This window comes from Gopherus flavomarginatus, chromosome 3 (genome assembly GCF_025201925.1).
Source record: "Gopherus flavomarginatus isolate rGopFla2 chromosome 3, rGopFla2.mat.asm, whole genome shotgun sequence".
In the NCBI taxonomy this organism is placed as follows: domain Eukaryota; kingdom Metazoa; phylum Chordata; order Testudines; family Testudinidae; genus Gopherus; species Gopherus flavomarginatus.
Genome location: NC_066619.1, coordinates 134,228,647 through 134,372,825, shown reverse-complemented (window position 1 = coordinate 134,372,825; position 144,179 = coordinate 134,228,647). Strand labels below are relative to the sequence as shown.

General features: G+C 45.3%; 2 protein-coding genes across 3 annotated transcripts; one reads left to right on the top strand and one right to left on the bottom strand.

The window, feature by feature from the left end:
* Positions 1-7,390: 7,390 nt before the first annotated feature.
* On the top strand, positions 7,391-12,497 carry KLF4 (KLF transcription factor 4). 2 transcript variants are annotated; one of them, XM_050948278.1, is made up of 5 exons: positions 7,391-7,742; positions 7,864-7,981; positions 8,587-9,487; positions 9,584-9,748; positions 11,455-12,497. In XM_050948278.1, exons 1-5 carry the CDS (start codon positions 7,738-7,740, stop codon positions 11,628-11,630), a joined length of 1,365 nt encoding a protein of 454 aa, XP_050804235.1. In that variant the 5' UTR covers positions 7,391-7,737; the 3' UTR covers positions 11,631-12,497. The 2 variants fall into 2 exon arrangements, with proteins under 2 accessions (XP_050804235.1, XP_050804234.1); XM_050948277.1 differs by having other exon boundaries at positions 8,587-9,748.
* A 62,673-nt stretch (positions 12,498-75,170) lies between these two features.
* On the bottom strand, positions 75,171-140,881 carry RAD23B (RAD23 homolog B, nucleotide excision repair protein). The gene is made up of 10 exons (XM_050948290.1): positions 140,730-140,881; positions 114,431-114,512; positions 111,306-111,385; positions 101,092-101,384; positions 99,133-99,188; positions 94,570-94,697; positions 88,697-88,826; positions 85,874-86,001; positions 84,371-84,541; positions 75,171-76,506 (listed from the first exon to the last, which is right to left on the bottom strand). The coding sequence occupies exons 1-10, from the start codon at positions 140,793-140,795 to the stop codon at positions 76,393-76,395; spliced, it is 1,248 nt and encodes a 415-aa protein (XP_050804247.1). The 5' UTR covers positions 140,796-140,881; the 3' UTR covers positions 75,171-76,392.
* Between the last annotated feature and the right edge of the window lie 3,298 nt (positions 140,882-144,179).

Below are 144,179 nucleotides of genomic sequence, written 5' to 3'. Positions count from 1 at the left end.
TAGTCTGCAGCAGTGCATGGGATCCTTCCATCCTAAGTGCAGGACTCTGCACTTCTCCTTGTTGAATTTCATCAGATTTCTTTTGGCCCAATCCTCTAATTTGTCTAGGTTCCTCTGTATCCTGTCCCTACCCTCCAGCCCAGCGTATCTACCACTACTCCCAGTTTAGTATCATCTGCAAACTTGCTGAGAGTGCAGTCCACGCCATCCTCCAGCTCATTAATAAAGATATTGAACAAAACCAGTCCCAGGACCAACCCTTGGGGCACTCTGCTTGATACCGGCTGCCAACTAGAAATAGAGCCATTGATCACTACGATCTAGCCAGCTTTCTATGCACCTTGTAGTCCATTCATCCAGCCCATACTTCTGTAACTTGCTGGTAAGAATACTGTGGGAGACCATATCAAAAGCTTTACTAAAGTCAAGAAATAACACATCCACTGCTTTCCCCTCATCCACAGACCCAGTTATCTCGTCATAGAAGGCAATTAGGTTAATCAGGCATGACTTGCCCTTGGTGAATCCATGCTATTATTACATCTGCTGAGGCAACAGAGACACAAATTCTGTGCAATTTTCTGTCTTATTTAAGCAATCCCAAAGTCAGTGGTGCTCTGATTTGCTGAGTAGTGGAAGGAATGTTTTAGGAAAATGTTAAAATAGCCTGAGACACATAAAATTGAATTAAGAAAAGAATCAGTGGCAGCTTAAACATCAAGTTGCAAACAAATTTCTTTCCCTGTGTAATGACTTAACAGCTTAGATTATTAGAAACAAAAGAACTGTAAACATTCTGCATACCTGTCACTAATTACACTATTTGTTTAATTTACGCATTTCTCTTTTGCAACAGACAATTCAATCATTTTCACTTGTGTTAATAGCCAATTTCGTTCCAAATTCTCATTAGGTGGCAAACACTGCAGGCTGACATTCTTTAAAAAAAACAACACTTTTTTATTGGATTTGTTTAATTTGTGGAAAAGATGTCCTTGGTCTTTATGGGTGGCATTTTCAAAAGTATTCAGCATTGGCCTATTCATTGATGCCAATGGTAGATTTAGGCCAGCGATGAGCACTTTTGGAACTCCCACTCTTAGTGTTTACAAAAATTAAATTTAGGGACAAATTTAAAATTGGTAAAAGAATCGACATTATTTCAAACTGTGCTATTCATGGGCCCAGTCCTGCTGCTCCTGAAATCCATGGAGTTCTCCCATGAACTTCAGAGGGAGCAGAAGGTGGTCAGTTCTATATTTGACACATGGGCCATCCTGATTATTGCTACAAACGTTTTGTTTTTTTTCTCCTGCTGCTAATAGCCCACCTTAATTGATTAGTCTCATTGGGTGTTGCCATACCAACTCTATTTTTTCATGTTCTCTGCGTATATATGTCTTCCTACTGTATTTTCCACTGCATGCGTCCGATGAAGTGGGCTGTAGCCCATGAAAGCTTATGCCCAAATAAATTTGTTAGTCTCTAAGGTGCCACAAGTACTCCTCATTCTTTATGCTTAATGATGTACTTCTAATAAAGAATTTAATTCTAATTTTTGCCTGGAGTCACTCTGACTTTCAAACTATATTTAAATATAGGAACTTATGGAATGGTTTAGGAATAAAAATAAATTAACATGTACAGAAATATGAAATAGAAAAACAAACAGGACCATTTCACTGCTCTGCATGGGAAAAACCCACACAGAGCTTATTTCATCTTGTGAATTTTTCTACAGACTAAGCTAAGAGGGGGAAAAGAAAGAGTTTCTCTAATTGTTTTAAACCATGGATGAAAAGAACCTAACATGATCACCCTTGATTAACATGCTTATTATATAATATATAAACAGGGAAACCAGGGAGACAACTCTGGGCAACAAAAATAAATAAGGAAGCTTTCACAAGAATCAAAACAAAGCATCATTCAGAGTCTGTAAACAACTGAGCCCGCTGATCCTAAAACTCGTATTATAGGTAGACATGTACCTCTTTCTCTCTATGTGAAATATTTAGATAACATCCTTAATGTTTTATTATTCTTCATGTCTCCACATTAATCCTTTTTATATTGATAGTTCCCAATGTACCCTCTGCCAAGAAATGGACTTTGTGCAGAGAAAAATCCATTTTCTAGTGCCAAAGATATTAATAATTAACATTTATATCATGAAACTTGTAATACCAGTTTGCTAAAATAAAGCTAAGCTTTTTATTATTATTTTAGAGTTTAATTTAGTCATCAAAGGTTACTCAGCTTCATGTTTACAAATTATACAGGGCAGGGACTTAACGCCTCTTGATCGACCTGTTTTGGAATTATGACTGTACAGGTAAGGAGGTTCATAACCTTGTTTGAATATCTGATCCAGTCTTGAAAGAAGGTGATTTATGAGATCGACAAACCCTCATCATTTCAAGAATTGGCATCTGAGAACTAGATTTTCCTCTATAACACAAAGAGCAGAGCAACTCAGTAAGTCTCTACTAGAAGCTACAACTTTGTTTATGTAAGATTCATACAAGGTTACAAGATCTGAGAATAGTTTGCCAGTAAGAGTATGGATTTTAGAACAAATAAATAGCTACATCCTGCACAAAAAATTGGAAGTTTTGAAACTACTTCTCTGATAATTCAGCACTAGCCATGCTACAGCATGTTCTAATTTACCATTTGGTATATGCTTTTTGAAAATACTGAAAGTACATATCAGTGGTCACCTAAATCATAGAAAATTCAAGCCCTATTTTACATGTTGGGTGAGACATTGAAAACTGCATGACTTAGAAATGCCAGTCCCATTAAAAGTTAATGAGACTTATGTTCCTAAATCACTTACTCTCTTTGGAAAATATCACCCATTTTCGTTTCCAGGGCTACTGCTGCCAATCACCAATATTTTTAAGATAGTATATTTTTTGTAATTATCTGGCATAATAAAAGCACCAAAATTGTTTCCCGGAGAAAAACAAATCCAGAAACCCTAAAATACTGCAGCACTTCTAAACAGAAGTTTCTGTACCAATGATGAGAGGATTCTGCGAAGACAGACTTTTTTTTTTTACAGGATCTGCAAAATTTCTATAGTAATCAAACATATTTGCCCATATTAAGCACCATAGACTGGCAAATTCCAGAGAAACAGAAAACACTCTATACTTGTGCATGGAATCACTTTTATGTGTTATTTCAAACACCCTTCCTGAAGTTCTTATGGTGATCTGCAAAGGGAGGGGAGAAGAATTCTCAAGATAAAAGTAAATTCCAGTGCCATTTTTATAATTGTGGAACCATGGAAAGCAAGGGGCACTGAATTTATCACAGTATTTACATTACTGTTACAAATCCAGATGTTTGTGGGCACTCATCACCTATTTTCTAGGTATACTTCACCTTGGTTAAAAAGAACCAAGCTAAATCACGGTGCAATGGTAATACAATGAAGGCATTACCCATGCACGCAAACTTGTAGATTGTGCAAGGAATATGAGGTTGCGACCTATATAAGTGCAGGTAACCATGCAAAATGGGGCTAAAACTGTTTTTCTTTCTTTAATAATTGTATTCTCTGCCATACATTGTCACGGATTGAAAAAAGCACATGCCCCGCTTTCATTATCTGAAGATAACCTTCCAATGTAAACCAGTGCAGACCTGTCTTCCTCAGTCTGCAAACTGGCAGCTCCAGAGCTTCTATTCCTCCTCACAATACTGCCAAGCACTGGCAGCTTTGGGCAGTTTCACTGCTGTTATTCAGAACCCCAGGGGTGACGGTAAAACTGAGAAAAATGGTGCCACTTTCAGGAAAACTAAGTTCAAGCAGAATCAGGCACTGGAGCTATTCACAGAGAAGTTCAATCCCCCCTTCTCTCCTCCCATGGAGTAGGGGGGGATTTCTCCCTTTGGGTCTTGAAAAAACAAGTGTGAAAAACAGGAGACAATATTTTCAAAAGGGGTGAAAAAGAATCAGATTTGTCTCCCCCCCACATCCTTCAGTCCCTTCCCTACAGCCTTCCCCCTTCCTATTCCTCCATCCCTGCCCCTCCTTCCCCTCTCTCCATCCTTCCTTCACCCCTCCCTAGGGTGACCAGACCTCCAGATTTTAGGGGACCTGTCCTGCGTCCCGACCTTACATTGGTCGGGACGCTCTTTGTCCAGATATCGGGGACCGTCCAGACCGCAGCTGCATCACTGCTGCTCACCAGTTCCGGGGCAGCTGCCAGCACCCGCCGGGAGGAGCGCTGTGTGCTGCAGGGGCAGGGCTTGCAGGCGCTGGGAGTGGGCAGAGAGCCCTCCATCTCCCCCCCAACCCGACCCACCCCGACCTGCGACCCTAGGAGCCAGAGGGACCAGCCTGCCGTATGCTTCCCAGGACGGGATCCGCCCCAGGTGAGCACCGCCGGGACTCCCCACCTAGCCCCCTGGAAGGTCCCTCTGGCTCTTAGGGTGGGGGGGTTCTGCGTGCTGCCAGCACCTGCAAGCACTGCTCCGCGGCTCCGGCAGATCCCACTGGTGTTTGTCCCAGCCAATGGGAGCCATGGAGCTTGCATTTGTGGCGGGTGCTGCACTTGGAGAGCCTGGAGACTCCCCTCGCCGCGCTCACCCTAGGAGCCAGAGACCTCCCAGCAGGGCTGGTGAGTGTGGCCAAGGAAGAGGGCAGGGTGTGGTGGAGTATCTGGGAGGTGTGTGTGGGGTGCTGGGATGTGAGGGAGGTTTGTGTGCTTTGGAGTGCTAGACAGTGGGGGCCTGTTGGGGGGTGCTGGGCAGTGGAGATGTGTGTGTCAGGGCACTGCGGGTCTGTGTGGGGCATTGTGTAGTTGTGGTGGGGGGCTGTGGGGAAGGGCACTGGGAGGAAAGAAGGGAGGGGAAATCGCTGTGTATTGGGAAACTAGTGAGTGGGGGTTCTGTGTGAGGTGCTGGGCAGCTGTGGTGGGGCTATGGGCATGCGGGTGCTGGGCGGGGTGTGTGTGCACAGCACTGTGCATTTCTGGTGGAAGAGTTGTAGGGGAGCTCTGGGCATAGTGGATCCAGGGGGCACAGGACAGGGGAGCTGTGTGGCACAGCATCGGCCAACTCCCAACAGGAAGGGGCACACTGGTAGCACAAGGCCAGGCAGACCAGTGTGCCTCTGGCTCTGAACGGGGCTGTGCACCTGTGTCTGTATGTCTGTCTGTCTTCCCCCCCATCGACCAATGTGTCCTTCTTCCCCTCTGCCTCTTCTCTGCGTCCCTCCAGCCTTCACTCTCTTCCCTGCATCCCTCCATTCCTGCCCTCTTCATGCCCTCTGTCCTGTCCCTGCATCCCTCCCTTCTTCCCCTCTGTCCTGTCCCTGCATCCCTCCCCCTTCTTCCTCCTCCTCCATCTCTGCCACCTTCTTCCCCTATCCCGTCCCTGCGTCCCTGCCCCCTTCTTCCCCTGTCCCGTCCCTGCATCCCTCCCCCTTCCTCCTCCTCCTCCATCCCTGCCCCCTTCTTCCCCTCTGTCCCATCCCTGCATCCTTCCCCCTTCCTCCTCCTCCATCCCTGCTCCCTTTGTCCCCTCTGTCCCGTCCCTGCATCCCTCCCCCTTCCTCCTCCTCCATCCTAGCCCCCTTCATCCCCTCGGTCCAGTCCCTGCATCCTTCCCCCTTCCTCCTCCTCCATCCCAGCCCCCTTCGTCCCCTCTGTCCCGTCCCTGCATCCTTCCCCCTTCCTCCTCCATCCCTGCCCCCTTTGTCCTCTCTGTCTTATCCCTGCATCCCTCCCCCTTCCTTCTCTTCCTCCTCCATCCCAGCCCCCTTCGTCCCCTCTGTCCCGTCCCTGCATCCTTCCCCCTTCCTCCTCCATCCCTGCCCCCTTCGTCCCCTCTGTCTTATCCCTGCATCCCTCCCCCTTCCTTCTCTTCCTCCTCCATCCCAGCCCCCTTCGTCCCCTCTGTCCCGTCCCTGCATCCTTCCCCCTTCCTCCTCCATCCCTGCCCCCTTCGTCCTCTCTGTCTTATCCCTGCATCCCTCCCCCTTCCTTCTCTTCCTCCTCCATCCCAGCCCCCTTCGTCCCCTCTGTCCCGTCCCTGCATCCTTCCCCCTTCCTCCTCCATCCCTGCCCCCTTTGTCCTCTCTGTCTTATCCCTGCATCCCTCCCCCTTCCTTCTCTTCCTCCTCCATCCCAGCCCCCTTCGTCCCCTCTGTCCCGTCCCTGCATCCTTCCCCCTTCCTCCTCCATCCCTGCCCCCTTCGTCCTCTCTGTCTTATCCCTGCATCCCTCCCCCTTCCTTCTCTTCCTCCTCCATCCCTGCCCCCTTCGTCCCCTCTGTCCGGTCCCTGCATCCCTCCCCCTTCCTCCTCCTCCTCCATCCCAGCCCCCTTCGTCTCCTGTCCCGTCCCTGCATCCTTCCCCCTTCCTCCTTCATCCCTGCCCTCTTCTTCCCCTGTCCCATCCCTGCATCCTTCCCCCTTCCTCCTCCTCCATCCCTGCCCCCTTCGTCCCCTGTCCCATCCCTGCATCCTTCCCCCTTCCTCCTCCTCCATCCCTGCCCCCTTCGTCCCCTGTCTCATCCCTGCATCCCTCCCCCTTTCTCCTCCTCCATCCCTGCCCCCTTCATCCTCTCTGTCCCATCCCTGCATCCCTCCCCCTTCCTCCTCCTCCTCCATCCCTGCCCCCCTCGTCCCCCCTGTCCCGTCCCTGCATCCCTCCCCCTTCCTCCTCCATCCCTGCCCCCCTCGTCCCCCCTGTCCCATCCCTGCATCCCTCCCCCTTCTTCCTCCATCCCTGCCCCCTTCGTCCCCTGTCCCATCCCTGCATCCCTCCCCCTTCCTCCTCCTCCATCCCTGCCCCCTTCATCCTCTCTGTCCCATCCCTGCATCCCTCCCCCTTCTTCCTCCATCCCTGCCCCCTTCGTCCCCTGTCCCATCCCTGCATCCCTCCCCCTTCCTCCTCCTCCATCCCTGCCCCCTTCGTCCCCTGTCCCATCCCTGCATCCCTCCCCCTTCCTCCTCCTCCTCCTCCATCCCTGCCCCCCTCGTCCCCCCTGTCCCGTCCCTGCATCCCTCCATCCCTGCCCCCCCCCGTCTCCTCTCGTCCGGCCCCTCCTCCCCCCGCACAGGTGCGCGAGGCGCTGGGGCGCTGCCTGCGGGCGGCAGACGCGGGGAGCCGCCGCTGCGTCGCAAACTCCTCCTCGGTGACGTCAATGCCGCGCGCTGCCAGCCAGCTGCTTTGCCTGCGTCACGGCCCATCCCTTCCCCCCTTCCTCCCCACGTGTTCCGAGAAAGTTTGTTTTGGTGGTTGCCGCGGCGACGGTGGGCGGAGCCCGGGTGACCAGGCTGGTGGGGCGGGGGGCAGAGGGCGATGAAGTTATAAGTGGGGCGGCCCGGCCGCGCGGCGTGACAGTTCCGAACGGACCGTGTCCGCGCGCCGGGGAGAGCCCCGCCCGCCAGGACACCGCCCCCCCGCGCTCACCAACTCGCTGCAGCGGCGGCTCCCCCATGGCAGCGGCGCGAGCAGGGAATCCCCGGGAACCGTCTCGCGCCGCCCCCCTCCTGCTGCCCGGCTGCTGCTGCTGCGCCGCGGCGGGACCGCTGCTAGCACCGAGCCACCGCCTGCTGCGGAGGGGGTCCCGTCTGATCTGTAATTAAAGGATATTTGTCTTGCAATTTTTTCATATTTTTGGTGCAACATTTGTATCCTCCCCCCCCTTTGAGCCTCTCCCCAAGCTGGACTCTCCGTCGGGCTCCCAGACCGAGCAGCCCCTGACACTTTAATGAGGTGAGTGGTGTGTCCCCCCTTTGCATTTGATGGATCTCGGTGGCACAGCAGGGTGGATCCGAGTCTCCGAGCAGCGGCTGAGTTACAGCGCTGTCTGTTCTCTCCCTCGTGTTGTCTGCAGGCAGCCACCCGGCGAATTTGACATGGCTCTCAGCGGCACGCTGCTCCCCTCCATCGCGACCTTCGCAGCGGACACGGCGGGCAGGGAGAAAGCCCTGAGGCAGGCAGGTGCCAGCAATGTGAGTATCCCTCCCCACCCTGCACAGCCTAGCCCTGTGCTCCGCGGCTGAGGGCAAGTCAGGGCCCGGTGCGTGGATCGTAGCGCAGGGGAGCTGCCCGTCCCCACCTGGCGAAAGTGACCGGGGCCGAGCTGGGCTGTGCTCAGCCAGTGCCAGCCGCAGGCTGAGGCGGGCTCCAGTTCCCCTTTCTGGCTGGTCAGTTTCACCCCGCTGCCTTTGGGCTGTGGCCGCGCTGGACGGGGCGTGTGCCTGGTGCGGCTGCAAACCCTTGAGGGAGATGCGACTCGGCTGCTCTTGGGGGGGCACCGCTCCGGGGCGCTCCCACCCCGCGCTGGCCGGGCTGCAGCAGGCGGCGATCCGGCAGCCTCTCCTGGGCGTGGGCGCCGGAGCTGCCTAATCCCCTGACGCGGAGTTCAGTGGCTGGGACTAGGGCGGGGGGCCGCGGTTACACACAGCACGTAGCGGCAGCCTGTGTCGGAGCCCGGCTGCGGGTCTCCTGCGGGCGCCCGGCCCCGTGCGATGCTGGGGGGAGCCCTAGAGGCGGCGGCGGTGCCCGCCTGGCCAGCCCGGTGCTGACCGGTGCCCGTGTCTCTTCCTGCCCGCAGCGCTGGAGGGAGGAGCTGTCCCATCTCAAGCGGCTCCCGCCCGGGCTGACGGGGCGGCCCTACGAGCTGCCGGCCGAGCTGGAGACCCAGGCGAGCAGCGGCAGCCGCGGGGCCAGCCCGGCGCTCATGGCCCGGAGGGAGGCGGAGGAGCTCAACGAGCTGCTGGATTTCGACTTCATCCTCTCCAACTCGCTCATCCACCAGGAGCCGGCGGCCGCCGCGGCCGTGGTGGTGTCCGCCGCCTCGCCCCCGGCCAGCGCCTGCCCCTCGGCGCCCGCCGCCAGCGCCTGCCACTTCACCTACCCGCTGCAGAGGGGGGAGCCCGGCCTCCTGTACGGCGCCGCCCGGGAGCCTGCCCCCGCCGCCCCCTTCAACCTGGCCGACATCAACGACGTGTCCCCGTCCGGTGGATTTGTAGCCGAGCTGATGAGGCCGGATTTGGACCCGGTTTACATGCAGCAGCAGCAGCAGCCGCCTCTGGGCAGCCTGCATGGGAAATTTGTTGTGAAAGCCACGGTGAACATGGGGGAATATAACCACATCAGTGTTAGCGGCAAGAGCAACCCGGCTGCTGCCTGCACGGACAGCCCCGGGGCCCCTTACGGCTCCCTCCCCAGGATGTGCCAAAAAATCAAGCAGGAGGCAGCCCCTTCTTGCACCATTGCCCAGCCTCCTCCAGGCGCTAGCCAGCGAGCCCAGCAGCACGAGTTCCCCCTGGGGAGGCCGCTGCCCAGCAGGACTAACCCCTCCTTGGCTCCAGAGGAGATGATGAACAGCAGAGACTGCCATCCTTCCTCCCAGGGGCTAAGTCACCTCTCACTGCCCCCAGGCTACCACCCTGCCCCAGGCTACCCTCCTTTCCTGCCAGAGCAGCTCCCGCCAAGTGCACTGCAGTATCAAGGTCAGTCTAAGTGTCTAACTAGTTCAGGAGAGTCTTTAAATGTGCCTGGCTTGGTACAAGGGGTGATGATGCTGACTGCGCCCTCTTCACCTTTAGAACTGATGCCACCTGGGAGCTGTCTGCCAGAAGAAAGCAAGCCAAAGCGGGGACGTAGGTCGTGGCCCAGGAAAAGGACCGCCACGCATACCTGTGACTATGCGGGCTGCGGCAAAACCTACACCAAGAGTTCTCATCTCAAGGCACATCTTAGGACTCACACAGGTAAGGGCCATTCAATAAGGCTTTGTTGGCATGCCATGCTGTTTAAGTGTTACCAAAGTGTATGAAGGAGATGGACCCCTTTCTGGGCTCTCCTTAGGGAGGTATAGTCTGCTCAGGTAATTAAATCCAGCTGATCCAAAAATGCTGAATCTCCAAATGTTTTGATCAGATAAAAGGATGCATTTTTTGTGGGGGAAAAATAATCCCACTTTTTACTCAGTTTAAAAAAAAAACATGCAATTTATGGTTTTACCTACTGGGTTGGAGATTACTTCGTGGCTCAAAATGACTCAGACATTGCAGGGTGTTTTTGCAGACACAAGGTTTGTTTGCATGTCTATTGCTATGTGGCTAGTTAATTGGCAGGTAGTTGGAAGTCAAGCTGAATTTGTTGATCTAGAGAGCACTGGCTCAGCTGTATGACAGGAACCTATGTTGCAGGTATCTCTTTAGATTTTACTTTCTTTGCTACTGGTTTAAAACTTTTTTCTTTTGTCCTGGTTTGCTCTTCTAACTGGAGAGAGTCTATTACTGGCATGGCCCTAGTTACCGCAGTTCTGAAATCAAGGGAAGATAATGCTGTTGTTTGCAGGTGAACATTTCCGAGAACATTTTGATAATTCTGTGTTAATGACACTATAAAATTTGTAGTCTACTTGTCTACTTTTAAAAGTTATTCTTCTACTTTATTATCACTGCAAGAAATCTAGTTTAAGGTTCCTCAACTACAGTTGGAATACAAGTAAAATAATAAATATTTGAGTTTGATCTCACAGGTATCATTTAACTTTGCCATTGAAGAATGCTTACTGCAGTAATGAAGTTGGTGAAAGTATTTCTGATAAATAATAGTCACTACTTCTGACCTTCTCTAAACACACGGTATAACTTAGATTTGAATTATTCAGGATCCCTGAATGAAGTTGTAGGAATTTGAATAAAAATTTATTCTGTGAGCAGAAGCGGTAGGAAAGAGCTAAGGGACATCTCAGAGTTGAGTGGAAACTGATCCTTATCCTGTCCCAGCTAATGTCCGCGTGAGCAGGACTGGGTTTTGAATTTCTCCAGAGAAATGGCTAACAGTTTTTCTGGTATTTTCAGATTGGATAGATGCTTTCCAGAATGCTAATGTGATGAGTCTATAATCTTTTAAGTAAAGTTCCCACTGAAATCAATAGGAGCTTTGCTTAAAAGGCCATGAGATTGAGCCCTCTAATTTTTTTTAATAAAGTTGATCTAATGAAGTTTACAGCAGATTCTTTATTTCTGAAATCTACTCTAATCTAAATCCATTACTTCTGAGCCGTTTCTGGTTGATACTTGTTTAACAATCCTCAATCAGCAAACTGCATATATGCATTGATACCATTATCTGAGCTTTGTATTCTAAATTCCTGCATATAAGATAAAGTCTGGAAAAAATAAGTGTTGTACTTAAGGTTTCAATAAAAAGGTTCTTATAAGACATTTAATCAAACGGTCATGCAAAGAATAGGTTTTTGCCCTTTGTCTGATTTTAGCATCTTTGTAGCTAAATATTTATATATAAATTACCACAAAAAGCCTTATTGATCTTATTTTCTTTAATGAAAATGTTGCTTTTCCTGTATGTTTATATTAATAGAAGGCTGGAACATACTAAAGTATGTGCACGACTACAGACAAATATGGACTTCATTGACGTGATTTTATTATTATTTTTGAAGGCGAAAAACCATACCACTGTGACTGGGAGGGCTGTGGATGGAAATTTGCCCGCTCCGATGAACTTACCCGTCACTACAGGAAACACACCGGCCACCGCCCTTTTCAATGTCAGAGATGTGACAGAGCATTTTCCAGGTCAGATCACCTAGCCTTACATATGAAGAGGCACTTTTAATCAGAAACAGTGGATCTTTCCCATACTGCCATAAGAGATTCAGTATTTACAGCACAGACTGTCTTCCGCAAGAGGGTGGAGCCCAGCTAAAGCACTACATGGAATCATAGTGAAGTCTTCCAAAGACTGGAAATAAATAGATAATCAAATGCAAATGTTGGAATTCTTCTTTTTTTAATTATAAATTAAAGAAAAACATTGGGGTCAATGACTGGATCTTCTATCATTCCATTTCTAAATCCAACTTGAATATTTCTGGACTACAAAATGCCAAGGAGTGACTGGAAGTCAAGGATATCAGGGTTAAATAGACTGCTTGTTGGGTGGGAGGGGAGATTACACAGGGAGATTACATTCCCTTAAATCTTGTTTCAATGCAATATGAGATGTAAATGTCATCTTGTCTTTTTTTCCTTCTAAAAGCCATTACTATGTTAAAAGAGGAGGAAGAAATTCAGGTACAGAATTGTTTAAAAGCCTATTTCATGGTGCTTAGTGACTGTTGGTTCTAAAGGTACCAAAAACAGGAGGCCAAAGTTCTCAAACTGCTGCATATCTGACAAGGAAATATTTTTGTCTTCCGATCTACAATTGACCTAAGTCAGGTAAATAAACCTGATTTATTTCTTTTCTTTTTTTTCTTAAGAAAAAAACTTTATGCAGACAGTCTGTAATGCACTGTGGTTTCAATGTGCAATAATTTGTACAATGGTTTTGTTTCCAGATATGCCTTAAACAGAACAAATGTTTTCTATATAGTTCTTTACATAATAAATATGTAATATAAATTTAAACAAACTTCTATTTTGTATATTTGTAAACTACAAAGTAAAAATGAACATTTTGTTGGAGTTCATATTTTGCATATTCAAGTTGAAAATAAGTTTTAAATAAACCTATAATATTTTATATGAATGGCTTTTCCACTTTTTTTCTATGCATTTGTGTCTGAAGAAATCTTGCTTTTAAATACTCATGAATGGTTCAATACCATAGTCCTTTACTCAGACAAAGCTCATAGGCAAAGACCACAAGATTAGGCTCGTACATTTCCAGTACTGCTATAAAGCTTTGTCTTTGGGGAAAAATGCACTGAAAACTGGTTGTTCTGAATAGTGAGTCCTTGCTCACCTCTCTCCTCTGCACCAGAGAAGCACACTTTCCAGTTTTAAACTAAGGTCTTCTGAATTACTCATGGTTAGAGTGTAACCAACTGAAATGTCTGTCTGAGACTTAGAAGCATTAAAATAAAAAACCCTTAATCCTCAAACTGGAAGTCTTTCCATGCTTTTGTACTGAGCAAATTTAGTGTTTGTGTGTCTCGAGTGCAACACCCATATGACTACCTGATCTGCAACTTTTACAGTTTGAGTTTTCAGCTTCTGTTCCTGTAAAGTCACATACATAAGCTGTAAAAGCAGCAAAGAATCCTGTGGCACCTTATAGACTAACAGACGTTTTGGAGCATGAGCTTTCGTGGGTGAATACCCACTTCTTCTGAAGAAGTGGGTATTCACCCACGAAAGCTCATGCTCCAAAACGTCTATTAGTCTATAAGGTGCCACAGGATTCTTTGCTGCTTTTACAGATCCAGACTAACCCGGCTACCCCTCTGATACATAAGCTGTTACGTTTACACTGTTAATCTTTTCATACTGCTGAGAAATTAGAGTAATATCTTGAAAAAATCAGCTATATGCTAGTAATAAACTTGGCATCGTGTATGTAACTTCTTGGCATTACATGGAGGAGTAGAATTTCATGTGCACTGAAAATTCCCAGTGATGTGACAATTGTGAGTGTTCAGGGAATACAGGTGTGCATGGCCCAAGTTGCTAACAAGAAGCTCAGTTAAGCCATATTGATTCTTCTGCACTGAATTCAACAAGCTGTGAATGCTATACATTAATATTCAACAAATCTTCAGAATCTAAGTCAGTGGTTACAACTGAAGTGCTTGATCCGGAAAACACTTCAACATACTCTTGTAACTTTCTCACTTTATTGAAGTAAATGGAACCAGTTGCATGAATAAGGTAATTGTTTTTATTGCAGTAGCATGTAAGGGCCCTGATGGCTCAAGGCCCCTTTGTGGTTGATGTGGTATAAATACATAGACTGACTTGTGATCAGTGTTAGCAAGATCAGGCCCAAAATTGGGACTTACTGTAAAAAGAAGAAACAAATTGTCTTGCACTGGTTTAAAAATGTCATCTAGGTATTTTGCCTATACATATATCAGAATAAATAAAGTAGAATATGGAAAATAAGTATTACTGATAAAGTCAGTTTATATTTTGAAGTTTGTCAAAACAAGTGGTAACATCTACTTGATTTTTTTTTTTTCAAATCCGTCTCAAGAATGCTATTGGATTTCACATTTTGATGTGTTTTTTCTCTGTGATGAAGTCCATGCCTTTCTGATTATATACATTCTTGTTCAGTTGAAAGGTGCCTTGACTTGTTTGGCATACAGGTAACGGGGAATGAAGTGGGGTGGGGGGGGAGAGAATCCTTTTTTATTTGCAAATAAATTTAGCTTTGTCTATTTGATAAAGTTAGGAGTCACGTTTTGATCAGCAGGATTTTTAAAGTTTAAAATATTTAAAGTAGTAATTGTTTTTGACCTTTTATGTTGCATTGCTTCAAATATTGATGCTGCCATGGAGGGATTATGAAATGTCAAAAGTGGAAAACTGTTTGACCTGTTGTGTGAACCTGCCAAGCTTTCCTGTGTTTGTGCTATGCACCTCCCAATGTAGCAGAAGCATATTTGCAACTCTGTCGGTAACATGTATGTACAGATACCTTGACTGTGAATCAGAGACCCTGTTCATCTTCCGAATCAAGTATATCCTCATTCAGTCCATTAAAATCTAGCTCTAGAAAAACTTGGTCATTGGATAAATCTTATACCTGTTTTGAGTTTCAAGAGCACTGTCATAACAATGTGTAAGCACTTTATAAAAAATAATAGATGCCTGAACATTTGGAGACACAGGGTTATTAAAGTGAACTTTATTTTTTTTTCTTTGCTTTCACAGGCCTGAACTTCGTAGTTGCTCAAACAATGTTCTGAAAACAGGATTTCATTCTCTCCCTTCCCCATCCAAAATTGTTTCCTACCACAGGCTGCCTCTCACTTTTATATTCTGACTTTCATTCAAAAGCTAATACAGATGGAAGCAGCTTAGTGAAGTATTTTAAAAAATACTTTTAAAATGATCCCAACTGATATTGCATATACGTATGGAGGCTGGGCCAGCCCACAATTCTTCACCGGCCAGGGCAAAGCCCATGTCTCTCAGCCTTGCTCTTTAGGAGGGCTCCTGAGAGAGACTGAAACAAGCAATTCTGCCAGTTGTACTTTGATAGTCAGGTATAGCTAAAAATAGCAAGCTCAGTTCACCACCTGTTCCATTGTCTTGCCTCCTGGAGGTGTGTTTAACTGCGACAATACAAAGGCATCCTGAGGCACAATATAGACAATAATAAATGCCTCTTATGAAAGACATGCAAAAAACACCAAACAATTGTTATACAGTACCTTGAAAAATCATATTCAGTTTACCTCAGCTGCAAGAGATAGTAAAGTGATGTACATATGCTAATGTTTACAGCTTAGGATACTTGGGTGTTTAGGCACCTTAAAAGAAGACATCTTAAAAATGGCCTCATTTCCAAAGGGAGCTGAGTACCCAGTAGCTACCATTCACTCAGAGCCACTCTTGCAGATGCCTAGAGAAAGCCCCCATGTTCAAAAAGGCTGTGCAGAGTGAAATACAAACTACAGCCCCTATCAATCCTTATCCACCATAGCCCTAAACATCCCCTGTAACGTGCTTGGTGTGGGAAGATGAGCTATTTCTAAGATGACACATGTCTGGCTTCAAGGTGCCAAGTTTTCAGAAGTGTTATTTGCATACAAATATACTCAAGGCAATAGATGGGATTATTGCTCGTTAATCCTTTGTTTCTGTCTGTTGTGGAGTTTAGAGTGGAAACTTGTCTACTTCCAATTATTTCATTACTTGTCATCTCATGCAAATGCTTCCAACTCTTCCCTATCAGACATTTTTACTTTAATAAGAGTTTCTCTTTTAGTGGACTTACTACTCCCTTGGGGACCAAATCCTGCTTCCACTGCAGTCAACTCTGAGACACACATTGATTTCAATTAAGCTGCCGTAGATCAGGGAATCTCTTCCCTTTCGCTTTAAGAAGGTGAGGTCAGAAGAACTGTAGATAATCACCCCTGGTGATGTAATGCTCTGTTGAATACGTTTACCATGTATTTCTATAAATGTATCCTAGACCTTGGGCCCCTCCTGCTTCCGTTGGGGTCAGGGACAAAACTTCCATTGGCAGCAATGGATCAAGAACATGGACTTGGTTTTTATGCATTTATCAGCATTTCAAATAGAGGCTAAAATAGTCAAATAACTCAACTGTATTTCTTAGGTGCCTTGCTGCTGCTGCTTGTTATGCATAAATTCAGTTGTTTTTGCATAACTGGGGACCTTGAGTGCATTATAAAATCATAACTTGTCATGCTGGAATGTTCTGCTACAGAAGACTGGAAAGTCAAAGCACTATGAGCATCGTTCTGAGACAATGAGCACAGCCTCGGGTATGTGAAACTCCCATAAGACTGAATGACAGAAGCCTGACCCTTAACTCAGGGAACATGCGTGGATTGGCTGCATCTGGGAACATTTCCCCCTCTGCAGTGCCCTGGGGTGACTTCAGCTTCCATTCTCATTAGCTCTGGTGGCAAATGGTAGCTGTGAAGTTTATTATAGGCACGGCCCTAGAGACCAGCTGTGGAGGTACTCTCTGGGGCATGCATGCCCATGGTGGTGGTTCCACTGCTTTGGTTCTCACTGTACTTCAGATAAACGTCTTCTAGGCTGCATTTCACCCTTAGAGGCTTGCATATGAGCCCTCATAACAGAAACCCTATGTGTGAACCATGCTTGCTGTTGCAAAGGAAAAAGAAAGTCTTGTTTTACTAGCATCTCCTCTATGTTTGGAGTGTGAGTGGTGTAAGTGATCCAGAAGGCTAATGATGCTAGCAACTGACCACAGCAGGTGTCTCGCACATGAGTTAGATTTCCTAAGGTGATGCTGCCCTCATTTCTGAAGCTCTGACTCATAGGTACTGCAAGTAGGGGGGCTGCTGCTGCACCCCATGGCTTGGAGTAGTTTCCATCATCTACAGTGTTTACAGTTTGGTTCAAGGCTCTCAGCACCCTCACTGTACAAATTTTCCCAGCACTCCTCCTCTGACTTCATGGTGGAGACTGGAATTTTTAAGTGAACCTCTGCAGTGTAATTTGGCAATATGAATGGTTACTAATCAATTACAGTGAAAATGCCAAGCTCATTTCACCTAGGAACTTGTATCAGATTCAGAAAGGGATTATAAATGCCTTATCAACACAGCTATCTATCTGCAACTTGAAATATTTTTGCATAATTTTGTTTTGGGTACAGTAGGCTTGTTTATGTTATACAAGCTATGGCTTGCTCAGTCTGGTAATTCAAGTTCTGTGCTATTAAGGATTCAGCCTTATTCAACAAAAATGATGCAGCTTCTCCTTATTGGCTGATTAAATATCTTTAAACAATTATAGCAACAGGTATCAAGCAGTTCTTCAAAGCAAACCTCCCTTGCAACAATTTGCTTCTGATGGGGTAGATGGTCTGATATATAACTCTGTACCACCAAAACATGCTATCTACTTGAAATTAATTATGTAACACTTAATGGCAGTCAACAGGAGTTTTGCCATTGTCCGCAGTGTTACCCTGAGTAGGTCCTAATACAAGATCTGATCTATAGCTCATTGAAATTACTCCCATTGACTTCCCTGGCCTTCAGATCAGACCCACAGCTACCCAGGGTAAAATCCTAAGGTCAAAGTGAGTTTTGCTGTTGAGGTAAATGGGTCTAGGATTTTACCTCCAATGTTGGAGCTTATAGAAATACCAATAAGCCCCATATTGTAGACTTTGTTAGTCAAAGCCATTCTGACATGGGAATCTGATTTGCAATTTGGGTCTTTGTGAGGGGATTAGCAGATCTCTCTTGTTTGATGTCTGGTTCTCTATTTGCATCATATAAAAACCATGGCCTCATCAAGGCTTATATAGTTCATCACCTTTATATTCATAGTCTGGAATAATTGATATTGTATGTTAATAAATTGCTAAACTGCTGTGCTGAATGTTTGCATTGATTGAGGAAGTCTAACAGAGTTTTGTTTCTAAAATGTCGTTTTACGCCATACTTACTCTCCAAACATATTGAGTCAGTAATCTCGCTTTACCAAAAGTAAAAGAAAAAAATCCAATATTTTCCTGCACTGGAGTGAACTGAGCTTAAGCAGCCCATCTAAATTCCTGCATTTGTATGTTTTAATAGCAGGTTTCCACTGCTCAATAAAGAATAGCTGGAAGAATCTGCTAAGAAATTTATTTTTTAAAAGTGGAATGTGAACAAATTTGCTCACCTAGATAGCAAAAATGTTATCCTCAGTCATTGTTCATGCCTGGGTATTTACAGCTGCCTTTCCACACATGTATTTCCTTATTGATTGCTATAACAATGCTGTCATCTGCACAAGATATTTAACTACCTTCCTTTGGTAAACAGTTTTTACTAACATTTGCTTTGACGAAGCTCCCATGTAGGTAATAGGAAACCTACTAAAGAAGCTTTGTATTCAAAGAAACTGTCTAATTGGTTGTTATGGTTCAGACAATTAGACGTCCTTTTAACTCTTTTGTTTAGGAACCTAGGAACACAGATCAGCCCAGTAGTCCATATAGCGCAGTACTGTGCCTTTGATAGTGGCAAGTATGAGATGCTTCAGAGGAAGGTGCAAGACTCCAGTTGACTTTATTGGCTGTTGGATCAAGCTTATAGCTAACCAGGCAGTAATAGGGAGTTGTCAGGTAATCTCCCCCTAGGGAAAGTTTCCTCCCAACTCCCCAATAATAATAAGGTTCTCTTAGGCTCTCAAGTTTGAGGATGTATATCCCTTCCAAAACTCTTGTTTATTTTATGTTTACTATTATAACTCTGGATAGTCCTTTTGTCCAATAAATATTCGATCTCCTTTGAAACTTTGCTAAACTCCTGGCTCCAGAGAGATCTTGTGGCAATGAGTTCTACAAGCTAATTTTGTGCTATGTTTATAAAAAAAAATCAGATTTTGAATTTGTTACCTTTCAGTTTCATTGAAACTGTGTTTATTGTGTTACGAGGGAATAGACTGGGAACTTCTATCTTCTCTAGACCATGATTTTTATTTTTTTTTCCTGTTTTAAACCTAGGATTAGGAGGATTCAACTCTGATTTTTTTAAATTGCTTTGGATAGATAGAGTCCAAATCTCAAAAGTTTGTACATATGTATGTTGTTTTTACTGATGTGGCTGTCCCCTGATGTGCCTGACCTACTTTCATGAATAAGGCCAGCAGGATTTGGCATAATATGAATTTTTAGAAGACATTTTAAAATGCTTTATCTTGAATTTTTAGATTACCAGGCTATTTTGTAAGAAATTGATACTAATTGCTATTTATTTAAAATACTATGACTGTACATATTGTGATTAATAAAGAATTCATAGATAAAAGTGTTTGAAAATCATATTGCATAATCCTAATATCTCTTTACTTAGGTACATCAGGCACTGTAGAATACTGAATGACTAGAACCATTAATTTTCACACGTGCGCACACACGCACACACACGGATCCTTTTAATTGCTCAAGTAATAGATATTTTTACAAAAGAAAAAGTCCTTCTCTAAATTTTAATTAAGGATGGACTTTACCTTTAATTTATTTTTAGGTGGAAATGGAAATTGACAATAGTAGCATTTACCAGTTTAAAAGCAGTCTTTCCAAGATTAGTTACCACCTATTCCTTTTGATCACTCTCCCAAAACACTTTTCTTCCTGATGTCTTGCAGTTTTTGAATAGCAAGAGATAAACCAATGTGAATTTGCAGTGGACACTAAAATTAATTCGACTTGACCAAATAAACTTTTTAAGGCATGATTAAGGAGTATTTTACTGGCTATTTGATTACTTAATTAGAAAACTATATTATGGTAGTCCCAGGTAAATCCCCTTTCTGAAATGGGTTCTGAGGTTATGCTGGTTTGGGACTGAGCAAATGAACCATGTGGAGCAAATCCAAACCATCACTAAAATAGGTTGAGTTTTGAAAAAACTAAGTTCTGAATCTTCAGGATCCAAATTTGGAAGCTGTGTGTGCCTGGGGGTGGAGGCAGGAGCAGGGGCAGGTGAGATAGAGATCAGGGAGAATTATTCAGAACACTGGGAACAGCTGATATTTTCTGTGACTGACTTTCCCCAGCATTTTACCCTTTACTAAACACAAGATACTAGAGTTTACATTTAATTTTCTGCTATGGTTAGTTACTAAAAATAAATAGTGACTGTCCAAGGATGCAACTCCTTGAGGAGAATAGCAGCATAAACAGGTGAAAAAAAAATCTGTTTGTCGGAGGTGTGAATTATATAACTTGATAGAGAAATTTGCTCTAAAACAAGAAAGGGATTTTAATGATTTGCTGTTTTGTGCATTCTTTGGCTTTGTGAAGGAAACAAATAGCATTAAAAAGTCAAGTCTACAAGAGTGAACGCAGTGACGTTACATGAGGGCTGCCATCTTCCTTTTCCAGGACAGGAGTATTAATAACAATTATCCAACACAGTTACTTTTAAGAGTAATTTGAAAGAGCACATTCAGCTTTAGTGAGATATCAGTGACCGTGGGTGCATTCTGTTGACTTTAACATGAACTTTTTCAAAGACAGGGATTGAAAAAGCAGGGAAGACGTCTTTAGCAAAGGCTGTACACAGTCGAAGTTGATTAAAAATGGTAGAGAGAAATAACACAGTTACAGTTGTTCTGATTTTAATCCCTCTTAATAAATAAATACAAAAATAAGTAGGTCTGAGTGAAATGAGATTATAGAACAGAGGTAGGCAACCTGTGGCACGGGTGCCAAAAGCGGCACGCAAGCTGATTTTCAGCAGCACTCACACTGCCTGGGTCCTGGCCACCGATTGGGGGGGCTCTGCATTTTAATTTAATTTTAAATGAAATTTCTTAAACATTTTAGAAACCTTATTTACTTTACATACAACAATCATTTAGTTATATATTATAGACTTATAGAAAGAGACCTTCTAAAAACGTTAAAATGTATTACCGGCATGTGAAACCTTAAATTAGAGTGAATAAATGAAGACTCAGCGCAGCACTTCTGAAAGGTTGCCGACCCCTGTTATAGAATCTTTCAATGTATTTGCTTCTTTGTTTCCATTCCAGCCTTTTTCTCTGCAATATGCTGACTATACATGGCCATTGGCTGACTTGAAGTCATACACTAAACACGTATTTGTTTAGTGCTGTTCCTTGCAGTATGGAGAGGTAAGATTGATCCCAAAGTATTTACCATAACTAAGGACTTGCCTGTGTTAAGGAAATTTGCACAGGTGTAATTACATCAGTATGCCAGGATAAATTACACAGAAACACCCCCTCTTACATCCATTCAGTGTGTCTAGACTAATCAAGATGTTTATCCTGGGGTAAGCCACACTGGTTTGCACCAATAAGAATGCCCTGACTATACTGGGATTTCAGCCTTTGGTATAGCTGCACCATGCAAATCCCTAATTAGGTGTCTTTTACAGAGGTGCAGCACAATGTGAAACAGTGATAAGATGCAGTGATGTAAATCTCATCTGCACTACCACTTTGCAGGGTCAACCAACTCACAATTTTATGAGGAGTCTCATGACAGTTAGTGTTTTCTTAAACCCCCAGGTCCTAGAGTCACATCATTTGCTGCCAATTTGCAGCTTTCATGTACTATAACAATACTTTTTTAGCCTCCGTGATCATAACAAGAAGCTTGAAAACATTTAGCAAGTGCACTTAATGGCTCAGATACCAAAAGGCTGATAAAAAGGATGAAAATGCGTAGGTGTCGACTCCATGGGTGCTGCAGCCCTGGAGCACCCGTGGGAAAAAAACAATGAGTGCTGAGAACCCACTGGCGGCCTCCCTATCAGCACCTCCCCCTTCCCCCAGCGCTCCTGACGGCCGGTGGCCCCGCCAATCAGCGCATCCCCGGCCCTCCCAGCGTCTCCTGCCTGCCGTGGATCAGCTGTTCCACGGCATGCAGGAGGCACTGGGGGAGAAGAGGGAGGAACGAGGGCAGGGAATGCTCAAGGAGGAGTGGGCAGAGCGGAAGTGGGAAGAGGCAGGCTGGGGGGGGGGTTGGGGAAGGGGTGGAGTGGGGCAGGCCTGTGGCAGAGTGGGGGGCGCACCCCTGGCACATTAGAAAGTCAGCGCCTATGTGAAAATGTATTATTTTTAAGCCAATCTCTTTACGGGGGGGGGGGGGGGGACTGATGTATGATTTGTGAATGCGAGGTTAACAACACCGCACTCCACCAGTGGTTAAAATCCCAGTGCAGACAAGGCTGTGCTGAGCTTTTGTGTGCCTCTAAGATGACAGACACTGACGAAAACTCCAGGCTGCAATTATTACTGCTTTTCGTACGCCATTTAAAACGTCTGGTTTTGCTCTGTGTATTTATTTATATACAGGCATTTCTATGGCACTCATCACCATAGTGTCTGGGCAATTCTCCTCTCCTTTCTCATATCATGTAATTAAATCTATGTAAAATACATAAGTTCTTGGCAGGGAAAAAAATCGAGCACTCCTTTTGGAAGGAATTTGCACCCTGCAATTAACTCTTTACTGGTGTCTCTTCTTGCGCTGTATCACGACACCACACTTCCTTTCACATTAAGTTGAGAAAGAAAATATTTTTAGTCTAGTTAGTATTTCCAACCCACATGCTCTTTCCCCACCCCCCATGATTGGTGGCCCTATTCTGTTGCTACTGAGGTCAATGGGAGTTTTGCAATTGACTTCAGTGGTTGTAGGATTTGGCCCTGAGTTTTATGCCTCAGCCTGCATTGCTCGCCCTACTTCTGCATGCTGCTACTTGCACATACTGAAAAGTTCACAAACAGTGAAACAGGGAAGTGCAAGGACCCTAGGGTAGACCCATGGCTATTTTTAAATGGATAATTCTGTATTCTGGTGGGCTGTGTGACATCATATGTGCTGTAGCTATTTACGGCTCTAATCTCATAGACTTTAAAGCCACCAGGGACCATGTAATCTTGAACTGCTTAGTCAGGCAAAACTCCCCCTGAAGCCCAGAAACATGAGCAGAACCTTGGCATGGGCTCTGAGTTTGCACGTGGTTGGTTCTAACCACGTGTCCTCGCCCCCAGTGCAAAGAGTCGTACGCTGACTCATCACTTAAACCCAACGGAGGCACCTGCTCCTGCTCCTGCTCCCATTCAATTCAAAAGCAAAACTCTCCTGGTGAAATCCTGACTGTTGCCCCTCTGTTTTCAGGGGCAGTGGGATTGAGCCCTAAGCAGTTAACAAGGGCACATAAATGTGATTTAACTGATACTGGTGAAGTGCTGTTAGCTCAATGGCATTCTGTGGGCCAGCTGCATGACCCTGGGTGAGTCACCTCACCTCACGGTGCTGGTTTGCCATCTGTAAAATGCTCCCCACCTCCTTTGTGAAGCTCTTTGAAATGAAGTGGGCTATTTGTTACATCTTCTTATTGCTCAGCCCTCGCTGATTTTTACCTCCATTGACCTTGTGAAACTCTATGTACGGTGAAGTAGATGGTGAAGCCCCAGGTGTTTCAGTCCATGTTCAATATACAATTTTGCAAGCTTCCTGTGCTAGCTCCTGCTCTCACTGAAATCCATTGCAAAACTCCCATTGACAGCCGTCATGCAGGATCAGGCTTATAATGAATGGCTGCTTGGTGTGAAGCTGTTCTGTGAAAAAAAAAAAGATGATGGATGGGATTTTCAGAAGCACAATTCCACTCCAAAAGGCAATAGGACTTGTGCTCCTAAATCACTGTTGTATTTTTGAAAATTCCACCCAACTTCACTTTAAGATTGTTCCACGGTGCTTTTTTGCAGCATACTCCAGTTTGGTTTGCATCAGTTAAGGGGGCCAGTCCTGCAGCCGGTCACTCTCAGAGACAAGCCATTGGATTAGGTGGACCAGTGATGTATGGCAAGACCTTGTGGCCTGTGTTCATACAGATCTCAATTTTATGAATGAGAGAAAGACTCTTGGGTGAAATTCACCCTAGTGCAGATGGCTTTCCAAGGAACTATGCACCACTTCAGTGGGGTTTTAGTGTCTTGCTGTGTAGCACCCAGGGTGAATTTAAACCAATACTAAAGTGTTTTATGCTCCTATATGCTGAGGTGAATCAGATCTCTTATTTTTCAGTGGTGGTCCATTATTTGCACTGGAGAAAGAAAAACTACTGCCATATCAGTGCTTGCAGACAGCAATGCTACGGCTTTTTGGGATGTGTGGGCACCCAGCTGGACTTGCCTTATAAGGACCTGATTTTCAGAAAGTAATGAACACCTGCCTATCCTCTGAGAATCAGGCCCCTTTTAAAGTGTCTTAAGCTGGGCTCCCAAATACTGAAGCAGCCAAAATCATTAATCACATTGGAAAATCATGACCCTTTTTTCCTCTTTTTTTGCATGCATCTGTGTGACCAAAGACTTGCTCTTGCAAAGCTTCATGAAGCCAGTGGGACTGCTCATGTATTTAGATATCTTCCTGAATCGGGGCTGACACGCACACCACTCCCACTGTTTTCTGAAGGCTCTTAGAGGAGAATTTGGCTTCGTATAAGATTCAACATACCAGTGATGTTCAACCTGAGGCTTGCAAACCCCAAGTGTGTCTCCTGCGTCTCTTTGCAGCACGTGATATTAAAACACTGTGTGATTTAATTATTAACCAATCTAAGTTGGTAACCAATCAGGATGCTGTTACTATGTTATTAACCAGTTATAATTGATAATACTTGGTCAGTCATTTTGCTCTGAGAATTCTGGTTCCCTGTCATACTATTTAAATGTGACTATATAGCACTGTAGTAAATGAAAGTGAATTCCTATGATTGTGACTCCTTTGGGGAATGTTGATCAGTAATATGGCTCCTGAACCACTGAGGTTTGAGTATCACTGGGCTAAACTAAGAAACAAACATTCTGCTGTCCCGCTGCCTGTGAAAAGCACCCTGTTGATTTATAAGCATGTGCTATCGCAATAGTAACTGCCTGCTGGGAATGCTGGTTTTGTGGGGGTTTGCCCCTCCTCTTTACACCAGTATTTACATAAGGAAAATAATATCCAATATTGCAGGCTGAATATGCAGAAAGGTATTATTGTTAGGTACCATTTGCTGGTCCAGTTTAAATAGAACTGCATCAAATCTCTTTAATAAACATTGACAGATTAGCGAGCCCTGTGTGTTCACATCTGCCTGTGTTTAGAAGGAATATGAACCAATATTTGTTAGCAGGGTGTTTGAATGCTCTTTGGTAGCACAGATTATATTAACTTAAATTGCCTACCATCCATGCATGATCTAATACAGGGGTAGGCAACCTATGGCACGCATGCCAAAGGCAGCACACGAGCTGATTTTCAGTGGCACTCACACTGCCCGGGTCCTGGCCACTGGTCTGGGGGGCTCTGCATTTTAATTTAATTTTAAATGAAGCTTCTTAAACATTTTTAAAACTTTATTTACTTTATATACAACAATAGTTTAGTTATATATTATAGACTTATAGAAAGAGACCTTCTAAAAACATTAAAATGTATGACTGGCCCACGAAACCTTAAATCAGAGTGAATAAATGAAGACTCAGCGCAGCACTGCTGAAAGGTTGCCAACCCCTGCTCTAACATCTTCGCCTTCATGGAAATCTATTCACAATCACGTTGACAATTCCTCTAATGGCAGAATCCTGAAAAGGATGGATGGACCCAACAGATTAGCACAATCTGAAAGATACTGAACCTGACTCTTCTTTGCACTAAGCATGTGCCTACTCTACAGCGGCTGCAGCATGGCAGCTCTGGCACTGTAGCACTGTGCTGTAGATACTCGCTACAACAGAAGGGTTTTTCCCCCCATTGATGTCGTTTATCCACCTTGCTAAGCAGCGCAAAATTTTCCACAGCCCTGAACGAAGTAGCTAGGTCGACCTAAGTTTTAGTTGCAGACCAGGCCTGAGGCAGTGCAAGGGAACTTAAAAAGTGGATGTAACCTGCACTTTAATGTCTCAGGCCAAGAGAGCAATAAGAAGTGACCCTAGTGGAAAGGGACTTAAGGATGTGTTTATACTAAGGAGCTAAGCAGGCGAAGTGCTGCTTGCCGAGCCAGTGATGAATTGTTTTGTAGTGCCCCCATGAGGACTAACAGCTGAATGCAATGTACTCCCTGCATGCCCTGCACATCTCTCTGCACATGAAGGGCCAACAATTTGCTTTCTTAAGCACACAAAATAACTGGCCAGCAAGAGCTTTGGCCAGCGGGAGGCTTCCTTGCAGGAGACCTTTCTGCTTAACCAAGGACAGCTTGATTATTATTTTAAGTTTAGTTTAAATCAATGGTTATAAGGCACAGCAAACTCCAGAGAGACAAGGAGGAAGAAGCCTCAGAGCCGCCTGTGAACTTCTTGGTGATTTTTACTCCTCTTCAGCAAAGTACATGCGTAGTCACTGGTTGAAATCCTGGCCCATGCACGGGTGGCAGGTGAAAATATTGTTTGGGGTGTTGGAGAGCGAACCTGCCCTGGACCGACTAGTGTAAGTAGTGGGGTCCCCTACTGTTGCATCACTGCAGGAGAAAGGGGGCCCTTTCTGCTCTTGAGGGGAGTGGAGCCCCTACTACTGTTCCTGGGAGGACAAGGAGCTCCAGGCCACTGTCTCAGCCTCATGCAAGGTAGAGGGCAGAGGGCCTTTCCCACCAACACTCCAAAAGGATGGTGGGGTCAGAGTGCAGGGACAGGGTTACAGGGTGGCGCCATGAGTGCCTCATGACATAATGGCCTTATCAAGTGGCTGCCAAATCGTTCTATGGCATTGTTAGAGCCCCTGCCACTGTCCTATGGAGGCTTGTGTGATGAGTGTTGTGGTCTCAGTTCCCTTCCTACTGGGCAAACGTCCAGGCCTTATACAAATATTTGCAGGTTTATTCCAAAGCTCTGCAGCCCAACCCCAGCAATGAAGGAGCGTTTCAAAGGCACTAAATGGCATTCTGAGCAGAGCGGCCAAAGACTGCATAGGTCAGGAGACAGCCTGTCACCCGGAGCTCAAGGAGAAGGCAGGTGGGCAGCAGCAGCTCCTGTCCCACAGGGCTGGGCCTGGTTCTAGCCCAGCCTGGTGCAGAGGGGAGGCGAGCCCACCTGGCCTCACCCTGAGCAGCTGTGGCTCCTTTTTTTTCAGCCACAGGGCTGGGCCCAGAGCCTGCAGTATGACCCCAACCAGACCAGTACTCATTCTGGGTAGCCATGGCAACTGCCCTATGGGCTTGGTCTGGGCCCAACTCTCTGTCCAGCCCATATGCTCTAACTACTTGGGGAGCTTACCACAGCCACCCATGGCACCCATGGACAGGCGCAGGGGAGAGGGCACTTGGTAAGCAGGGCTGATAGATTTGTAGGGGCTGAGGCCTTTCTAGCCCTATTCACCTGCCACCTATGGGCCCATGGGAGTTTTGCCACTGACTTCAGTGGGGCCAGGATTTCATCCAATGAGTTCAGTGGGACTGGTAATGTTCTTCAACAATTAAATGTGTGTAAGCACCTTGCTGAATCCAAATCATCAGTTCCCTATCTGTAAACTGGGCACAATAATACTGCCTTTCTCCCACGCTGTGCCTGATTTGCCTATTCATACAGTTAGCATGTTCACATAGGGACTGTGTGGACGGGCCAGATGGCTTTTCCTAGAGAATGAGTTGACCAGCTTTCCTGTAAAACCAACCCATGTTTATAAAGAGAAGTCCAGATTCTCAGAGCTCTCAATGCAGCCGCTCATTTTGACATTGCATTCATTTGCACTTGCAAGGTGTCCCATTTTTGTGGCACACAAATACTGTTTGCCTTTGGGAAATGGAATATTGTCAGTGTTTCACAGATAAAAAATAATTTGTCCCTGCCGTTAATAGGGTGAATACAAAAATCAGAAGTAGGTTTAGAAAATTTGCCCCCTTAAATGTATTTAAAAACCAGGAATCCCTTTTGGTATTAAAATGTAGTATTGCTAGAAATAGCTTTTGATTATCTGTAGCCTCTCCTGATACGGCAACAGAGTGTTTCTATAGTTGGCACCTTGTAAAAGAAAGCTCCCCTAAACAGGATATTCCTGTTGGCAAAAAGACACCATATTTACTTAACACAACATTTGTATGTTTCTGCAACCCTTGACAAGTACAAACAAGGAAGCATACTGATAACTGAAGGGGGGGGATCTCTATCGAATAGGAAGTATGGAGGCCAGACCTTGGCATTTACACAGATATCTTGGAGTTATACACGTTGTACAAAAGCATGTTTCGATATTTCAAGGTCTTGATTGTTCTCATTCTGCTCTTGTTTTTCAACTCAACAAGAAGTCTGTAATACTCTGTCTCAGTTTTGTTCACTAACTTGATCAGTTACTTTCCAGCTGTCACAAGCAGCAGTTGTCACTCTGTTTTTCTTTTCTTTTTTTTTTCCAATTGTCTTTCAAGTTTTTGAGAATTGTTTGAAGTGATTGATAATAGGGCCTGATTCTCACGTATACTAAGGTCTGTATACACCACTCTGGCAATGTATGATCCTTAAAGACCCCATTACACTCCTCTGAGTACAAAGGAGCCTAAGTCTGAGTGAAAATCAGACCCTTAAATCTAAAGTGTGTCTGCACTAACACTTAGGGGGTGTGTACACTTAGAAGGCTACAGTTGTGGTGCTGCACTCGGACTGCTATCGTGATTCAGGCTATGTCTACACTACAGCTTATGGCAGCATAATTTATGTCGCTAGGACTGTGAATCAACCCACCCACCTGAGCGACGTAAGTTACACTGACAGAAGCGCCAGTGTGGACAGCACTATGTCGGCAGGAGAACTTTTCCAGTCGACATGGCTCCTGCCGCTCACGGAGGTGGTTTTATTATGAGGATGGGAGGCAGAGCTCTCTCCCAATGGCCTAGAGTGCCTTCACCAGATGTGTTGCAGCTGCAACACTATATATGTAGACATGCCCTCAGTATAGACACTACCTACCCTGCTAGAAGGAGGTCGCCCTGAGTGGCAGGAGTTCGGTCAACAGAATTCTTCCGTCAACCTAGCACTGTCTACGCTGGTTTAGTAACGTCTCTCAGGAGTGTAGATTTTTCGCACCCCTGAGACAAGTGTCTATACCAGTGTCAGTTCCTAGTGTCGACCAGCCCTTACAATCAGCATTAAAACTATAGGCATTTGTTTACTTCTCAGTACTAAGAAAACCATAACAAGGACATGTATTCTCTGTGGTAGGTTTTCTCCTTTCATCATTAAATTTCAGTTTAAGCAGCTTGTTTAGCTTTTCTGAGGAGGAAGTGAAAATGCCCACAGGGGAGGTAGAAAGCAAGTAGCCAATTCAGTTAAGCGAGCCTCCGTGATGTGACTTTTTACTAGAAAGGCAAGTGAGATGTCAGCAGTTCGTGGATTTTGGATGTTTGACTGGATGTTGGTTTTCTAGGCAATTTGAACAAATTGGTTTCACTTACATGATGATATCCAGCAAAGTGAATTATAAGTAGCAATGTGTACAGTATAAATAGCTGCAGTAAAATAACTTCAGGCCAAGACTGGAGCCGGGAGAATAATTTGAAACTAATCATTTAAAAAATTTACCTCTTTTTCTGTTGATGAAATGTCCCAAATGTCTGCCAAATTCTCAGATGTATTGATGAATTCAAATTATTTGTGAATTTCTTCACTGAAATAGTCTTAGTCTGGAGCTCATTTGAGAATTGCAAAGAATCCAAATTTGAAATATACGATGTATTGGTTAGTTGCGTTCACCACATAGTACTGCTTCTGTTTCCTGATTGGATAGCTTATGTAACTAACCAAGAACAGTGCAGCTGCTCAATTCCATATCTGAGTGTAAAATCTGAAAACTGATGCAAATTGACATTTACACAAGTTTTTGTTAGTTGCACAGTTTGAAATTTCACTGGCTAATACTTCACAGTTTGCTAGTGAAAAAACCCATTTTTACAAGTAGTTGTGCTAGTAGAACATGAAAACTCCAATATTCATATACAACATACACAAAAGGATCACAGCTACACGTGAACTGAAATTCACTTTCAAATAATGGTTTGCACTAATATCCCAAGTCCAGTCTAGACACAAACCAGCAAGGCATGAGATACTCTGCTGCATCTCTAAGAGGCAGAACACAGAACTAGCAGCCCAGGGGAAGGAGGGGCTATCCTCGCATAAACTATCCTTACACCTTCACAACCCTGAGCTGTCATAGGGGCTGGAGAGGCCCTCAGCATAAAACTTAGATAGCTCCAGGGGCCTATCTGTGGGTGCAGTGCTGAATGTCTCAATGCTGGGACCTGGAAGGGGGTCCTCAGGAGGCAGCCATATGGCTGTCTTCTGCCATGTCTGTGCCTAGGGAATCCTTGCCTGGCTGGATGCAGGGCTCTTAGGCTCCCTTTAACATAAAAGGCAATATAAATGGGATGGAGGGAGAGTTAGGAGCGCGCACTGGTTGCCTAAAGTTAGGCTCTTAGATCCATCTTGAACCACAGAAATCAGCAGCCTGGTTTCCAGAAATGCGGAGGACCATCAATTCCCATAAATATACAGGGGAATTCCTGGGAGCTCAGTACATTTGAAAAATTGAGCCCCTGACTACTCAGAGTGTGAGCTCTTCAGGGAAAAGACTGTTTGTACAGTGCACAATGGAGGCCCGGATCTCAGTTGGTGCCGCTCAGCACTATCCAAATATAAATAAAAAACAAACATTTCAGAGCCTTTGAAAACATGTAATTTGAGATCAGTTCTAGGAATGGGCAAAAAGTTTGGGTGCGGTAGTTTCACATGTTTTTGGAACCAGTTTCTCTGTCTCTGTTAAGCCTCTTGGCAGGCAGATGTCACTGGTGATAATTGAAATGGCTCTGACCGTGATGTAATTTCTAATTCTCTGCTTCTTGAATATGATGAGCTCTAACTGTTGTCTTCCGCTGAACCTATTTCTTTGATGGACACTTTATGGTCCAGCAATAGCAAGAGGCAGAAGTGGCGCCATTCCAGTGGTCTTTTGGTCTAAACATGATGCATTTGTAAGCCTATTTTTCAGTGAAAAATGGCTGCCGGTGACTCATCACCATCCCTGTGCTCTCCTTACTTACAAAACCTGGCTACGCTACCGTGGGCCACATCCTCAAACGTATTTAGGTATCTATCCCCCATGGATTTCAGTGGGAGCTTGGCATTTAAATTTCTGTGAGGATCTGAATATGCCAACATTGTACTTATTTTCATAATGGATCAATGTATTAGCTTGCCAACATGCTGTTGGTAGTACAGTCTGTGTCATTTCCAGTGTATCTGGAAAGCTTAGCTTAACAAACATTTCTCCTTGTGTGCGTGTGTGTATGTGAGATTTTTTTTTTCTTTTATCAAACTGACAAACTGTTACTAAGTTATCCATTTACTGAAGCATTTCTACTGCTGGGAAAATAGTAACAAAATATTAATGAACATCTTTGCATATTAGAAATCAAATTTCAACTTATCACAGACCAAGATTTTCAAAAGTGACTAATGATTTGAGGAGCCTCAGTACTTGATGTTCAACTTGAGATACTTTAAAAGGACCTGATTTTCAAAGGAATACAACAGTCCTTTCTGAAAATTGGACCCCCTTTCAGATGTATCAACACTAGCACCCAAAAACTCAGCCACCCAAAACCACTAGTCATTGTTGAAAAGGGTGGCCCACAATGTTTTTGTGTGTGGCATCTGTGTGAGCAGTGATTTGTTTACACAAACTTTAACAGAAAAACAATTTTCATCCAATAGCAAAAAAATCATTTCATACTTAAATGAAAGTTGGTTGAGGTGGAAGCAGAATTAGATTTTCAATCGGTGTATCTCAGAAAAGACAGTGGAGTGTTTACAGCCAGTCGCCCCATCAGGCATCTGCCAAATTGTATTGATAAAGCTATGCTGGGGGTGCCCAGATCAGCACCCACCCCCTGCATCTGCAATGAACCTTTTTTCATGTCCCCCACCTCCCAACTATTACCTCTCTCAACCTTCTGGGATTTAATGTCTGTAGGACAAAAAAGCACATATATTGGTGCAATATTGCCAGATGTCATTGTTTTTCCAGCCTAATTGTATGTTAATATAGAAAAAGGCTGGAACTGATATGATAGTAAATAGAATGACTCATTTATTTCTATTACTTTAAAATCTGTACTGCAGTGCCCCCTAGAGGAATAAGGATTCTCTTGATAAAGCTAAGCTAATTAAAAGCAGCAAAGAATCCTGTGGCACCTTATAGACTAACAGACGTTTTGGAGCATGAGCTTTCGTGGGTGAATACCCACTTCATTGGATGTATGGCTAAGCTAACTGTGATTTTTGCTATTATTTCATGTGGATCAATGACTAATGTGACAGAGGGAATTATATTCAGGTACATAGTAAGCATCAAGTGTCAGAGTGGTAGCTGTGTTTGTCTGGATCTGTAAAAGCAGCAAAGAGACCTGTGGCACCTACAGTCTGTTAGCCCACGTCCAGACTAACCCGCGGCATCGGCGGGTTAAAATCGATTGCTCGGGGATCGATATATCGCGTCTAGTCTGGACGCGGTGTATCGATCCCCGAGCGCGCTTACATCGATTCCGGAACTCCATCAATCCGAACGGAGTTCCGGAATCGACACGGAGAGCCGCGGACATCGATGCCGCGCCGTCCAGACTGGTGAGTACCTCGATTTTAGAAATTCGACTTCAGCTACGTTATTCCCGTAGCTGAAGTTGCGTATCTAAAATCTATTTTAATACCTAGTCTGGACGTGGCCTAAGTCTATAAGGTGCCACAGGACTCTTTGCTGCTTTTATAGTAAGCATCGTTTAATCAATAAAACTGAGGAGGGGGAAATACCAAATTCTCATAGTCATTGAAATCACAGAAATTAAAGCTGGAAAAGATTTCCAGGATTATGCTATTGTTCTGGTCAGTCAAAGAACATAATCGTCGGGCTATCTAGACATTCACTTAGACCCAGGTCTTCAAATATATTTAGGCTCCTAACTTCCACTGATTTCAGTAGAATATAGGAGCCTAAATACCTTTGAGGATCAAGGCCTCACTGTTGATGCAGTAAAGTTTCCTTCCTCTCCTGGCAGCTAAATAAGAACATTATTTATTTATCCAAGTTTTTATACTGTACCCAGGACCTTAGTATTATGCAGAAGGTCAGATTAGATGATCATTATGGTCCGTGGCGGTTTTAAAAAGCTGTTAAATTATATCTGAGCACCTATTAAGGTACAAACTAAGGACAGTTCTTAAAAAGGTATTAAATAAACAACAGAAGACTCACTAATAGACCTGGGATATCTGTCCCCTAGGTACCATCAGAGCCAAATAATGCTCTGAGAGGGAGTCCTGGAGGACAATACTCTTGGATCTTAGGAGAAAGGAATTCAGCTGGAACAGGCATGTGCAGCAATCATCAGCCATTGATAACACTGATGCCAAAGTCATCGAATGTGATATGTTAAGACTGAAAGGAGAATCAGCTGATACACCTATTAAGAGTCACTTAACCTGAAGTACACTGCAATACAGGGGTTGGGGAGGAAAGTAGTGCTACTTTTCCCATAGTTTGACCCACATGAGTTGCCAAAATGAGCTGCTGCTCACAGTAGATTTTGCAGATATTCAAAATATGCACATGTTGCACTGGGCTCCCCCTCACTGGGCTTTGAACATGCTCCGGGGCTTTTGCGCTCCTGGGGTTTGGCTCCTTCTTGACTGGAGGAAAAATATAAATAGAATCATAGAATATCAGGGTTGGAAGGGACCTCAGGATGTCATCTAGTCCAACCCCCTGCTCAAAGCAGGACCAATTCCCAGCTAAATCATCCCAACCAGGGCTTTGTCAAGCCTGACCTTAAAAACCTCTAAGGAAGGAGACTCCATCACCTTGCTAGGTAACCCACTCCAGTGCTTCACCACGCTCTGAGTGAAAAAGTTTTTCCCAATATCCAACTTAAATCTCCCCCACTGCAACTTTAGACCATTGTTCTTTGTTCTGTCATCTGGTACCACTGAGAACAGTCTAGATCCATCCTCTTTGGAACCTCTATTCAGCTAGCTGCAAGCAGCTATCAAACCCCCCTCATTCTTCTCATCTGCAGACTAAACAATCTCAGTTTCCTCAGCCTCTCCTCATAAGTCATGTGCTCCAGCCCCCTAATCATTTTGGTTGCCCTCCGCTGGACTCTTTCCAATTTTTCCACATCCTTCTTGTAGTGTGGGGCCCAAAACTGGACACAGTACTCCAGATGAGGCCTCACCAATGTCAAACAGAGGGGAATGATCACATCCCTCAATCTGTTGGCAATGCCCCTACTTATACAGCCCAAAATACCGTTAGCCTTCTTGGCAACAAGGGCACACTGTTGACTCATATCCAGCTTCTCGTCCACTGTAACCCTTAGGTCCTTTTCTGCAGAACTGCTGCCTAGCCATTCAGTCCCTAGTCTGTAGCAGTGCATGGGATTCTTCCGTCCTAAGTGCAGGACTCTGCACTTGTCCTTGTTGAACCTCATCAGGTTTCTTTTGGCCCAATCCTCTAATTTGTCTAGGTCCCTCTGTATCCTGTCCCTACCCTCCAGTGAATCTACCACTCCTCCCAGTTTAGTGTCATCTGCGAACTTGCTGAGGGCGTAGTTCACGCCATCCTCCAGATCATTAATGAAGCTATTGAACAAAATTGGACCCAGAACCGACCCTTGGGGCACTCCACTTTAAACCGGCTGCCAACTAGACATGAAGCTGTTGATCAGTCCCATTGAGCCCGACCGTCTAGCCAGCTTTCTATCCACTTTATAGTCCATTCATCCAGCCCATATTTCTTTAACTTGCTGGTAGCTCCCACATGTTGCTATCCTGTGGCACCAAACTGAGGCATTGCTCACAGTGACTTGTGTGGATCTGAGCACCACCCTCTCTTTTCTTATAGGAAGGATGAAATAATTAATGTGTACATCATTGGGCATCTGCCTTAGCCCCTCACTCAGATGAATGGGGCAGTTTGCACTCTATGAGCTATTGTTCCATCTATTGTTCTGAACTACTGTTCTCATCTCTGCATTGGTTACACTCATTCAGATTGCGGAGGTTTTCTTCACACCAGTAACAACTAGTGATATCTTTTTTCTTTTTAAATGCAAACCAGTAATAAGATGGTAGCTTCAGAATGGTTCTGGGACAGTGTATGGGCACACACCAGCTGTTTCTGAGCCCTAGTGCAATAGTTATGAGATGAGGAGGAGCTGACATTCCCCATCATTAAATTACTCTGCTTTTCCTTCCACAATATGGATCATTCCACTACTTTACTCATCTAGATGCCTGCTGGTTTACAGGCCCTGCAGATTTTAAAAAGGATTCCGTTCAATTAAGCTGTTTGTCCCCTGGCCTAACTCCATGGTGCTTGCTCAGGCCAGAGTCATGCCAAATGGGGCCACGTCTATTTACAGGTGCTTGCACATGACCACAGGGTCTCCAGAACCAGAACTAGGACTAGAGTCCAAGCAGAACTTTGAACTAAGCAAGAGGGGGGCTTCCTTGGAAAATGGGATGGACTTATTACAAACTAATAATATAACAGTTCCTATTCACTGGGGGACTCTGAGACGGCAGTAATGTAAAGCACTAGACCTCTGCCTGCCAGAATTAGGCAGAGACATAAGCAAGGAGAAAATGATTCCCACCCACTCCCACTCCACACTCACAGCGGGATCACCTCTGAGGAATGAAGTGAAAATAGAGTTGCTGAGCTAACCTGCCTGGTCACATGGGCTAGATCCAACCAATCAGAGATCCTGGCTGGAGAGATTCCATGTGGCTTCCCACCATTGACTTTGTCCCATCATATGAGCTGTCACAGCAAACCCAACCTGATCTCAAAGACACACTTCAAAAAGTTCCTGCCTATCTCTGATGTGGGGGAGGGATAGCTCAGTGGTTTGAGATTGGCCTGCTAAGCCCAGGGTTGTGAGCTCAATCATTGAGGGGGCCATTTAGGGAACTGGGGCAAAAGTCTGTCTGGGAATTGGTCCTGCTTTGAGCAGGGAGTTTGACTAGATGACCTCCTGAGGTCCCTTCCAACCCTGATATTCTATGATCTCAGTAAACAGAAATGTTAGGTGTGGGGCACCCACTCTAAGGCACAGCTCACTTCCTTCTCATGGGCAGGCGTTTGCTGCTCACAACACCTGTGTGGATCAGCAAGTACGGGCTGGAGCCTAAGGTCTGCCCATTCCCTGCACACATGCTCTGGGTTGACAGCAAACACACAGCACTTAATTACTAGAGTGTACCTGGACTGAATATTCACCTAGCCCTCCTGCCCCCTGCCCAAAGAGAAATGGGAGCAAGTGTTCTTAGTCCTCCTTGCTCCCTTCTCGCTTTTCTCACCCACACATTCATACACAGACTAGCCCAGGAATCTGCCTTCCACTTGCTTTTTTAAATAAAATACATTTTCCTCTTGCAAATGTGCAGCACACACCACTTAAAGTTGAAAGAGAATTCAGTCTCTCTAGACTGCAGCCAAACTGAGAACAAAGCACAGCGTTACTGCCCTGACTAAAGGTATCATTAGCTTTTATTTCCCCTAAATTTATGATGAAATTTTTGTCTTGTGCTGTATGTAACACATTTTAATGCATGTCATAAACCTTTGGTCACACACAGAAACTGACATTAAACAACTGCTGAAGCTTGATACAGGCTGATGAAAGCCAGTAAATGTATGTTTAATGGGGCATTGTTCAGACCATATGGTCTCCAATACTGAAACAAATGCAGTCCATTAAAAAACAGTTATGATGGGGGGGTGTCAAGGGCTGGATGGGTCACAGCTGTGCTCTGCTTAAGAAGCAAAGAGGACATTCGCATGGCTCAGCTGAGTGGGTCTGAAATGGGCACTGCAGTTCATATTGTGCCCCTCCCCTGTAGCTCACTGCAAGGATGTCGCTCGCTTGAGTCCTAAAAGCCCAGACCCTGAGATGTGTATAAGCGTATAATCCCCATTGAAATCAATGGGCGCAAGGCATCGAAATACCTTTGGGCTTCTGGGCCAAAGTGCCCACAGCTCCACACAAGCTTGGTGTCCCTGTTTTTACTGAATAATAACTCTTTATTTTTGCTGTCAATAGAAGCTAGATTACGAAGGGTTGTTTACACGGGGGGGAGGGCGGGGAATGGAAATTCGACATCATTTTAACCTCCCTGTGAGACAAAAATGGGACTTTTCTGTACCAATGGGTTGTTCAGGATTAGCTCGAACCACCCATCTCAGTGGCGGATCCAGAAAGCCAATGGGGCCACAAACCAGACGTCAAGAATTGTAACATTCAAACCCAGTCGGAGACACTTGAGCCTCCCTGGACACTCAATTCCAGACCCAATTCTTCAAAAAAATCACTTCAAAAAAAGAATCCAGTGAGAAACTGCAGAACTGGAATTAATTTGCAAACTGGACACCATTAAACTGGGCTTGAATAAAGACTGGGAGTGGATGGGTCATTACTCAAACTAAAAACTATTTCCCCATGCTAATTTCCCCTACCGTTACTCACACCTTCTTCTCAACTGTTGGAAATGGGCCATCCTGATTATCACTACAAAAGTTTCTTTCTCCTGCTGATAATAACTGATTAGTCTCTTTAGAGTTGGTATGGCAACCCCCATTTTTCCATGTTCCCTGTGTATATATATCTTCCTACTGTATTTTCCACTGTATGCGTCCGATGAAGTGGGTTTTAGCCAACGAAAGCTTATGCCCAAATAAATTTGTTGGTCTCTAAGGTGCCACGAGTACCTACTCGTTCCTTTTGCTGATACAGACTAACACAGCTACCACTCTGAAACCTGACACTGAGACGCTCCAGCAGGCAGAGCATGTGAACTCAGCAAGGCTCTGCAGGACCAAAAGGTGGCTGGCAGGTGTCTATGTTAAGAGCTGAGCTCACAGAGAACAGAAAGCTCTCACCTGAGACTAACAAGGGGACAGAGCCAGAAAACCAAGCTGGTTCCCATAGTGCCTTGGCTTATGGGAGACCAGGCACTGGCCAATTGGGACTATGTCTTAACTTTGCTTCTCTCTGTTATCTTAAGGCCTTGCCGGAGCTGTATTCCAATTGACTCCGAAATCCTGCTCTGATCTGAGGAAACTGGCTGGTGTCACTGCAAATCCTTGCTGAGGTGCATGGATCTCTGGAGAGGGTGAAAACCTTTGAACAGGAGTCAGTCTCAGTGGGACCCAACAGGGGGAGCTCGTGGTGAGAAGCAGGAAGGCTGAAGCTTAAGAGGCATTGAGATTGTGTGGCCTATTCTTGGGGAAAAGTGCAATCCTTTGGCAGGTCTGGTGCATTGAAGGGGTTTAAAAGCTGGGGCATAGCACAGAGCCTGTGCATCTGTGACAGTCCCTGCATGAGAGACCTTCAGGTGTCCTTAACTTGGGGTCTGTGTGTGATGGGTTGGGTCACAGAGACCCCCTTGGGACTGCCACCTGATGTGCTGAGACTACCTCTGAGTCCATTTTCTCTGCCAGCCTGGGACTCCAGAACTCTGCCTTTTTGGGCCAGACACACTAGCCCAGAGGTCCCCAAAGCAGCTTCTGCGGGGGCATCTAAATGCACCCGCATCCTGGCCAGCAGTGGAGCATTCGCCGAAATGCTGCCAAATTTCTGCAGCGTTTTGGCAGTGACACCTCTCAATGACATCGCTTGTCAGCGGCAAGCGATGTCATCGAGAGGTGTTGCTACCGAAATGCCGCAGAAATTCGGAAGTGACACCTCTCGATGACACCACTTGCTGCCGACAAGCGACATCATCGAGAGACGTCGCGACTGAAATGCCGCAGAAATTCAGCAAGTGCTCCACTGCAGCCACGGTCCTTCGTCTGGCACCCGCCAGACGAAAAGGTTGGGGACCACTGCTCTAGCCTGCTGCAACACAGACTCAGAGTCTGAACCACATCCCCAAAGCTGCAGACTTAACTGAAAACAGCTTAGCAAATACTCCTGTCTCCAGCACCCAGTTCCCAGTGGGATCCAAACCCCAGATAAAACCGTTTTACTCTGTATAAAGCTTATACAAAGTAAACACATAAATTGTCCGCCCTCTATAACAATGGTAGAGAGATATGCACGGCTGTTTGCTCCCCCAGTAATAATCACTTATTCTGGGTTAATTAATAAGCAAAAGTGATTTTATTAAGTATAAAAAGTAGGATTTAAGGGGTTCCAAGTAATAACAGACAGAACAAAGCAAGTTACCAAGCAAAATAAAACAAAGCACGCAAGTCTAAGCTTAATACATTAAGAAACTGGTTACAGGTAAATCTCATCCTCAGAGATGTTCCAATAAGTTTCTTTCACAGACTAGACTTCTTTGTAGTCTGGGCCCAATCCTTGCCCTTGGTACAGTCCTTGTTAGTTCCAGCAGGCATCTTAGGTGAAAAGCAGCGGATTCCACATGACTGTGACCTCTTTGTTCTCTTGCACCCCCTTTTATAGCTTTGGCACAAGGTGGGAATCCTTTGTCTTCCTCTTCATTCCCACTCCTCCTTCAAAATGGAAAAGCATTAGGTTTAAGATGGATTCCAGTATCATGTGACATGGTCACACGTCCTGTGAGACCCCTAGTCTCCGTTCTTCCAAGGCTGGCCAGCACATATGCAGTGGAGGCTTGCAGGTAAACAGCCATCTATGTCAATTGTCCTAGTCAATGGGAGCCATCAAGATTCTAAACCACCATTAACAGCTCACACATTGCATAATTACAATAGAACCTCAGAGCAATACTTCATATTTCTAGTTTTAGATACAAGAATGATACATACATACAAATGGGATGAACACACTCAGTAGATCATAAGCTTTGTAATGATACCTTACAGGAGACTTTTAGCATAAAGCATACTCCAGTTACATCATGGTCACACTTATAAACATATTTTTATAAAGCATATGGAATGCAACATCACACTGTCACACACTGTGTTCCAAATCTGGGCCTTGGCAAGTCTCAAAATATTTTCAGCTGTGCTGTTGTAAAGTCATTCAGCTCCAAAAGGGCGCCCCTTCATTGCTTCAGTATTAAACATCTTGCTTGTTTGTGGTCTGAACTCAGGACTGACAGCCCAGTACTTTGGCATTTCCTCCCCTGTCCTGCTAACAGGCAAACAAAAGTATACACAAAATGGGCATACATATGGTCACAGAAAGTTCGGTGTTACCAGTGGGTAAATTCACTGTCTGGACACTATTTTAGTTACATACCATTTGGTGTACAGAATTGGTGCATTATTGTTATATCCAGGGAGACCTGTGTGGCACAATTATAATAATTACAGTAGCACCTGCAAGTCTCAACTTAGACTGGGGTTCCAATGTGCTAGGCACAGTTACAAAGCCCCTGCCTCAAACAGCTTACAAATTAAATGGACAAGACAGAGAACGGGTGGGAGGAGAAACAGAGGTGAAGTGATGTGCTTGAGGTCACGTGGCAGGTCTGTAGCAGAGCTGGGAAGAGAAGCCTGCTCACCTGATCCCAGTTCAGTACCTTATTCTCTAGACCATGCTGACTTCCTACAGCTAGAGAAATCAAGCAAAACATGCTCTATGAATATGCCTTTGCATTTATAAATGACTTTGCTTCAGCCATTATCCTTTTGTACATGTTTCCATGTACTTTTCAAGATTTTGATTCCGCATTTGGATCTAAAGTGGAGCCAAACTGCCTTCAGGGATCACCTATAAACAAGAATGCCTCATTTTAAATCAGACAGGACCCATATTTGATTTGGCTCCAAACCCCTCCCCTGGGTCCATTTAGAGTAGGCAGCTGAGTCATAACAGATCTCAATATGGTATTTAACATATGGCAAAAACACAGATCAGGCGTCTTGTAACACTTAGCTGAACTTGGTAATTAGCAGGTATTAATGTGAAAAACTGCTCCGTCATTAAATACTGCAAACATTCATAGAACCTTGGTCTCCTATTATTATCATCATAATGTAGGGGCTGACAGACTGTTATTTAACCAGCATGAGGTGGAGGATAATATGCATGCAGACACAAATGTGTGTGTGTGCATGGATATACATAAACACAGAGAATTAACAAATGGTAAACAATGAGTGGTGCAAACTTGCTAGCTTTCTCTCTATTCCATTATAATTCACATACTGATTAAGTAGTAGCATGCATAATCACTGTGCACAGAATTTTAAATATATGTAAATAAACAGTATTGAAATTATATTAATTGCTTTAATCTTTAATAATCAGACCCCACTTTGCTTCTGATTCATGTTTGAATAGGGCAGCTTGAGGAGAGGAACGATTAATTCATAGAATCAAAGAATATCTGGGTTGGAAGGGACCTCAGGAGGTCATCTAGTCCAACCCCCTGCTCAAAGCAGAACCAATCCCCAACTAAACCATCCCAGCCAGGGCTTTGTCAAGCCTGACCTTAAAAACCTCTAAGGAAGGAGATTCCACCACCTCCCTAGGTAACCCATTCCAGTGCTTCACCATCCTCCTAATGAAAAAGTTTTTTTCCTAATATCCAACCTAAACCTCCCCCACTGCAACTTGAGACCATTACTCCTTGTTCTGTCATATGCTACCACTGAGAACAATCTAGATACATCCTCTTTGGATTCCCATTTCAGGTGTTGAAAGCAGCTATCAAATCCCCCCTCTCTTCTCTTCTGCAGACTAAACAATCCCAGTTCCCTCAGCCTCACCTTGTAAGTCATGTGCTCCAGCCCCCTAATCATTTTTGTTGCCCTCTGCTGGACTCCTTCAAATTTTTCCACATCCTTGTTGTAGTGTGGGGCCCAAAACTGGACACAGTACTCCAGATGAGGCCTCACCAATGCAGATTAGAGGGAAATGATCACGTCCCTCAATCTGTTGGCAATGCCCCTACTTATACAGTCCAAAATGCCATTAGCCTTCTTGGCAACAAGGATACACTGTTGACTCAGATCCAGCTTCTCATCCACTGTAACCTCTAAGCCCTTTTCTGCAGAACTGCTTCCTAGCCATTCAGTCCCTAGCCTGTAGCAGTGCATGGGATTCCTCCATCCTAAGTGCAGGACTCTGTACTTGTCTTTGTTGAACCTCATCAGGTTTCTTTTGCCCAATCCTCTACTTTGTCTAGGTTCCTCTGTATCCTATCCTTACCCTCCAGCGTACCTACCACTCCTCCCAGTTTACTTGCTCAGAGTGCAGTCCACGCCATCCTCCAGATCATAAATGAAGATATTGGACAAAGCTGGCCGCAGGACTGACCCCTGGGGCACTCCGTTTGATACTGGCTGCCAACTAGACATGGAGCCATTGACCGCTACCCGTTGAGCCCGACGATCTAGCCAGCTTTCTAGCCACCTTATAGTCCATTCATCCAGCCCATATTTCTTTAACTTGCTGGCAAGATACTGTGGGAGACCATATCAAAAGCTTTGCTAAAGTCAAGGAATAACACATCCACTGCTTTCTCCTCATCCGCAGACCCAGTTATTTCATCATGGAAGGCAATTAGATTAGTCAGGCATGACTTGCCCTTGGTGAATTCATGCTGACTGTTCCTGATCACTTTCCTCTCCTCTTAGTGCTTCAGAATTGATTCCTTGAGGACCTGCTCCATGGTTTTTCCAAGGACTGAGGTGAGGCTGACTGGCCTGTAATTCCCCAGATCCTCCTTCTTCCCTTTTTCAGTGGTTCTCAAACTATTTACCATTGTTGGCCGCACCCAATACTACCTGTATGGCCCTGAGGATGTCACATGGCCTGGAGCTGTGTGCTGATTGGGCCACAGTTTGAAAGCTACTGCATTAATTTTATGCTTTACTACTGTTCTAATACATTGGGTCAAAATCCTGAGGTCCTCAGGGTGTGCTCCATTCCCTCCCCACTCCTAGATCCACACATGAAGGAAAACTCTCTCCAAGCTCCGTGGCGGATGTTCTGCAGATCCATGGGCCACATGGGTAGAAGGGACTTGAAGGGTCAATGGGAGGAAGGAGGATGCATCTTGTTCTCCTCTGTCCCCAGGGAGCTCAGGCCTGGGCCTTTATTATTTTTTTTCACTGAGATCACTTCTCCCAGCAGATTCCAGGAGCTGCTGCTGCTGCTGCTGCTGCCAGGAGGAGATAGGCTGTCCCGGACTGAGGGGAACACAAAAGGCAAAGGCACAGGCCCTCCATCTAGCCTTGGCTTCCCAGGAATCTCTGGAAACATACGGGACTTGTGAGGGCAGGGCCCACAGCCTGTTCACGAGGCCAGGGAACACACCCCACCTTCTGGAGGAACAAACTCTGTGTCCTCATGGACAATTCCTTCTTCAGAGCCCCAATCCATAGGATTTTTGTGGGAGGGGTTTGTCCAGCCTCACTTCTCATCCAGGCCTTGCATTAACTTTGTAGCTGAGCTGGCCTGAAAACAAAACTAAAGGGAGTGGCGGGGGGGGAGCGATATCTGACATTTTCTGACAGAAGAATTTTCATTTAACTTCATAGCTCTGGTTAAATATTTCAGCTTCTCTGCAGAAACCATGCCACAGTGTTGTATTTGCCACGGTGCTTTTCTGGAGCCATTGTTCCCAAAATGTAGGAGTGTTGTTATTTCCTGTTTGTATTATCATCGCCATTAGATGCTTCAATGAAGCTCAGGGTCCCATTGTGCTCGGTGCTGTACATACATACAGCAAGAGACAGTTCCTGCCCTGGACACTAAGGGTCAAATTCAGACGAGCTCTTACGTACATAGGTATATCATCCATCTTCAGGCCAGCACTCAAGTACACGCTTAGAGCTTGGAATTTACCGATAAAACACCCCCAATTAAAAAAAATGCGTGTTTATTCAACAAACACTGGAAAAACACCCAAAATGGTTACTTGTGTGTATGAGCTCGCCAGTGATGCGGGGGGTGAGTGCTAATGTGCTGGGTGTTAATTGGTCTGTGTAATCCCTGCTGGTGCACATGCACTTTAACTAATGTTGATTATACCAATACTACATTAAAGGGCATGGCCCAAGGAGATTACTCATTACTGTACACACTACTGGAACGAGTAATGTAAGTAATGGCCAAAGGTTTGGAGGACTCTCCATGCCCTAGTGAAAAGATATACATTATTTATGACAGTGTGTACAAAGCGAAAGCACCAAAAGAGCCCCAGATTTTGGACATCTACATAAAACTCAAAAACATGTCCCCTCAGATCAATACACCCCCAAGCCAGAAGCCCTACACAGGCTTTACTTACGTGTCTGCTTAAGGTCAATGGATTTCAAAGGGACTTACGGACACACCTAAAGCTCAGCACATGCTGAAGTGGTGTCTTGAGTAGGGAGCCTTTCTGAATCGGGGCCTCAATAGATCAGAGACAGAACGAGAAGGAGAAACAAAGTATGGTCAGCCCCGTTTTACAGCTGGGGACTTCAGGCCCATGGAGATTAAGGTAGCTGTGCAAAAGGCCTAACTCTGATCCAACAGAAGCCAATGGCTCCCATGATTTCAGTGGCAAGTGCTTTAGCAAATCCCCCCGTCTGTGACTTGCTCAAGGTCCAACAGAAAAACCTTTGGCCAGGCTGGCAATCACGCGCAGATCTCCTGTATCTCAAGCTAATGGCTTAATCCTAAAACCACCACCCTGCTTCTCCTGCTAAGGACAAACTGTAGCTGCAAGACATCTTTTCACTAGGGCATGGAGAGTCCTCCATATGCTTCCTACCCACACTGGAAAGATGCCTTGATTTATTTAAGCAGCAAAGAGTCCTGTGGCACCTTATAGACTAAGAGACATTTTGGAGCATGAGCTTTTGTGGGTGAATACCCACTTCGACGGATGCAACGACGAAGTGGGTATTCACTCACGAAAGCTCATGCTCCAAAATGTCTCTTAGTCTATAAGGTGCCACAGGACTCTTTGCTGCTTTTACAGATCCAGACTAACACGGCTACCCCTCTGAAACCTATTCATAGAGGCTGCTTCTTCCTAACCTCCAACAATCAGTCTGGCTTGTACTACAAAGCATGAAAGTTTACATCCCTGTCATATTTCCATGGGGCTTCGGGGTATTTTTTATAAACAAATCTAATGTAACTGTGGATGTCTTTATTATCTATATGAATGGCCAGTGCATATATGAATCTTATTAAATTCTTGGCCTTGATATCTTGTGGCAGTGAGTCCCACAGGTTAATTAGGTAGTGTAGGAGGGAGAGGGTGTATTTGTAGCAATTGTAAATTCAGTGCCTCCTAGCCCCCTACTGTAAAAACTCAATCACACTTACTCCCCTTAAAAGTTCTTTAAGGAGGATAAAATACAGGGTACTAAAGGGCTTTTCAGTATAGCAGCAAAGCATAACAAGCACACATGGCTGACAGCTAATGTCAGACAAGTTAAGATTAGAAATAAGATACACATTTTTAATGTGGAGGGTGATTAACCATTGAAGCAAGCTACTAAGGGAAGTTGTGGATTCTCCATCCCTTGAAGTCTTCAAATCAAGACTAAATACCTTTCAGGAAGAGATACTTTAGTCAAACACAAGTTACTGGGCTCAGTACCAGGGAAACTTTTGTGATAGACAGAAGGTCAGACTAGAGGATCTAATGGTTCCTCCAACCTTAAAATCTATGAAGCTATAACAAGAGCATCCATGTTAATTGCACATAAGCTCCCCCACCCCGAATGCTAAATCTATGGCCTTGAACAGACTGTATACAGACACTACAGCTTTTATACCTACCTGGCATCACTTACACTGCATTTCCTTGGAGGACACAAACAGGAGAAGCTGAATGTCCAGGCCCCAGGCCAGTCTGTGTGCTCATGCAGGTCTTGGGTGTTGGAAATCATTACACTCAGCTTAGACATAGCACATAAAACTACTGCTGTCCAGTCAAGGCACCCAACCTTAGATGGAAAGGTAGGACGTGTTTAAGTTACCCTTTGGCAGCTCTGTGCTATGAAGTAAGTGTTTAAAAACATTACCAGCCTCAGAAGAATTTATTTGGGGTGAACTCTCAGCAATAACATAATGGAAAGAAACAAATATTTAAGTAGAGCTGACGTCCCTTTGCCCCTCAAATTAAATCAAACCCAGGAAGATGGTTATTGAGTTTTCCAGATGTGGTCAATGGCATATGGTTTGACCTTTGGGGGACAAAATATCTGCAGGTGTAAATGTGCACAGCTCCACTAACATCAATGGAGTTTCATGTATTTGCACCAACAGGGCCTTTGGTCCCTTGACATCGTTTTTGCTTTTCACTGCACCAGCACTTCTCATTTGCTTGCGATCTCCACACTATGAAATAAGCAGCTTTCCCTTCTCTGTAGCTTCTCAGCAATCCCTAGTCTATCTTAACTTCAAATTGGGGCAAACACAGGGCCAGTTAATCTTTTGTGGGCCCAGCGCCAAACGTATTTGTGGGCCCCCATGGGGGCAAAGGAGCCTGGCGCGGGGAGGTCGGTCCCCAGAGTGAGGGGCCAGCCAGGGCATTGGGGAGTAGCATGACAGGGCTGGCCTTGCTCCATCCAGCCCAGTGCAGGGCACTGTATACAAACCAGCAGTTGCCAGACACACACTGGCCCATCCAGCCCTGTGCTGCCAGCATGTCCCTTCCCTTCAGGGATGGGCCCATGTCCTGCCACATAGCCCCTGACTCTCTATGCCCAGCAGCCGTCCCCCCAAAAACCCTCCACCACAAATGCACAGCAGCCTGCACTCCCCCAACCCCTGCCCAGCACCCCCCATGCAGCACCACCACTACTGCCCAATGCACTTCCCCACAGCCCACCACAACAACTACACAGCCAGGGGCGGCTCCAGGCCACGGTGCGCTTGCTTGGGGCGGCATGCCACGGGGGGCGCTCTGCCAGTTGCTGGGAGGGCGGCAGGCAGGCCGCCAAAGGCAGCCTGCCTGTGGAGGGTCCGCTGGTCCCGCGTAGGAGGCCCACCGGAGCCGCAGGACCGGCAACTGGCAGAGTGCCCCCCATGGCATGCTGCCATGCTTGAGGAGGCAAAATGTCTAGAGCCACCCCTGTACACGGCACCTCACTCAGACCCCCCCCCCACTGTGCAGCATCCCAACACATAGCCCTCCCCCACTGGCCAGCAGCCCCCACCACATACACCTCCAGAGACCCACTCCTTTGCACCCGGCCCCCTGGCCACACTCACCAGCCCTGCTGGCAGGTGACTGCATCTGCCAGGCTGAGCTGGAAGGGGTGCGATCAGCCAGGCCAGGGTCTGTGCCTGCCCTGGCCTGGCTCCCTCAGGGCCCACTTGCCTGGAGATAGGGGGACCATACGTCCCCGTTTGGCCAGGACAGGTCCCCTTTTAAGCTTTGTCCTGGCCGTCCCAGCTTTTTGGACAAAAACAGGCATTTAGCCCATTTGCTCTTGCCAGCTGATCAGTTGGCAAGAGGAAATGAACAACTGCCCAGTTTAGCAAAACATCCGATGCACCCCAGTAGCAGGGCATGGAAGAACGTGTGTAGGAGGGTGGCAACACAAGGTGTCAGGCAGCAGGGAGAATGGAGCTTGGGGGTGTTAGGGGCCAGCCCCAGCTCCTGGCAGTGGTGTGGGGAGCTGGGGCGGGAGAGGGGTCAGCCCCAGTCCTTGTAGCGGCATGCAGAGCTCGAGGGGAAGGGTCAGCCCCTGACTGTGACTTGGGGAGCTATGGGAGAGGGGTCAACCCCTGGCCGCAGCATCAGGAGCTTGGGGAGAGGAGGAGAGGTCAACCCCTGGCAGTGTTATTAACAGTTATTAACAGCCCACTGTGGAAAGCAGCTTATTTGCAGCAAACTAGCACTGCGTTTCTTCCTTACTCATTCGACTTGCTACCACTGATCAAGGAAAGATGGGCATCACAGCCAGAAGCAGCCCACTGCTGAATTAAAATACTTGCCTTCTCCCACGGCTGGTGGAGGGTTGTTGCAATCAAAAGAGAAGCTTGTTTGCTGGGGTTCCTTAACCAAAGGAACATTGCAAATCAATAGGTAAAGGTGTTGTACCAAAGCAATGGCACAATATTTTGAGTGTGAGAGAACAAACTGACAGAGAAGCAAATCTCAAGCTAATGTATCAGATAACAATACAGAGGCCATAATAGATCCTTTATATACTGCATCATTAAGGCCAAGAGCTTAGCAGGGTTTAAAAAAAGTCAGATAATGAGAACATCCAGAGTTATAATAGGAAGGATTCCAAAATATTCTGAGTTTTGGAAGGGCTATGCAGCGGGGTCGTTACTCGCTCCAGCCCTGACAGGGTTAAAACCAGCCCTGGGAGAGGGCTGGAGGGTTGGGAGAACTGCCCAAGCTGAGTGGGAAGCAGGATCAGCTGGGGCTACACCCCAGTCAGGGTCCAGCTGGCCCTATAAAGGCTTGAGCCAGGAGCTCAAGCAAACAGTCTCTCTGGCTGTAGAGGGAGATGGGCCTGGCTGCAGGGAGCTGGAGACAGGGTACCTGAGAGGAGCAGGGCTGGGGAAAGGCAGGGGAGCTCCTGCCTGGAAAGCCCCAGGCTGCAGCCTAGCATTGGGCTAATAGGTACTGGGGGTTGCAGGGGCAGCCCAGGGGCAGGCAAAGGCAGCAAGTCCAAACCCCTTTGCCTGTGCTGAGTGGCTTATACTGCAGTCTGCCCTAGTGAACGGGGGCTGGATGGAGACTGGGCAGTAGCCAAAACTGAGGCGAAGTGGGGAAAGTGGGTGGGGGTTCCCCTGGGAGGGGAAGACCCAGAACTGTGGGGTACTGCCAGGGAGCAGCACCCAGTTAAAGAGGCCCCGGGGTCCTGGGAGGGCGCTCCAAGGCTGGAAGCAGAGGGCACTCCAAGGCTGGAAACGAGCTAGTTCCCAGAAGAGACCAGCAGGAGGTGCTGCAGGGGTGGGACCACTCACTTACAGGCTATAAACCCTTGTGCATCAAGGAATCAGACATTTTCCCTGGGAGCAGGTTATCCAATCACTGCCTGCTGCAGGGGTTCTTGTATCTTCCTCTGAAGCAACTGGCATTGCCCTCTGTTGGAGGCAGGATGCGGGACAATACAGACCCCTGCTCTGCCCTAGTCGGACAATTCCTGTGTGTACCACATTCCTACTGCTATGGTCTGAGAGATGCCAGGGGCCAGAGACTTGATGGAGATAGTCATATTACCACCATATCATAACTGTCACTTCATAAACAGTTTCAAACAGCAAGTTAGTAACAGGCTTGAGAACAGAAAACACTCAGGTCTCCTAATGCCTTATCTCTTGCCTAACTATAGAAGATGTTACTGATCTGTGGTTTTATGCATGAGAGCAGATTCTTACTTTCAGTCACACGAGTGTATCCATACTTACAGTGGTGTAACTGAGAAGAAACTAGTCTCCCCCTAGAATAAGAATATTTCCATCATAAAAATCATCTTACATGGTAAGCATTCTAAGTAAGAGACCCCTTCTGATGTCTGCGCGTTAAGCCACAGTCTCAGGTAAGTGACTGGGCATTTGAACACCTAGCAGGAGCACTCCTGTCTCAGCCCTGGCATAATTCCAACAGTGCTGTCACAGCGTGAGTAAAGGTGGGGTGTTTACTGAATAACTAACTTTCAGAGTAATCCTTGAATTTAAATTACACCGACTGTTTCCCGGAGATGGAGAGTGACCATATGCCGTAATAGTAGTATTTATCCTGAGGTAACACACACAAGCCCCAGTCATGGACCCCCATCGGTGCTGTACAAACAGAACAACATATGGTCCCTGCTCCACAGAGCTCACTACATATATTTTTTCTGTACAGCAGAACTTGTTTCAATGAAAGTTGGAAACGTTGGTTCAGGTTATGGTTTCACCTATTTCAACTGAGCATATTGAGAAGAGGACCCACATACTTTAATCTATTTTGTGATATGTGAGAGGTTTAGTATGTTGTTTATCATAGGTATTTCTAAGGCACCAATTACCGTAGGCCAATGTTTTCAAAGATGAGTGAGTCCCTGATTAAGGCAGTTCCTATTTGCAGTAGCGACTAATAATCAATTGATAATTTCTTCAGAATTGTGATTATTCTCAGGATTTTGACATTGCCAGGGGCTTAGCTGGATTTTAAGGCTGGGATTTCGCAAAGCACTCAGTGTTGGCCTAACTCTGCTCCCACTCAAGACAATGGTAAAGCGCCCATTGAGACATCAATGGGGGTAGCGCTGGGCCAGTAATGAGCACATTTGAAAAAAAAACCCACCTAAAAGATTATCTACACCAGAGAGAAGCAGAACAAAGACAATAACAGAAGCAGCAGCATACACGAGGTTGGAGCTTAGATCAGGGACTCATCCACGAACAGACTAGTCTCTTCTGACCTTGAATCAAGCCATCTGTGAATGATTCAACAGTTGAATGCTATGTTGGGATCAGATCTGTGACACTGGTCCACGTTCTTCTTTCAGATACACTGATGTAACTCCACTGAAGTCAATGGGAGAGCACCAACATTGTGAGAGAAGAGCTTGGTGCAGTGTGGTATAAATCATCCTTCAACTAAAGGCTAGGTTCTGATCTCAGCTGAAAATTTAGAAGTCATAGACGTTTCTCCAGAATTATACCAGTATAACTGAATTGGGTCTAGGCCTTGAACTGTTCCCTTAAATAATATTATTTATTATTGTAGCACCTAGAAATCCTAGTCAGGGACCAGGACCCCCTTGTGCTACGCACTGTACAAACACAAAACAAAGAGACAGCTCCTGCCCCAAACAGCTTCCAGACTAAGTCTTTGAATTACTTGGGACTATGTGTCTGTTTCCCAATGTATCCTTGACTGCAGGAAATATTGCTAGTAAGGAATTCTGTAGACAGCCTTATCTTATATTATGCATAATCTTCCCTCTGTAGTTTGTCTTATTCTGTGCATGGTACTTCCATATAGGAGGGGATGAGTGACATTTAACTATTTTTATTCCATTCTAGAAGGAAAACGTGAATACTAGTCTCTGATAAGAAACAGAAAATAAATAGTAATCAACATTTTTACCATATGCATACAAAATCTGCATTTCCAAGGCTGCTTTAAAATCTGGTGGCATCCGTAGTGTCTAGGCAGCACAAACTGTAACACAATGGTGAGAACCCCTGCAGTTCTTCATAATTATGTGCTGATTCTTCAACTTGATCCTAAAATTACCCACACTACCCTGCCAGCCATCCCCAGGACCCAGAGTGGAGCACTTCCGAGCTACGGAATGTATAAGAGATGATCCTAAAAGAGAAGGAACTCCCTTTCACGGAAGTGGAACAACCAAGGAACACGCTTAAGGAACAGCTGATGGTGTATCTGAATGAATCCCCTTCACTGGAATCTCCCACTGTGCTGCTGGATTAACAGAGGGACTAGCTTTAGTAGTTGATTTGAGGACACTTGCAACAGGAGGGATATCCAGGCAGAAGGGTATATGTGTCTGCAAGGGATTTACAAACATTTTCTACTCATGGCAGGATTTTCAGACAGCCAGCATGTGAAGAAGTGCTGTGTCATTCGCTGTGCATTTGAGATTCAGACTCCAATACCCAAGTAACAGGTGTTTTCTCTCAGTGCCTGGTAGTTTACACCGCTTACAACTGTTCAGCATAATTAAGATCTTTGTAGCAGGGTCTGAGCTACTGGAAAATTCACAGCAGGCCTAGGGAAATAAAAAATAAATTAAAGCCCCCACCCCCGACCCCCAACAAAATAAAACCTCTAATGCCAAAATTTCAGTGATTTTCTCCATGTTTATTGAAATAAAAGTTACAAAACAAAACCCAGAAATTACAGTCACAATAAGAATGAATCCTGGGTACAAAAGAGAGCCATCCAAACCCTCCCACCCCAGACTCTATCCTGAAAACTAGAAGGCCAATACAGTATCTTAGGCTCCTGTGTTGCACCCTATTCTGCCAAATTCATTCATTTTTTCTCCACCATTGCCAGCAACCAATAACTGCACAAATAGCATCAACTAGAGTTTCAGGTTTCCTGTTGTGTGCTGGAACCAGGCCAAGCAGTGGCACTGCCAGAGGCAGTATAAAACCACTCCATTAACAACTGCCAAAGTCTCAAAACATAACAAAAATAAATGGCAAACGTTTGTCCTTCCTTAGGGAGGCAGATGATGAGTCCTCTGGTGTCTGCAAAAGTCAATTATCCATAGATCTCGTCATGTAACAGTAATAAGAGTAATAAAAAGTGTTTCATAGTCTCCTCTGATTCAGAGCAGGTTTCTTGGGGACAACCTTTATCTACTCTATGCTTTCTTTACAGGTAACCTCCAACATACAGTTTACCATGAAATACTCACCACCAACACTACCTCTGTACTTAAAGGAAATTCTGTGATGTCTATGGTACAGCAATGCCCCAATGAGACAATCTTCTGAGCAATTCAGTACTGCTAAATGGTGTTGAAAAATATTCCTTAAGCACCCTCTGGTGACGTGCTCTCCAACTGTGAGCCACCTTGCTGGACTGCTGCTGTTGGAATTGCCCATGGGAAATGCAATGTAAGGCAGGGGAGGTGCAGCGGGGGCACATTAGAATCCGCATCTCTTCTGAAGAGCAAAAGAGCGCCCCCAAAGGATCCACCCACAAAGACTTGATCTTCATGTTAATTACAGCCCTGGCTGCAGCTGAATAATTAAACAAATATGTCCCTATCATCTGTGCAGCCCAGAAATCACACGCATGTCAAATTCCCCTCTCCTTAAATCTGTGCATTTAAACCTTGCAAGCCCCTGTTACCCTACACTAACCACAGTAAAGGGTCCAAAGGAAAACAATACAGCAATGGACTCCAGGGAAAACCCTGTCTTACCCCAGAATGCATCTGTACAGCCTCTCTCCTCCACTCATTTATTAGAGGAATGCATACTGAATGAACATACAAAAGCTGCAGCCAGCTAATAAACTGTGGAGAAATACCATACTGAGACAAGACCAACCATAAGCAAAGCAGGTTCATTTTATCAAAAGTTTTGGCCTGGTCCGATGCTACAACATAACCCTCCCGATTTGCCCCATTGCAAATATTTCCTGCAAACTGCACAAAGTGTCTGTCCTTTAAGTGCATTAGATTGTCTGGGATGCAGTCATTTCCCTGTGATTTTCTCCAATCTCTGGGCTAAAATGGGAGCCAACGTTTGTAATCTGTGTTCCAAAGGGCAATTCATCTCCAACTCCTGATATCTTACAAATCCCCCACTAGTTAAAGCATCATTGGAAGAACATGAGAGCCCCACAGAAACAGGATCTACCAACCTCTAACAAAATGTTGTAGTCAAGCCACCTGCCCCCAGGGAAGTTCCCTTCTTCAGTGATAAGATAGTTCAGGGGTTGGCACCTTTCAGGAGTGCTGGGTCGAGTCTTCATTTATTCACTGTCAAATAAGGTTGCACGTGCCAGTAATACGTTTTAACGTATTTAGAAGGTCTCTTTCTATAGGTCTATAATATACAACTAAACTATGGTTGTATGTAAAGTAAATAGGGTTTGAAAAATGTTTAAGAAGTTTCATTTAAAATTAAATTAAAACGCAGAGCCCCCCAGATTGGTGGCCAGGACCTGGGCAGTGTGAATGCCACTGAAAATCACCTGGTGGGCCGCCCTTGGGGGTGGGCCCATGCCGTGCCACACCTGAGATAGTTGCACAAACCTCCATCTCTTCTATTGACCTCATCACAACCAACTCCTGTCTGTGCTGGAAAACATGCAGTACTACCCAAAAACTGCAGCTGCTGCTGGAAAGGAAGAATGATTTGTCCCTTAAAGCACTCACTATAATATTCCTCAACCATCCTCAACATACCAGCAAAGGCCTCTGTGGACCAGGCCTGTGCTAGGATCCCAGAATCCCACTGCAGTGTCCTTTCCTTACATCTTGCAAATATATCAGAGGCAGCTGTCCCACCTTTTGTCCTAAAGTCCATTGCAAATGTAGCTGTTTCCAGCTTTCCCTTTTGGTGCTGAACCATTTGCTTCTTAACATCTTCTAAGACCCGTATTTCTCTATGTCCTCCAGTTTGCAGTTGACTGTAAAGCTTTCTCAAACAGCTCTGCAACGCTATAGAACACTTTTAATCAGATGTATACAGACGTCCTGAAAAGGCACATAAAGCAGCCACCAAACTCCTCTTTTTCGGTTCCCTCCATTCCACCTGAGATGCATAAAACTCCGGAAGTGTTTCTCATGCCATAAACGTGCCTTTAAACTTTCTAATTGCTACTGCATTATTAAGTTAACAAGTATTTAATTCCCAATAGCTGCAGCCAAAGGTCACTGTTCCATACTCCGCACGCTAAACTGAGCAATAGTCAGAAAACTGCAGGCAGCACTCCATATATCGGCCAATCACTGATGAAGCTCTCATACACACCCTGTTCCAACAACTATCCAATTCCCCTCCAAAAACAAAACAGCAAACATCCCCTCCTTCCTTAAATCAGAACAGCCAAAAATATCTTAACCCAGGAGCATCACGCACTGCTTGTAAGTTTCATCAGCTCATAACCATTGAGGTTTCTTTGCTCTGTCATCCCTCAACTATACAATTAAAATCCCCCATAAAAAACCACTGCAATAAAAAAGGAGCAATCTCCATAAAAAAACTCTTTTCTTGGCTTCTTGAGGCTTTGAGCCATAGCTGATGGCAAAACAATGCCTCACCGCCAAATAAAACATCAACCAACAAACCCCTTCCTGACTGCAGTTCTGCCACCCTCCACACTGATACCACACAAGTATAAAACCGTAGCCCCATACCACCATAAACATCAGACCCGGTGGACCAAAAAGATTGGCCCCCTCTGTCAGTCCCTCAATGTCACACCTAGAACCTAGTCTTGTTTCCTGGATTCCTGCTAGATCCAAATCCCGCCTTAAACTGAGAGATCCTCTGCCTCCAGCACATGCTCAGAATGGAACGAATGTTCCACATTGCAATTTGTAGAACCTTCTAGACAAAGACTCAAGCCCACACAGGACTAACGAACACCATCTAGTTAACTGCTTTGTCGCTACTACTAAACTGCTTGACTTATCCTGCTCTCATTTTTTCCTTTTCTTTAGCCACTTTTTCTTTGTTGATTGGTTCATTACTCACAACTGGGGGCCACCTGAGTCCTCAGCTTCCAATCCCAACTCTCATAGGTCTTTCTGAAGTTGTTCCAGCCCGCTAACCCATGTGCCTCTTTCCCCGAAAGAACATGCTTGTAACCATCCAAAGGGTCCTCCCTCTGCTCTCCCTTGTCTGCAACAGCTCCTAACACGGAAAACCTATTATCCATTTGAACTGTGAAAATGCTGTGTGGTTTGGACAGTTACTCTACCCTCAGTTGTTATAACCCCAGCAGGCTTCTTGGCTCCTCTCTTCCTCTGTCTAATCTCAAGAAACATTTCTCTTCCTGGGGTTAAACAAACCAAAATGTGCTCCCCAATGATAGGGCCTGCCATAACCCAGCCTGCCAATTCCAAGCTGATGATTGGGATTCCTGCATAATTAAGTGTGCTTGCAGATGTCCCTCCCCAGTTTCTCTTTTCCCTCCTCCCCATCTCCGATAGTCTCCCCCACATTACCAGAGATCACGTCCCTATCTGCATCATCCTCACTCTCATTGGTTCCCACTCCCTCCCCCTGACACCTTCCCAATCCTGTATCAGTTAAGGCCAAGGTCTGTCCTTCCCTTGGAAGGAGAGAGGCCCTACCACTCAAAATGTGGCTTCCATCAATCCTTGCATGGCTGCTTGGAATTACCTGGCCCACTGGCTCTCAGCAGGAGAAAGGGTTCCGGCGAGGCTGGGAATGTCGTCCTTCCCTACTGTGCCGCTGCCTATAACAAACATGTCCACTTTCCCCACACGTTGTGCCGATGAAGTCCCTGCAGTCCTCAGGCTTGTGAGCATTTGCACTTCCTCACACCACAGCGCACAGTAAAATGTTCTAGAGTCACAGATAAAACAAGTGTGTGACTGGCCAGGCTACCTATAACAACCCCACACAGAACCAAAATACAATGTACTGGGGAGATGTTACACCGCATTATTTACCTGGAAGAGTTCACTGGTGCCTTTGAAGTCACCATTCCAAACCCTAAATCGATCACAAACTTTAACTGGAGGCTGCGACACTTTAGTGTAACGTGAAACCCAACGCAGAACATCCACTTTGGGTACGTTTTCATTGCGGAAGGAAATAGCCGGTTGGAGTAAAGAAAAGGCTACTCCCAATCCCTAGTCCCCTTCCCAAATCCCAACCACTGCCAGAAAAATTCCACTTCACCATGAAAGCTGATACCGAACTCCCTGCTGCCTGGCAGATGCATCACAGCTTCCAGCTGTCCAGGAGAGAATCCTAAAGATTTTAACAGAAGAATCCCAACAACATAACCCCTAGTGCAGAGGGACATTTGTTCATGTCCCCTGGGCTGTGCAGTCAAATCACATCTCTCTGCTGAGACATCCTAAGGCAATGCTTCCATTGTGGGGAGACTTGCCCAGCAGCCTGATCCTGACCAGCTGCGGCTGCTACTAGGATTTCTTCTTAGGCAGCCCCTCAGGAGACCCATGGCTGGAAACAGACACCTCAGGGCAGTGGTCCCCAACCTTTTTGTGGCCAGTAGCACATTCATGTTTTCAGAAGAGTGTGGTGGGCGCCAACAATTACTCACATACAGGGCCGGCTCCAGGCACCAGTGGGCAAGCATGTGCCTGGGGCAGCACATGCTATGGGGTGGCATTCTGGCCATTCTGCAGAGTTGGAGCGTTTTGTTTGTTTGTTTTTGGCACCAGTTCTGGGCAGTGCAGAGAGAAGCCAGGAGGACAGAGAACACAGGTGCCTGCAGCCCCAAAGTACTCTGTCTCCAGCAAGGGCGGGGCCCCGGCTTTTCTCCTCTGCTGGGCACTAGGTGGGCCCCACACCTGCCGGGGACAGAGAACACCAGCACTCGCAGCCCCGGAGTTCTCTGTCCCTGACAGGCGCGGGGCCATGGCTTCTCTCCGGCTTAAGCTGCGGCCCCATGCTGCCAGGGACCGAGAACACTGGCGCCTGCAGTCTGCAGCCTTGGAGAAGCTGGAGAGAAGCCACGGCCCTGTGCCTGCCAGGGACAGAGAACTCGGCGAACCGCAGCCTGCAGCCCCGGAGTTCTCTGTCCCTGGCAGGCGGAGGGCAGCAGCATCTCTCCAGCTTAAGCTGAGGCCCCATGCCTGCCAGGGACCGAGAACACCGGCGCCTGCAGTCTGCAGCCTTGGAGAAGCTGGAGAGAAGCCACGGCCCTGTGCCTGCCAGGGACAGAGAACACTGGCGAACCGCAGCCTGCAGCCCTGGAGTTCTCTGTCCCCGGCAGGCGCGGGGCCACGGCTTCTCTCCCCTGCTGGGCACTAGGCGGGTGCTCATAAATCCCACGGCAGGTACCATGGTGCCCACGGGCACCGTGTTGGGGACCACTGCCTCAGGGCCTTCCTTATTGCCACTGTTCCTCAGCTGCTCACTCATGACAGCCCTTTGTGCTCCCTCCACAGCACTGGGTCAGTCGTCCCTTTGTGCTGCTGGGATCCTCAGGGGCAAAAGAATCAAAAGACCCCACTTTGGATTCTAAAAAATGCCTCTTTGGGGCCACTTCTGGTCAAATCCTGCCCTGAGGGGAGTCCCTTAAAGTGACTGGAGCCCCTGCCACAGAGGACAGCCCAGTACTACCATAGGGCTGGCTGCTAACCTGCCCTTTCCCCCTACCTTACTGATACAGCCCAACTGTTGCAAAGCACCACAGTGGTCCTGCCCCTCCTCAAGGCCCCATGCTAAGCTTGAACCTGGGGACAGGCCCTGCAAAGCATTTCCCAGTGTGAGGGGGCCTAGCTCCATGCCCACCACACCAGGGCTCCCTCTGGTACAGGGGTGGGCGGACTTTTTGGCCAGAGGGCCACATCGGGGTTGTGCAACTGTATGGAGGGCCGGGTAGGGAAGGCTGTGCCTCCCCAAACTGCCTGGTCCCCGCCCCCTGACTGCCCCCCTCAGAATCCCCGACCCATCCAACCCCCCTGCTCCCTGTCCCCTGACCGACCCCTGACAGGACCCCCTGCCCCCTATCCAGTCTCCCTGCTCCTTGTCCCCTGACTGCGCTCCCAACCCCATTCACATCCCCACCCCCTGACAGGCCCCCCTGGGACTCCCACTCCCAACCCTCCCTGTTCCCCATCCCCTGACTGCCCCCCCAAAACCTCCGCCCCATCCTCCCTGATTACCCCCCAGAACTCCCCGCTCCCTTACCCAATCCTCTCCCCTGCTCCCCGCCCCCTTACCAGCAGCAGGAGCTTGCAGCCATGACACCTGGCCAGAGCCAGCTGCACTCCCCACAGGAAAGCAGGGGCCAGGGACTAGGTTCCTCGGCAGGGAGCTCAGGGGCCGGGCAGGATGGTTCTGTGGGCCAGATGTGGCTTGTGGGCCGTAGTTTGCCCACGTCTGCTCTGGCAGCTGCAGGGGGGAAAGGAAACTCTTTTTCCTTTCCTTTCCTTTCCCCTTTCCTCTTGGCCTATCCCTTCCCCCCCAAATCCACTCCCTATCTCCAGAAGAGTTCCAAGTCACTTCCCCACGGGTGCCTTTGTCTCCAACCCACCACAGGAATAAGGATCATCAACTCAGCGGACAGTGCCACAGGATCTACCAGCTTGTGCACCATTTACCAAACAAACAGACTCTTCTACCATCACATCCAAAGAACTTACTGGAGGGAAAAGCTTCCCTCAGCCCTACCATCTGAGGCTGCAGCCAGCGTGGCAGAAAGAGGAAGTGAGAACAAAATAATTCAGTTAAATTAGGGCTTTATGTGGAATAACTGTCTCTAACCCCTTCCTAAATCCCAAAACCAGCCCTGAGCACAGTTGTGTGACAATGTTGAAAAACAATTGTTTAGGAGGTGGGAAAAAAATTGATTTGCCAACTCATCCCAGAAAGCTCAGGCCAGCTCTAGTTGTATACATAAAGGTATCTCATCATGGAGCAGTCAAGCAGTGGTCCTCCTGGAATATTGCATTCAATTCTGGAAACTGCACAACCAGAAAAAACATCCAGTTTAGAGAAGAACAAGAATGGCACAGGGCTAGGGCACTGGCCTGGGATTTCAAAGATTTTTAAGGCCAGAAGGGACCAATGTGATCATCTAGTCTGACTTCCTGAACAACACAAGCCACAGAACTTCCCCAAAATAATTCCTGGATTTACTCACTCAGGGCCAGATTTGTACAGGGATTTAGGTACCTAAAGATGCAGATAGGTGCCTAGATTCTTTTGAAAAATCCAATAGCATTAATTTCTAAGGACTTGTCTACGCTGGTGGCATGTAGAAGGGTACTGCAATGAAAAGCAGGCTGCATCCACATTGTAGAGTGTAGCTACACATAGCAGTGAGAAGCTCTGGCTGGGGGCAGGTGGTGAGGAAAGGCTCTGGCAGTGGGGAGCTCCAACAGGAAGAAGGCAGGACACTACACTGCTGAGGAGTGTAGCTACACCCCTTAGGGTTCATTCATGTCTTTACTCACCTAGATAGGGCCTCAGCACCTACACTGCTATGTGTGCCTGTGCTGCAGGGCAGAGGTGCTACATGCACTGTAAGTGTAGGCACAGCCTAAGAAGTAAAATACCAAGAGGCTGATCCAACTTCCACTAAAGTCAATGGAAAGAATCCTGTCGACTTTACTGGGAGCTGGATCAAGCCAGGAGCTCAGATGTTTAGTCTGGCTAAGCAACAAATGAGGCAGATGTAAATCCATGAACATAATGGGAGGTGTCAGCATCACGAATAAAGAGGGATTATTTAGGGTGGTAAATGTGTGTGTGTGGGGGGGGAGGTGTATTAACTATAATAGGATGAATACTAACAATGGGAAATTATAGACTGAAGAAAAAAACATCCTTACAATGAAACGTATTAATTTGTGTCTAAGTCTCCCATAGGAAGTCACAGAACCCTCATCTATCTTATGGCTTTCTACAGAACCGATTGCTGTAGAATCTAAGAGCTGAAAAGGTAAAAACAGTTACTAACCTTTCATAACTGTTCTTCGAGATGTGTTGCATAGAAAGATGGCCAATCCAAGATAAGAGAAATGTGTCTGTGAGCGACCTTGGGCTATGACCCAGGAAGGAGCAGAACAGGAGACACTTCCTGTTGTGCTTCATCACGAACGGATTTACCTGGGGAGTCCCACACTTCTGGAATATGCCTTTCACAATATCTGGATGGATGGACCATTCGTGGTGGATGCACAAGGATCTGCTGAGATGATCCACTAGCTTGTTCTGTGACCCCAGGAGATAGGAGGCTTTGAGGTGGATTAAGTAGGTTTTGTAGAATTCCCACAAGAGAAGTACTTCCTGGCACTCCAGGTACCTCCAGCACGCTCCACCCTGCCTGTTACAGAACACCGCTGTTGTGTTGTCTATGGGAACTGACATGCACTTGCCCACCATGTGGGGTTGGAATAGCCAGGTGAACTGCTCTGACCTCCTTGATGTTGATGTGTAGCAAGAGACCTTCCGGAGACCAAAGGCCCTGAGTTCTGAGAGACCCAAGGTGAGCTCCCCAGCCCATTGCAGAGGCATCTGTGATAAGATACGCTGATGGTTGGGGTCTTGAAAAATGGGACTCCTGCACACACCAGCAGTGGGTCCAACCACCAAAGAAGGGAGATCACTGATGGGGGAAGTGTGATAACCATATCTAAGTGGTGTTGGCCTGGTGTGTAGAGATTCCAGCAACACCTGAAGAGATCTGAGCCATAGTCTTGCACACTGCAAAATGTAGGTGGTTGTAGGGGGCCCAGGAGCTTTTGGCAGTTTTTTGCCGTTGTGATGGGGTGATTTCTGAGGCTCTCTATAAGCATCCCTATTGCTTGGAACTGAGTTTCCCGGAGGAAGGCTCTGGCTTGGACCGAGTTGAGGACTGCCCCGATGAATTCTATCCTTTAAACCGAGGAGAGGGTAGACTTCTGCATATTTATTAGCAGACCCATGTCCTGGAAAGTTGACGGTATTAAATCTATATCAGACTCCACCTGGGCCTTGGTCCGACTGCTGATCAGCCAGTCATCGAGATACGGTAGACCTGAACCCCTTGTATCCTCAGGAAAGCTGTGATGACTGTCATGCATTTTGTGAACACCCGAAGCACCGCTGATGGGCCAAATGGGAGCACTGTGAATTGGTAGTGCGCATGGTTCATGATGAATCTGACGAACCTTCTGCGTCCCTGAAATATGAAAGTAAGCATCCTTCAAATCAAGGGCAGCATACCAGTCCCCTGGATCCAGGAAGGGGCTGATGAAGGCCAAGGAGACCATGCAGAATTTCAGCTTCTTCATGAATCTGTAGAGGTTTTGCAGGTCCCGAATCGGTCTGAGACCACCACTGGCTTTCGAGTTTAGGAAATAATGGGAGTAGAACTCCTGACCCCTTAAATCCTGTGGAATCTGCTCCCACCCTTAGGAGTGACTGCACCTCTTGGGCTAGCAGTTGCTTATGAGAAGAGTCTCTGAAGAGGGATGGGGAGGGGCGATGAGAAGGAGAGGAACAACTGAACTGAAGGGTGTATCCCAGTGCTATTGTGTGTAGCACCCAGTGATCTGAGGTAATTTGTCCCCGAGTGTCCCATCAAAAGGCCTGCTCAGACCCTGCCAAGTGTCTGGGGGGCAGGCCTGGACACAGATGTGGATTGGGGCAGAGGTCTTCTCCTGTAGCCCCTGCTCCTCCTTTTGCTATAGTCTTGCTGAGCAGGTGCTGGGAAGAAACGAGTAGCTGGTTGGGGCTTGAAGTGTTTCTTAGAAGAAGTCTATGTATGGAGGCCTAGGGACTTCAGGGAGGCTCTCGAGTCCTTCAGGCTGTGCAATTCTGAAAAGAGCACTGTACCCTCAAAAGGGAGGCCCTGCAATGTCTGCTGCACCTTGTGGGGTAGGCATGAGAATGGACGTAAGGAGCTTCTCCGCATTGCCACCACTGAGACCATGGAGTTGGCTGCAGAGTCCATGCTTCCAAGGCTGCCAGCAGAGATGTCCTGACCACAGATTTTCCCTTCTCTATGGGGGTTGCAAATCCACATCTGGACTCCTGTGACAATAATTCTTTACATTTTACCATAGTGTCCCAGGAATTAAAATCCCAGCAGCTCAGGAGTGCTTGCTGATTTGCGCTCTTGAGCTAGAGGCCACCAGGTGAATAGATGTTTCTGCCAAAAAAGTCTAGTTTTTTGGCATCCTTGGCTTTGGGGGCTGGACCATGTAGACCTGTCGCTCCCACTCTTTGGGTGCTGATATTACCAATGAGCCCAGTGGTGGATGGGTGTACAAGAATTCAAACCCTTTAACTGGAACAAAGTACTTTTTCTTCATCCTTTTTGCTGTTGGCTGAAGGGACTGCCACAAGGCCTTGATGGAGTCCATAATAGCCTCATTTAAGGGCAAAGCCACTCTTGAAGGGCCACGCAGCAGCATATCCATCAGGATGTGGGAGGACTCCTTTACCTCCTCTACCTGGATCCCCAGGATTTGAGATACTCTTTTGAGGTTCTCCTGATGTGCCCCGTAATCATCCTGGGAGGGTACCGTGCCCATTCCCACCACTGCCTCATCTGGAGAGGAGGAAGTGGATGCTGCACAGGCAGGGGGCACTACTCCTCGCCCTCAGCACTGGACTGATCTCACAGTGCCGAGTCCTGCTCTGAGAGGAGCGGTGGAGGTGCTCTAGACACCAATACAATGGACTAGGACCTTCTGGATATACCCCTGAGCTGGAGAAAAAGCCCAGAGATTCCATAATGGCCAAACCGCAGGCAGGATGCATAGCCTAGGTCTGCCATCAGGTGATGTCAGCTGGAGTGTCGGTGAGGGCTCTTGCAGGAGACGTATGGCTTACCTCTGAGTCCTTCCCCAAGGTTTCCCTTCCAGGTGACCAGAGTGGAGTGGTGCCAACAGGTGCCATCAAATGGTGCTGGGAGAGAGGAGACTGGGGCTGTGCTTTCATGGACAGTTTCCCTTTAGACAACTCCTGGGGCCTCGGTGCCATGGGAGCTCTTGCCACCACTGACATCTCCCATACAGTGGGGGATGGTGGTACTGGGAGAGATAGTACATCTCTTGTGGCCTCAAGCACCTTTGATAATAGAAGGTATTGCCGGGGTAGCAGAGCTCCAATGGCTGCAGTGTGGCACAGAGTCCATTGGTTCCAGACTTAACAGTGGCCAGGGCCAAACTCAATGGCACTGGACAAGTTGCAGGGGTCTGAGAGTGGCCCCACTCTGCTAGCATCTCTACCTCACAGACCTCGGAGTTGGGGATTGCCCCCATTCATTGTCTTCTGCTTCTTTCTCGGCACCGGTGATGGACAGCAGTGCCGAGAGTCCCTCGCCAGAGTGATTTTCTTTGGCAAGGGGGATGATGGACGATGACATGAGTCCCAAGATGCTGAAAAGCATCTTTTTTCAGCGCTGGAGATGTGGAATGGCATTGACTCTCCCTAAGAGAAGCCAGGTCGCTTCTTATCTAGGCTGAAGTACTCGGTGCCAAGTCAGAGGGACTAAGCTCTGAGGGAGGGCGAAGAGCTGCTTCACAAGGAGGAATCTAAGCCTGGTGTCCTTGTTTTTTTCGTGCAGGGCCTGAAGTCTCGCAGAGTTTGCAGCGCTCCTGCCTGTGAGCTTCCCCCAGGCACTACAAGGAGCTGGAATGGGGGTCGCTGACAGGCATAGGCTTGTGGCACGAAGCACAGGGCTTAAAGCCCACAGACTGAGGCATGTCCTGGTGCCAGGAGAGACTAACTCTGTTGAGGGGGGTCACTAATCTAAGTAATTTAACTAAAACTTCACTACTACAAATGAAGATAACGATGTACAATTAAAGAATCAAAGTCCATTGAGAGGAGCACTTGCAGAAAACACAAGGACTAGCTGATGTTCTAGCAACCATCACAGGCGATAAGAAGGGGGCAGCAGGTCATTGGAAACTTTTATGCCAGCACTATGAGCATGCTGCTCCAGGGGGCACCGAAGCTGAACCAACGGATCCCACTGAGGGGAAAACTTTCCAGCGGCAGTGTCAGGGGTGAGCACACACCTGCTTTGGAATGGACACGGGCAAGCCCTTGAAGAAGCAATTAAATTACTTGGGACTTTTAAACGGAGACTATACAAAGTGCTAGGCAACATACTGTAGAGAACAATCCTACACTAGCAGAAAGATAGCCTGGATGAACTAAATGTCTTTTCCAGCTCAAATATCTATGACTTATGACGGTCTGGAAGGACACATTGTCCTGAAGATGCAGCCAAAAACTATTAACTCCAACCATTCCTTAATCCCCAGGAAATGCCCCATACGAAAGTCTATTATAAACTGAAAAAAAAAGGCTGTTTATTAGCAGATGATGCAATTTTACGCTTGGAACATGCAGGTCATTTCTAGTGAATTAAGGCCTGTTTTGTTTTTTTTAAAGTAGGCACCTGCAATTACAGGCTACGACTCCAATCCAGCAAACAGGCTCCTGCTTAATGTTGCATAGGTGAGTAACTCCTTTGAAGTCAGTAGGCCTACTCACATGCACAAAGTTAAGCACATGTTGGTAACACGTTGGTAGGATCAAGGCCCTAATCTGAACATGCAGTTATCATAATTACACACACAAAGCAACTAACTGCAGAGATAAATGACCACATACATATTTAACTGGTCTATTTGCATGTATAATTACTCCTATTTGCATGGGCAATCACTGTAATTCCATGTGAAAATTAGTCACATAATGTGCATACCTAATTTTTAAAATCAGGCCTATAATGCCTTGTATTTACCCAAGTAGATGCTTTTATGTTTTAATTCTCCATGCTGATCTGATGCCACAAAATTCAAGTGAAGGTTTCAGAGCTAGAGCCTCAGCTGGTATGAAATCAGTGGAGTTATGTCCATTTACACCAGTGGAGGGTTGAGCCAGGCTCTTTCAATGACCTTCACTGGCCTGTCATGAAAGGAAAATCTGTGGCTCCATACATACATAAATGATCCACTCTGAGACTCATTTACACTAAGGCCCCTTTACATCACTCAGAAAACATAAAGGTGCCTTAAACATGGACAGTATCAGGACTCTTTACATGCTACAGTGGGGTAAAGGGATCATCATGTAAATGAGAAGCTGGCTCCACTGTCTGAAGTGTTTGCACTAAGCAGGAAGCTAAGTGCACCCTGAGCAGTGGACTCTCCAAAGTCTTTTTGCCTTTCTGTTTATTTTTCCCATGTTCTGAGGAGAATCTGGAAAAAATCAAAAGTGTCTGGAACGCTTGCAGCATCCAGCATTCCATTGTGAAGAATATTGGAACAGATGTAACAGAGATTTTATAGTCTGCTAAGAAAAGCTCTGGAAAAGTGAATGTGAGATCTAGAAAAATGAAAAATTTAATTACACTGCCCGTCTTTCCATGCTTTCTCTTGGAAGGCACTGGATCGCTTTAGTAAACACTTTACAAGAATACATTTAAAATGTAAAGCTTTTAAAATATTTGGATGGCAGGCTGGGAGCTCTCTCTCAGGTACACATTGCCGAATACAGCATGTCTCATTAGTGCCTACCTGGCAGAAAGAGAGGTCTGAGCAGGTCAGCTTGTGGGGATCAGTTAATTGTTGAAATACTAACAAACAGTAAGCGGTGGAAATAGATTCAGTTCTCAGTTAGAGGGTTGGTGAGTTATGTTTGTTTTTAAATCATAGCACCCAGCTATTTCTACACCTTGACACTTTATTTCAGCTAATACTTGAATCTTATCAATTCAGTGAGAAAGAGGCTACCAGGTCTACTCCAGTATCCTGTCTGCAGCATTTGTCACTACCAGATGCTTCAGAGGAAGGTGTGAGAACCACACAGTAGCCAGTTGTAGGAAATCTGCCTGAGCTCCAATAACTCTCTAACTACGCCCTTTCCATAACCATTGTTATCATTGCTGAGGTTGTGAGCTCTCAGGGCAGAGACTGGCTTCTTGTCCTGGGTTTGTGCAGTGCCTAGCACAATCGATTGCTGGTCCATGACTAGGAACTATGGTAATACAAAGAATAAAAAATAAATGAAGTAAGAACAACTCTGGATATCCTTGATATCCCTATGCAGGGATGTGTGACGGACCCCAGCTCCAGCGACTCAGGATTAGACATGCTTCAGGGTGAATTGCAAAGGCATAAATGGCAGGTAGGTGTCCAATTCCCATTGAAAGCAATGGGAGCTGTGCCCCTTAACTGTGTTAGTGCCTTTGAAAATCTCCCCTTTATTCTTTTAGAAAGAGACTGAGCCATAAAGCTCCAGCCTGAGTCTGAGCGGGGGCCAGCACAGCTGTCCCAGGAGCAGCACTGGGAAAGAATTAGAACTGTGACACACCAGGGCACAATCAAGCCCTTGTGAATGAATTATTACTATATCAAGTATTCCCGCAGGAGAGGAGGGGGTGTTTCTTGCTAGAACCTTAAGTAAACCCAATAGCATCCTAAACTAATGGTCAAGGACACTGTCCTAATATTAGAGTAAGCAGTAGTGTTTGGGTCCATTACTATAGCACAGAAAAGTATTTTGAAATGAGCTAATAAGGTAAACTGATAGAAATCAACAATTTATTTTTACACCTCTCAGACTTTTTCTTAGGGTACAACCTAACCAAGAGATTGTCTCATGAGCACCTCATTCATGGAACCTCTCCTCTCATTCATGAGCATATTACATCCATGGAGCAACTACAGCAATTGTTGGAAATGGGCCATCCTAATTATCACTACTAAAGTTTTTTTTCTCTTGCTGATAATAGCCCACCTTAATTAATTACTCTCATTATAGTTAGTATGTCAACACTCACTGTTTCATGTTCTCTGTGTGTGTATATATATATCTTCCTACTGTATTTTCCACTGCATGCAGCCGATGAAGTGGGTTTTAGCCCACAAAAGCTTATGCTCAAATAAATTTATTAGTCTCTAAGGTGCCACAAGTACTCCTGTTCTTTTTACAGCAATTACGTAAGTGGAAAAGCAGTATCAGGCCTTCAAAGACCTAGGTTCAAACCCTGCTTCTGCAACTGGCTCGCTGAGTGACCTTGAGCAAGTCACTTCTTGCCCCTGCCCATTTCCCCAGAATCTGTTAAACAGAGATAATACACCGATCTTCTTTATAAAGTGCTTGGGCCCAGATCCTCAAGAACTGCCACTGATTTCAATAGTACCTTTGAGCATCTGGGCCTTTGAGACCGGCTGATGAAAAGCGCTATAAGAGCTAGGAAAGGAGCCAATGCTTTGGTAGCTATCTGTTAATGCAATTTAGCATGGACCCCACATTTGTGTGGGTGGTAGGTAATTTTGGGACTAAAATGAGTGAGGTGCTTTGAACTGAGACATATTGGAGAGGCATGTTTCACTGTTTAATTGCTGTTTATAGTTTCTTTTGCCTTTGCGTTTGGGTCCAACATTTGGATTTTTTCCCCAGGCTGTTCTTAATTAATAGGAGATTGTCAGTTAATGTTTTGTTTCTTTAATAACTCTCTTAGAAGCTTCCAAATTAAATTCCTTTCCATACTGTCATTTTCCATTTAACAAAGATTAATTGCCAAATGCTTTAATAGTGTTGAAAAGAATGCAATTCAACATATGTTTAAAGGGACAGGACACACTAGTTAAATGTTATAGAACGTTACCAAACAACAATCACACTTCTCATCTGGTTGAGGACAGACTTTGGCTTTCTGCCTGCTAACAACCCTGAAGTATCCATACACTCTCTCCCGAGTTATGGGCTAGTGGCCTGCTTTCAAAGGTGTGAAGCACCTGCATTTCTGAGTGAAGGCAGCGAGAGCTGTAGGAGATCAGCATCTCAAAGTCAGGCCATAAGGAACTAGGGAAAGGAGGTGTATGGGGGCAGATTGTGTTGAAGGAGGGAAGCAGTCAAAGATTGCTTTAGTCTCTAGACTTAACAGCCTCAACAGCATCACTGTTACAAGTAGAGCTGGTCAGAATTCTTTATTTCTCCCGGAACATTTTGACTTTTCAGCAAAAAAAAAAAACATGGAAATATTTTGATTCAGAAATGTTGCTGCAGTGCTTCAGAGGACTTGTAGCATAGGTGCCTCTTGATCCCAGTCTGCTCAATAGCCGAGCTCCCTGGTTGTACTACATGTCCCATGATGCACCCTGGCCTCTTCTCTTCCTGAGGGGAGGGAGTGTATCACGGGAGAGACCCATGGCTACAGAGTATCCTGGAAATAAAATCCAGCTAGGGGGACCCTGGCCACTGGAGGAGAAGAGAGCATGAGACACCACAGCAGAGTATCTGAATTGAAATGCTTTCAGGCAATTTTTCTTGGAAAGCAGACACATTTCATGAACAATTTTAGTCAAAAACCCAAACTTCTGTCAAAAAGGTTATGGCCTACAGCAACTGGAGCATGCTTTGTCGGGGATGGTGCATGTGCAGTCTTGTCAGTTCTAGGAACCGTGAGAGGAGGGTGCATGGTCAGAGCAGACGGAATCCTCAGCGAATGGAGCTACCCAGCTCTCTTGTGGGCATGTGTAGAGATTTTCAGAGGCTTACAACTTGGCCAAACTCGGGCAGTTGTTCAAGGGAACGGCAAAAGTCATATTCCAGCCACCAGGGTGACCCCTACCCCCCACATTTGTCAAGCCGTTGTTCAAAACCGTGGATGTGCAAGAGCCTCTCAACAAAATGGTTATTAAAAAAATTAACTTGGAAAAATGGATTTTTCCCTAATCTCCTTCTGAAATGGCCAAACTCTTTTAGCAGAAAATGTCCTCAAATATTCAGCCAAAGGCCGATGTTTAAATCTGCAAAGTCATAAAGGGAAGTGTCAGGCAAACAACTATATGGGCAATGCTACCAGCTCTGCCTATAACAACATAGTGACAAATATATTCCAAAAATCAAGCCGTGCGAATGTCACTTATCACCACTTCTCATGTGAATGGAAGTTAATTAGAATTGCAGTAATATTTAGCCTGTTCAGATCTGTTGAATCACATTCATATTTCCTTTGCTCAACCTGGAAATGAAATAATCTCTTTCACTCAGATGTCAAATGCTGCATTCTCAGTTTCAGGCTGTCTCCCAGGAAATCCCATGTGGGGTTTTATTTGTACTTACATTTATTCATATTTGAAATAACATTACACCACAAAAGAACAGTCCACACAATTACACACTAAAATTGCATTCTGACTATTTGCTCAATACAGTCAACTGCAAACATATGTAACTTTTAATATACTATAAGGATGCAAGTCCAACTCAGATGGTTTCAAAATGTATGTACACCCACACCCCACATATGTTGAGGTAAATTGCCATGTGATAAATAAGTATGCTGTATGATTCTGCAATTTATCACCGCGCGGGCACTCTTCCTACCAATCTATTTACCCTAGGACACGTGAAACATTCCAAACCCTGAGCAACTTCAAGCTGCAACTTTAAAAAACAAATAAACCTGACACAAATTAATGTGCATCTTTAATTTCCTTCATTTTAAATTTAAATACACAGATGGCAGTAACCCCTCCCTTGCCCCCCCCACTTGACGATGATGCACCTAGTCTTACCGTATTTGATCCTGCCCACAAGATGTTACTCATCCTGCACTCCTTCTTTCCAAAGATCCTCTTTTCTCCCAGACAGCAGCAATGCTTATTCTGCACGCTGCAAGGCAGGCAAGCAGCCTCCTCTGAGGCTAGAGCTGTGCACCATGCAGCAGCACCCAAACTTGGCCTTGTTTTGTGTATCCCCCTTGGATCATGAAACTGCTTTTCCCAAACAAGGTTAGAAAATATGGGATCATGTCCACTCAACTAGCAGCCAATGGATCTCCCATCGCCCTCGTTTGCATCCTTAGCTCCCTCCCAACCAGCCCTCCCCTCCCCTAAGTGGCGTAGGGAGCTGGCTCTTGAGAGATTTTTGATGGCAGCAGAAGAGACTTTCCTATGGGGTTTTGCACTGATCTGACTTGAACCTCTAAGCAAGCTGTCTTGCTGAGCCCTGGAATGTTCACCCAACCCTGCCCGACACCAGGGCCAGCATGTCATACACCCAAGAGACTGCTGTCCCCTCCCACCCCCCCGGAGGGTAGTCACGTCATCCTCCTCAGTTCTAGCAGTTTGGAAATAGTAACTTGCACTCTCCAAGTCTATAGGATGCAATGCAGTAATGAAGTCATGACATTGGCCCGCTGCAAAGGAAGACTGTTTTGGGAATGCCAATCAGCTAATTTGATTTTGAACAGCAATCTTGGCCCACTATTCTATGGAATGAGGCATGTTTAAGTTAAACAGGTACACATAATAGCCAGTCTTCTCTCTATATATTGCAATCCCTTCATGCTTAAATTCCTATTTTGGGTCACAATTCTTCCAACGTGTGAGAACTCTCATGTTACTTGGGCCACTGGAAACATGTGGCATAGGAAAAAAAATTTGCATACTGCAGCTTTCTATGCCCTCACTGAGCACTGAGTCATGTCATATACAGGGATTGCAAAAATTAGCTTACTTAGCACTTCATTTCATGCATTTTGATAACTTCCTATCTTAACCCTGCTGCTCTTCTGAGATTAAGTACTTCCAGTAATTTCCTTAGCACTGTTCTGAAGATTACAATTATTTAGAATTTAAGACAAGTGCCAGCAGGTCATGAATTAAAGATTTGCCAGTATCCCATAATCCCGACAGAATGAACTGTCGAAATGAACTCCACCTGATCAGCCCCTTGATAGTACCCATGACCCTGTGAATTGTCAAGGGGGAAATTTACTTAAATTAGCCAGATACAAACAAAATAAGCAATAGCATGACCATGAAATGTGCTGTTTAGTCAGGTTCTACCTCTCCAATCAGCTCAAATAGGAAAGGGGGGAATTGTAAAGAAGTCAAAAAAGCAGCTAAAAAGACGTGTGTGGATGGAAGTGCAGCAAGTTAAAAAATGTCTGACCACTACATTCACACAAGTTTTACCTGTCAGCTTCCTTTTCTCCAAGCAGGGTCACGCTGGCAGACAAGCAGCCCAAGCGGAATTATATTGAGTAGTATCTGTATATAGTAACATATGGTTTTTATCCTTCTGTGACCTCTTTACTGTTCTCTCCTTGCCACCTTTCCTCACACAGATACCACATTTCACCCACACTCTCATTCATTAGTTGACTCCATTCGCCCCTGTATTCAAGCTTGCTAAACTGACCTGTCCCTTGGGTGACTTAGCAACTCCTCAGGCCCCCTAAGCCCCCCCAAACCTCTAACTCCTCAGAGACCCTTCCCTTCACATCATTAATATCCCAGGCCTCTCTTCCTACTTAATCTCTTTACCGCTCAGAACCAACCCCCTCAGCTCAGAAACCTCTGCCATCCAACAGATTCTGAATATCACTCCCATCCAACTTCCCGCTCCACTCCTCAACCCTCCAGACTGAGTACTCTTCTTACCAAACACCCAACGCCAGCCTAGGAACAGCCCCCCCCCGCCCCTTTAGTGTTCATTTTCAAATGATCACACAGTAGAAAAGACAATTAGAATAATTCAACCTTTGCAACATTGCTACTTCCGGCTGGGTCTAGAAAAGCAGGAGCAGGAGCAGTGAGCACGTGCTCTGAAATAGCTCCCCAGAACACTGTTCTCATGGCTTCATGAGCTGAAGCTCTCTAAATGACAGCCCAGGGGAGCAGTAACTCTAGCTGCCCTGGCAGCAGGTGGCACTGCACGCTGCAGTACATAGAAACACGGGGGAACAAAAAAAAAAGTTTTCAGGGGATTTCCATTCAAAATTTTTTATTGAAGAAAAAAACACAAAAACAACCACCTGAACTTGAAAAGTGATGACTAGCTCTAAAAATTCTCATATGTATGAACTATAGATTAACTCACCCGTTTTCTTATCCAAGGCTGCGGGCTTTAAAACTCAACTGAATGAACAAACAGCAATGAATCCATCACCCAGGAGGCCACAACAAATCACCTCACTGTTTGGCGGAAAGACTTACTTGATACATGACTATCCCTCACGTATCATGTCTGAGATCCTTGCTATCTCAGACAACAGGAATTCCAAAGATGCTCCCGCACGAGGGCACTGAGGATTTGCTCACACATTACCTTTAAGTTAGAGGCTTGAAGCTTTTTATGATCTACTTCTTCTAAGCATTGCTGCACAGGCGGCAGTGCAGGAAACACAAGGCCCTGAACATCACCACTGGCTGGATTTCCTAGTACCAATAACATGAGATTGTTATTCTGTACTGAAAGTGTGTCAGGGAGAATGCAGAGGGATAGGGATGAACAGCAATAACATGACTTTAGATGGTACTATTTATTAAACTGACAACTAAAACCACTCAAGATTGAGTGATCTGCATGGAGATTGAGCCTAACAAAATTTGTGAACAATAGATTTTCCAGATACCAGTTTTACTAAAGTGCATTTTGAGTTAAAAGCAGCATTAAATTGCTTATTACTCGTGTTTTAATCTCTTGCCCAACCAACGTTCATTTCTTATTTCAGAGGAGGGGGAAGCTATTCAGAGCGAGCCTAATATTTTATCTCTAGTACAAGCTCAAGGTTCCTGTCAGACTGAACATTCCTATTCCTGACCAACCTAGTACTAAGAAAAGACTTGTATGCATGTAGCACAATAACTGGACAATTCAGAAACTAGCTAACAGCACTAACCTCACAGCGATTATGAAGGTAGCACCTTACTACCCATTCAAACTTTTCTTCCACTGGCCACTTCCACGCATCTTGCAAAATGGGCATCAATAGGGTGATTGGAATAGGACCCCTCACCCTTTTATTTTTTTTTTTGCACTCAGTATACCAGCATCTCTGCAATTCACCTTCAGTAATCACTCTTCCCCTTTGCAAGTCCTCTTATTTGTCTATTTACAGTCAAGTATTAGCAACAGAGCCTGACCACGGTTGTAGCAGCTTAGTTCAGTAACCAGTTGTACAGATGTCCTCTCAGGGATTATGACATGGGCCAATAAAAAAAATAGTTGTTTGGATAGTTTAATAAATGCAAAGACATTTTCCATTATTTTGTTTCATAACAATCCAACTTTTCGTTTTCCAAAGGGATGATTTCATTTCAAAACTCTTAGTCACACCATCTGACTAAGCTTCAGGAGTGACATTGGCTCCACACTTGCTTACCTAAGCCTCCAAAAGGGGAAGGGGGAGACCAGGTCACTCTAAACCAGGGGTGGCCAAACTTACTGACTCGGAGTCAACAAACTTCCGAAGTTCGAGAAGCACAGTGCACCTGCCAGGCACCTCCTGTCCCGCAGAGCTGAAGCCCCAGTGCCCTCCTCCCTGCTGGGTAGAAACCAGAGGCAGTGTGAGAGGGACACATGGGGTCACATCCTCCCCAATTTTTGCCAGAGTTTGCTGGCCCAGCTTGGTCACTTCGTGCTGCAAGGCCCCCTCCCCGCACAGCAGCTGCTGCAACTGGTGAGCTGTGCCCTGGGTGGAGGCAGCAGCAAACAGCTGGGAGCTGGAGGAGGAGCTGCTGCTTTTGCTGCTGCCTCTCCCCAAGAAGCTAAAGCAGAGGCCCTGCCCTGCAGCTCTCAACTGTTTGCCACTGCCTCTCCTTGCAGAGCTAAGACCGGGGAGCTGCAGGGGACTGCTGAGGGTGACACTCAAGCTGTGGGGGCCCCCCCAAAACCTTTCCATTGTGCCCTCCCTCCCCCCAGCAGGCACCAGTCATGTCAGAAGCCCCTAGCCCCCCCACCCTCAGTGGGCAGAGAATGGGGGGAGGGGAGGCAGGCATCACACAAGCCACAGTTTGGCCACCCCTACTCTAACTCTTTGGCTACAGTTAGGTCCACAAGAGGATGTGCGATTGGGACAAGAATAACCACCCCTGCCATTTGAAAGGGGAAGCAGAGAGGACTAGGGACGTCTTTAACCATAACTAGCAGAGCTGAGACCGAGTGAACCTTTTTCATTGGAGATGTCCAGCACACCTATCAATCTGCAAAAGCAGAACAGCAGTTATCCACAAACAGTTCCTGGCCCTAGGACCTTTACTTCAAGGCAAACAGGAGATAATATGAGGGTGACTTGTTTACATCATATTGCTACCTACTTAAAAACTTGACTTATACGCGATGTGCCTTTCCAGCTGTGGCTAAGGAGTGGCTGGGATTTGTCTCAGCCTGCATCCACAGAAGAAATTTTATTCATTTTTCCAGCACTAGTTCAGATGCATAGTATGACCAGTCTATATTGACTAGATCTAGCAGTGACGCTTATTTTCAAGATGATAATGTTCTACAGGTAAAGGGGCCAACCTTGACTAATTTTTTATGAAACCCTGCTTGTGGTGCTTATACTTAAATTATCTGAAGTGTACTGAAGTTTTTTGTTTTTATTTGTTTTGAATTCTGAAGTCCTGAAGTTAAATTTTGTAAATTTGCAAAGGTTAAAGTTCATTCAGGAACTATTTACAGGTCTATCCAGCTGCCCATGATACCACTGCCACATTGCTGCAGTGTTAGCACTCATGGGTATTATGAAAGACACTAGGGAGTTGCAATGAAAGCTGAATGAATAAGAAACACATCAGAAAACTGAAGACCCTCAACATGATTGAAGGCTACAGCAGAGCGCTCTGTTGAGTTAAACCTCAGGCACCACGAAGCTTATTATTCTAGGCACTGAAAGGTTTAGTACAGTGTAGCTAGTCAATGCAAAGATAAAATCTCAGGCTGGGAACTATGTGTTTCTTTTACTCTCCCCCATCTCATTCCCTTTCCAAGGTCCATGACTCATTGTAGACGGTGAACAATGAGATCAGTCAGCATACTGACTACCCATTCCATACCCAGTCCCTCCTCCGGTCAGAATTGTACCATTAAAAATAGAGATGAACCAGGATGGAGAGCTCAAAGGTTAAACACAGAGTTTAGAGAGTTAAAATATAATTGCTTTATGCCCAAAAAGTGATGACTTATTTTCACCCCATGTTCAAGAAGTGTTGTACAAGAGATTTTTGGAGAAAGTAAAATTAATTTTCCTCCTCAGCACTGCAGCAGAGTTAAAAGTTGTCTCTGCCAAGCCAAAATGTACTTAAGGAAGCTCAATGAATTAGCCACTCAGCACTCAAAATAACTGACAATGAGGCACCAAGAAATAAGACTCAGAACTCTACAATTGGAGCTTACTTTTAATAGAAGGAAAAGTAGGTGTGCATAATGTTTTGGGATGCAATAACTTGATTGTTTGCCTAATTCTCAGGTTCTGAATTCCCCCACACAGCAATTTATAGACATAATGTCCTTCCTGAAGAGAAGTACCTGGAACATTACAATCCTTTCAAGAGCAATACAACGCCAATAGCTTTAGAGTGGTCCTACGTTGTCACAGAAGATGAAAAAAAGAAAACAAAAAGGTATTACAACATTAGATACCTAGTTTTGAAATACTTCCTGCTGTACTGGTGAAACAACTTTAATAAAACAGGAAGTACAGTGGAATCTGACTTGTTAATAAATAAATATTTCACTATGATGGAGAGAAGTGAAGTTTGCATTTTTTTTTTTTTTTTGCTGACCAAAAAGTGCTCAATTCACAAAAAGGGATACATCAAAACCAAACATGCAACGGTTGTTTTTAAAACCTTTACTGCAACGTAACATTGAAGTAAACAGTAATTAGATATCTATCATTTTTTCCCCAAAAAGAAAAGACGTAAACAGGAAAATAAGTTTGCCTGTATGTGTACAGCTTCTCAGATCATGTTAGAAGGGAGTCTAATTCAATGATCAATAAATTTTAACATAACAGTAATGAGTTTTCATTTGAAGGCATTTTTTCTTAAATCCAGCATTTAACATGAAATCATGGGCTTCTTGCACTAAATTTAATACATCTGAAGCAGCAAAATAACCCCCTTATATTTTGGCATGTATGTTTACAGTTGCTCAATTCTTTTAGATTTCACAAAGCCATTATCCAGTGTTGCCATGAAATACAGATTGTAGATTCTAGGTAGCAAAAGCTATTTTCCAATACCAATGTTAAGTAAAAACAAACATGAAGCAGGGCATTACACTACGTTTCTGGAACTAGTACAGTAAAAGTGAAAACCTAGAAAAAAAGTTAACCTACAATTTATAGAAGGAACTAAATACCTGCAGAAGCTGATTTTTGGTTGTGTAGTATTTTACACTGTGTGATTTGCTGCATCTGCCAATTTAAAGCAGACATGCTTTATTTATCCTTGCTTTGTTTCCTATGTTTTCTTCTCCCTCCCCCCATACCATACACCAAGTATTGTGGATATGAGCCCAAATACCCCCAAACAATCCAGTGAACAAAGTTAGTGTAATGCACTGGTGTGAAGCGTGAGATTAAAAAGTCTCTCTCTTTCAATCTTCATCAAAGTTCTGTTGTAGAAGAAAGTTGGCAGCCAAGTTTTCATTCTTCTCGCAAGCAAAATATGCTTGTATCACAAGTCCTTCAGGAAATCCTAATGCCTTTAACTAAAGAAGAGAGATGCATTTAGAAACCACTACATTTAAGTATATTAAAACTCCTTGAATGTTTACTATATTAGGATTTCACCATTTAAGTCATTTGTTCAAATAAACGTTGTGACCACAGTTAGACTTCTCTTACCATCCCTTATTTACTAGAGATTTTGAATTGAATTGATTTCTTGTAGTAACCTCAAATTAAGTTCTCATTTAAAAAGTGGTTATGTCAGTCTGACTGAGTACATTAAGTCACATCACTATGCTTTCGCTGCTGTAATAAGTTATAAAACAGGCACCAGGAAATAGCAGCTGAATGCTGCACTGCTGTAGCTAAAATTCATTCAACACAAAGCACATCTGAAATATGAATAGTATGATAGTTCAGTGCCTTTAGCAATAAGTATAGATTGTAGCAAATAGGGTCTAGAATGCAAGGACACTGGGGAACCTGACTATAGCAAAAAGAGTGATTTTAACTGAGCGAGCAGGCAAATGCAATGGCTGCTGTGAAGACCTTTAACCTCTGACTACTTGATTAGGTTTGGATCGACAAGACTGAGTGCTGAATTTATCCACTTTACACTTCTGTTTAGGTCTTCATTTTAGCTAGCTATAAGTCAGTCAGGTTAAGGAATATGTGTTTTCTGTCACAAGATTTTCTGCACATATTCTAAATTAATACCAGACCAGCGCTTAGTCTGAGACACTGGGTGCTCTTAACCAGGGGAGGATATCAATCCCTAATCAAATCGGGAGACTTATCATAGTGTACCTCTATGGAGCCCATGTCAGCGGTAACACCACATAAGGCATTTGAGCTCTGGAGTGTGCTGAGCATCTGACAGGAGAAAAATGTTACACTCTTTATGAGGTTTTGAAGCTATTCTAGAGTTAATCCTTTGCTGCATAAAAATGAATTAAAAATGTTTCAACCACCACTCCAGAGGACATGCTTCCATGCTGATGATGCCCATTTAAAAAATGTGTTAATTACATTTGTAACTTAACTCCTTGGGGGAGAACTGTATGTCTCCTGCTCCATTTTACCCACATTCTGCTATATATTTCATGTTATAGCAGTCTCGAATGATGACCCAGCAAGTTGTTCATTTTAAGAACACTTTCACTGCAAATCTGACCGAATGCAAAGAAGATACCAATACGAAATTTCTAAAGAGAGCTACAGAACTTGACCCAAAATTTAAGAATCTGAAGTGTCTTCCAAAATCTGAAAGGGATGAGGCGTGGAGCAGATTTCAATAGTCTTAAAAGAGCAACACACTGATGTAGAATCTACAGAATCCAAACCACCAAAAAAGAAAATTAACCTTCTGCTAGTGGCATCTGACTCAGATGATAAAAATGAACATGCGCCGGTCCACACTGCTTTGGATCGTTATCGAGCAGAACACGTTAGCAGCATGGACGCATGTCCTCTGGAATAGTGGTTGACGCATCAACTGACATATGAATCTTTGCGCACTTGCCATGTAAATATCTTGTGACATTGGCTACAACAGTGCCATGCAAACACTTGTTCTCACTTTCAAGTGACATTGTAAACAAGAAGCAGGTAGCATTATCTTCTGCAAACACAAACAAATTTGTCTGAGCAAGGACTTGTAGGCTCTAAAGCTATACATTGTTTTATTTTTGAATGCAGGTTTTATTGTACAAAATTCTAGTATTGTACAATAATTATGTATTATTGGACTATAAAGTAGATAGAAAGCTGGCTAGATCGTTTGGCTCAATGGGTAGTGATCAATGGCTCCATGTCCAGTTGGCAGCCGGTATCAAGCAGAGTGCTCCAAGGGTCATTCCTTGGACCAATTTTGTTCAATATCTTCATTAATGATCTGGAGGATGGCATGGACTGCACCCTCAGCAAGTTTGTAGATGACACTAAACTGGGAGGAGTGGTAGATACACTAGAGAGTAGTGATAGGATACAAAGGAACCTAGACAAATTGGAGGACTGGGCCAAAAGAAATCTGATGAGGTTCGACAAGAACAAGTGCAGAGTCCTGCATTTAGGACGGAAGAATCCCATGCACTGCTACAGACTAGGGACTGAGTGGCTAGGCAGCAGTTCTACAGAAAAGGACCGAAGGGTTACAGTGGATGAGAAGCTGGGTATAAGTCAACAGTGTGCTCTTGTTGCCAAGAAGGCTAATGGCATTTTGGGCTGTATAAGTAGGGGCATCACCAGCAGATCAAGGGACATGATCATTCCCCTCTGTTCAGTATTGGTGAGCCTCATCTGGAGTACTCTGTCCAGTTTTGGGCCTCACACTACAAGAAGGATGTGGAAAAGTTGGAGAGAGTCCAGCAGAGAGCAACAAAAATGATTAGGGGGCTGGAGCACATGACTTATGAGGAGAGGCTGAGGGAACTGGGATTGTTAAGTCTGCAGAAGAGAAGAGTGAGGGGTAGATTTCAACTACCTGAAATAGGGATCCAAAGAGGACGGATCTAGACTGTTCTCAGTGGTAAGAGATGACAGAACAGGGAATAATGGCCTTAAGTTGCAGTGGGGGTGGGGGGGGGGGTTAGGTTTGACATTAGGAAAAAAACTTTTTCACTAGGAGGAAGGTGCAGCACTGGAATGGGTTACCTAGGGAGGTGGTGGAATCTCCTTCCTTAGAGGTTTTTAAGGTCAGGATTGACGAAGCCCTGGTTGGGATGACTTAGTTGGGAATTGGTCCTGCTTTGAGCAGGGGGTTGGACTAGATGACCTCCTGAGGTCCCTTCCAACTCTGATATGCTATGATGATTTGTAAGTTCAACTTTCATGATAAAGGGATTGCACTACAATACTTGTAGTAGGTGAATTGAAAAATACTCTCTCTTTTGTTTACAATGCCAATATTTGTAGTAAAAAATATAAAGCGAGCACTGTACACTTTGTATTCTGTGTTGTAATTGAAATCAATATATTTGAAAATGTAGAAAACATCAAAAAATAATATTTAAATAAATGGTATTCTATTAATTTTTTTAATCGCTTGACAGCTCTAGGAATTATTGCTTTGCAACTATTTATAGAAAAAAAACTGTTTTAAAAGAACTGCATGGAAGCACCTCCTTGATATACAAATCCAGATTTAGATATTTAACTATTTCCTTAGTGCTGATAGGTAGAGGTAAAAATTATTGTGCATTTTACACTTTAATGCTCCAATCTAGTGACTACTGCAAAATTCCACAGCTCTGCTTCTAGTTAGCAAAATAATGCAACCGCAGGCTACTCTACAAATTTTAGTCACAACTGTTCAAGTTTCATTTTGTTCCAAATTACTACATCTGTCACCTTTACTGAGCAGCAAGTGGAATTTAATACATTCACTGCATTACATTTCCAGGCCTTGCAGATCTGCAAGTTTATTTAGATGTTTACTAGTATTTTTAGCAACCTACAGAGCAAAAATTCAAACAGTCAAATCACTGGGTTAAGCAGTGACTTTCGTCTACTTCCTACCAAAATTCAGAGCCAGTTTGAATACTTTAGGAATCAATTTTAAGGTACAAAAAAAGCACTCCCCCTGCACATTACCAAAGCACTATTATACTTCCAGCATTGGTAACTGAAGCTTTTGCAAAAAAGAATGGCTAGTCACCTTCTTGTAACTGTTCTTTGAGACGTGTTGCTCCTATCCGTTCCAATTAGGTGTGCGCATGCTGCATACACAGTCGATGGAAAGTTTTTTCCCCTAACAGCACCCATCAGGTAATCTGTTGAGCCCCCTGGAGTGGTGCTGCTGTAATGCTCTACATATGACCCCCTCAGTTCCTTCTTGATGGCTACTCTGATGGGCGAAGGTGGGTGGGTTTGGAATGGGCATGAGCAACATCTCGGAGAACAACAGTTATGAGAAGGTGAGTAACCGTTCTTTTCTTCAAGTGATTACTCATATTGATTCCAATTAGGTGACTCCCAAGCCTTACCTAGGCGGTGGGGTCCAAGTTATGGAATTGCTGATTGAAACGCTGCTCTGCCTAATGCTGCATCATCTGTAGCATGCTGGACGATGGCATAATCAGAGGTGAACATATGCACCGAGGACCAAGTCGCTGTCCTGCAGATTTCTTGGATTGGGACTTGGGCCAGGAATGCCGACGATGAGGCCTGTGCCCTTGTAGAGTGTGCCCTAAGTGCGGGAGCTGGGATTTTGGCTAACTGATAGTATGTGCAGATGCCACGACTATGAATAGCTGGTTTGACTTTCTGAACGGCTTAGTGGAAGTCCGTGTAAGGTAGGTCAGAGGTGAGGGCATTCAACTCAGACACCCTTTGGGCTGAAGTAATGACGATCAGAAAAGCTACCTTGTAGGACAGAGGAGGAAGCAAGTTGCCATCAGTTCAAACGAGGGCCCATTAGATAGGAGAAGACCAAATTCAGGTCCCACACAGGAACTGGCCATCTAATCTCCGGATGGAGGCATTCCAGGCCCTTTAGAAAACATCTCACCGTGGGGTTCGCAAATATAGAGTGTCCAGATACTCCTGGGTGGAAGGCTGAAACAGCAGCGAGGTGTACCTTAATGGACGACGCTGCCAGGCCTTGTTGTTTCAGGTGTAGGTGGTACTCTAGGATGAGTGGTATAGGCACCTGGATTGGAGGGATGTGATGCTGGGCACACCAGCAAGTGAACATTTTCCACTTAGCTAGATAAGTGGATGATTTCCTGCTGCCAAGCAGGACCTCTGTTACCAGTTCTAAGCATAGAAGTTCCATGGGGTTTAACCCTGAAGCTTCCAAGCTATGAGATGGAGAGACCTGAGGTCTGGGTGGAGTAAGCGACTATGGTCTTGAGTGATTAGGTTGGGGTCAAGTGGCAACACAATAGGAGTGTCCACTGATAGTTCCAAGAGCGTGATGTATCAGTGTTGTCGAGGCCATGCCAGGGCCACCAGGATTACCTCCCCTCAAGGTCCCTGCAGACCTTGAGAAGTACCATGTGCACCAGAGGGAATGGGGAAAAGCCATACAACAGGCAGCCTCCCCTGGATAGCAGAAACGCATTTGTGACCAACCCCGGGCTGTGATTCTGGAAGGAGCAGAACATCGGGCACTTCCTGTTGCTGCAGGTGGAAAACAGGTTGACCTAGGGAAACCCCCACCTTTGGAAGATGGCGTGTATGACTTCCGGATGGACGGACCATTTGTGATTGTGGAACAATCTGCTGAGACGGTATGCCAGGTCATTCTGAGCCCCTGGGAGATAGTCCACTCCGTTCACCTGGAAGCGTCCTATACAGAACTCTCAGAGCCTGAGGGCTTCTCGATATGGGGAGAAGGAATGGGTTCCACCCTGTTTGTTCATGTAAAACATGGCAGTGGTGTTGGTTCATTCTCATTGCTATGCACTGACCTTGCAGCCAGGCGCAAAAAGTTCGGCATGCTAGGTGTACCGCCCTGAGGTCATTGATGTAGATATGAAGAGAGAGATAGTCCCGAGACCATAGGCCCTGCATTTGTAGATCTCCCAAATGCGTGCCCCAACCCAGAGCCGACATGTCCATTACCAGGGACAAGGAGGGCTGTGGATGGGGACTCCTTTGCACACCATCCGAGGGTCAAGCCACCACTGGAGAGACTCGAGTATGTGCTCTGGTACCATCACTACTAAGACCAGCTTGTCGTGTCCCAGGCAACAGGCCGACGCATGCCACGCTTGCAGGGGTCTGAGCCTCAGCCTGGCACGCCAGACCATCTAAGTGAAGGCTATCATGTGGCCAAGGAGATGTAGGCAACCCCTTGCAGTAGTGGTCAGGAATTGCCTGAGGCTTTGAATGATGTTTGACATGGCTTGAAATCGTGTCTCTAGCAGAAATGCTCTTGCCTGCACCAAGTCTAGCACTGCTCTGATGAACTCTGTTCTCTGGGTCAGACACAAGACTGACTTGTTCACGTTGAGGAGACCCAGTCTCTCGAAAGCGGATCTGATGAACCAGGCCTGAGATTCCACCTGCTTCCTAGCGCGCCCGACCAGCCACTCGAGGCAGGGGTATACCTGCACCTGTCTCTTGAGAAGGCTGCTATGACTGACATGCAGTTGGTGAAAACTCAGGGGGCTGGCAACAGACCGAATGGGAGGACCATGAACTGACAGTATTTGTGGTTGATGACAAACCTTAGAAATCACCTGTGCATGGGGCAAATGACTATGTGAAAGTACATGTCTTTCATGTTGAGGGCAGCATACCGGTCTCCTGGATCCAGGGAAGAGGTAATCGTGCTCAGGGAGATAATATGGAACTTCAACTTCACCATCAATTTGTTGAGTCCTTACAGGTCTAGAATGGGTCAGAGACACTCCTTCCCCTCCACCCCCCCCCCCCGCTTTGCCTTGGGGATTAGGACTCTGAGCAGTGGTGGGATGCCAAATGGTAACTCGTCCCTGGCGGTGCTGAGGCGTGGAGCATTGAAGGCTTTCTTGGGACAGTGTCACATGCTGTGGCATTGGGGGCTTGGTGCGAAGGGCCAGGGACTGCAGTGCCCTCATGTCTATGATGTCTCTCGCGGTCTCACATGTATCTGGGGTGGAAGGCAGTTGTAACTCCTCCACCACCTGACACGGTGAGTCCAATTGCACCAGACTCAACGATCCCTCTTGCAGGACTGAATTTGATGGTGCTGGCTCCAAAGTTATTGGCACTGGGGGCTCCTCCCTGGGATGCACCCCACTGGCCGGTTCCAAGGGGTTGGGTCCCAAAGTCAGGGAACCACTCCTTTCTTGTCTCCGATGCCACTTCTGACCTGGGTAATGGGACCAACGCCAAGTCATCTCTGACTGTTTCCACACTGGACAGCGGCGGTGACGCGGGTCTCTTCAGTCCTTCCACGGTGCCATCTCCACCGCTGACAGGGCACTATGCACCGATGCACTCAGTGCCGGATCCTGCCGTGCCAAGGCTGGTTGCAGTCTAAGTGCTGCCTCCATGAGGGGCTGCTTCAACCTAAAGTCCTGCTCCTCCTTTCTTGTGCGAAACTCTTTGCAAATCCTGCACTTATCCGTCTGATATATTTCCCCGAGACACTTCAAGCAATCGTCATGAGGGTCGCCCGTTGGCATAGGCTTATTGCAGGACTTGAAGGGTTTGAACCCCTGGAACATAAGCATGCCCTGAGTCCCCAGTGAGAGCACGGTCGGGCTGAAGGAGAACCCCCCTGACTTCCGACAGTGAACTATTAACACTACACTAATAACTAACTAAGGAAAACAAACACTAAGTGAACAGAGCTAGGGAAAGGTGCAAGCCTGCTGAGCAAGACACCACAGTTCCAACGACTGTCACTGGCAGTAAGAAGGAACTGAGGAGGTGCCGGGTCAGCAGGGTCTATACAGAGTGCTATGGAGGCACCACTCCAGGGGACTCCACAGCCGACCCAATGGGGGCTGCTAGAGAAAAAACCTTTCCGATAACTGTGCACATGACATGTGCACACTTAATCGGAATCGACATGAGCTATCATTCAAAGAACTCGTTTTATCCTCTTCCTGAATAGGGCTCTATTCTTCTCATTCAGTTATGCATGTGCACAGTGGACCCCTGGCCACTTCAAACTGCAGTGTTGTGATTGCAACTGCATGGCCTTTTAAGCTTCTCTTCTAAAAAGGCAGGTTCCAGAAGAGGTTGGGAAGCACTGGCCTTACAGCAAGGACATGATTTCCACCAGGCCAAGACTACAACAGCTTGTAAATCTTACACTGGAAAATTAAGATTATTCACAGAAGTAAGATATCAACTTCACATACAGCTTCAGTGCAGGTTTTCACCTGCACAATGCCTAATCTTGGGAGAGAAAAAAAAAAAAGATAGCAAGAGCATGTAAAGTATTTTAAACCCAAAAAAGTGGCTTACCCTCTCTATAGCTTCTTTCTCCTGAGGTGTTACTTGAATGTAGTTCATCTGACCACTTCCAGCTTCTGCTACTCCTCCACTGCCACCACCGCCACCTCCTCCTTGGCCACCAGACTCTTGAACGGGCTCATTTAACATCTGAATAAAATGCTCCTGATGTTGGCTGATTTGCTGTGGTGCATGGGAGAACAAAAGGAAGCAATACACTGAAATAAAGCGTGTTCAGTCCTGCCAACCGGCAACTAAAAGTTTCTAGTTGCAGTGAACTTTGTGGTCTAGAGAAATATTATAGAAGCCTGGTTAATTTTGAGAATAATGCTTGGCAGGTTCTGACTGAGAAGAGACGCCATTATCGTTACCAGAGTCATGCTGCAGCTACCTCCTTACTCCCTTACAAACTCTGCATCCCGTAGAAAGGAAATAAGCTGTCAGGCATTCTGTGCAGGAACTAAGGCTGTTTCTCCATTATTCTCACTGGCCAAAAAGACAGCTATGAGGAAGCTTGACTCGTCACAGATATGACTATAGGAATACCTACTGTCTATTTCTAACACATGATCCTAATTCAGTTGAGTCTCTATAGCTCCCCTTCTCTGAAAAAGTTTGATTTCTTCCTTCCCACCCCACTCACCACACTTATCATTTGAGAGGTGGTAAAGAAAATGAAAACTAGGAGAATTTGCAAGCATATCTTAAGAATTTAAGGACAGTGACTCAGCATCTTGAGCTGCATTAGTAGGAGCATTGCTAGCAGATAGAGGGAAGTGATTATTCCCTCTGTTCGGCGCTGGTGAGGCCACATCTCTAGTATTGCATTCAGTTTTGGGCCTCCCACTACAGAAAGGATAGGGACAAATTGAAGACAGTCCAGCGGAGGGCAGCAAAAATGATCAGGGGCTGGGGCACATGACTTACGAGGAGAGGCTGAGGGAACTGGGATTGTTTAGTCTGCAGAAGAGAAGAGTGAGGGGGGATTTGATGATAGCCTTCAATTACCTGAAGGGCGTTCTAAAGAGGATGGAGCTCGGCTGTTCTCAGTGGTGGCAGATGACAGAACAAGGAGCAATGGTCTCAAGTTGCAGTGAGGGAGGACTAGGTTGGATATTAGGAAACACTATTTCACTAGGAGCGTGGTGAATGGGTTACCTAGGGAGATGGTGGAATCTCCATCCTTAGAGGTCTTTAAGGCCCAGCTTGACAAAGCCCTGGCTGGGATGATTCAGTTGGTGTTGGTCCTGCTTTGAGCAGGGGATTGGACTAGATGGCCTCCTGAAGTCTCTTCCAATTCTAGCCTTCTATGATTCTATGAACTCTGAGACAGTATCTAGTACTTTGGTTTGTGGCCAAATTGGGCGAGGTGCAGAAGGAAAGCCTCCATCCTAGTACTTTCCAGTCATAAAATTGTTTCACACACCATGAAAATAAGAGGGCACATTGCTAGTATTGATACATTAAAACGCCCTTGCCTGATCTAGACACGATATCCCATGGTGCTTAAGTCACCTGCAGTAGCTGGGGGTTTTCCCGTCCTATCTGCTGTAGCAATGCTGGCAGCAGATTAGGATTCTGCTGAATAATTTGTCTCATCTGCTGGAACTGAGGTTGATTTCGTAAAAATTCAAGCGGATGTCCTGCAATATAAACAGTTATACATTTAAGAAAAAAAGCAAAAGAAGTTACTATGGTGGCTTCTGTAAATGAGACCAACAATATATATTAAAAGGAAAAAAGCTGGATTAGCTGAAGTTTCACAATTGGAGGGTAATGTGAAATTCCTTTCAAGGTGACTCAGGTCTTTGAAGTGTACAATATTCACAATGGCCTTATTACGGACAAGCTCAGACAAAGGAGCGGAGCTGGCAGCAGGACCTGTCTCACCCATAGAAGTGGCCCCTCTCTTAGGGAGGAGGTGCACCAGTGAAATGGTAGCAAAGCTTGCCTCACCAATAACCACACAGCTCCTGTTCTGTGGCTCTATACAGAAAACTTCAGTTTAAGAGAATGTCAAGCAACACTGCATTAGAATTTAGAAAATGAGTTTAAAAAAAATAAAAGCAGACTTTGGTCTCGTAAGGCCTAAGGTGGTGCCATGTTGGGGACTAACATTTCACAGTGTTACAGTTTAAAAAGTAAAATGTAATACAAAGGGATAAAGCAAAATATATAAGTTCAAAGGATCTTGTGGCTTTAAAAGTGGTGTCTCAGACTCCAATGAGATGGTGACTGGAGAGCTAATCTGAAGACCACTGCAGCTGAATTGCTGAGATCAAGTAAAAGCAGACAAAATGTTCAGCCTCTTTGGGACCAGCATTTACTGGTACAACGTCTTTTAAGAGGCTTCTCCACCCCTTCACACATTGAACTGCTACTTTCCAACCACCCATGAACAGTAATGAAAATGTATCACCTCAAATAAAGACTAACATCTAACCTTTTAAAGAGAAGAACGTAAGATTCCAAGGGTGGTTTTCCATTCTGTATACTTCATAGCGGAATTAATTTTAACAAGCATACAACATTTTATTTTGCTTTTTAGATAAAGAGCAGGATGATTCAACATACTGGAGAAACAGATGTTTCTGCTAAACCTAGAGGAGGTCAAAAAATTGGTGTCTGTGAACCATATAACTCCCTCCCAAATATCCACATCTGAAAGATAAAAATGCAAAGCAGCAGCAAAAGCCTTTATAATATGCAGCATGGGTGTAGTTTTATTCTGGTACACACAAAAAAGGCAGAACTTAAAGCAAAACTTGTCATTACAATGACAAAAATGTAGCAGGCAATTTAATTTATTTTTAGCATTCACTGAAGTATGAAGGACTAGCAATAGCAATGAGCTGACACGCTTACTGACACTCTCCACCTCCTCACACTAGATTTAATTTTGGGAGTGCCAATTCCAAGTGTTACTCCTTTTGCCACCTTCCCGATGATGTATGTGCACTCCCTTAAATGTCTCCACACAACAGCTCAAACTTTTCAAAATTATGCAGAAGAAACTATAGGGGCTCCTTTGAAAAGTAATGTTTGAAGCTTTATATTTGACAGTGTAACTTTGCAACCACATTGCATTTAATGAACATGATAGGTACTTGTTAAATGCTTATGTTAAGGCAAGTTTGAGTCCTCTGAACTTAGTAGCCGGACTGGTGGGTCCCTTGCAGAAAACTCCAAAGCTTTCTGCTGCTGTGAGGTAGTATATGTGAAGGAGGTAAAATGATATTCATGAACAGGTCCTCTTCCCATGCACCCTCAAAGGCTTACCCAAAAGACTGGTCTATGTACGGCAGAGCCCAAACTGAGATGGCTCACTGAGCATTTCATGGCAGCTGATTAAGAGCTGGGTGGACATGTAGTGCTGGCTTTGTTTCCAGCTACTTTTATAGGCCTCTTTGAAAAAAGCTGGAGGCATGGAGAAGCCAGAAATAGTGGAGCCAGTTTAGCTGCTTCTATTAGGGTTGGGTACTACACAGGAGGACAAACTAGAGTCACTAGCTAGAAAGGTACATCACTGGAAGCAAAGCAACCGAGGATCAAGTACGTATGCAGAACAGGTGGAGAGGGGACAATAAAAAGAAAAACACTGTGATGAAGACTGAAAATTGAGTTGCACTGAGAAGACATTTACTATATTAAAAAAAGGAAATATACCATTTTATTTTGTCAACATTGATTTTCCATGTACCACTGTTGTAGGTGCAAGAGAGGGGAGGCTCTCACAGATCACCTACTTAAGAGTATTTGCCACATTTTGAGTTTGAGGACCCTGATTATTATTTATATTACGGTAGTGCCTAGGAGCCCTGGTCATGGACCAGGCCCCCATTGTGCTAGGCACTGTACAAACAGAAAGAGCTCCAAAGAGCTTATTAATAAGTTTAAAAATTTCAAGTGGCCACAAGCAAGGCTGCCTATTATAGTAGGCAATACAAAAATGGACACTTTCATAAATTAAACCTAACATTCTGGGGTTACAAGTGAGGAAGTTTTGAAGTGATGTACTGCTACAACTCTAATTCTAGACATTAAGAAGCCAGAGGTGAGCTTGGGGAAATATGAAGTTGTCCATAGCCGCGATCTCAGAAACTTAAAACCACACATATTGGATCAGAGTGGGTATAAAACCAACAGTGGTGTTTGGGAATTTGAACAACTATGGACCCAACATTACAGATCTACTCACCCACAAGTGTTTCCTCCAAGCAAGTTCTGCTGCTCTTTTGTCTCTCACTTTGAAAAGCCTCATGAATTTAAACCCACTATTTAAACATCTAGTACAGAGAGACTGCTTAACAGCTACCCATAAACAAAAGACCATCTTACCTCCTGAAGAACTAGTAGTCGTAGTTGTGGTTGCTGCTGCTGCTGCCACTGCTGAAGATTGAGAAGCACCGGTGCTTGCTGCCTGAGGGGGATCAACTGCAGCTTGAGTCTCTCTGTCTCCGGGGATACCCTAAATCCAGGGATCATGTTACAATTTACAGCATTTTCATGGGCAGAGATCAAAATTAATGGTTTCACTGCACTTGTTTTGCCCTAGAAATAAGACTCAGTACTTTTGTTGCAAATATAAACCAATTAACACACTACAAATGCAGACACTATTGCTAACAAACCTACAAACAGCTCCAAATCATTCAATACAGCATTGAGCAAACTGAAAAGAGAGAAAGGTCTCAACAATTTAGTGCTCAACATCTTGAACTGCACTAGGACGTTTACTGGCACTTAATCCAGCGAAGCGCAGTGTTCCAATACGTTTTTTGCATGGCAAGTGCTTCGTTATGACTTTAATAGAGGTAATCGATACATAACTGTCATAAGGGCCACATCCAAATGGGAGGATTGCACTTGTTGCCAGCCACTGATGGTTAAGAACACTCTTGCCTACAGAACTCAATAGTTCAGAAGTGGACCAGGATTTAGGACCCTTAAACATCAAGTCTGTATTGCAATGGGCTCTGTCAGAGGTACAGATCTAGTTATTTAATTGCTCCCCTCAATATTCTTATTTGGGTTGAGCAGTTCTTGGAACATTTCCTGGAGGATAACATCTTGTTTCAGAAGGTGGAGGAAATAACCATGGGATACCCATTTTAGACCTGATTTTGACTAACAGAGGAATTGGTTGTGAATCCGACAGTGAAAAGCAATTTCGCTGAAAGTGAATCATGAAATCGACCATTTCATGATTAAGGAAAGAAAAGAGTGATCGGCTGAATAAGGACAATGGACTTTTTAAAAAAAGCAGACAAAACTTGACAGCAAGTTAAAGTAGTATGGGCTGGATGAATGGACTATAAGGTGGATAGAAAGCTGGCTAGATTGTCAGGCTCAACCGGCAGTGATCAATGGCTCCATGTCTAGCTGGCAGTCGGTATCAAGTGGAGTGCCCCAAGGGTCGGTCCTGGGGCTGGTTTTGTTCAATATCTTCATTAATGATCTGGAGGATGGCGTGGACTGCACCCTCAGCAAGTTTGCAGATGACACTAAACTGAGAGGAGTGGTAGATATGCTGGAGGGTAGGGACAGGATACAGAGGGACCTAGACAAATTAGAGGACTGGGCCAAAGGAAATCCGATGAGGTTCAGCAAGAACAAGCGCAGAGTCCTGCACTTAGGACGGAAGAATCCCATGCACTGCTACAGACTAGGGACCAAATGGCTAGGCAGCAGTTCTGCAGAAAAGGACCTAGGGGTTACAGTGGACAAAAAGCTGGATATGAGGCAACAGTGTGCTCGTTGCCAAGGCTAATGGCATTTTGGGCTGTATAAGTAGGAGCACTGCCAGCAGATCAAGGGACGTGATCATCCCCTCTAGTCAACATTGGTGAGGCCTCATCTGGAGTACTGTGTCCAGTTTTGGGCCCTACACTAAAAGAAGGATGTGGAAAAATTGGAGAGAGTCCAGTGGAGGGCAACAAAAATGATTAGGGAGCTGGAGCACATGACTTATGATGAGACGCTGAGGGAACTGGGATTGTTTAGTTTGCAGAAGAGAAGAATGAGGGGGGATTTGATAGCTGCTTTCTACTACAACTTTACCTCGATATAACGCTGTCCTCAGGAGCCAAAAAAATCTTACCGCATTATAGGTGAAACTGCATAATATCGAATTTGCTTTGATCCACCGGGGTGCGCAGCCCCGCCACACTGAAGCACTGCTTTACCATGTTATATCAGGTCACGTTATATCGAGGTAGAGGTGTGCCTGAAAGGGGGTTCCAAAGAGGTTGGATCTAGACTGTTCTCAGCGGTAGCAGATGACAGAACAAGGAGTAATGGTCTCAAGTTGCAGTGGGGGAAGTTTAGGTTGGATATTAGGAAAAACTTCTTCACTAGGAGAGTGGTGAAGCACTGGAATGCGTTACCTAGGGAGATGGTGGAATCTCCTTCCTCAGAAATTTTTAAGGTCAGTCTTGACAAAGCCCTGGCTGGCACGATTTAGTGCGAATTGGTCCTGCTTTGAGCAGGGGGTTGGACTAAATGACCTCCTGAGGTCCCTTCCAACTCTGATATTCTATGACAAGCCCAGAACTGGTAGACAGGGTCCCATGAGAAGAAAATCTAAGGGTTTGGGAGAGGAGAGCTGGCAGTTTCTCAAAGCGACAAGATTAAAGGCTCAACAGAAAACTATTCTGATCCAAAGCAAAGTAGGAAGAACAGTAAGAGGCCAATATGGCTGCATTAGGAGTTCTTTAGTAACTTGAAAAATCAGAAAGAAATCCTACAAAAAATGGAAACATGGACAAATTGTTACAGGTGAGTACAAAACAGCACAAGCATGTTGGGACAAAATCTGAAAGGCGAAAGGCACAAAATGAGTTGCAACTAGCAAGGGATACAGAGGCAATATGAGGAGGTTCTATAAATCCTCTCTTTTGCTTCTAATGTAAAGTGTAGGTCCACTATTTAGCAGGGAAGGAGAGCTAATAACTGATGATACAAAGGCAGCAGAGGTGTTTAATGCCTATTTTGCTTCAGTCTTCACTAAAAGGGTTAATTGTGACCAGAAGGGTTAATTGTTACCACAATTAATATTTATAACAGGAAGAAGGAACATAAGCCAGAATAAGGAAAGAACATGTTAAAGAACATTCAAGTAAGTTAAACGTATTCAAGGCAGCAGGGCCTAACGAAATTCATGCTAGTGTATTTAAGCAACTTGCTGAAGCAATCTTGGAGCCACTGGCAACTGTCTTTGAGAATTCATAGAAGACTGATGTGGTACAAGAGGGAGAAGGGAAAACACAGTATCTAGCTTTAAAGGGGAACATAGGACCTGGGGAATTATAGACTCATCAGCCTAACTTTGATACCTGGAAAAATACTGGAATAAAATTATTAAAACAATTTGTAAGCATCTAGAGGATAAGAAGTAACCTCCAACATGAATTTATCAAGAACAAATCATGCCAAACCAACCCTAATTTCCTTCTTTGACAGGCTTACTGGTCTACTGGATTGGGAGGGAGAGAAACAGACTTGACATTTTGATTTTAGGAAGGCTTTTGACAAATATTCTCATAAGTAATCTAGGGAAATGTGATTAAATTACCGAATGGCGGGTTCACAACTGATTGAAAAAAACTCATCAAAAGAATAATGAGCAATGATTTGGCATCAAACTGGAAAGACAGATCTAGTGGGGTCCCAACAGGGTTCTGTCCTGGGTCTGGTATTAGTCAACATTTTCATTAATGACTCAGACAATGGAGTGGAGAGTGTGCTAATAAAGTTTGTGGATGACACCAAGCTGCGAAGGGTTGCAAGCATTTTGGAGGACAGGACTAAAATTCAAAACTACCTTGATAAACTGAAGAATTGGTCTGAAATCAACAAGATGAAATTCAATAAGGACAAGTGCAAAGTACTACATTTAGGAAGGAAAAAAATCAAATGCACAAACAAAATAAGGAATAAATGGCTAGGTGGTAGTACTGCAGAAAAGGATTTGGGGGTTATAGTGGGTCACAAATTGAATATAAGTCAATTATGATGGTAGTTGTAAAAAAGGCTAATATTTTGGGGTGTATTAATGGGAGCATTGTATGTGAAACATATGAAGTAGATGTCCTATTTTGGGTGCCACCATTTAAGAACAATCTGGATAAACTGGAGTGAACACAGAGGAGAGCAATAAAAATTGTAAAAGGTTTAGAAAACCTGATCTACAAAGAAAGATTACAAAACTGGGCATCTTTAGTCTTGAGAAAAGATGACTTAGGAGAAAAGATGACCATAAGTCAATGGTGATGAACTGTACTCCATATTCACTAAAGGCAAGACAAACAAGTAATCAGCTTAATCTGCAGCTAGGTAGATTTAGGTTGGAAACTGGGGAAAATTTCTAACTATAAGGCTAGTTAAGCATTGGTATAGGTTACCGAGAGAGGTTGTGCAATCCCCGTCACTGGAGCTTTTGAAGAACAGTTTAGACAAACACCTGTCTAGGTACAGTTAGTTGGTTCTGCCTCAGCAGTGGCACAGGGTGAGGGGATTGGATTAGATTAGTGTTTCTCAATGATTTGCAACCTCCTTACCAGTTCTGAGATTTCCCTGACACAGTTTAGGAAGGCAGCAAGCCAGTCTCTGGTATCAAAAAGGTTGAGAAACACTGGAGATGACGTCTAAAGGTCCCTTCCAGCCCTACATTTCTATGATTAGCTAGCTATCCCTCATCAAGCCCCAATCCCAGACACACAGGAACTATGCAGAAGTTTACGTCATTAAAAATAATTTCTTACTGGTGGCTTATTAAACAGCTATGTAAAGAAATTTCTCTATTATTAGACTAACATTGTGAAACCTATAACATTAATGGGGAGGATTGAGGTCGCTTTACATCTATTCTGTAGTGCAATGTTTAGTCCTTGCAGTTTAAAGTTTGAAGTCATTTTCAGAAGCAGTTAAATGCAATTTATGTTGAAAATGAGTCATAAGCAGGGCTTTGGAGCGGAGCCCGGAGCTGGAGTGCGGAGCTGCTCCGGAGCAGTGGAGCTGCAGGTTTTTGCCTGGAGCTGGAGTGGAGCCGGAGCACAGTTCCAAAGCTCTGCTCATAAGTAACAAGTGCAGCTCTGACTTAAAACTGTAAGTAGTAACCTGAAGGATTAACATATGAATGATGCCTATGGAAAACAGTTACCAATTCAAAAGCTTCCTCCTAGGAAGTTCAAACCAGTTTTTTTCCTTCCTTGGTCTACAGAAAGCCACATTCACACATGATCTGTATATCTCAGCCTCAAAATAAACCAGAAATTAAGTTCATTAAGTGTGAATGGGGAATAGCAAAGGGAATCTGATGTTGGGGAAAAAAGTGACCGTTTCAAATGAACCCAAAAGGTAGCCAAAACTGGAGACACTGGAAACATGCATTAAATTTCCATCTGTCCCACTGAGCTTCCATGTCCATTTTCATATTTTTCTTCATTTCTAGAGCTGCTTGTAACCTATCAGGCTGAGAAACAGAACTGAACGTAACCCAATACCAAAATAGAATGAGGAAGATTTCAACATATGAAGTAACGTAACAAGATTCACTTGGACTTGTAGCCATTTTCCATTTCCTCTCAAGCAAATAGAAGTGCACTGCATTTTTAAAGCCAGTCTTACTACGGACAGGTTTTCTCTTGTTCAGCAGATTGATCGATCAACTCCTCTCCAAGTTTAACTACTATTTAAAGAGAACACTGAAGTCCAGACCCTAAGTTAATATTATGCATACATGATATGCTCTCTAGGTTCCATAGCATGATTAGTACCAAGGATGAACAAACAGCTTTAAGGGCTTGGTCTGTTTTGTGACACTATAGCTGCCAATACAAAAAACAGTGACTATTATCCTCAATTGGTCACAATAAGAGAATCATTTTTAGTTCACTGATACAGGCAGTATCCTACTGAGATAGGGCATAGCTAATTAAACCACAACATGTCAGCTTCAAAATTTTTAGACACACCTTGCATTCACAGCCAAATAAATGAGTATGAAATATGGTAATCACAAAATTTAGACACCAATATCACCCTTAAGGCAGTAGGCTCTTTAAAATCCATTTCTCAACCTTCCAGTCTCTCTGCTTAAAGCTGCTGTTCCTTTGTGGACTTTTACTCATCTCTTATAAATTGTATCTTTTTCGAAGATAAATTCTTCTGAAAAGATGAGGAGAAAGCGAAAACATGAAAAAATAGCTCACCATTAGAAGGTACTCCACTGCTCTGTCAGGATTGTTGAAGCTGGCTCTCAGTGCTGCAATTACTTGCTCTCGCTCATAGCCCATTGACATGATCTCAGTCACCATATTCTCATAAGACTGACCTGTCACTAGAGGGGCAAAAATAGCAGTTTTAAATGCGGTAAAAGGGTGCAAGCAGACTTTGAGAAATGCCAAAACAGACATTCACTCGACACGAAGTGAGGGAAAGTCACACTAAACTTGCCAATTTCTGTCTATTTCATTTTTCAGTATGTTCAAGTTTTGTATTAAGGACTCAACAGGATGGCAGAGTTCCCGGGGACAGAGCACAATGCAGGCTTCTATGGAAGATTCAATGTGTTTGTGACACTCCTTGTACTAATAATCCCTCTTCCTCACTCTCCACTAAGGTCAAGGGCATTTTCACAGCTATCTAATATTCAGTTCCTGGCTTAATTAAAAAGGCTTCCTGCAGTTTAAGGCTGGATATTAATCCCACTAAGCCGAAATCTGTGCCAAATTGCTTTGGAAAGCCAAATGACGACTTAACACAACAGCTGGAATGGTCATCAATGGTAAGTGTGGACCAACTGACAGTTCTGCACCACTGCAACGTGGTAAGGCGAGACAGTGAAGGCCACCTGGACAGCACAGTAAAGCAGTGGATGGATCAACCCAAGATGGCAGAGGAGGGAAATTCTGAAAAGTAACAGAAGGCTTGAAGTGCTGTTTAGTGATGCAATTTTTTTTTTTTAAACAGTCAGTGGATAGTGAATTGGGTCCAACAAAATTGAGTGTGTTACATATTTAAGGCCCCACCAACTGACACCCTCCTAACTTAATAGATTCTAAGTTACCAAGGCAGTCTGATCTTATCTGTCCTCCTATACGATATGGGCTACAGGACTTCTTGGATAAACTAGAACATCTTTTAGAAAAATATCTAATCTTGATTTAAAAATTGCAGAGATGGAGAAACCACCACAAGTCTTGGTAAACTGTTCCAGTGGTTAAGTATTCTATTAAAATATTGCACTTCATTTCTTGTTTGTTTGTCTAGCTTCAAACTTCCAGCCATTGGATCTTGTTTTACCTGAGAGATTAGAGAGCAGAGATAAGATTAGTGCCCTTTATCAAATGTCTGTTTCCCATGTAGGTACATACAGACTGATCAAGTTATTCATTAATCTTCTCTTCATTAAAAACTGATTGAACTCCTGGGGTATTACAGACAACATAGGCAGCAGCTTGGTGTACAGCCCTCTTAGGCAGGGCTTTCTACACTAGGCTGTTGTCTCCATCCTTAGACACATCTGAAGATGCTCCAGAGGTCCCAACACTACGGTGAAGGGGAAAAAGTGCACACATGCCCTGCCTCATCATATGTAGCATACTTAAGGATTTTTAAAAGGAAAAAAATTCAGTGTAAGAACCTAGAAAGTACATTCAGACATTACTATTAAATGCAAAAATCAGTCATTTTACTCTAAATGCTTTGCTGCCTTTCTTTAAAAAAGGAGCACATTACACAAGTCAAGTCAAGGATTGATTCTACCTTGAACTATAACCTGACAACTTTCATGGTGTGGTGAGGGGCTAAGTGTGGCAGAGCTGATCAGCACTAACTGACTCAATGGATCTGTACATCACTGTTCTAGATACCAGGAACACAGACAGGTCACTTGAGCAAGGTTGTGAAAACCATTCATAATTGCAATTACAGCAATTACTAACAGTTTTGTTTTCCTGTTATTTACCCATATTCTAAATTTGCTAATTGTACTCTGCTAGGAGTGCTAAGTAACAATGGAAAAGACTCTCATATTTTGGGGCTGGCTCCCAGCCGCCTCCCTCACCAAGCACACAGCCTGGCCACCCCTGCACACACAGCCCGAAGGAAGGCAGGGTGGCCTGGTAGCAGGACAGAGAGCAGAGTGGGACCAAGCAGCTCCCATGCAGGGGTGAGAGCAGCAGAGCTCCCAGCTCAGCACAGCTGGGGAAGGGATGACCCCCACCATCCAGGCAGCAGGGAACTGCTAGGCTGGGCTGTGTGCGTTTTTCCTCTGAAACCTGTATTTTGCATCTAACTTCAAAACAGACAAAAATAAAAGCCAACCAAACATACCTTCACTGAACATCCCATTTTAAAAATTAAGAATTGCAAAGTTTCATCCTAATAGATTGACAGCCCTGGAGACTGATGTCCTAATTATCTCAGCTGAGAGCTGGAAAGCCCAATTCTCAGAGTATATGGTAGTTCAGCATCAACCTTCTCAAAACTGCAGTCATTCTACTGCAACAGTCAACAAAGGAGTTAATTATTCAGATTACGTACTCATGTACTCCTTGTGGACACTAAAGTGCCATCAATAGCACCACCACAGTTAGGAAACAAGGTGGACAGTAGAGTTTCCCTGCAGTGCATTATGTTACTAGGGCTAGAGTGTCGACAGCTGCGGGGTCAGGCGTCCTAGGCACTTTGGGATAGAGTTTCTTTGACTCAGATCTGGCCACAGCAGTGTGGATGCCAGAGTCCCAGGTTTGAGCATGGGTCAGAAAACTCTTAACCTAGGGTTAAAATGCAACGTAGATGCACAATTCCAGGGTTCCCTGACATGCATCAGCTGACTGGAATCCCATCAACCCTAGGCTTACACTGCTGTGTAGACAAACTCTTTATTATCTACAATGAATTTAGGGGGTAAGAGGAGATAACATACATAAGCCACTGGCTTATCCAAAATAACCCAGTAAACCACGTATAGGGCTGGACTCCCCATGGCACTAGTAATGTCAATTCAACATTAAACAAAAATCAGTTCAATTCTGAGTGAGTATCACCTAGACTAAAACTGTCAATGCAGGGTCAATAACTTTGGCTCAGGTTTAAAGAAGTGCATGCACAAGGTACTGTGGTTGTGTGTGTGCATCTGCAATAAGATATTAACCATTGTCTCTCCTTGGCCTTCCAAGTTTACAGAAAGAAACTTCTTAAAATATAAAATTATAAAGTAATAGATTTGTGTTTTGAGAAACAGTGGCAGAAAACCAGTACAAGTACAATCATCTTAGGTGAGGTGATCTTAACTTACCAAATCAGCAATTCTTTCTACCGCCACATTTACTCATACCACAAATCACAAACTCAGACTGGCAAAAACATGATTCATACTGCAAGTGAAGATCACCTAACCCCTGGTCCCTAACCACATTAAACTGATCACTTTTTTTCAAGTGCCTTTTGGGACCACCAGTGTTATTCAGGTGTAAACTAGAACACTAGATGAATGGGGAAAACTAAAGGAAATCTGAAAAAGATAAAGGTCAATTTATTCTAGCCTACTGCAGTACGTACTGACTAAGATGAAGGAGAAATCTGAATACTGGTAATTTATGCATCTATAGTCAACAGCAATCCATGCACTCAAATTTGATTTCTCCAGTCATTCCTAAGTAGTGTTAAAGCAGGCTTGTGACTGGTACTCTAGGATCCACTTTTTTATTTTGACAATCCATCAGTACCTCATTCATATTCAGTTGTGGATATTCTAACCTCCAGTGAAATCTGGACTGCTCCAATGAAAAAGGAGTAAACAGTCAGCTACTTTACACAGTGAGAAACACTGACAGATGTGCCATCCATCCTTGCAGCATATGAAGGGGGAGCAGCAGGTTTATTCAAGTGGAGAGAGAAGGACCTCTCCGTAGAAAGTAATCATTTTACTGCACAGACTGTGGCACTAAAATGTCCTTCCATAAAATCCTCTCTGGGATGTAATATGGCCCAGAGGCCAAGTTAAAGACCAGACTGAGTCAGGATACTTGGGTTCTAGATCCAACTCTGCTAATGTGATGCGTGATCTGGGGCAATTCATTTCTTTTCTAAGTCCATTTCCACATTTTAAAAAATGTGAGTTTATGCCCACTCACCTCTGTGAAGAGTCTTATGAGTTACGGATAATAAGCACTGCATGTGCTATAAATTAAGACCAGCAACTCACTTCACAGGTCACTGCACTATATCTAGAGATAATTACTGCAGAGACCATTTGTGACCAGGACTGCACTCAAACTAGTGACCCTAAATTCACTGGGTGCACATGCTACATAGTACTGTCAAAGTTGGAACAGTTCTTTCAATATTGTGGACATAATGTCAGAGAGTGCAAGTCATTGGTTGTGTTTAATGGCCATAACATAAAACAAAACACGGCACACTCAGTACTCCATTCAAACCACTTCAAATTGAATCACTGGGAAAGAGTATAAGAAATCCGGAAAAACCAGAAGGGATGTTATAAGTTTGTTTTCCCGTCTTTATACAACACATCTTTGAATATAAGTTGAAAGAACCTCTGTACTAAAGTGAGAAGAATGTTTATATGAAGTTGATTTTACTACATTTACCTCTGTTCTTTGGGAACAGTGCTTTGATGATAATCTTGAGGATAAAAAGGTATAGTAGAGGTGAGAATGCAAACAACTTATCTGTTAACCCACCATTTATTTCAGCTGCAGTGAAACAAGGTTTAAGTGCAAGCCAAAGTTTAGATAAACACTTACCAAGTGCACTTGTAGCATCCTCAAAAAGGTTTGATCGAGAAGTATCACCTGATGTACTGCAAGACAAAACAAGATCTCAAATATACAAGTTTGGAATACATAATTGGTAAGTAAAAGCAGCATCTGGAACTAAAGGAATTAAGGGTGTCTATGACCTGGTACGAAGCCAGAATTTACACACTTCTGTGCTCTAAGTTAATGCTACTGTTTTTAACCCTTACTCTTGCTGATTTCCATCAAGAATATCCACATTTGGAATACCGCTTATCCATTCAAGTGCTGACACTTGCTTACCTAAATATTGCCTTTAGGACTGCGAGAAAAGTAAGGGTAGGATGGGATTTTCATAAGTGCTCAGTGTTTGCCTAACTGCTCCCACGGAAGTCAACAGTAAAACTCACACTGAATTCAGCGGGAGCCGAGTTAGGTCAGTGCAGAGCACTTTTTAAAATCTCTCAGTATCACCCCTTGAAGGACAACTTATCAAAGTTTATCCATTCCCTTTAAAATTCCTGCAACATATGAAGACCTTTGTTCCCACAGTTTGTCTGAATCCACTTCCAAAAAGACAACCATTCAGAAGACACTGTTTAAATGGATGTGAATTTTTCTACAGATAAAGAAAAATATTCTGGAAAGATTACCACACTATCATTTGGCACTGACAAGATTTACCAGAGCTAGAAATGCTACAGAGTGAAGGGAGATCTGTTTTTACTAGCCAATGTCAGTGAAATCCACAGCCATACTCCAGAGGACAGTTATTTAAGCAACAGCTTGAGCAAGAGGATTTATGGTTAAAACCTCCTGCCACAATCTAAAAAGATTTTAAAAAGAAGATTATATTTCCATTACTACACTCTTCCTATCTCTAATTCAGAGTTGGGCATTTACACAAAGACTTATTTCATATTCAGCCTGAAGTTTTATTTGTAGCCTTCCTCTTTTCTCTCACACCAGTTTCTGGGCCATCTTTGAATCTCCTGCTGCCCCTTCCAGCCCACACCATCACTTGAGTGAATTTTAATATTTATAATCCAGAAGACAAAAAGTGTATTTAACTAAGAAGTGCTTGTATAAGTGAGTATCCACATTTTACTCATTTATATCAGCCCATATATGAAGTAATTCAATAACCAAGAACTCTTCTCTCTTCAGACCCTTTCGTGTGGTTGAGGTATTTGTCAACTACCATCTTCAAAATGAATAGGGAAGGGCAAACAAGATCTAGACAAGAGGTTCTCAACCTCTGAACTCCCCAGGACACAAATGTCAAATGCAATTTGTCACAACCCACCCAACTCCCACAGACCTTTGAAGCTGGGTCAAGGATTGCTTTTATTCTGGATATTTTCCAATAGTGGTAAGATGGAATAAGTCAATCTTTTGGAATCTATTTAGCAATGGTCAGTACAATAGATTCCTTACAAAATTATTCTTTCCAGAAACTAAGTGAGATTCTGGTCAGAATAAGAACTTTAACAATGTGTCTAGTGCATCTAACTAAGATGTTTCAAGACATTGCTTATGGACGGCAATCCATTTAAGTCTGGAACGGCTTTACAGACATTAATTCACTATGGATCACAATACCCCAGGAAACAGGAAAGTATACTGAACTTAGATGGGAAAACAGAGTCACAGTAATTCTGTGACACACCCAAGGTCAGATATGTCTGTGAGAAAGCCAGAAATAGAACCTAGATTTCTCAAATTCACAGGGCTGGAATTCAATCGTAAGACCGTCCTTTCCCTGAAAAAAGGTAGTGCACTCTACAAAGCTTCACACCAGCCAGACAGCCATATAAAAACTATTGTAATGGAGAAAAATAATTAGCCATCTTTTCACTCCATGTCCCACTTTAGTGGTAGATTTAATTTAAATCAAAGCTAAAGGAAAGAATAATGGCCAATTTCACATGGAATGGTTTCAACAATTTCCAAGTGGCCCATTCATACCTGTCAGTTGATGTTGGGCTGACAGCAGCTGTTGCCTCAATGGGCTTCTCTGCTGGTTTCTCTTCTTTAGTGGCACTTACAGGTGCAGGTTCACAAGCCGCTGCAGCTGGTGCTGGAGGGGTAGGGGCTGGGGCAGGAGCAGGGACTGGTAGAGGAGCTGGTGCAGGGGCTGCAGCAGCTGTTGTAGAAGAACTAACAGTAGTAGTAGTAGTAGCAGCAGCAGCAGCAGCAGCAGCAGCATTTGATTGCTGCGTTGTAGCTGGTGATGGTGCCGGAGCAGCTGCTGCTTTGGGCTACAAAAACAATGAAACAGAATTAAGATAGCACATTCCTGCCCTAAGTATGCTCTGCAAGGACCAGTTATGCTTCAGATAGTAACTTGCAAACTCAAACTCTCCATTTAGTGGATTTTATAAAAGACATTTTAAAAATACGAAGGTGTATAGTTAAAAAACCTAAATTTACAATATCTTAGGTATTTAAAGATACACATTTTCAAAGGCCATCATTTTGCAATCAGAACTGAGGTAATTATTTAATACATAATTACAACATCCAGTACTATGTTAGAGGTTTCATGTTTTGCTTCAAAACCAAGTACATTCAAATCCAAATACTGTACATTAAAAGAATGCCTACACCTTTTTATAAAATGTACATTTCATAAATATTCTATAAGTAACAATGTTTATAGAGGAAATTCCTTAAGATAATCATCAGCAGATTTTTGACGAGTGTAGAGAGTTTGAAAAAAAAATGTGAAATAAGCTGGTAAAATGAAAATTTGACATTTAGCTGTTAATATGTTGGAAGGTAAAGTACCAGGAGTTAAGATTAGAAGGAAATCCTTAATATTAAGATAAACCCACTACCAGTATGCCTAGGTACTAGAGCAGAGGTGGGCAAACTACGGCCCGTGGGCCACATCTAGCCCTCCTGCCCGGCCTCTGAGCTTCTGGCCCAGGAGGCTGGTCCCAGCCCCTCCCCCGCTGTTCCCCCTCCCCCGCAGCCTCAATTTGCTCTGCCGCCTGCTGGCTGGCGTGGCTACCTGTCCTGGTGCTCTGGGCGGCACGGTTGTAGTGCCGCCAGCCATCTGTGCTCCAAGCAGCGTGGTAAGGAGGCGGGGGATGATAGAGGGCAGGGTAGTTCGGAGTGGTGGTCGGGGCAGGGGTGTGGATAGGGGTTGGGACGGTCAGAGGGTGGGGAACAGGGGGAGGGGGCCCCCAGGGAGCAGTCAGGAAGGAAGGGTGGTTGGATGGAGCAGTGGGGTGCAGTCAGGGGCAGGGGTTCCAGAGGCGGTCAGGGAGAAGGGGTGGCTGGATGGAGCAGGGGTCGGGGGAGGGGGAGGAGGCGGCAGTCAGGAATAAGAGGAGGGGTTGGATGGGGTGGCAGGGGGCAGTCAGGGGCAGGGTTTCCGGGGGCTGTCAGGGGACAGGGGGATTGGATGTGGCAGGAGTCCCTGGGGGGGGCCGTTACGGGGCAAGAAGCAGGAGGGGTTGGATAGGGAGCAGGGCCAGGTCATGCCTGGCTCTTTGGGGAGGCACAACCTCCGCTAACCAGTCCTCCATATTATTTTGGAAACCCAATGCTGCCTCAGGCCAAAAAGTTTACCCGCCCCTGTACTAGAGCACCATTTTCAAAATACTGCAGAGCATTTTAGCTATATAGTTACCACTGAAGTCCACAGAAGTGTGTTGTTTTCCGTGGATTACCAGGCTTTAGGTGGGAAGGCTATGACTGACACAGAGGTAGCAGTGAAAGACACAATGAGGATAACTGGATGTGGAAGCTGCGGCATGTACATGATCCTGGAGGGGTACCTGAAAAAAGTTTTGTCTGCATGAAGTGCCGCCTGATAGAGCTGATGGAAGAAAAGATCCGAGGACTGAGATGCAGGTGGAAACTCTGGCTGAGTTTAGAAGGGGCTTTGAGCAGATGATGGAGCACAGACAGGAGGGGGCTGAAGGGATAAACTCAGACGTGCAGATGGAAGCAGGACCAAAGAATTCAGAGGAGAGACTGCTGGGTGAGGAAAGTGGACGGTGGAAGCATGTGACTAAGAGAACCAGGCAGAGGAAAAGACGGGCCAGTGAAGGAGAAACAGAACTCAGGAACAGGTCTGCAGAGTTGGAAAATGAAGAAGGGGCACAGCAGGTGGCCGCTGAAGGAGAGAGGGCAAGGAAAAAGAGAAGAGCTGATAGTCCTACAAGAGGAGGGGAGGAGTCAATGGATGCAACACCAAATATAAGCCCCAGGAGGATTGCAAGGGTGAATAGGAACCGAGGACTTGCAGCCAGTGGGCGCAGGGGATAGACCGGAGAATCACACTGTCACCAGGAAAAGGCAGGTCTACGTGATTGGAGACTCCTTACTGAGAAGAATAGACAGGCCTGTAACTAGAGCTGATCGGGAGAAAAGAAGGGTGTGCTGTCTGCCTGGTGCTAAGATACAGGATGTGGACCTGAGGCTGAAAAGGATCCTAGTGGGAGTGGGAAAGAATCCATTGATTGTCCTTCATGTGGGAACGAATGATACGGCTAGATACTCTCTGGAATGTATCAAGGGAGACTATGCCAGACTGGGGAAGATGCTTAAGGAAATCGAGGCTCAGGTGATCTTCAGTGGGATTCTGCCGGTTCCTAGAGAAGGGCAACAAAGGTGTAACAAGATTATGGCGATCAACAGATGGCTCAGGCAGTGGTGCTGTAAGGAGGGCTTTGGGATGTACGGCCATTGGGAAGCATTTACGGACTAAAGATTGTTCTCTCGGGATGGTGTAAGGAGGGAAATAGACTTCTAGGATGGAGGCTTGCCAAACTGATTAAGAGAGTTTTAAACTAGGAATTTGGGGGAGATGGTTGGGAGATGTCCAGGAGATCTCCAAGCCGGAATTTAACCTTGAGAGGGAAGTAAACAAAGTAAGAGGGGATACAGTCGTGGACAGAAGAATTGGCATAAGGAGGAAGTGTAGTGTAGATAGAAGACTAACAGGTGATGCTAGTGGTAGAATGTCTGTGCCTAACAGGGTAAAGAATGTCAGTGAAGCCAAAACGGCAAAAATTAAGATGTCTGTACTAACGCGAGGAGCCTAGGGAACAAAATGGAGGAACTAGAGCTACTGGTGCAGGAAGTGAAACCGGATATTATAGGGATAACAGAAACATGGTGGAATAGTAGTCATGACTGAAGTACAGGTATTGAAGGCTATGTGCTGTCTAGGAAAGACAGAAATAAAGGCAAAGGTGGTGGAGTAGCATTGTACATCAAGGAGGAGGTTAACTAAAGAAATAAGAAGTGATGGAATGGACAAGACAGTCTGTCTGGGCAAAAATCACACCGGGAAAGAAAGCTACTAGAGCCTCCCCTGAGACAGTGCTTGGGGTGTGCTACAGACTGCCGGGATCTGATTTGGATATGGATAGAGACCTCTTTAATGTTTTTAATGAGGTAAACACTAATGGGAAATGTGTGATCATGGGAGACTAACTTCCCAGATATAGACTGGAAGATAAGTGCTAATAAGAATAATAGGGCTCAGATTTTTCTGGATGTGATAGCAGATGGATTTCTTCACCAAGTAGTTGAAGAACCAACAAGAAGGGATGCCATTTTAGATTTGGTTTTGGTGGGCAGCGAGAACCTCACAGAAGAAATGGTTGTAGGGGACAACCTCGGTTCGAGTGATCATGAGCTAATTCAGTTTAAACTAGATGGAAGGATAAACAAAAATAGATCTGGGACTACAGTTTTTGACTTCAAAAGCGCTAACTTTAAAGAATTAAGGAAGTTAGTTACGGAAGTGGATTGGACTGAAGAATTTGTGGATCTAAATGTGGAGGAGGCCTGGAATTACTTTAAGTCGAAGATGCAGAAACTATCACAAGCCTGTATCCCAAGAAAGGGGAAAAAAAACACAGGTAGGAGTTGTAGACCAAGCTGGATGAGCAAGCATCTCAGAGAAGTGATTAAGAAAAAGCAGAAAGCCTACAAGGAGTAGAAGAAGGGTGGGATTAGCAAGGTAAGCTACCTTAGTGAGGTCAGAACATGTAGGGATAAAGTGAGAAAGGCTAAAAGCCAAGTAGAGTTGGACCTTGCAAACGGAATTAAAACCAATAGTAAAAGGTTCTATAGCCATATAAATAAGAAGAAAACAAAGAAAGAAGAAGTGGGACCACTAAACATTTAGGATGAAAAGGAGGTTAAGGATAACCTAGGCATGGCCCAATATCTAAATAAGTACTTTGCCTCAGTCTTTAATAAGGCTAATGAGGAGCTTAGGGATAATGGAAGGATGACAAACAGGAATGAGGATATGGAGGTGGATATTACCACATCTGAGGTAGAAGCCAAACTTGAACAGCTTAATGGGACAAAATCAGAGGTCCCAGACAATCTTCATCCAAAAATATTAAAGGAACTGGCGCATGAAATTGCAAGCCCATTAGCGAGAATTTTAAATGAATCGGTAAACTCAGGGGTTGTACTGTACGACTGGAGAATTGCTAACATAGTTCCTATCTTTAAGAAATGGAAAAAAAGTGATCCGAGTAACTATAGGCCTGTTAGTTTGACAATCTGTAGTATGTAAGGTCTTGGAAAAAATTTTGAAGGAGAAAGTAGGTAAGGACATTGAGATCAATGGTAATTGGGACAAATTACAACATGGTTTTACTAAAGGTAGATCGTGCCAAACCAACCTGATCTCCTTCTTTGAGAAGGTGACAGATTATTTAGACAAAGGAAATTCAGTAAACCTAATTTACCTCGATCTCAGTAAGGCATTTGATACTGTTCCACATGGGGAATTATTAGTTAAATTGGAAAAGATGGGGATCAATATGAAAATTGAAAGGCGGATACGGAACTGGTTAAAGGGGAGACTACAACGGGTCATAGTGAAGGGTGAACTGTCAGGCTGGAAGGAGGTTACTAGTGGAGTTCCTCAAGGATCGGTTTTGGGACCAATCTTATTTAATCTTTTTATTACTGACCTTGGCACAAAAAGCGGGAATGTGCTAATAAAGTTTGCGGATGACATAAAGCTGGGGTGTATTGCTAACACAGAGAAGGACCGGGATATCATACAGGAAGATCTGGATGACCTTGTAAACTGGAGTAATAGTAATAGGATGAAATTTAATAGTGAAAAGTGCAAGATCATGCATTTAGGGATTAATAATAAGAATTTTAGATATACATTGGGGACACATCAGTTGGAAGCAACAGAGGAGAAGGACCTTGGAGTATTGGTTGATCACAGGATGACTATGAGCCGCCAATGTGATATGGCCATTAAAAAAGCTAATGCGGTTTTAGGATGCATCAGGCGAGGTATTTCCAGCAAAGATAAGGAGGTGTTAGTACTGTTATATAAGGCACTGGGGAGACCTCACCTGGAATACTGTGTGCAGTTCTGGTCTCCCATGTTTAAGAAAAAACGGTTACTCACCTTTGTAACTGCTGTTCTTCGAAATGTGTTGCTCATATCCATTCCAGTTAGGTGTGTGCGCGCCGCATGCACGTTCGTCGGAGACAGTTCCCCGCAGCTGAGGTGATTGGGGAGGCCTGTAAACCTCGTATAATCGATATGATTGCTTGGAAGTGGGGCTGAGGCAAGTAGGCCCTGGCTTGAGTGGAGTCCAGCGTTGCCCCTATGAAGTCCAGCCTTTGTGTGGGGACCAGGGTGGATTTCTCGGCGTTGAGGAGTAGGCCCAACTGGGAGAATAGGTCCATAACTATATCGACATACTGCCGGACCTGAGATTGAGAGGTCCCCTTGATGAGCCAGTCGTCCAGATACGGGAACACACGTATCTGTTGCCGGCGGAGGTGGACGGCCATGCACTTCATGAACACCCTCGGGGCCGTGGAGAGGCCGAAGGGGAGGACTGTGAATGGAAGTGCTGGTGGTTGACCATAAAGCAAAGGTACTTCCTGTATGGTGGAAAGATGGCAATGTGGAAGTATGCATCCTTCATGTCGAGGGCAGCAGACCAGTCTCCAGGATCCAGGGATGGGGTAATCGTTCCCAGGGAGACCATGCGGAACTTCAACTTGAGCATGCATTTGTTGAGTCCGCGCAGGTCTAGGATAGGTCTGAGGCCTCCCTTGGACTTGGGGATCAGAAAATAGCAGGAGTAAAACCCCTTTCCTCTCTCGTCTAAAGGTACCTCCTCTATAGCTCCCGCAGCGAGGAGAGATTGGACCTCCTGTAGGAGGACTTGCTCGTGAGAGGGGTCCCTGAAGAGGGAACGGGATGGGGGCGGGAAGGCGGTGATGAAGCAAATTGGAGGTGGTACCCTTGCTTCACTGTGCGCAGGACCCAAAGATCCAATGTCAATTGGGACCACGCTGGGAGGAAGTAGGAGAGACGGTTGGAGAAGGGAGGGAAAGGATCCTGTCCTGAGACTGGTATGCCGTCCCCGGGCGCACCTTCAAAAAGTTGGACTTGGGGCCCGGTGGTGCCTTAGAGGGCCTGTGGTTTTGGCCCCCTTGGGGACCGGACTGGCGTCTGCAGCCACCCCGCCCGCGCGTTCTACTGAGGTCCTGCCTCTGCCGAGGTGTAAAGTATGGTCGGTGTGCTTGGGGCCTGAAGGGTCTACGCTGGGTTACGGGGGTATGCATTCCCAACGAGCACATGATGACTCTATTATCCTTCAGGCTCTGCTGCCTGGGATCGGTCTTTTCCGAGAACAAACCCTTGCCATCAAAGGGTAGGTCCTGGATGGTATACTGCAGCTCAGGAGGCAAGTTAGAGACCTGGAGCCAGGAGATGCGCCTCATAGTGATTCCCAAGGCCAAGATTCTGGCCGCTGAGTCGGCCGAGTCTAGGGAGGCCTGGAGAGAGGTCCTGGCCACTTTCTCTCCCTCCTCCAGGAACGCGTTGAATTCCTGGCATGAGTCCGGGGGTAGCAGCTAGGAGAACCTATCCACTTCTGCCCAAGTGTTATAATTGTATCGGCTCAGTAGAGCCTGTTGGCTGACCACTCGGAGCTGTAGGGCCCTCGCTGAGTACACCTTACGACCCAGGAGATCCATCCGTCTGGCCTCTTTGGACTTTGGGGCAGGCGCCTGCTGGCCATGTCGCTCCCTTTTGTTGACCAACTGGACAACTAAGGAGGAGGGAGGAGGATGAACGTACAAGTACTCATATCCCCGAGAGGGTACCATGTACTTTCTCTCAAGTCCCTTTGCCGTCGGTGGAATGGAGGCTGGAGACTGCCAGAGGGTGTCGGCAGTGGCCTGGATGGTTTAAATGAATAGCAGCGCGACCCGGGTGGGAGCACCAGCGGTGAGGATGCTCACTACGGGGTCCTCAACTTCCGGGATCTCCTCCACTGGGAGGTTGATATTGAGGGCCACTCTGCGAAGGAGGTCCTGATGGGCCCTGAGGTCTATCGGTGGGGGCCCTGATGATGAGGTCCTTGCCACAGCCTCATCCGGTAAGGAGGAGGAGGATACCCCGGGAATGAGGGGGTCCTCGACGGCCTCCTGCTCCTGGGACAGTTCCTGCTCCAGCTGCCCCGGGGAGTCCGGAGGATGTGTTGCGTGCTCTTCCGACTCAACCCCGGGGGGGGGGAGGCGGGAAATGGTGGCCTCTGGTGCCCGATGTTCTGAGGCAGCAGAGCGGGTCTGGACCAGGGGGGCACCCTGGGCTTGGTGGTACGCCCAGGGTGTCCAGAAGGACCACTGCTGAGGTCCAATGTCCTGCGGCCGAGAGTCCCGGAAACCCCCCGTAGGTACCTCCGTATCCCTGTCCCGGTCGTAATAGCTGTCCACCTGGGAGGATACGGACGTGTGTCTGGACGGCCATGGTGGAGCAGAAAAGCCTGGAGCTGAAGTCCCGACTGATCTCACACCCCTCGATCATGGGGTCCGGTGCCGGTACACGGAGCGGTACCGAGAGCGGGACCGGGACCTGCGACCAGCCCGGTGCCGGGAGGTCGACCGGGATCTCAAGTCTCTACGCCCTGACCCGCTCCGGGAGGTACGGTGCCTGGGACGGTGCCGGGAACTGGAGCAGTACCGCAAGTAGCGGGTTGGGGAGCGAGAGTCCGACCGGTGCCGAGAGTCCGATCGGTTCCATGGCGGGGACCGGTGCCAGGACCGAGAGCGAAGTCAAGAGTGGGAGCGACGTCTCGACTCAGAGCATCTGCGGGATCGTAATCTTGAGCGTGGCCGGTCAGCTACGCTGACAGACGGCGGTCTGGTCAGGGTCGGCTTGCCCATGGACTGCAATACTCGCATCGGCGGTGCCGGGGGTAGAGGCGGTGCCGCCTCGGTGATGGCGATCAAGTCCCTCGCAGTGGAGAAAGTCTCCGGGGTAGATGGCAAAGTGAGCTCTACCATGGCCGGTGCCGGGGAGCTGTCAGGTGCCGGACTCAACGGTACCGGTTTCGGCTGTGCCGCGGCAGGTATTGCTGCCGGGCGGTCAGACTTAGGTGCAGTCTCCGGCTGCAACGCTGGTGTTGCCATCTGACCCTTCGCCATCTTCGACCTCGGGGAGAGGGAGCGGCGGGGAGTCTATTTCGGGGCTGGCGGTGGCCGGTACCGGGAATCCTTAGGCGTACTGGCGACGCCCGGTGCCGTAGGGGTGCCTCTGCTCACCGACTGGCTCGTGCTTGGTGCCAAGGGCGACGGCGTCAGGGCCGCTTCCATTAGGAGCTGCTTTAACCTAATGTCCCGCTCCTTTTTGGTTCTTGGCTTAAAAGCCTTGCAAATTGGGCACTTAGCCGATAAGTGCGATTCCCCTAGGCACTTCAAACAGGAGTCATGAGGATCTCCTGTCAGCATCGGCCTATGACAGGCCGAGCACTGCTTGAAACCTGGTGAGCCAGGCATGAGCTCCGGCACCAGGTGCAGGGAAGGGGCTACCCCCCCGAACCCCGCAACACTTACTAACTAACAACTATAACTATGAACTATAACTAACTCTAATGAACTATATATATATATATATACACATACACACACACACACACACAACAACAGTTAACTACACTACGAATATAACTAGAAGAGCGAGTAGCTATGGAAGGTGGAGGTCAGCTAAGCCGCACTCCACTGTTCCAATAACCGACACGGGCGGTAAGAAGGAACTGAAGGGTGGCTGGGTCGGCTGGGGTATATATCCAGCGCCATAGCGGCACCACTCCAGGGGGCGGCCAGCCGACCCACCGAGTGTTGCTAGGGTAAAAGTTTCTCCAACAAACATGCACGCGGCGCGCACACACCTAATTGGAATGCATATGAGCAATCACTTGAAGATGAAGGATGAATTCAAACTGGAACAGGTTCAGAGACAGGCTACTAGGATGATCCGAGGAATGGAAAACTTGTCATATGAAAGGAGACTCAAAGAGCTTGCCTTGTTTAGTCTAGCCAAAAGAAGGCTGAGGGGGGATATGCTTGTTCTTTATAAATATATCAGAGGGATTAATATTAGGGAGGGAGAGGAATTATTTAAGTTTGTACCAATGTAGACACAAGAACAAATGGGTATAAACTGGACACTAGGAAGTTTAGACTTGAAATTAGACAAAGTTTTCTAACCATTAGAGGAGTGAAGTTCTGGAACAACCTTCCATGGGGAGTAGCGGGGGCAAGACATATCTGGCTTTAAGACTAAGCTTGATAAGTTTATGGAAGGGATGGTATGATGGGATAGCTTAATTTTAGCAATTGATCTTTGATTACCAGCAGATAAGTATGCCCAGTGATCGGTGATGGGATGTTGGATGGGATGGGATCTGAGTTACTGTAGAGAATTCTTTCCTGAATGTTGGCTGGTGAGTCTTGCCCACATGCTCAAGGTTTAGCTGATCGCCATATTAAATGAACTCATGAACAGCAGGACAAGAATGTAATCCAAGTACGTAAAATGAAACATGAGGAGATTGTAAAAAAGGATGGACTGTAAAATTCAGACTCCACTTATCACCCAGGAGCCATCAAAATTTTGTTGGAGATTTTTGCATTCTAGTATTGGTGTTCATTATTACAAGCTGCAACATTTATGCACATTGGAGCGGATAAAGGACAAAGTTTCAACTCAATCTCCCCTACACACACACTTCATGAATAACGTAACTCTCAGATAACTTAAATAGACTTTAGTGGTTCTGTAGGTATACACTTACATGTGTAATGCTGAGAACCACAGTAAGAACTCTTTACAAAATGGATGCGACTTTGATGAGAAAATTGCAACTTACTTTTGTCACCATAACCACCACAAAGTTCTTCTCATCGATTTTGTATTCTTTAAGAGCAGTATCATCATTAAGGATTTTACCTAGCAAGTTCAATATGAAAGTTATTGAGAAGTCATTTAACAGTTTGTTAGCTCATCTTAATATTCCATTAAACAGTATCAAAGTACCTAAAAATAGCTACATGCAGACACCTGAATGAATATGCATAAGACAAAGAAGAATGTTTTACCCCTAAACTCTGGCTGCAGAGCTCCTAAATAAAATTTTCCTGCTGTGCCCTTCTATAGCACAAGTTATTTGAAACCAGTTCTGACTATTCTGACATTTTCAACACTATACCAACAGTGTCAAATATGTTCCGTAATACTGAAAATAGGATTGTCATCTCAAGGAAAAAGGTTTTGTTCAGCGTTGAGCTTTTCAAACTAGAAAAAAAACTTCAATGTATCAATTAAATAATTTAAATTTGCCTAGTGCTTAAGATAAAGAAAAAAATATTCGATATCCTCCATGCTTTATATCTCTACTGCCTTATTGTGACTTAGTTAGCCTTTCAGAGCCAGCAACTGATCAGCATAAATGCATCTGTATGAGACAAGCTTGCAACTCTGCAATTTTACCAATTTAAACTTAGCAGACTTAAATACTGGCTTTATGTGAAACAGGCTTAACCTTTCTTTTATCTTGTCTTGCAAAAAGATTAAGGTAGAGACAAGACAAAAAAAGAAAACAGTGGTGCCTTTCTAATTTGCACCACCATTGTTGATTAGCATCTTTTGTTATTAAGCAGAAAATGGTCAAGTTCACTTATACCAGTTTGGTTTAAAACTTCATTACACTACATAAATATCCTGTAAAAGCAGTCTCAGTTATAGCATCACTATAGAACTCCAGTCTTTGAGAAATTAGGTGAGATAAGGTTAGAGAATACTATCCTACTATAAAACTGAGCAATAGTCTCAGTTCTAACAGTCAGGTTTCCTGCAGCGGCAGCAAGTCTTACAGAAGGGTTGGAGCTAACATACTTATGCACTTTTATAACTGATCCCATCCCCACATGAGTCGGGTTTAAAAACAATATGCTGCCTCAGCTGTAGTTAACAGGATATTTCCTTGGCCGGTGGTGTAGAAAGTCTGGGCAAGGGAGGATATGAATAGAACAGCCTCTCACTCATGTGGCTCCACCTGGGAGCTGAAGGTAGACTTGAGTCCTAAATGGTTTGGCCATTTGAACACCAAAGGTGAAATGTGGATGCAGTGTCTGAATGGCCAATGTTTGCATTGGTCTATTTGCCCACTGAGGACCTCTTATTATCTTGTAAGCTGTGTGGGAAAGGAACTACCCATCTATGTATGCACAGGACTCTGCATCACACCCCCCAAAATACTCAAAGCCTCCAGGGACTACTGTAATATAAATATGAGACTACAACAAAGTTATCCTCACCTTTGAGCAGTTTATTGTTTTTTAAAGCAAACCACCACAATTCCACCAGGTTGAACCAAAGCCTAGCACAGTGCTATTAAAAAAAAAAAAACCACCACATAATGTCAAAACGAGCCCTCCCCACTCACCTTCCTAAGAAAGGATTTTATGTCATAATCAATTACACCACACATACCTTACTTCTAAATTTTAAAAAAATAATGGTGCAAGCTAGGATTGCGGAAACATGAGGCTTGACTCCTTAGTTTAGACTTTAATTCTGTATCTTATTCCCTATCGTCCCTATACAATTTTATTTAAATTAAACAATTTGCACAGTGCTGCCAAAGAGGCATAAGAATTTGAGAATCTCAAAAGTGCAGCTCCTTGCATTAAGTTTAACTTGTGTTAAATCCTGAGCCCTGCTGTATCAGAATTTTTCAGCCCCATAACCAACAGAAGTTTCAGAATTTCATACAATTTTAAATACATGCACGAGACATTTTATGAAGACAGTTTTCTAGTTAACATATTTAGAAATCCATCTTTATGTACTGAAGTCAATAAGAACAAATCAGGCAAGACAAGTCCATTTCACTATCCTGGGGACTTTCCTGCCTGTTTGTTATTGTTCTCCCTGACAAACCCTCCAGGGCCAGAGATGTAAAGAGAATCCAGAACAGTTGCCTTTACTTTCCCCTTCTTTCAAATGTGGGGTTTCCAAGTTTAATCTTAATTTTCTATTTCCTTTTTTATTTATGCTAAATGTCCCTATGTGTTTTTTCTCTTAAGTTACTGACGTGCACTCAGCCTTAACTCCAATTGAAGGACTTTTTTTTTTTTTTTTTTTTTTTGCCTCTGAAGGAAAACAAATAGTTGTTCTGAGTTCCAGAAATCCCGCCTTGCTGTGTTGGGGAGAGGTCAAGGCAGCTGCTTCCAACATGTTAAGGATATCAACAAGGCTTTTTTGGGAGAAGAAGGAATCTGAGAGAGTATTTTGGTCCTTGAGATAAGTGTCCTCTGAACTCAGAAATGAAGCTATGAGAGGGAAGGAGAGTGGATTCAGACATTTTAAAGCCAAAAGGGACCATTATGCAAGAGGTCAGACTAGAAGGTTATTACATAGCCACTGGCTTTCACCAAGCGATTCAGGAATCAAGTATTAAGAACTTGATTTTAAGCCCTAATGTCTATCTTCCATGGTCAGTTTCTCATTGGTATATACCAGTGGTCCCCAGCCTTTTTCGTCTGGCAGGCGCCGGACAAAAGACCGTGGCGGCAGATGAGCATCCACTGAAATGCCGCCGAAATTCAGTGGCGATGCCTCTGGATGACACCGCTTCTGGATGTTGCTGCTTGCCACTGAGAAGCAGTGTCATCCAGAGGCATCGCCACTGAATTTCGGCGGCATTTCAGTGGATGCTCGACCGCCAGCCAGGACGTGTGCGCATTTAGATGCCCCTGCAGGCACTGCACTGGGGACCCCTGGTATACACTGTATGTTTCTAGATGATTGAGAGCTGATCCCAAAATACCAAGAACTCCCTCTGCTGATAAGACAGCTTGTTTTGGTTTTTAGTACTTCTAAAGGCTAAACAAAATCCTAATCCTTGGAACAGGGGGATATTGAGTAAGAAGTCAGTGAAAAGCAGAAAGTTTGTCAGTTTCAGATGTAATCTTTACTTTTAGAAGACATTACCTGCATAAATTAGTTTTTGACCAGCTACTGGAAAAGCATCTTTCCCCTTTTCTGATTCGATCTTCTCTTTCAGCGCCTTCACCTAAAGCATAGTTCTTGTTAGAGGAAAGTAGATTCATACACTTCAAATCCCACTTAACACTGTGTTTGTTTCAACAGAACAGCAGATATAAATAGACAAAGTGTATTTCAATCCCAGGTTTGGAACATTATGTCACAAAAGTCAAACTGCCAAAGAGCTTTCCTTCCAGCCTCCTCTTGGAGCAATATTGTTCAAGGAATTTTCTAGTAAAACAAATTAGAGTTACAATCCAGTGTCACATTACAATCCCTCCCCTGACAAATATGAAATACAGATCTAGAATTCAGTGACAAGTGAAGATAAGATTTGATGCAGAAAGTACTCGTTAAAGAAATGAGGTATCATGCCTAGTGGCCCTTCCCTAAAGCACTTGCTCAGAATACAGAGTAGACAAGAGATTTAAAAATAAATAAATATTCCCTCCTCCCCCAACAGAATGATGATCTCACGATCTATAAATTCAGTTGCACTTTTTTTAATCACTGCAGTCACTAAGTGATCTGCTAGCTCAGGGGTTCCCAAACTTCACTGCACCGCAACCCCCTTCTGACAACAAAAATTACTACATGAACCCAAGAGGAAGTACCAAAGCCTGAGCCCACCCAAGCCCTGCCACCCCAAGATGGTGGGCCAAAGCCCAAGCCCAAGGGCTTAAGCCCCAGTTGGGGGATCCATAAGCTCAGCACCATTGCCCTGGGCAGTGGGGCTTGGGCTTTGGCCCAGCATGGTAGAGTTCAGGCTTGGGCCTTGGGCCCCAGCAAGCCTAATGCCAACTCTGGCAACCCCACTAAAATGGAGTTGCAACCCACTTTGGGGTCCTGACCCACAGTTTGAGAACCGCTGTGCTAGACCACTGTGAGGGGCAAGCTGTCCAGTTTTGCTGCTAAAGTTAGAGGACTCCTATCCAGAGGGACTATATTCTGGCAGTAACGTGCAAAAGGATCACTAAAGACTCTTCAGTATACATAATTAAAGAAATGTTTTTATACTAATGCACTTAGAACATTAAATAAAAACACTCAAATGTAGTGTACCTGGAAGCATTCTACATTTGTTGCATTTATCCCTTGACAGTTCACAAGAACCATGACAGCTTTAACAGGCAATCTGAAAGTCACACCCGAGCATCCACAAATTAACCTATCTTGTAGAGGATTTCCATACTTGTCTTTCAAAAGTATATAACACAAGCACAGTCAGTAAGAGAGACATTGGGATTGAAAAGTGCACAACATGCTTAACTCAGAGGACTATGCTTACTGACCAAGACAAAAGATACTTGTATCCTAATATCACAATTTAACTCAATACTACGTGTGCCCTATGTAGCTGCTACATGATCAATATTGTTTAATTTTCGAATGTAGCTTGCTATTAAGGCTAGCCCAATGGTCGAAATATACTCGAATGCTTTCTATTCAATAGCTGATAAGAGTTCTTAACTTATGTATTACAAAAAGCTGCCAAGTTATGGCACTTAACACTGGTGAAATCTGGCAAACATTTGCCCTTACATGTTTCTTGTATATTTCCTGGCATCACTTTGTTATGTAGTTCTTCCTTCTGCCTCTCCTCTCCAGTTCCCTAGCCCCCACCCCTCAACTTTGCTTCTTCCATTTTTTTTCTGCTACATTATACGTTTTACACACTTATAGTATTTTAACTTTCTCCCAGCAGCCTCTCCCCACAGGGCTTAGAAATGAGAGCCCACTGTCCAAGGGAAACTCACGTGAGGAGTCACGCCTTCCTCTTTATCCAGCAGCTGGGGAGAAGACTGCGCTGATACTCCCATTAGACATGCTGCCCTGGGACCGATCAGAAGTTCTCTCATATCAGCCTCCCAGCTAATCAGTTGTATTTCTATTGGAAAACTAGCCAGGCTCTTGACTTTGGATCTGTTACAACTCCATGACCTCTACATGGCTTTACCATGGACAGGATTTTCTTTGTTTATAAAAGGCACTCTAGTCCCCTCTGAATTTTTCCTGCAATACTATTGACTTGTTGGCAAGCTGCATTATATTTACTTTACATAATAAAATGCCAGTTTTCATCCAGTGTTTACTCCAAAAAGGCTTTACATGGAGTCCACAAAACCATGACTGTTCAGATGTAAATTCTTCCTAGATTACTTCTTGAGACTGAAGGACATTAACCTTGTTTTTGAAATGTTAATCTAGGCTGTCTCTACACTACCACTTTCAGCACTAAAACTTTAGTCATTCAGGGGTGTGAAAAAACACCCTCCTGTGCAACGAAAGTTTTAGCGCTGAAAAGCGCCAGTACAGACAACACTTTATTGCCAGGAGATAAAGCTACCATTCCTTGTTCGGGGTGGTTATTTTTTTTATTGCCAGGAGCGCTCTCCCCCAGCCATAAAGCATGACTACACTGACCACATCGCAGAGCTGCTGCAGCCGTGCTGTAACGTGGGCAGTTTAGTCAGAACCTAACTCTGTATCATTTGTTACCACAATAAACAAACCTGTAAATGTGATTTGTAAGCAAGTTTGATAAAAGTTTTAGGGACTTTACTGGCTAAGACTAAAAGCTGCCATTAGCAGCTGAACTAATTAGAACTTGGCTGATCACTGTCACACTCAAACTCAGCCACCACATGTAGGGCTTGGCTACAGTGGCACTTTACAGCGCTGCAACTTTCGCGCCCAGGGCTGTGAAAAAACACCCCCGAGCGCTGCAAGATACAGCGCTGTAAAGCCTCAGTGTAATCAGTGCAGCAGCGCGGGGAGCGCGGCTCCCAGCGCTGCAAGCTACACCCGTAAGGGATGTGGTTTACGTGCAGCACTGGGAGAGCTCTCTCCCAGCGCTGGCGCTCCGACCACACTCACACTTCAAAGCGCTGCAGCGGCAGTGCTTTGAAATTTCAAGTGTAGCCATACCCTCAGTTGCCATGCCCTTTGACCATGCTATTTCATCTTCCACTTAAATGTTTAACACCCATTTTGTAAGAATATTGTAGATTTTGTTCCGTTCGTTGTAGGGTGCAGAGTGTAGCTGCTCTGTCACTGGGCAAGCTTTCCCAGTGACAAAATAAAACCACCCCAACCAAGGGGCGGTTGCTTTGTCCACAGGAGAATGGCAGGAGCTGATAAAGCACTATCCACACCGGCACTTTTCGTTCTTAAAACTTCTGTCATTCGGGGGGAAGGGGGGTTTCCACATCCCTGCGCAACAAAAGTTTTAACAATGAAAGTACAACTGTGGACAAAGCTAAGATCAATGTGCTAATTATGGTCACCAATAAGAGTGATAGATAGGGTTGTTTTCCTACTAAAATTTCAGCTAATGACTTGAACAATGAGTTGAAAACAATCTACCTGAGTTCAAAAAGGTGGTGTTTACAAAAAAGATTACTGGAGATATCTTAAAAAATGACAACAACAACGAGTCCGGCGGCACTTTAAAGACTAACAGATTTATTTGTGCATAAGCTTTCATGGGTAAAAGACTCACTTCTTCAGATGCATAAAAAAAAACTACCTACTTAACAAAACCATAATGGATGCAGGGCCAAACCACTCTTCTACACCAGACCACTGATATACTTTTGACTAGACTGAGCCATAAGATATCAAATTAAAAAGTGTTCCAGAATTAGTTAACAAGAAGTAAATCAACAGTAAATTGAAAAAAGCTATAAGAGATGTGTCTTTCAAACTATCTCAAACTTAGGACTTGTCTACACAGGGACATCTAGGAAAAAGTTCATCCAAATTAATTAAAAGTGTGAATTTGAAGTGGATTAAAATCATGTGAACATCCTCATTTAGAATAAACGTGGCCTTAATTTTGTTTGGCTGAATTTACTTCTGAAGATAAATAAAGGCCACGAATTCTGAAGTATTTAATGCATTTCAACTAATCCACTTCAAATTCACACCTTTAAATTCAGATTAATCTTCCTGAACATTTCTGTGTAGATAAGTTTATAGGTATCCATCATTTTAAAACAAGACATATATTAATTTCTGACACTGTGGACCAGATTATCCTCAATCATGCTTGTGCAACTCCACTGACGTCAATGTGGATGCATGAGTGTAACTGAAGGTCAAATTAAGTCATAAATTAAGAGAATTTCTATTGACCAGCTGAATTTATTACCATTTTATGCAATACTCAAATTGCTTCCAAAACAGCAATTTCTAAAAATACACACACTTATTTTGATAAATCTAAAGGACCTCAATCACATTCTAAAGAAACACATTTCCTTAAGTTTAAAGTGGTTGTTTCCTCTCAGAAAAATAACCAGAATGAGAAATTTTTCTGCTGTTACCAAGTCAGTACAGGTGTAATCTGTCAAAAAATGTATTCAGTACAGAAACCAACAGACTTCTGCTACTAGAAACAGAAGTAAATTCCTTAAGACATTCCAGCTATAATTAGTTTCGGCAACTGTAAACTCTTCTGGTCTTTTGGACTATCCAGCCAAGACTCTCCTCACCTGCAGAGGGCTTATGAGTAATGCTAGACCTGTGTCATGGTTGCCACTGATTCTATAATCATGTTTAATTATTTATGACTCAATTTTATTAAGCCATTTGATTACAGAAATATTAAGCAACTCAAGTTTCACTAAGAGTTATAAGTTAAATCTTTAAGTAGAAATGAGACAAACAGACCAGTTGCTCAGCAGTACCACCAGATTAATGGATGAAGTGAAAACGTAAACTGACTTAAAAGCAAGCAATGTTGAAGAGGCAGAAGGACAGACAACTAAAGAAACATCCATAACCTTATGACCATTGTTCTCAAAGCACACACCAACCAGGCAGACATCCAGCCTGCTGAGTAAGCATTCAACATAACCCCTTTTCAAAGAGCAAAGCTTGACTCGACCCAATTTGGCAGCCAAATACAGCTATCTACTCTTGAGGACTGAGAAGTGTTTCTCCACTGCTCAGAGTTCCATCCTTTTAATACTTAGGCCATGTCTACATTACAGCTACTACAGCAGCATAACTATACCACTGTAGTGCCGCAGCGTCGGCACCTCCTACAGCAAAGGAAGGGGCTTTTCCATCGCTATAGGTAACTTACCTCACTGAGCAATGATAGCTAGGTCAACTGAAGAATTCTTCCGTCAACCTAGCCACATCTACACTGAGGGTTAGCTTACTATAGCTACAGCTTTGGGGAGTGGGGTGACTTTCACATCCATGAATGCAATAGCTATGTCAATCTAGCTTTTAAGTGAAGGGTAGGTCTTACACAAATTATTTCATAGTGAACTGATTTAATTCAACTAGGGAAGTTTAGAGGGACTGTAGCAAGGTAGCTACTGGCCTCTTCCACAGCTGACAGCTCTTATGATTAGACAGAAGAGGCATGCAGACTTAGGGGATGCCCCTCACACACACCACTGATTAAGGTAGAATCTATAGCATGTAACAGCCCTCAAATCCTTCAAGTCCTCAACTGGAGAGGAAGTAACAATATGGGAATTCTTCCAATTAGCAAATTTAAATATCCTGAAAAACTGGATTTTGATGCTTTTGAAAGAAGCACTTCACTCACCACTGTATTAGTTTGCAACAAATCTAGTTCTTATATTTAATGCAAGACTTCACTAGAGAGTAAGCAAAGGATTCTCCCCATTAGCTCCACAGCCTCCAACACTCTCAGGGATCTTCATTTATCATCTGCACCTAGTTGCTCTGAAGATACAGAAGTTGAATTTTGTATACAAGATAAAAATGCTGTTAATGCAAAGTAGAAAGTCAGGAAATGCAAGGGTTAAGGTTTCTAAAGCAACACTACAGTAACTCACAGTAAACATGTCCTTTTTATTCCTGTTTTCTTCTTAAGAATTAAATGTATAATACACAGGTTGTGCAAAATGGTTACATTACCGCTTTACCTTTTGCATTCTGGCTTTCACCCCGCAACCTTAGAAATGGCATTATGAAATGTGGTTTATTTTTAAGAGAAATTGCCCATGCTTAATGCAGTTGGTATTTAAGCAGTCCCAATATGCTGTACCCATGACAGCAAGCTTAATGAAGGTGGTAGAGCCAAGTTCATACCTTTCTATGTATTGTTTGGCTGGACACAGTTTCTACAAAGCTAGTGGGGCAGGTATATTTTGCTTGTGATGGCTCTCTTGGCACTTGATGGCTAGGAACTCATATCTTTTCAAAAGAAAGCCTGTAATGCATAGACGAATCAAGCAAAGATTTTGAAGACCCTAAAAATCCACGATTCACAATTCCCTCATGTCGAGGATGAGACAGTTTACAGACGGCTGTGTTTCAATAGACACAGACATCAGCATACAAACACTGCACCCAGCGGATGCCTAAGAACAGCAGTGTCTTGACTGTCAGTCTAGGCAGAGAAAATGGACATTGTGATTTTTGAGGGGGAGCACTGTGTCATTAGGATCCAATAAAAATCTTAAGATGCCTATATACAAAGCATGCTTATTTATTTAAAAAACCATTTGCAAACTGGTTGTGCAAATCAAATGAACACTATTTACAAACCAAATTTCAAAGTTCAGTTAGCTATTCAAGTTGTAGAAAAGTGCAGCAGTAACTGGAGTTGCAAAAGGCAGAAAGCTGGAGTGCATAAACAGATTTCCCCCCCTCAGACTTTTTGTTGTTGTTTTTAAAGTCAGTTTTCAGCTGAAGGCTTTCAACCTACAGGGGTTTCTTCTTGCAAGTTATAAGCAGTGCTCCCTCTAATTTTTCCCACCCACAGGCAGAATGAATTTTGTTATGTGCATCAATATGGAGGTGATGTTCATACTGGTGCACAAAACAAAATTAATGGGGGGAGGTTGGGGTCAAGGGGTTCAGAGTGTGGGAGGGGCTCAAGGCTAGGACAGAGAATTGGGGTGCAGGGGTGCGAGGGCTCCGCCTGGGGATGTGGGCTCCAGAGTGGGGACAAGGATGAGGGGTTTTAGGTATAGGAGGGTGCTCTGGGGCTACAGCGTGGAGAGAGAACTCTCTCCAGCCCTCTCTCCCCGCAGCAGCACCTGGGCTGGGAGGGACAGGCACCTCTCCTACCACGGCAGCTCCAGGGCTGGGGCCACAGGATAGGTGCCCTCCTCCAGCTCCTGTAGATCCGGCCAGGGCTAGCTTCAGGGAGAGGTACCCCGGCCGTGACAGGTCTGGGCTGGGGCTGGGTTTAGGGAGGGGTGCCATACAATAGGGCTGGGCAGGGCCGCCCAGGTTTTGGCCAAGTCGCCGAGGCTGGGGCTGGGCCGGGCCGTCCATCTCCCAGGATTTCCAATAAGGCCCCAGCAGCGGTGGGTCCAGGCCACGGCACCCTGGCCAGATCAGGGTAGGGGCGCTCCATCCACAGCAGGTGTGAGCTGCAGCATAGTTGGAGTTGCAGGGGCCACCCCAGCCACAGCAGGATGAGGCTGGTGGAGGAGCGCCCCTCCCCTGGCCATTCCCCAGGTGGGTACCCCGAGCACCTGCATGTCACTAAATAGGCTGCTGCACAGCTTACAGGGAACTTAGGTCATAAGTGAGGGACAGTACAGAGTAACAAACTGCTTTGCAGATGTTAGTTTGCAAACTATGCTTTAATAGATTTTTTGCTCTCCCCTATTTAGAACACCATTTTAGAAACTTAGAATAAGTTTCCTAGTAGCCAACCCACTGTTTGTTTCTGCACTACCACTAAATTGAACTGTCACCATTCCCAGAGGTTTGGTGATGACTATGCAGCAGTAAAGTGACCTCAAATTGTTCACAGGTCTCACAGAAGTAGTGGTTACTTGTTTTTTTGTAATCTAACTTGTGACTTTTTAAAAGCAAAAAGTTTTAGTCTGGTGGGAACAGTCATGTTCCTTGTCACAAAAATACCTAGCACACATCCAAGAGCTTCCCAGGATGAATCCTTGGTCAATAATACTACTGATTTAAAAATTGCATTTTACAGTGCTAACAAAGTTCAGCAAGAGTCCCAGGCAACCATCTATAGTTAAACTAAGGTTTTGATTACACTGAGTTTTTACTTAGCAACTAAAATCAGTGCAAGATACTCAGTGTGGACAAAAATTACGTTAATGGCCTGTCTGACTCTAGCTCTTAAGTGAGGCTGGTAGACTGTTTTGAAGTAATCATCACTTTTGTTATTACAAATGTTAAATATTTAAAAGGGATGTCTGGTTTTATTTAATTCCATATGCTGGGAATATTCACTTCATGTGTTTTTTCTACCACCATCTGATCCGCAGTTACTGCAGCGGGGAGAGGGAGGGATCAGCATTTACGACACACTCATCAGTACACAGCCCAGCCCAGCTAATGATCAACCAGCAGACCAAACTTGGCGGTGAATCCTGGTCATGTACTACCTGAGGAACATTGCACACACGCTAAGATGACAACGACTGAAGCAGCAGCTTCCAGTTCAAATGGATTGTTAAGTACAGTATCAGTGGATTCAAAGCATATACGAAGTTCTTACCCATCTTAAAAGTTCTACAGGTTGCTCACAAAACATTTAAAACCAAAGCATTTTATATTTCTTTTTGTATTTCACTTTGAACATAAACTAGTGGACTAGTGTCCACATTCTGGTTCTCAAGCATTGCCGTCTAGCCTTTGAGAAGGATATTTGCACTGTGATGATTGCTATACAGTGTGTGTTCAAAGTCAGCCCATGACATCGCTGCTAGATCAAGAATCAAACCGAGTGAGAGCCAGATGTGGTAAACTGACTGATATAACAGGTTTTATTCCCCTCCACCCTCCTCCAAGAATACGAAAAGACAAAGGACCAACATCTCACTGATCACTAAAATAATCAGTGTAAGGCCAGGTCTACACTAAAAAGTTAAGTCAATCCAGCTACATCGCTCAAGGGTATGAAAAATCTATGCTCCTGAGAGACACGGTTAAGTCAACCTTTCCCCTAGTGTAAATAGCATTAGGTTGATGAAAGAATTCTTCAGGCAACCTAGCAACTGCCTCTTGGGGAGGGGATTTAACCACAAAAATGGGAGAACCCCTCTCGTCACTGTAACAAGCACTACAGAGGAGCAGCTGCAGCATTTCTAGTGAAGACAACCTAACTCAACTTCACTGATAAGGGGATTGTCATAACCTAGTCCCAGATTTGGACCTTAGCGTCTAAAATATGGGGGTTAGCATGAAAACCTCCAAGCTTAGTTACCAGCTTGGACCTGGTAAAGCTGCCACCACCCAAAAAATTAGAGTGTTTTGGGGCACTCTGGTCCCCCCCAAAAACCTTCCCTGGGGACCCCAAGACCCAAATCCCTTGAGTTTCACAACAAAGGGAAATAAACCTTTTCCCTTCCCCCCTCCAGGTGTTCCTGGAGAGAAACACAGAAACAAGCTCCATGAATCTAAACAGAGGGATTCCACCCTCCCCGTTTCCAGCCTTGGAAAACAGAAGTACCGAGAGCTAATCTCTCTTCCCCCCTCACCCAGAGGGTATGCAAAGTTAGGCTAGTACATCTAACACACACATATTTCCCCCTGACTTCTTCCTCCCACCAATTCCCTGGTGAGCACAGACTCAATTCCCTGGAGTTCCCCACTAAAGAAAAACTCCAACAGGTCTTAAAAGAAAGCTTTATGTAAAAAGAAAAAAAAATATATAAAAATGGTCTCTCTGTATTAAGGTGACAAATACAGGGTCAATTGCTTAAAAGGAATATGAATAAACAGCCTTATTCAAAAAGAATACAATTCAAAACACTCCAGCAACTACATACATGTAAATACAAAAAAAACAAACCTATCTTTGTACTCACAACTTGGAAACAGAAGATTAGAAAGCAGGAAATAGAAAAATCCTTCCCATAGCCGAGAGGGACAGGCAGAAGACAAAGAACTCAGACACAAACTTCCCTCCACCCAGATTTGAAAAAGTCTGGTTTCCTGATTGGTCCTCTGGTCAGGTGTTTCAGGTTACTTCTTTCCAGGGGTAAGATACATTAACCCTTAGCTATCTGTTTATGACAGGGATACCTAGCTCCAGCTTTTAGTAGAAGTATCAAAAACTGTCTTGGTTGACGTGAGCCTACTTTACAGTGAGGCCTTTTACATGGGATGCCAGGTTTTATTTATCCTCAATTTATATAATATCTCTGGACCAGGAGAAGAATAGCAAACTGTCTTGACAGTTGCATGTAGAGACATGGCAATTTAGTGAGAAAGGGAACAAACTTCTATTAACCCAACCTGGTTCACTAGTTTTGATGTTTCTGCCATGCTCTCATACTAGTAATACTGAGACTATACCAGGACTTTAAAGTCCATTTGTCATTAGGAAATAGGATTCTTGTCCCTGATAAGCATATGTGGGGTGGGGGAGGGAAGACTAACCCAAATCATTTTCTTTAAAAAGCTTCTAGACTTCTGTTTGTGAAGCTATACTTTTGCAGGTGTACCAAATTTAAACTAATGCCATTCTTCCCTCACTGTTTGCAGAGACTCAGAAGGGTAGCCGTGTTAGTCTGTATCCACAAAAACAACGAGGAGTCCAGTGGCACCTTAAAAATTAAGATTTATTTGGGCATAAGCTTTTGGGGATTAAAAAAACACTTCTTCAGATGCAGAGAGGCAGCTGCAGTGATATTGCTATCCATAGATTTCTCAAGCAATATCAAGGAGAAATTAACAGTTAAGTTTCAATTCTCATTTTTAAAAACCCTATGGACAGGAATGAAGCCACACAAAAGAGTCACATCAACTTCACTCTGCTGATGACAGGAAAAAGCTCTGAGCATTACAGGCAAGCACTGAAATTATTTGAGAGAGAAAAGCCTTTAAAAAAAAAAAAAAAACCAACACAGAATCCAGGAAAGGGGGCAGAACAGAGATCTATTTGCCCAGTAGTCAAGACTAAGGTGGATGTAAGATTTCTTCTTTCAGCAGAAAGAAGCAGGGGTAGATTTGAGATTTCAGATACCTGCTATCCAAAAGCTGATACACAAGATAAAGAGTCCTGTCAAAATTCTATTTGCCTTCTCAATACCTGAAAGTTTTTGGGGAACTGGCACTGCAGGACAGAAGAAAAGAGAAATGCAATTGGATTTCTCACTGCTAGACCTCTGACAGGTAGGTCTGGTAAATTTTTCAAAGCACTTGTCTACGTTCCCAAAATTTCCACCTTAGCAAAATCAGCAGTAATGGGTCAGCAAGCTCCTCAGCCAACTCTTCTAAATTCTTGGATGCAAATTATCTGGACCTGCTGATTTATAAATACCTAACTTTAGTAGCAGTTGTTTAACATCCTCATGAATTACTACTGGAATAGAAAGCATCATTATATGATATAACTACATCACTTGGACTTTTCCCCAAATAACTAACAGAAATATTCATTGAACATTTCTGTGTTATTTGTTAGCACATAGCCCCAAAAGTCTGTAGTAAAGTTAGCCTGATAGTTAATTGCCCATACTCCAAACTTCATCCAAGGAAAGGTGTGATCATTGAAAGAGTATAATATAAAATACAAAAATTAAAAAAAAATCCACATGTATAGTTTAAGAAGTTAGAATAGGCATACAAAATTATTAGAGAGGGTTTGAACATGTATGGTTATAAAATAGCTGAGAGTCTCCAGTACTTCAGAGATAAATAATCATCCTATAAGGCCACACTGTAATGTATCTAAACAAAATTAGTTGTGAGCATACTCTGGCATTTCATGCAGTCTTAACATTCCTTTAATGAAGATTTACGGATTACAATATATTTATATTAAGAAATACTACACAATACTGAGGAGGATTAGAAAACCAGAGAACTGGATTTTACCCTTCCTTAGCTTGAGAACTCAAACTGTGGCTATAAGACTGGAAGAAAACAGAATTTCCCAAGAAAAGCAAAATGTGTTTTATGGAAATATACAAGCTTGACTTCTCAAAAGGATGTCTCACCTTGCCCACAGATCTTAATTTGGAGGAAAGCATGACAAATTATGAAGCAAAACATTACACTACTAAATGTTTATTCTGACAGTGTAGAATTTTGAAGTTACTAGTTTTGCAGAGTCATCCACTGAGAATCAAGAAGCAAAGTAAAAAGAATGAGGAGTACTTGTGGCACCTTAGAGACCAACAAATTTATTTGAGCATAAGCTTTCATGGGCTAAAACCCACTTCATCGGATGCATACAGTGGAAAATACAATAGGAAGATATATATACATTGAGGACATGAAAAAATGGGTGTTGCCATACTAACTATACCAAGAGCAATCAATTAAGGTGGGCTATTAGCAGCAGGAGGAAAAAAAACATTTTTTAGTGATAATCAGGATGGCCCATTTCCAATAGTTGACAAGGTGTGAGTAACAGTGGGGAGGGGGGAAATAGGTTTTACTTTGTGTAATGACCCATCCCCTCCCAGTCTTTACCCAAGCCTAATTTAATGGTGTCCAGTTTTCAAATTAATTCCAATTCTGCAGTTTCTCATTGGAGTCTTTTTCTGAAGTTCTTTTGTTGGAGTAGTGTGACTCTGAGGTCTGTAATCGAGTGACCAGGGAGGCTGAAGTGTTCTCCGACTGGTTTTTGAATGTTCTAAGTAAGGCCCTTTCACTTCACAGCTTCCCCAACTATTTGTGCAGTAGCAGTTAAAGAAGCAATGTAACTAGCCTTTAGAGGTGAAACAAGATGTCATATAGCGACTGAAAAGTGATAAAAGACATCAGGGATGAAGGACATGTAAGTACATCTTCTTGCCTAGAAAAGGAAAATAGACAGGTTTGAATTCTGCACAGCTTCATGAGAATATTTCCTCCAACCAATGTGAACATTAGTCCCCACATAGGCAGATCACTCTTGCGTTTCTGCTAGCATGTCAGGAGAAGTAACTTGTGAATGAACCACATATTTGGAGTGGAGAAAGCCACAAAGGACAAAAATAGGGGTATAGAGGGAAGGATGCCTTTCAACTGTTCTTCACAATTATGAATCTAAAATTAAACTTCCATATCTACTTCTAAACAAAGAGATCTTCTCTCACTACTGTAAAGTTGTAAGAGGTTTGACATGTGAAATAGTGGTGATAGAAATCTTAGAGAGCAAACACAGCAACTCCACATTATAGAGGGTTCAGCACTTTTATTCTTGTGCCCATTTTTAGGCCTGACAGTTTGAGATGTTTGAAGGAAGTTGATCTTGCACTTTTTCCTCCTTTTTGTACATAACATCTACTTCTTCTCCTAATCCACACTTGAAATCCATTAATCCTCACACTTCAGTTAAATGAGGCAGTAGGTGTTTTCCTGGCACAACCCCCTACCTCACCTAGCAAGATTTAATTGAATCCTGAAGAAATATGCACCTTCTTCTCCAATGCAGCTACCGTGGGGGGCAGGGAGCAGGGAATATTTACTACAGCAATAGAAAAATCCCTTCTGTTCCTGTAGTATGAAAACTACAACAGCATAGCTGCAGCTGTGCTACTGCAGTGCTTGTACTGTAGACATACTCTTATTGTGTAGAGTTAACAAGACCTTCATGACAATTTTTAGAGACCATTTCAAGCAATTAATTAGTTTAGTGACTATATCACAAGAATTTTACACCATGGGTTCTATATAATGAGATCCAGGATTATCACTCTGAAGCCTAGAAAGTCTGTTGATACTGTATTAAATGATGGAAACAGCTACAAGCATGATAGAAAAGTTTTTTGTTTAGAATAATGCCATGCCAAGAATCCTAGACCTCTGTGGTATCAGAGGTAGGTAACTCAACCAATCACTACCTTTACTCCACAGCTAATTTGGATGCACCGATTTTATTGGTTGTAAGAGAGGCTGAACAGATGGTGGATTACTTGGCCCAACTACCACACTTCTGCAACAACACACACACACACTTGTCGAAGGGGAAGAAACAACAATTAAGAGGATGAGGTGCTGGTCCAGTGGTCTAACAGGAACACTTCAAGGTTCAGGACCAAATTCTCATTTCAGGTAGTACAGAAGGATGTGCAGCAAAGCTGGCTACCAGTGCAAATACACACCTAGGGGTCAGGCAGGCTTGTGAAGCCTGCGCCATCAGGTCCTTACTGCCATACGTTTAGTGAGCTGCAAGATTAAAGCTGGTGCAAGTATATCTACACAATCTGCAAATTCACACTCATGACTTCAGTGTAGACAGAGTATCCACCACTAATCTTCCTCAGCCATAGGGGAAATTGCAGCAGCAGAGAAAAAGGAAAGAAGGATCTCAAAAAGGACACTGACAAAACCAAACAGGTAATGAAAAAACACCTACCTTGGTAGCCAAGGCTTCAATTGTTTATTGAATGGTAGCTGGAACTTCAGCTCCAATATCTTACTCAACCCCTTCCCTCACTCCCCTCACCAGTTCACTGCTAGTTTCTAAAGAGAAGTTAAATCCCAAAGCAGTAAAGTTAAAACAACATAGGGCTTAAAACTAACGACTAGTCTGCCAACCCATATGAATTTATACTACCTAAAAATAAAGAAGTTAGGTGACTTCAGGCCTAGTGGTTCCTGCTGGTACTAGAAAACAAGTTAAGTCATTGAAACTAGAAGGTATGTTGCAGTCATAGTTGTAATGATCCACTTACATGAGAACAGCTACACAGGGTCAGACCAATGGTCCATCTAGCCCAGTATCCCGTCCTCTACTGACAGTGGACAGAGCGAGATGCTTTAGATGAAATTAATAACATAGGGAAATTATGGAGTGATCCATGCCCTGTCCGCCAGCTTCTGGCAGTCTCAGGTTATGGGACACCCAGGACAGGGGTTTGTGTCCCTATGGCTAATAGCCATTGATAGACCTACCTTCCGTGATCTAATTTTTTTTTAACCCAGCTGTAATTTTGGCCTTCGCGAGTTTCACAGGCTGTCTGTGTGTTGTGTGAAATAGTACTTCCTTACATTTGTTTTAAATCTGTTGCATATGAATTTCATTGGTGACCCCTGTTTCTTGTGCTATATGAAGGGATCATTAACACTGTCTTATTCACTTTTTCTACACTGTTTGTGACTTTACAGACCTCTTATCTCCCTCCTTAGTCCTCTCTTTTCTAAGATGAAGAGTCCCAGTCTTTTTAATCTCTCCTCTTACGGAAGCTGTTCCATACTCTTAATAATCTTCATTGCCCTCCTCTGTACCTTTTCCAGTTCTAGTATCTTTTCTGAGATGGGCTGATCAGAACTGCACACAGCATGCAGATATTTTCTGTCTGATTACACTGGTCTACAATATTTGAGAAGTCGTCTGCTTCAGAGATAAAATGGGATATTTATTATGTATTTTGATGCGCTGAATTCAAATATGACAATTAAAACAACTGATTGGCTACTGTTTCTAAGATATTTAAGTTTTTACATTTTATGTCTATGTATATTGTGTAGATAGTAGAGTTTTAATCATAAATTGTAAACCTAGGTCTTTTCATGTGTTTATGGTTGCTTGACATGATAATATTTCACCTGTCCTGTTTATGTAACACTTTAAAAATCAGCAAAAGGGTTATATAAATAAAATTTATTATGAAACAAAAGGCAAAAAACTATTACGTACATAGTTTAGTCCTATTCAGTGTCTACTCGGCACTTCTTGGCTTGTCTCTTGTATTCATTAAATGGAGCATCTCTTGTCACTGTTCAGCAATAGTCTGCAACCACTGATGGGCTCCATTTGCCCTGATAGCCTGCCAGGAGATTCCACTGCTCTAGTCTGGAGTCCAACAGCTCTGACTTACTCTTGGGTAGTTCCAAATCCCTGACAAGGTCATTCAGTTCACCTTGTGTTATGTGGTGTGGTTCAGAGGAGGAGGATGGGAGAAAATGTGGGTCCTGTGACACTGATGGTTCAAGACCAGAAGTTTCATCCTCTTCCTCGTCTGACTCAAGTGAGAATGATTCTGGTGCATCAGGAACCGGCAGTCCTTCTCCATGGGGTACTGGGCGTATAGCTGATGGAATGTTTGGATAATGCACAGTCCACTTTTTCTTCTTTGACACACCTTTCCCAACTGGAGGCACCATGCAGAAGTAACAATTGCTGGTATGATTTGTTGGCTCTCTCCAAGTCATTGGCACTGCAAAAGACATAGATTTCCTTTTCCTGTTCAACCACTGGCGAAGATTTGTTGCACAAGTGTTGCAGCATATGTGTGCGGCCCACCTCTTGTCCTGATCTCCAATTTTGCAGCCAAAAGAAAGGTGATAGGCTTTCTTAACCATGGTGCTTATACTGCGCTTTTGTGATGCAAAAGTCACTTCACCACAAACATAGCAGAAGTTATCTGCACTGTTCACACAAGTACGAGGCATCTCTGCTCACTTTGGCTAAACAGAAATGTGTCCCTTTGCAAAATCAAACACTGACAAATGAGAGCACGACACGGTATGATTTCTAGAGCTGATCTAGGGCAATTTGTTCAGCAGACTGATGCAAGCTTCATTACGATTGCCTCATCCATGACTTCTAGGAATAACATGATGCAATTCATATCATGTATGACGCAATACCAGCTTCAGATTGCATCATTCATTGTTTTGCCTAAAAAGCAAGTACTGTCCAAACCCAGTCATAGATTTATTCATAGATCCAGTCAAAGATTTATTTTAGTCATTTCTGGTTTAAATTGAGATCCCTTCCCTTTATAACTCACTTATCCTCCGCCATTCCCAAGTCAAGGGTCGTATATACTGACCCAATAGCATATCCTGAAAACTAGAGCCAATCAACAATTTTAAGCATCATTTCCGTTCTCAGTGACCCAGAATTAGTAAAGTTGGACTACATTTATTTCAGAAGCATTTTGGCTGCAGAGCAGTGTTATCTATCCCTTTTCTAATGGTTTCTAACCTTATCTTTTTTGACTAGTATTACACATTGAGCAGATGTTTTCAGAGAACTATCCACGATGACTCCAAGATCTCTTTGAGTGGTAACAGCTAATTTAGATATTACCATTTTGTATGTAGAGTTGGAATGTTTTCCAATATGCATTACTTTACATATATCAACACTGACTTTTATCTGCCATTTTGTCGTCCAGTCATCCAGTTTAGCGAGATCTCTTTGCAGTCAACTTTGAATCTATCTTCAGTAATTTTGTATCAACTGAAAATGTGCCACCTGTTAACCCACTTTTCAAGATTATTGTTGAATAGTACAGGTCCCTTTCCAGCTCTTTGGAGGACCCCGCTATTTAACTCTCTCCATTGTTTAAACTGACCATTTAGTCCTACTCTTTGATTACCATCTTTTTAATCAGTTACTGATCTATGACTGCTTACTTTGCTTAAGTTTTTGGTGTGGAACCCTGTCAAAGGCTTTCTGAAAGTCCAGGTACACTATATCCACAAGCTTGTTGATACCCTCAAAGAATTCGAATAGATTGGTGAGGCATGATTTCCCTTTGCAAAAGCCATGCTGACTTTTCCCCAATGCATTGTGTCCATCTATGTGCCTCATAATTTTGTTCTCTACTACAGTTTCAACCAATTTACCTGGTAATGAAGTTAGGCTTCTTAGCCTGTAATGGCCAAGATAGCCTCTGAAATCTTTTTTTAAAATTGGCATTACATTTGGTCGGTCACGTAAGAGGCTCTATTCAGCAGCACAGCTTCAGTTTCAGTATGCCACATTATATTCCATTTTGGTTTAAAATTGCCAACTTTTCCCTTTGAAGATTTAATGAAATGGAAAGAAAATGCCTGACTTTTCTACCACACCATAAGAAATGAAAGTAGCACAACTGCAGTATTTACTTTTGTCATAACACCACAACTTGGCTGTGAGTCAAGATGTGTGCCCTTCCACAATGGCAAGCGTAAAGCATACTATGGCACTGGCAGCTGGTGACAATGTTTAAGACAGAGAAAGTGACAAGTTAAGGTAGATGAATAGGGATACTTCCAAACCTTAGGCTTGGCCTAAACCTAACACTTTCTGTCACTAAGTGTCTACACAGTGGTGATCTGTGCCACTGTAGTGCTTCTAGTGTAGATCCACTCACAAGGTGATCTGTTAAAACTAAGGGCAAGTCTAAAATTAAGACAATTCAAGCAGATTATTTTTGGAAAAATTACATTTATCACTCACTTTATTCTTGAATACTGAGCAAATGCCAAGTTCTATCTGCCACAAAAATCAAGCATTTAGGGCTTGATGCCACTCCTGTTGATTTCAATGACAAAACTGTCACTGACTTCAGTTAGGGTAGAATTGTGCTTTTAAGCGCTGTGGCCTTCCCACTTCATTAACTGCTTTTAAACAGTCTTTAGCAAAACTTCTGAAGTACTGAAGAGATTAGAAACTGAAGGGACCAATATGTCTTTCAGTCTCAAACCTGCATATAAATCCACTTATAAGTTTCAACCACTTAAAAGATTATTTGGTTTAGTAACATTATCTGATTCACAAATTTAACATTACCATTATAAGTAAGACATCAGAAAAGAACCACAGTTACATTTTGGGATTCCACCCATATATATGTTTGCGATTACATCACCAGAAAAGCATTTCAGATTTGTCAGATTTTACCTAGGCTCTGGGCTCCTCTGACTGACAGGTTTTTACCCCATCCTTCACTGTAAGCCTGCTGCCTTACTCTCCATTCCTCAAAATCTCCCTTACCTTCCCTGCTAGAGTAGTCATTTCTTCCTATCATCCTCCAAGAGCTGTATATCACCCTTGATGGAGCACTACAGATGATGACTCAGTGAAGCCCTATATGAAACACCACCATCCCCACTGTATCGTTTTTGCCTTCCTCCTCCCATTGCAGCTTCAATGGAACCTGCTTCGTGTCCAGGATTCCTTCTTTGTTAGAACCTACCCGCCAGGCAGATTCCATAATGCTAAAATTTGAGAGGCTGAAGCTATGTGCTATCTAAAATACAGCTTTCAACATCACCACAGATATCTGTTACGAACAGGGCTTTTTGAGGTGTACATACTATCGTCTATATTCGTTCACAATCCAAATATTTTTAGTAAAAAGGGGAAGCACCAGAGAAGGGGGTCGGTTTATGAACGGGCATACAGAGGAAGAGGTGGAAGACAGCCCCTCCCCCCAACAGAGGGAGCAAGGAAAGGCAGCAGAGCCAACAGAGTCAGAAGGGAAGAGGCGGAGCCAGTCTCTCTGCTTCTGGCCACGCTGCTCTCCCCACAGCCTCCAAAACAGCTGCAGCTCCCGGGCTGACAGGCTGCAACCATGTCACTCAGCCCCGCTCCCCAGAGCAGGCTGTGGCCGCACTGCCCGGCCCGCTGGAGCACGCTGCAGCTGTGCCTCCCGATCCAGCCCGCTGGAACATACCGCGGCCGCAGCACTTGGTCTGGCCTGCCGGAGCAGGCTGCAGCCGCGCTGCCCAGACTGTGGGAGCAGCTCCAGCCAGGCCAGAGACATCCTCCCCTGGCCCTCTCCAAATAAGGTGGGATCGGATGGGGAAAGTGTGGGGGTCCCAAGGTAGGGATGGGGTCATGTGGGGGATGGTCAAAGGGGTTACTCCCCTGATCCCCAGCTTCTCCCCCCCAAAAAATTCCCCCACCAGTTGCTGTCCCAGCCCATCAGGGTGAGCAGCTGGTATGCTGGGACACTGTTTACTTAGGTTTATCTCTGTGACTGCAGACGATGGAAGTAAACAAACCATCTCAGCCCGCCAGCGGTTTATCCTGATGGCCCAGGAGCCAAAGTTTGCTGAACCCTGAATTACAGGGTCGGCTTATGAACGGGTCATAAAAATTTTCTATTTTTACTTATCCATGGGGGGGGGGGGTCAGCTTATAAAAGAATCGGCTTATGATCGAGTATATACAGCAGTTATGTTTATATTCTACTGTTAAAATTAACATGAACACCAAAGGTGTCCAAAAGTTGTTTTTAAAATAGCTTTCACAATTTTTTTTTAAAAAGACGTTTCTTAAAACAAACAGGCATTCCTTGAAGAATGCTAGCACAGGAGAATGCAGACAATGTTAACTAGACACTGTTGGAAAAATAGTGACATATTTGGCATTTCTCTAAGCTTGGAACAAGAGATTTAGTTCAATAGCCTAGTAAAATATGAGTTAAAATTAATTTAACTAGGCTCAATTATTGAGACCAGCATTCAACATATTAGGGTAAAATGATCTTAAGCTTCCCAACACTGCTGTATATTTAGAAGCATGCTATTCCTGGGTGACATCAACTGCACCTTGGTCTAGGCATTCCCAACAACATAACACCTTTCAAAGTCTACAACTCTGGATTGTCATGACTGTCTTTCAGCCACAGGCAAGAGCTCCTTTGCTAGACAGTACTGCAAAAGTCTCAGGTAGTGGGAATTATTTCAGCCTGTGGTCCTCTAGTGCATTCACCATTTCTATCAAAGGTTGTCAGTAAATAGGAGCACCAACTACTATATAAACAGGTGCTTTTGTTCAACCTGAACCAGCCAGAATGCATTACAAGTATTCAGCCAGCAAAACTTAGAACACTCCAACTGGCAAAACAATCTTCCATAGAGAATGAGGAGTATAAATATGATCTTTACACATTTGTTCCAGAAGTTGACTGCCCAAAATTCAGAGGCCAGAACGAAGTGTGGCAAGTATTTCCCCTCAACGCAGACCCCACAGAACTTCTCCAACCATGAGGCCTTTAGCCAAAATTTTCCTAAACCAAGTATTATGTCAGATGAGATTTTCTATAGTTTCTACCTGATAAATTCAGAAGTGTACCTCCACAGACAAAGACAGGTCCTAGTCTAGTAATTAGAAAGTCTAGTAATTAGAAAGTACAAGTTCAGACCATGCTAATACTTTAAAATAAATAAATAATATAAATATAAATAAACAAACACACACACTCCGACATCTAACTCAAGACCATAGCAACAACACTCAATCACTTGGGGCTTGGCTACACTCAAAACTTCAAAGCGCTGCCGCGGCAGCACTTTGAAGTGCGAGTGTGGTCACAGCACCAGCACTGGGAGAAAGCTCTCCCAGCGCTGCACATACTCCACCTTCTCATGGGGATTAGCTTGCAGCACTGGGAGCCGCGCTCCCAGCGCTGCGGCACTGTTTACACTGGCTCTTTACAGCACTGTATCTTGCAGCGCTCAGGGGGGTGTTTTTTTCACACCCCTGAGTGAGAAAGTTGCAGCGCTGTAAAGCGCCAGTGTAGCCAAGGCCTTGGTTATGGAAGCCTGTTCTTTTATAAGGGAGATATTGTCAGTATTTTATGCAAAATGCTGAAATTGTTACTGAATTTGGGGTTATTTTAGTATCAAATGTAAATTAAGCGGGTTGTTCATGTTCTCAGTGGAAAGTATACTTAAATGGTTGAATACTTCTAATGACAATCTGTAGTGTTTCTTACTTTACACTCAACATCAGTTTGTTTGGTTGGTTTTTTAAGCTTTACTTATATAAAGAAAGTTAAAGAAGTGGCCATAAATTGCTAGATTAGTAGGAGGTTTAAAACAGAAGTTTCCTGAGCCTATCTTAACTAGATAATTTTGGCCATGTCACAGTACAGGGCAGTGCTCCAAGTAATCAAACCTACCTTTAGCACTGAGCACATGGAAACAGTGAATTGACTAAATGTAATGTTTCAAAAGCTCCCAGGAGTTAACACACTTTGATTCAACACAAGTCTAACACTTGGTTTGGGCACTAGAATACTTAGTGCTATAAAGGGCCATTTTCAAAATTAGACTGAAAAGGAACATCCAACCAAAAAAACAGCTTTGAAACCAAAATTATTAACAAGGCTGTTTTAAAGGATTTGGTGATTTCAACTGATTTTGGTTTTTAAACACAGGCCTCATGAGCATGTTTTTTTTATAAAGTTGGCATTACAAGTGTACCATCAACTGTTCTAATATTTGGCATACTTGTTCCAACAAGTTTCTACTGAATGCGCTAGTTTTAAATACTCCAACCCTATTGCTGCAGAGTTACCAAGATCACAGTTTCACTATACATAATTTGACATAAGATACCCAAAAAATTTTGTCATATTTTTAGCCATAAGTCTACTGTATCACTGTGTGTATTCAAAGCCCCATATCTACTGGAGCAAGTTCTTTGCTCAGTTACACTTATGTAGCCTTCCAGTGTTTGTTAACTGGAGAAACCATTCTACTTCCCCATCCTCCAACACTTAGCCCAGGGGTGGGGAACCTACAGCATGCGGGCTGGATCCAGTCCACTGCTTCATTTTAACTGGCCCGCGGCAACTTTCTGCACAACAGTCCAGAAGCCCTGAGCCTCGCCCTCCCCCCCCCCCCCGCATCCCATGGGGCTGGAGCCGCGAGTGCCAGCTCACCCCACTGTGGGGCGGAAGCTGGGGTTGCCAGGCCATCAGAAGTCCAGTCAGCTCTGAACAGCTCCCAGAAGCTACCAGCATATCCTCGCTGCCCATGCTCCTAGGGGCTATCAGGGATGGGGGGAGCGATAGCTCAGTGGTTTGAGCATTGGCTTGCTAAACCCAGGGTTGTGAGTTCAATCCCTGAGGAGGCCATTTGGGCATTGGTCCTGCTTTGAGCAGGGACTAGATGATCTTCTGAGGTCCCTTCCAACCCTAATAATCTAAGCACCACATGCTGTCCCTGCACCCAGCGCCAGCTCCAGAGCTACCATTGGTCAGGAATGATGGCCAATGGGAGCTGCGGGGGCGAAGCCTGTGGGCAGCGCACACAGCCACCTGGCTGCGCCTCTCTCCAACGGTCGGACATGTTGGCCGCTTCTGGGAGCGGCACGGCACCTACTTTAGCCTTGCTATGCCATCAACTGGGAGCCACCTGAAGTAAGCGCCACCTGGCTGGAGCGCACACCCTGAACTCCCTGCCCTAGGTTTGAACCACCTCCCACAGCCTAATGCCTTCCTGGAGCCTACACTCTGAACCTTCTCTTGCACCCCAACCCATTGATTGCCCCAGCCCTGAGCCTGCTCCCGCACTCCAACCCCTTGGCCCCAGCCCAGAGTCCCCTCCTACACCCCAAACCCCTCATCCCGAGCCCCACCCCCAGAGCCTGCACCCACCAGTTCAAGCCCTCACTCCCTCCCACACCCAAACCCCTGCCCGAGCCTGGAGCCCTGTCCTGCACCATTAAACCCTCATATCTGGCCCTAATCTCGAGCCTAGGGGAAGCCTTGTGCCGATGTGCCCCCCTGCAGGGTTATGTGTGACCCGCAACTGATTTTTTTATGTGGGTCAGTGCCCCAATAGAAAAAAAGGTTCTTCACCCTGACCTAGCCAATACTTTTTGCAGACTCACATGCACAGTTTGTGTGGCTAGCAAACCTCCCCCTCTAATCCTCTCCTTTTGCTGAGGTTTCCTAGGACCTCAGAACTGCTCCATTTCACTCAGTATGATGAGAAGGGAAATAAAAAGAGAGAAAGCGGCTCCCTGGGTAGGTATTAATTATAAAGGTTACTGTTTTAAACCTGTGAAGGACTCCACTGTGTACATTTCAATTAGACATTCATAATCTCTCTCAGCCAACTTGTCTAGATCCAAGCACCCCTGTGAGCAAGCTGCAGCTACCCTTCACAACATTCAATAATCTTTTCTTTTTCGTGGGGAAGGAGGGATGTTTAAACAATCAGACCTAGGGAAATACAGAGGTCTTTCCATGGTTTCATTGCCCAACCCTAATGGGCAAGGCCTGGGGAAGATGCACTGAAATCCCAGTGGAGTGTTAGAAGATGGCAGCAGGTATGGGTGTAACATGGGGAAACTAGCTGTAAGAGGTTACATCCGCACTTTCTGAGTTTAAAGGGCACTGTAGTGCACTTCCAAGGTTGGAGAGAGTTTAAGAACCTAACCCTCATTTTAGTTACACACAACCTCCCCGTCCCCCTTATTATCAATGGGCCTACATCAGGCTCACTGGACTTTGCAGTAATACCCATACCCCAGCACCCACTGGGACTGTCAACAGAGTCACCCCATGCATGCACCCCCACTACAGAGCAGTCACTGCAACTGAAATGCTAATCTCCCCACAAGCTTCTGCTACAGGAAGCAGGGTCTCTCAATTCACACCCAGTACCCCCACACACACCCCCATACTTCCCAGAAGAGAAGTGCAACCACTACAACCCGCCCCCCCAGGGCGGGCAAACCAACCTCAGGCCTCACCCAGGAGAGATGCACCAGTCACCCCACACAGGCACCCTAACGCCACCCAGACTGCAAAAAAAGGGTCACCCCTACTCACAAAGTGGGGCAGCTGTTAGCCATCATCCCTGGCCTCCCCACCCCTCAACCCCCATGCCACTCCCCCAACACCCACACCCCCCATTCCCCACAGTCTCCCACCTCTTCCCCAAAGTGCCTACTCTCCTGCCCTTCCCCCCCTCCCCCCGCAAAGGGCCTACTCTCCTGCCCTCTCCTGACCTCCCCCCCCTCCCGCCGCCAGGGGCCTACTCACCTGCCCCCCCTCCCGCCGCGAGGGGCGTACTCTCCTGTCCCCCCTCCTCCCCCCTCCCGCCGCGAGGGGCGTACTCTCCTGTCCCCCCTCCTCCCCCCTCCCGCCACGAGGGGCCTACTCTCCTGTTCCACCTCCACTCCCTCCCCCCGCGAGGGGCCTACTCTCCTGGCCTCCCTCCCCCCGCGAGGGGCCTACTCTCCTGGCCCCCCTCCTCCCGCCGCGAGGGGCCTACTCTCCTGCCCTCCCCTCCCGCCGCGAGGGGCCTACTCTCCTGCCCTCCCCTCCCGCCGCGAGGGGCCTACTCTCCTGTCCCCCCTCCCCCCGCGAGGGGCCTACTCTCCTGTCCCCCCTCCTCCCCCCTCCCCCCGCGAGGGGCCTACTCTCCTGTCCCCCCTCCTCCCCCCTCCCCCCGCGAGGGGCCTACTCTCCTGCCCTCCCCTCCCGCCACGAGGGGCCTACTCTCCTGTCCCCCCCCTCCCCCTCCCCCCGCGAGGGGCCTACTCTCCTGGCTCCCCCTCCCCCTCCCGCCGCGAGGGGCCTACTCTCCTGTCCCCCCTCCCCCTCCCGCCGCGAGGGGCCTACTCTCCTGTCCCCCCTCCACCCCCTCCCGCCGCGAGGGGCCTACTCTCCTGTCCCCCCTCCACCCCCTCCCGCCGCGAGGGGCCTACTCTCCTGTCCCCCCTCCACCCCCTCCCGCCGCGAGGGGCCTACTCTCCTGTCCCCCCTCCACCCCCTCCCGCCGCGAGGGGCCTACTCTCCTGTCCCCCCCCCCTCCCGCCGCGAGGGGCCTACTCTCCTGTCCCCACCCCCTCCCGCCGCGAGGGGCCTACTCTCCTGTCCCCCCCCCCTCCCGCCGCGAGGGGCCTACTCTCCTGTCCCCACCCCCTCCCGCCGCGAGGGGCCTACTCTCCTGTCCCCCCCCCCTCCCGCCGCGAGGGGCCTACTCTCCTGGCCCCCCCCCCCTCCCGCCGCGAGGGGCCTACTCTCCTGTCCCCCCTCCACCCCCTCCCCCCGCGAGGGGCCTACTCTCCTGGCCCCCCTCCCCCCGCCGCGAGGGGCCTACTCTCCTGCCCTCCCCTCCCGCCGCGAGGGGCCTACTCTCCTGTCCCCCCTCCCGCCGCGAGGGGCCTACTCTCCTGCCCCCCCTCCCGCCGCGAGGGGCCTACTCTCCTGCCCCCCCTCCCGCCGCGAGGGGCCTACTCTCCTGGCCCCCCCCCTCCCGCCGCGAGGGGCCTACTCTCCTGGCCCCCCCCCTCCCGCCGCGAGGGGCCTACTCTCCTGGCCCCCCCCTCCCCCTCCCCCCGCGAGGGGCCTACTCTCCTGGCCCCCCCCCTCCCGCCGCGAGGGGCCTACTCTCCTGGCCCCCCCCCTCCCGCCGCGAGGGGCCTACTCTCCTGGCCCCCCCCCCCCCCTCCCCCCGCGAGGGGCCTACTCTCCTGGCCCCCCCCCCTCCCGCCGCGAGGGGCCTACTCTCCTGGCCCCCCCCCCTCCCGCCGCGAGGGGCCTACTCTCCTGGCCCCCCCCCCTCCCGCCGCGAGGGGCCTACTCTCCTGTCCCCCCCCCCCCGCCGCGAGGAGCCTACTCTCCTGTCCCCCCTCCCGCCGCGAGGGGCCTACTCTCCTGGCCCCCCTCCTCCCCCCTCCCGCCACGAGGGGCCTACTCTCCTGTTCCACCTCCACTCCCTCCCCCCGCGAGGGGCCTACTCTCCTGTCCCCACCCCCTCCCGCCGCGAGGGGCCTACTCTCCTGCCCCCCCTCCCGCCGCGAGGGGCCTGGCGCCCGGACACCGCGAGCGCCGCCGCCTCCCCCCGGCCCGCCGCGCACCGTCTCCTCGGGGTCGATGTCGATCTTGAAGGTCTGCTGCTGCAGGGTTTTCAGGGTGATCTGCATGGCGAGGGCGCCGCCCCGCGCTCGCGGCCTGCGCCTCCCGGAGCCGCTCCCGCCGCCTCGGCCCCCGGGCCGCTCACTCCGCTCGGCGCGCGTGGGGGGAGGGGGAGTCGGGCGGGCGGGGGCGGGAAAGGCTCTCGCGGCTCACAGCCTGGCCGCCGCCATCATGACTCGCGTCCGCAGCCCCCTGCACAAGATAGGGGGAGGGGAGAGGGCAGGGACGCTCCGTGCGCAGGCGTGGGAGGAGAAAGGCGGGGGGTGGCCTCTGCGCATGTGCGGAGAGCCCTGCGGTTGGTGGGGGAGAAGGTGCTGGGTACGAAGGGGATTGAAAGAGGGGTCGGGGTTAAATTGCCTTGGAGAGGGCAGGGTCTACCCGGGGGGAGGGGCTGCTGGGGGGCGGGGGTGGGGTGGGACTGTGGGGGGTTGGGGGAAGGGGGCTGAGTTAAGGTTGGGTTGGGACTGTGGGGGGCTGCGGTTGGGGGAAGGGGGCTGAGTTAAGGTTGGGTTGGGACTGTGGGGGGCTGCGGTTGGGGGAAGGGGGCTGAGTTAAGGTTGGGTTGGGACTGTGGGGGCTGGGGTGGGGGGAAGGGGGCTGAGTTAAGGTTGGGTTGGGACTGTGGGGGCTGGGGTGGGGGGAAGGGGGCTGAGTTAAGGTTGGGTTGGGACTGTGGGGACTGGGGTTGGGAGAAGGGGCTGCTGGGGGGCAGGGTTAGGGGTGGGACTGTTTGGGGCTGGGGTTGGGGAAAGGGGGCTGAGTTAAGGTTGGGTTGGGACTATGGGGGCTGGGGTTGGGGGAAGGGGGCTGAGTTAAGGTTGGGTTGGGACTGTGGGGGGGCTGGGGTTGGGGGAAGGGGGCTGAGTTAAGGTTGAGTTGGGACTGTGGGGGGCTGGGGTTGGGGGAAGGGGGCTGAGTTAAGGTTGGGTTGGGACTGTGGGGACTGGGGTTGGGGGAAGGGGCTGCTGGGGGGCAGGGTTAGGGGTGGGATTGTTTGGGGCTGGGGTTGGGGGAAGGGGGCTGAGTTAAGGTTGGGTTGGGACTGTGGGGGCTGGGGTTGGGGGAAGGGGGCTGAGTTAAGGTTGGGTTGGGACTGTGGGGGGGCTGGGGTTGGGGGAAGGGGGCTGAGTTAAGGTTGAGTTGGGACTGTGGGGGGCTGGGGTTGGGGGAAGGGGGCTGAGTTAAGGTTGGGTTGGGACTGTGGGGACTGGGGTTGGGGGAAGGGGCTGCTGGGGGGCAGGGTTAGGGGTGGGATTGTTTGGGGCTGGGGTTGGGGGAAGGGGGCTGAGTTAAGGTTGGGTTGGGACTGTGGGGGCTGGGGTGAAGGGGCTGCTGGAAGAATGTAGGATTGAGGAGGGAAGCCGCAGGTCAGGGGCTCTCTGGGGTTGGGTGTGAATGAAGAGCAGCTGAGACTGAAGGAGGAGCTGGGATCTAGGGTTCTCTGCCTGGCTGCTACTACTGTAGAGAGTTGTGCTGTATAATACATAGGAGCGTGAGCATGTAGGGGTTTGTGATGAGCATTACACATAGAGGGCATCCGTTCCCCATATTTTAGCAACAGTGTTATCATGCTCTTTTTATGATGCCCCCATAAAAAATCCTCTGTCTGAGTATACTTCACTGGAGCTTAAAGATGTCTGTTTCGCTCTCTGTAACCCATTAACCCCTACCCTTTTCTTTAATGGGCCACTTCACCTTCAGTGGTCCCTTAGTGCATGTGCTATCTGTTGGATCTCCTATTTAGCTTTGATACTCTAAGGCTAGGTCTACACTGGGGAGGGGAGTTGACCTAAGAAACGCAATTTCAGCTACACGAATAGCATAGCTGAAGTCGACGTATCGTAGGTCGATTTACCTGGCCCTGAGGACGGTGGCGAGTCAACTGCTGCCGCTCCTCTGTGCCGCGGTGGAGTTCCGCAGTCGACGGCAGAGCGATCGGGGATCGATTTTATTGCGTCTACACTAGACATGATAAATCAATCCCCAATAAATTGATTATGTAGACATACCCTAAGTCTATGTCTACTCTCTCAATTGAAAGACAAAACTTCTCTTTCAGAGGTGTTAGCCCCCTCACCCTCAGAGACAAAAGTTTTGCAGCAACAAGCCTCTTGCTAACAATGCAAACACTGCTTGCTCTTTGGGGGTAGAAGTTTTTTGTCAACAAGTGAGTGGACAGATATTGGCTACACTGCACGACTTTTAGTAGCATGGCTTTAGCGACACAACTATGTAATGTAGACAAGCCTAAGGCCAGGTTTGCACTATAGACCTATGTTGTGGGTGTGACAAACCTACTTATACCAGCCTAATCCCCCTGCTCTCCATGTAAACAATGCTATGTTGATGGGAGAGCTTCTCCCATCAACATAGCTCCTGCCTCTTGGGGAGGTGGATTAACTAGCGATGCAGTGGCACGTGTAGGTGAAGACAAGCCCAAAGTACCTTTCTCAGACCTAATGAAGAGCTCTGAGTAGCTTCAAAGCTTGTCTCACAAACAGAAGTTGTTCCAATAAAATCTATAACCTCACCCACCTTGTCTATCTCACGCACAGACACACGTAAAATCCCCATTAAATATCAATGTTAGTGTAATTTAGATGTCAACATATATGAAGTATCAGAGGGATAGCCGTGTTAGTCTGGATCTGTAAAAGCAGCAAAGAATCCTGTGGCACCTTATAGACTAACAGATGTTTTGGAGCATGAGCTTTCGTGGATGAATACCCACTTCGTCAGATGCATGTAGTGGAAATTTCCAGGGGCAGGTATATATATGCAGGCAAGCTAGAGATAATGAGGTAGTTCAATCAGGGAGGATGAGGCCCTGTTCTAGCAGCTGAGGTGTGAAAACCAAGGGAGGAGAAACTGGTTCTGTAGTTGGCAAGCCATTCACAGTTTTTGTTTAATCCTGAGCTGATGGTGTCAAATTTGCAGATGAACTGAAGCTCAGCAGTTTCTCTTTGAAGTCTGGTCCTGAAGTTTTTTTGCTGCAGGATGGCCACCTTAGGGTCTGCTATAGTGTGGCCAGGGAGGTTGAAGTGTTCTCCTACAGGTTTCTGTATATTGCCATTCCTAATATCTGATTTGTGTCCATTTATCCTCTTACGTAGAGACTGTCCAGTTTGGCCGATGTACATAGCAGAGGGGCATTGCTGGCATATAATGGCATATATTACATTGGTGGACATGCAGGTGAATGAAACGGGGATGGTGTGGTCTGGTTAGGTCCTGTGATGGTGTCGCTGGTGTAGATATGTGGGCAGAGTTGGCATCGAGGTTTGTTGCATGGATTGGTTCCTGAGCTAGAGTTACTATGGTGCGGTGTGCAGTTACTGATGAGAATATGTTTCAGGTTGGCAGGTTGTCTGTGGGCGAGGACTAGCCTGCCA

Coding starts and splice junctions, on each gene's coding strand:
- KLF4 (XM_050948277.1), top strand. Junction 7,982..8,586: donor GGCAGGCAGGTGCCAGCAAT/GTGAGTATCCCT, acceptor TCCTGCCCGCAG/CGCTGGAGGGAGGAGCTGTC. Junction 9,749..11,454: donor ACATCTTAGGACTCACACAG/GTAAGGGCCATT, acceptor TTATTTTTGAAG/GCGAAAAACCATACCACTGT.
- RAD23B (XM_050948290.1), bottom strand. CDS start 140,795: ATGCAGATCACCCTGAAAACCCTGCAGCAGCAGACCTTCAAGATCGAC. Junction 99,189..101,091: donor AGCCCAACATCAACTGACAG/GTATGAATGGGC, acceptor TTTGTCTTGCAG/TACATCAGGTGATACTTCTC. Junction 86,002..88,696: donor GACTACTAGTTCTTCAGGAG/GTAAGATGGTCT, acceptor TTTATATTGCAG/GACATCCGCTTGAATTTTTA.